The sequence below is a fragment of the Salmo salar genome, chromosome 28 (assembly GCF_965601325.2).
Source record: "Salmo salar chromosome 28, fSalSal1, whole genome shotgun sequence".
NCBI lineage: Eukaryota > Metazoa > Chordata > Actinopteri > Salmoniformes > Salmonidae > Salmo > Salmo salar.
The window spans coordinates 34,531,720-34,675,898 of NC_138318.1; the positions used below are offsets into that span (position 1 = coordinate 34,531,720).

At 43.2% G+C, this 144,179-nt stretch overlaps 5 protein-coding genes and 1 long non-coding RNA gene across 9 annotated transcripts; 1 reads left to right on the forward strand and 5 right to left on the reverse strand.

Moving 5' to 3' along the window:
- Positions 1 to 25,757: 25,757 nt before the first annotated feature.
- LOC106589897 (tryptase) lies at positions 25,758 to 33,114 on the reverse strand. Its single transcript, XM_014180314.3, has 7 exons — positions 32,965 to 33,114; positions 32,843 to 32,866; positions 31,276 to 31,341; positions 27,840 to 28,002; positions 27,373 to 27,641; positions 27,026 to 27,171; positions 25,758 to 26,738 (listed from the first exon to the last, which is right to left on the reverse strand). Exons 1-7 carry the CDS (start codon positions 33,008 to 33,010, stop codon positions 26,346 to 26,348), a joined length of 1,107 nt encoding a protein of 368 aa, XP_014035789.1. The 5' UTR covers positions 33,011 to 33,114; the 3' UTR covers positions 25,758 to 26,345.
- Positions 33,115 to 39,246: 6,132 nt separating this feature from the next.
- Positions 39,247 to 41,207, forward strand: LOC145865489 (uncharacterized). The gene is made up of 3 exons (XR_014383005.1): positions 39,247 to 39,949; positions 40,231 to 40,342; positions 40,437 to 41,207. It is a non-coding gene; the product is annotated as an uncharacterized LOC145865489 (long non-coding RNA).
- Positions 41,208 to 54,512: 13,305 nt separating this feature from the next.
- Positions 54,513 to 56,451, reverse strand: LOC145865639 (uncharacterized). The gene is made up of 4 exons (XM_082970580.1): positions 56,345 to 56,451; positions 55,826 to 55,908; positions 55,251 to 55,380; positions 54,513 to 54,999 (listed from the first exon to the last, which is right to left on the reverse strand). The coding sequence occupies exons 2-4, from the start codon at positions 55,905 to 55,907 to the stop codon at positions 54,696 to 54,698; spliced, it is 516 nt and encodes a 171-aa protein (XP_082826706.1). The 5' UTR covers position 55,908; positions 56,345 to 56,451; the 3' UTR covers positions 54,513 to 54,695.
- A 5,713-nt stretch (positions 56,452 to 62,164) lies between these two features.
- LOC106589896 (nuclear protein localization protein 4 homolog) lies at positions 62,165 to 98,583 on the reverse strand. 2 transcript variants are annotated; one of them, XM_014180310.3, is made up of 16 exons: positions 98,243 to 98,583; positions 97,054 to 97,134; positions 94,544 to 94,653; positions 94,117 to 94,347; positions 88,707 to 88,755; positions 88,507 to 88,601; positions 88,229 to 88,403; positions 87,052 to 87,231; positions 85,556 to 85,642; positions 82,730 to 82,928; positions 80,317 to 80,477; positions 73,848 to 73,919; positions 72,382 to 72,474; positions 71,950 to 72,066; positions 65,059 to 65,161; positions 62,165 to 64,614 (listed from the first exon to the last, which is right to left on the reverse strand). In XM_014180310.3, exons 1-16 carry the CDS (start codon positions 98,255 to 98,257, stop codon positions 64,451 to 64,453), a joined length of 1,932 nt encoding a protein of 643 aa, XP_014035785.1. In that variant the 5' UTR covers positions 98,258 to 98,583; the 3' UTR covers positions 62,165 to 64,450. The 2 variants fall into 2 exon arrangements, with proteins under 2 accessions (XP_014035785.1, XP_014035787.1); XM_014180312.3 differs by having other exon boundaries at positions 88,229 to 88,352; positions 98,243 to 98,574.
- Positions 98,584 to 101,650: 3,067 nt separating this feature from the next.
- cnrg (Retinal rod rhodopsin-sensitive cGMP 3,5-cyclic phosphodiesterase subunit gamma) lies at positions 101,651 to 104,073 on the reverse strand. Its single transcript, NM_001141834.2, is given in 4 exon segments — positions 101,651 to 101,897; positions 102,022 to 102,062; positions 102,173 to 102,405; positions 103,987 to 104,073. Coding segments are annotated over 3 exon segments (264 nt in total). The 5' UTR covers positions 102,319 to 102,405; positions 103,987 to 104,073; the 3' UTR covers positions 101,651 to 101,820.
- Positions 104,074 to 127,538: 23,465 nt separating this feature from the next.
- Positions 127,539 to 139,071, reverse strand: LOC106589894 (G-protein coupled receptor family C group 5 member C). Of its 3 annotated transcripts, none has more exons than XM_014180308.3 (5): positions 138,738 to 139,071; positions 133,959 to 135,036; positions 129,861 to 129,961; positions 129,503 to 129,622; positions 127,539 to 128,835 (listed from the first exon to the last, which is right to left on the reverse strand). In XM_014180308.3, the coding sequence occupies exons 2-5, from the start codon at positions 135,019 to 135,021 to the stop codon at positions 128,803 to 128,805; spliced, it is 1,317 nt and encodes a 438-aa protein (XP_014035783.2). In that variant the 5' UTR covers positions 135,022 to 135,036; positions 138,738 to 139,071; the 3' UTR covers positions 127,539 to 128,802. The 3 variants fall into 3 exon arrangements, with proteins under 3 accessions (XP_014035783.2, XP_014035782.2, XP_082826707.1); XM_014180307.3 differs by having other exon boundaries at positions 129,503 to 129,625; positions 138,738 to 139,070; XM_082970581.1 differs by lacking the exon at positions 138,738 to 139,071 and adding an exon at positions 135,624 to 135,805 and having other exon boundaries at positions 129,503 to 129,625.
- Between the last annotated feature and the right edge of the window lie 5,108 nt (positions 139,072 to 144,179).

Below are 144,179 nucleotides of genomic sequence, written 5' to 3' on the forward strand. Positions count from 1 at the left end.
GTAGGTTAGGGAGAGTACAGTATTATTATTAGGTTAGGGAGAGTACAGTATTATTATTATTATATGGTAGGTTAGGGAGAGTACAGTATTATTATTATGGTAGGTTAGGGAGAGTACAGTATTATTATTATTAGGTTAGGGAGAGTACAGTATTATTATTATTATAGGTTAGGGAGAGTACAGTATTATTATTATGGTAGGTTAGGGAGAGTACAGTATTATTATTATTATAGGTTAGGGAGAGTACAGTATTATTATTATGGTAGGTTAGGGAGAGTACAGTATTATTATTATGGTAGGTTAGGGAGAGTACAGTATTATTATTATTATTATTAGGTTAGGGAGAGTACAGTATTATTATTATGGTAGGTTAGGGAGAGTACAGTATTATTATTATGGTAGGTTAGGTAGAGTACAGTCATCTCCTGCTCTTCTTCAGTTCTTCTCTCACTTCTTTCCTTACCAGGGAGCTGTTATCCTCCAGATGTCTCCTCAGGTCCTCTAGCTCAACACGCTGCCCCTGCAGGGAGGCCATAGTGATTCTTTAGATACTGGACTCACACGCTGTTCAAACTGTAGCCATTCATAATAATAATGCATTTTATTTGTAAAGCGCTTCTCACACCCAAGGCACAAAAAAATGTAATAATAATAACATAAACAATCAACAACACAGAGAACATTGAAAACAGACAACAATCAAAGCTAAGGTGGCGTGAGATCTGGAGAACAGAATTCCCAGAAGCCTTTGAAAGTTTTTCTGAAAAGCACAGTCTTGAGCAGTGCCTCAATGGAGTAATTACATTAGGGTTGGGCGTCATCCAGATTTTCATACCGTTTCTTTACCATACCAGGATATACGGTATTACTGGAAGTACACACAAGGCTCGCTATTTTCACGTACAAAACAATTCAGGCAACATGGATCTTAATCCAATGATAGGGGTCTCTGCTGTAACCAAGAAGATTGATCTTGACAGCTAGCCACTTAGCTAGCAAGTTAAACCAAATACATAGCTGAAGTCCTGAGCTGGATAACATTTATTTGAACGTCTTGGATTTCTTATAGTTATACCTAACCGACAGTTTAAGCAGTGATGTAGCATGCACCTTCACTTACCCCGTGAAACAGGGGTGCACGCCCCCCCCCCCCCCCCAAAAAAAAAGGGTATTGAAAATCATACTGACTGTCTTTCGAAATATCCCGGTGTACGGTATGTCTGAAGTGGTAGGTCTAGACATTGGGTGTCGGCCTCTATATATATGACCTATGACCCCACCTTGCAGCCCGCTGGTTGAGCCTCTCCTTCTCCTCAGACACCTTCTTGTCCTCTTCTGCTGCTGTAGAGCCATGTCCTCATCCCCTAGCTAATTCTCAAACCTGACCAGGAACACACACACACACTGTCACGCCCTGACCTGAGGGAGAGGGTTTGTTTCTCTATGTGGTTAGGTCAGGGTGTTGGGGTGGGAATTCTATGTGTTGTATTTCTTTGTGTTGGGCCGAGTATGGTTCCTAACCAGAGGCAGCTGTCTATCGTTGTCTCTGATTAGGAACCATACTTAGGCAGCCTGTTTTTCCTTTGGGTTTTGTGGGTAGTTGCTTTCTGTTTAGTTGAAAGTACCTGACAGAACTGTCGGCTGTCATTTTTGTTTAGTTTGTAAAGTTTTCATTTTTTGCATTAAACTACAAGATGAACATTTCCACGCTGCACCTTGGTCTCCTCTATACAATGCCTGACACACACATTTGTTTTACTATCCTTGTGGGGACCAAACAATTGATTCTCAATTAAAATCCTATTTTCCCTAACTCCTAACCCTAACCTAAATCCCAAACCCTAACGCCAACCCTAATTGTAACCCTAACCCCTAAAATATCCTTTTGGGGACTGGCGAAATGTCCCCACTTTTCTTTGTTTTACTATCCTGGTTCTCGTTCACTCGCTCGCTCGCACACACGCACGCACACACACACACACACACACACACATATATATATATATATGACTATATATATACTCCTTTCCGGCAGTATATGCCCAGCAAGCCAGCAAAGCACCAAGATATGGGTGGTCTGTGATGCACAATCCAGTTACGCTTGGAAGGTGCAAGTCGACACAGGGAAGCCGACCAGTGGAGGCCCGTAGAAGAACCAGGGGATGCGGGTTGTGCTTGATGTGACAGATGGACTGATGGGGCACAATGTCACGTGACAACTTCTTCATCTCTTATTAACTCAGCCAGCAGCTCCTGAAGAGGAAGCTCGACCGTGGTTGGCACAGTTAGAAAGAACAAGCCTGAGCTCCCCCAAGCACTCCTCGCAACAAGGGGGAGAGAAGCCTTCTCATCAAAGTTTGCCTACACCCCCACTACCACTCTAGTTTCTTAACTCCCAAGAATGTGGGAGGTAAGAATATGGTCCTCCTGAGCACACTGCACAAAACGGCTGACATCAGTGATGTTGAGGACAGGAAGCCAGCCATCATCTTGGACTACAACCACAACAAAGGAGGCGTGGACAACCTGGACAAGGTGATTGGAACTTACAGCTGCAGGAGGATGACTGCCCGCTGGCCCCTGGTCATCTTCCATAACATCATTGATGTGTACTCATACAATGCCTTCGTGATATGGAACAAGATCAACCCTATCTGGATGCCTGATAAGCGGAACAAGAGGAGGGTGTTCCTGGAGCAAATGGGAAAGGCACTTGTGTCCCCACACATTCAAAGAAGGGAGAGTCTTCCCCGCACAGCAGCCTCTGCAGCGCTTGTGAAAGCTTATTGGGGGGCTGAGTCTTGTCCTGATCCACCTGAGGCTGCAGCTGGGGCAGGCAAGAGGAGGAGATGCCAATTCTGCCCCCAAGTACTGTTAAACAAATACTATGTGCTGCACATGTGAGAAATACATCTGCAAAGTCCATGCACACACACTTGCTTACTGTCCTACATGTGCTAATTAGAGTTGATTGGTTTATGCTCTTCACGTTTTTGTTTTGTATCTATTATCTTATTTTATTATTATTATTTTTTGTTGTTGTTTATACACCTTGTGGGTGGGGGGGCAATGGTTCAACAAATGGGAGAAGATTAGTATGTTGTAATTGAATTCCTCATTGTACAGTATATAAGAATATATCACTATGTTGCCAAAAAAGTTCAAGACTGTTATTGGTTGCCTTCAATAAAATGCATTCAAAACTACTTTCTGCACATTTCTGCTACTTTCTTAAGAGCTATCTCTTGCTAAATAATTTATGTTTACACCTATGCAGTACCTTTAGCAAAAATAATAATAATAAACCTCTACTTTAGTGAAGAAAACAATTATGACAGGTGTGTTGTAATAAAAACGAGTGGTGTCCACTGATTAAATGCAGTCTTTCTGCATTGTGAAGAGAGAAAACCCAGATATTCGCAAAGGTTGTGATGAATGACAGGTTGTTTCATCATGCAAAATAGATTTGGGGTTAAAAATTCAATTAAGCTCCTTTATTTTAAGGGTTTATTGAAGGCGGGTCATTTTTTATCGTTAGGACAAGTGGAGAATACAGAATGTTAAGTCTACACAAGGGTTTAAAGATGTTGGGAACAGGTTCCCTATCAGATAGTACACCTGAAGAGGATGTAGCTCAGGGCCAGAGGCTATACTTTACCCATCAGTCACTGGCTTACGTCCTAAACAGCACCCTATACCCTACACAGGGCAATACTTTTGATCAGAGCCCATAGGGCTTTGGTCAAATGTAGTGCACTATATAGGGAACATGGTACCATAGGGCCCTGGTCATAGTGTGCCATTTGGGATGCAGAAAAACAGCCTGTTTTTCCTGGTTCTTTCATTCTTATCCTGAGGATATGTGTCTTATCACTACAGATCAGGCAGTGTGATAGACACCAGGCCATGTATAAGATAGAACGGACTAGTGGAAACAAGGCCATCTCTACACCACACGCACACAATGGGAAGGCCATCTCTACACCCCTCACACTAATGCACTCGCCTTGTAAAAAAGCAGAGGTTAAAGTGAGTTACAGTATAGGGATGGTTTGGTGATTAACATGTCTCTTAAGCTAGTTTCTGTCCATTCTGTTGGGTTTCCTGTCTTGCCTATATACTGTCACAGTGTTACCGTAGGGGGGTGTGTGTGTGTGTGTGTGTGTGTGTGTGTGTGTGTGTGTGTGTGTGTGTGTGTGTGTGTGTGTGTGTGTGTGTGTGTGTGTGTGCGTGTTGGTATGCGTCTGTGTGTATATACCTCTGCTTGGCCAACTCCCTCTCTCTCTGACACTGCTCGTCCCGGTCTTTCTCCAGCTGTCGGAGTTTTTCACTCTGGCGTATGCAGCGTTGGGCTGCTCTCTCATCTGCTTGCAGACCCCTCCTGTCTCAGCCTCCAGTATTTATGCTGCAGTAGTTTATGTGTCGGGGGGCTAGGGTCAGTCTGTTATATCTGGAGTATTTCTCCCGTCTTATCCGGTGTCCTGTGTGAATTTAAGTATTCTCTCTCTCTCTCTCTCTCTCTCTCTCTCTCTCTCTCTCTCTCTCTCTCTCTCTCTCTCTCTCTCAAATTCAAATGTCAAATTCAAGCTGCTTTATTGGCATGAAAAACATTGTGTCGTTATTGCGAAAGCAACAATGTATACAATATACATTGTAATAAAATTATAAACAATAACAAATAATAATATAAAATGGCAGTAAATAATAATACAAAATGAAATACAAAAATAATAACAGTAAAATGGTAACAGTCAATAGTAGAATGTAATGTAATAAATATAAAAATATAAATATGGAAAATGAAACTATAACTAACTTATAACTAAATAACAGTCATCTTCAACATTACATCAGTACTACAACTTCTATCATCATTACCACTACTACCACCACCATCACTAAACTGCTATCATTACCATTACCACCCATACCACTACTGTTTGGAATGATAAACAACAATAATAATAGTAATAACAATAATAATCTCTCTCTCTCGCCTCTCTCTCTCTCTCTCTCTCTCTCTCGGGGGACCTGAGCCCTAGGACCATGTTTCAGGACTACCTGGCCTGATGACTCCTTGCTGCTGCTCCATTTTCAACTGTTCTGCTGCGACTATACAACCCTGACCTGTTCACCGGACATGCTACCTGTCCCAGACCTGCTGGATCCCTGACCTGTTCACCGGACATGCTACCTGTCCCAGACCTGCTGGATCCCTGACCTGTTCACCGGACGTGCTACCTGTCCCAGACCTGCTGGAACCCTGACCTGTTCACCGGACGTGCTACCTGTCCCAGACCTGCTGGATCCCTGACCTGTTCACCGGACGTGCTACCTGTCCCAGACCTGCTGGAACCCTGACCTGTTCACCGGACGTGCTACCTGTCCCAGACCTGCTGGAACCCTGACCTGTTCACCGGACGTGCTACCTGTCCCAGACCTGCTGTTTTCAACTCTCTAGAGACAGCAGGAGCGGTAGAGATACTCTGAATGATCAGCTATGAAAAGCCAACTGACATTTACTCCTGAGGTGCTGACCTTTTGCACCCTCGACAACTACTGTGATTATTATTATTTGACCATGCTGGTCATCTATGAACATTTTAACATCTTGGCCATGTACTGTTATAATCTCCACCCAGCACAGCCAGAAGAGGACTGGCCACCCCTCATAGCCTGGTTCCTCTCTAGGTTTCTTCCTAGGTTCTGGCCTTTCTAGGGAGTTTTTCCTAGCCACTGTGCCTCTACATCTGCATTGCTTGCTGTTTGGGGTTTTAGGCTGGGTCTCTGTACAGCACTTTGTGACATCAGCTGATGTAAGAAGGGCTTTATAAATACATTTGATTGATTGATTGCAGCAGCTCAGCCTCATGAAGGACTTGCAGCTTTTTCAGCTTCCGCTTGTGTTTACAGATCAGCTTTTGGATCTCTGGTTCCAAACCTGGATTTTATGAAATGTGTTATAAAATTGCTAAACCTCTCTCTGCCCCATGGCAAAATGTTTAGAATTGCAAAACATAGTTGATGAAGTTACTAAAACATCCGTATCGCTTGATTGGTAGGATATATTTCTGTTCTGATTTCAGATTTGAACAGCAGAGAAGTAGACTAAGGCCTCAGACACACCCAGAGTGTTTGCTGGCTGTGAGTACTTAGCACCTACGAAGGTCATTTGCGAACTGATTTAGCATGTAGAATCGTGTGAAAAATGACGGCAGTCAGCGTCTACAGCGGATGATCCCTAAAGCGCAGCTTGCTGAACGATCCGCAGATGAATGCGATGTGTAGCGAGCCTTAAGATTTTAAAGTTAGACTGTTGACTGTGAAAAGAATGTTGGACATCTGGGAGTTTAACAATGGGACCTTTATAAAGTAAAGTAAATAATAAAAGTCCCACTAAATAATAAAAGTATCACTAAATGATAAAAAGTCTGAAATAAGTTGTACATTAAAGTGTGACTGCTTTCGCAAAGTTACACTAATTAAGTTGACCCTTGACACTGAACTTGGGTCAGTTTCAGATATTTTCCTCCCTAGTAGGATTTAGTGGAGGTTAGTGTAGGGTAAGTAGTTCCTAGACCCTGCCTTAGGGGCAACATCAACTGAAGCCCCCCTCTCTCACCTTTCACAGTGATCTCTGATCTTCTTGGTATTCTCATGGATCCACTTCTCCCTGCGGATGTTTCCTGTGGCGCTCATTAACTCTTTCGGCTTCTTAATCTCCTGGTAACGACACCATCTCTGTGAAATCTTCCATGACCAAGGTGGCTCAAGGAAACATCAAGAGTACTTTCAGTTGGCCACAGATTAGTCTCAGTTGGAAGAACATGGCTCTCGCAATACCAGGTTAGTGGATTAAATTCCCGGGACCACCCGTATGTAGACGGGACCACCCGTATGTAGACGGGACCACCCGCATGTAGACGGGACCACCCGTATGTACACGGGACCACCCGTATGTAGACGTGACCACCCGTATGTAGAAGTGACCACCCGTATGTACACGGGACCACCAGTATGTAGACGTGACCACCCGTATGTACACGGGACCACCCGTATGTAGACGTGACCACCCGTATGTAGACGTGACCACCCGTATGTACACGGGACCACCCGTATGTAGACGTGACCACCCGTATGTACACGGGACCACCCGTATGTAGACGTGACCACCCGTATGTAGACGGGACCACCCGTATGTAGACGGGACCACCCGTATGTAGACGTGACCTCCCGTATGTAGACGTGACCACCCGTATGTAGACGTGACCACCCGTATGTAGACGGGACCACCCGTATGTACATTGTTTTATTAAATGTATACATGCATGTATGTCGCTTTGGATACAAGCGTCTGCTGAATGGCATAATATCATTAGCCTACATCTCATGTTACCAATAATAGATGGAGTGTGCAGTAATCAGACATACATATATTCATATTCATTGTTTATGTACATTGGTAGTGATATGCAAACGTGAATGGTTTGTGAGGTTACATTGCACAAGAGGGAAAAGGTTATGAAAGAATAGGGGTTATGTGTTTTAATGTGGGTAAGACTGAACCACAGACAGACAAGGGCTGAGAGAACAGTGTAGGGTTAGTAAGCTGCCTAGGACAGAGGTTTTAATAAACTGTCATCACAAAGTCCACTGACAGACAGACCATACCAGGATAGACTCATGCGTAGACAAAACATGGACGCAACGTTTTGTTACGTTCAGATATAAATATGTTATGTAGAATAGTGAATCACGTCATTTCTATTCATAGCATTTCTATCTGCAACAATTCAATATCTCGTCTGACTCCTTTACAGCTCTTGTTGTGGATGGCTCAAGTCTGCCACCTAGTGGCCATGACAGAGGATGGCAGTTGTCAGTTCTGTAAGCTGTGTGTGTGTGTGTGTGTGTGTGTGTGTGTGTGTGTGTGTGTGTGTGTGTGTGTGTGTGTGTGTGTGTGTGTGTGTGTGTGTGTGTGTGTGTGTGTGTGTGTGTGCGTGTGCGTGCCTGCGAGCCTCACCCCTTACCAGATCGTGCTGCTCCTGAATCTGGGCGATGTTCATGGTGTATTTCTGATCCACTAGTTTGAGCTCTCCCACCATTCCCTCACAACGCTCACTCAGTGCCTTCTTATCGTCAATCAGCAACACAAACCCAGAGAGAGAAAATAAAGTGAGATGAGAGATAGGGGCAATAAAGACATTTCAGTTTTAAAAAGAGAGCGACGGCATAGCCTTGACCTATCCACATTGATTTTAGATCAGAGTTTGAGGGAGTCCTATCTGTGTGTGTGTGTGCTGTGTGTGTGTGAGTGTGAGTGCGGTGTGTGTGTGTGTGTGTGTGTGTGTGTGTGTGTGTGTGTGTGTGTGTGTGTGTGTGTGTGTGTGTGTGTGTGTGTGTGTGTGTGTGTGTGTGTGTGTGTGTGTGTGTCTGTGTGTGTCTGTGTGTGTGTGTACCTGCTCTATAAAGGTGAAGTGTCTCTGGATAGTGACCTCGTACTTCTCCTTCTACAGGTTCCTACTCAGCTCCTTCTCTGTCTCCTTCACATGTCTCAGCCTTCCCTGTGGCTCAGTTGGTGGAGCATGGTGTTTGCAATGCCAGCATGGTGTGTGCAATGCCAGAGTTGTGGGTTTGATTCCCACGGGGGGCCAGTACAAAAAAAAAAAATGCATGAAATGTATGCATTCACTACTGTAAGTCGCTCTGGATAAGAGCGTCTGCTAAATGACTAAAACGTAAAATGTAAATGTCTCACTGTTAGCGCCCTCTGCTGGGAGGAGAGGGAAAGAGGGATGAAAAGAGAGGACAGCTTGGGCAGCGCCCGATTTAATTTGGCCCCCCAAAGTTATAAAAAAAATGTTATTTCAATTTGGAACAGGTTGAGATGAGGTAAAGATATGATAAGTGTTTAAAGGTCCAATGCAGACATTGTTATCTCAATGCCAAATCATTTCTGGGTAACAATTAAAAGTGCAATATGCAGAAATCGCTCCTCCATTTCCTGGTTGCTAAAATTCGAACAGTTTGCCTAATTTCAGTTTGTGACAAAACAAGCAAGTCTATTGTAGAGAATCATTTTACCATCTAAACCGCTGTGAAAAATCTTTTACGTAACCAAAAATATTGTATTTCAGCTGTTTGAAGCTGGTGTACAAAACCGAAAATAAAGCACGGGAAGCATAGAAATAGAGCACATAGAAGAGATCTAACGGTTCTTAGACTTTTAATGAAAATGACATAGACCCACCCGCTTTGGACCCAGGCCCACCTACTTTGGACCCAGGCCCACCCACTTTGGACCCAGCCCCACCCACTTTGGACCCAGACCCACCCACTTTGGACCCAGGCCCACCCGCTTTGGAGCCAGACCCACCTACTTTGGAGCCAGACCCACCTACTTTGGAGCCAGACCCACCCACTTTGGAGCCAGACCCATCCACTTTGGAGCCAGACCCATCCACTTTGGAGCCAGACCCATCCACTTTGGAGCCAGACCAACCCACTTTGGAGCCAGACCCACCTACTTTGGAGCCAGACCCACCTACTTTGGAGCCAGGCCAACCCACTTTGGAGCCAGACCCACCTACTTTGGAGCCAGACCCACCTACTTTGGAGCCAGGCCAACCCACTTTGGAGCCAGGCCCACCCACTGGTTTTTCCCCACAAAAGGGCTTCATTAGAGACAGAAATACTCCTCAGATCATGCTGGTTAATCAGCTTCTTGATATGACACACCTGTCAGGTGGCTGGATTATCTTGTCAAAAGAGAAATTCTCACTAACAGGGATGTAAACAAATGTGTGCACAACATTTCAAGCTTTTTGTGTGTATGGAACATTTCAGGTATATTTTTATTTCAGCTCATGAAACATGGGACCAACACTTTACATGTTGTGTTTATATTTTTGTTCAGTATAGAAACCCTTCATTGTCAGTATTGGTTGTTGGTCTAGTTCAGAAATGGAGGCGAGCCCAGTATTATTTTAATAGCAGTATTCTCAAATTAATATCTGAATAAGGACATTTGTGTGAACCTGAGGTGACTTCTCCATCTCATCCAGGAAGCTCATGATGCACTGTAGCTTGGTATCTCAATGCTACCGCACGGCAAGCGGTACCGGAGCGCCAAGTCTAGGACCAAAAGGCTTCTTAACAGCTTCTACACCCAAGCCATAAGACTGCTGAACAATTAATCAAATGCCCCCCTCCCCCTTCCTTTTGTTTTGTACACTGCTGCTAGTCGCTGTTTATTATCTATGCATAGTCACTTCACCCCTACCAACATGTGCAAATTACCTCAACTAACCTGTACCCGCGCGCACATTGACTCGGTATCGGTATCCCCTGTATGTAGCCTCGTTATTGATATATTGTGTTACTTTTTATTTTATTTGAGTAAATATATATAACTCTTCTTGAACTGCATTGTTGGTTAAGGGCTTGTAAGTAAGCATTTCAAGGTAAAGTCTACATTGTTGTATTCGGCGCATGTGACAAATAAAGTTTGATTTGAATGTAGAGCGCCCCCATCTGGTAGCACAGGTGTATGGATCAGCTGGCCATGGCGCTCCAGGTTATCAGTGGTCAGGGAGTTGGAGTATTGGTGCTGAAGGAAGAAAACACACACACACACACACACACACACACATACACACACACATACACACACACACACACACACATATATATATATATATATATATACTGCTCAAAAAAATAAAGGGAACACTTAAACAACACAATGTAACTCCAAGTCAATCACACTTCTGTGAAATCAAACTGTCCACTTAGGAAGCAACACTGATTGACAATAAATTTCACATGCTGTTGTGCAAATGGAATAGACAACAGGTGGAAATTATAGGCAATTAGCAAGACACCCCCAATAAAGGAGTGGTTCTGCAGGTGGTAACCACAGACCACTTCTCAGTTCCTATGCTTCCTGGCTAATGTTTTGGTCCCTTTTGAATGCTGGCGGTGCTTTCACTCTAGTGGTAGCATGAGACGGAGTCTACAACCCACACAAGTGGCTCAGGTAGTGCAGCTCATCCAGGATGGCACATCAATGCGAGCTGTGGCAAGAAGGTTTGCTGTGTCTGTCAGCGTAGTGTCCAGATCATGGAGGCACTACCAGGAGACAGACCCGTACATCAGGAGACGTGGAGGAGGCCGTAGGAGGGTAACAACCCAGCAGCAGGACCGCTACCTCTGCCTTTGTGCAAGAAAGAGCAGGAGGAGCACTGCCAGAGCCCTGCAAAATGACCTCCAGCAGGCTACAAATATGCATGTGTCTGCTCAAACGGTCAGAAACAGACTCCATGAGGGTGGTATGAGGGCCCGATGTCCACAGGTGGGGGTTGTGCTTACATCCCAACACCGTGCAGGACGTTTGGCATTTGCCAGAGAACACCAAAATTGGCAAATTCGCCACTGGCGCCCTGTGCTCTTCACAGATGAAAGCAGGTTCACACTGAGCACATGTGACAGACGTGACAGTCTGGACATGCCGTGGAGAACGTTCTGCTGCCTGCAACATCCTCCAGCATGACCGGTTTGGCGGTGGGTCAGTCATGGTGTGGGGTGGCATTTCTTTGGGGGGCCGCACAGCCCTCCATGTGCTCGCCAGAGGTAGCCTGACTGCCATTAGGTACCGAGATGAGATCCTCAGACCCCCTGTGAGACCATATGCTGGTGCGGTTGGCCCTGGGTTCCTCCTAATGCAAGACAATGCTAGACCTCATGTGGCTGGAGTGTGTCAGCAGTTCCTGCAAGAGGAAGGCATTGATGCTATGGACTGGCCCGCCCGTTCCCCAGACCTGAATCCAATTGAGCACATCTGGGACATCATGTCTCGCTCCATCCACCAACGCCACGTTGCACCACAGACTGTCCAGGAGTTGGCGGATGCTTTAGTCCAGGTCTGGGAGGAGATCCCTCAGGAGACCATCCGCCACCTCATCAGGAGCATGCCCAGGCGTTGTAGGGAGGTCATACAGGCACGTGGAGGCCACACACACTACTGAGCCTCGTTTTGACTTGTTTTAAGGACATTACATCAAAGTTGGATCAGCCTGTAGTGTGGTTTTCCACTTTAGTTTTGAGTGTGACTCCAAATCCAGACCTCCATGGGTTGATAAATTGGATTTCCATTGATTATTTTTGTGTGATTTTGTTGTCAGCACATTCAACTATGTAAAGAAAAAAGTATTTAATAAGATTATTTCATTCATTCAGATCTAGGATGTGTTATTTTAGTGTTCCCTTTATTTTTTTGAGCAGTGTATATAGTTCTTCCTCTAGCAGGTTCAGCATGTCTATTATACAGGGGTTGGCAATTCCAGTCCTCCAGGGCCTGATTGATGCCACAGTTCTGCCCCAGCTCCAGTTAACACACCTGACTCCAATAATCACCTAATCATGATCTTCAGTTTTGAATGTAATTAGTTTAATCAGCTGTGTTTGCTAGGGATGGGGGGAAAGTGTGACACCAATCAGGCCCTTGAGGAGTTGCCCACCCCTGTCAGGTCGTTCAGGGTGGCCATAGACTGGGCTCTGCTCAACAGTGCCCCCCCCGTCGCTGGTCCTCCACACTCACTGACTGCTAAATCTCCTGTTATACAGAGAAGAAAAAACTTTGACAACATTACAACCATATGGATATAATTATAGACAATATACAGATAAGTAAGACAGGTGTTGAGAATGAGACATTGAATAGACATGGGGATTATTCCAAAGATCAGGTCTCATACATGATCTGTTATGTTAAACGTATATAGAGCTAGAATCATCAACAAATCCTTGGTTTGTTACCTGTGAGCATTGAGATTCTCTGCGATTGGACAGTGCACGCGACAGCACTCTCAGGTTCGTGACGTCATCCAGGTCAGTCGCAACGTTCACATTGTTAAAGTCTGTGGACAAATAGAGGACAACATGAGCACAATGTCTATATGTGTTTAGAAGTCAGGATATGTTAACTGGCAATGGAGAAAGGAAATTGGGAAGCCAGCTACAGTGCATCTACTTCACACTCATTTACATTATGTCCGTGAATGACTGATGGGCTAAGTTGTCATGAGAGGCCTTGGGAGAGATTGATCTGTGTTCTGAGCCTTGGCGTCAGAGTCAGTGGGGGGTGATGAGGTTCCTGTTGTAGGGGGAGGTGGGGCTCTGGTTACGGGGGGAGGAGGAGGTGGTCTTTTTTTGCAGCCCACCTTGGTGCTGTGGGATCTCAGGGTTTCCATCTCCTCCTGGGCCGAGGTCTGTACCTCTGCAGCACTCTGGGCTCTCATCTGCTGCTGCTCCTACAGCATATCGGGAGGGGGGCGACATTAGGCAGGCAGGCAGTGCCACGCGGAGCGAAACGGGGGAACCCTAGACGCTGATCGCGGGTCAGTTTAGCATTTTCCCTCACTAATGTTTAAGGTTAGGATTGGGGGAGGAGAAGCTAATCTTAGATCTGTACCTAGGCGAAACTTCCCCCCCCCGGAGTGGGAACAAGCCTTGTTTCAGATCTGTTTGTGTAATCTTACACTTACATTTTAGTAGTTTATAAGATGCTCTTATCCAGAGCAGTTAGTGCATTCATCTTAAGATAGCTAGGTGTGACAACAACAAATCACAGTTGTAGCAAGTACATTTTTCCTCAATAAAGTAGTTATCACCAAAGTCAGAGCTAGAAAGGGAGGGGAAAAGTCAAGTGTGAGTGTTGGTCCACGAAAGGCAAGTCACCTGACAAAAGCATTTGGCTCGGTGGTGGTAATGCCGTTGGCATTTGTTGAGGAGGGAAAACCTGGAAAAAATGGCCACTTGATGGGGCCAAGTGGATACAAAATAAAACTAAGGAGCATCATCTGTTGGAGCCAGGGAACATTTGGGTTTGAAAAAAAAAAAGTGTCAGAGAGGACAGAGAGGTCAGAGAGGACAGAGAGGTCAGAGAGGACAGAGAGGTCAGAGAGGACAGAGAGGTCAGAGAGGACAGAGAGGTCAGAGAGGACAGAGAGGTCAGAGAGGACAGAGAGGTCAGAGAGGTCCAGAGAGGACAGAGAGGGACAGAGAGGTCAGAGAGGTCAGAGAGGACAGAGAGGACAGAGAGGTCAGAGAGGACAGAGAGGTCAGAGAGGTCAGAGAGGACAGAGAGGTCAGAGAGGTCAGAGAGGTCAGAGAGGTCAGAGAGGTCAGAGAGGACAGAGAGGTCAGAGAGGACAGAGAGGTCAGAGAGGACAGAGAGGACAGAGAGGACAGAGAGATCAGAGAGGTCAGAGAGGACAGAGAGATCAGAGAGGTGTAATAGATGAAAAATTAAGAACAACATAGAGACCACTGTGTCATGACTCACGAAGGATTAAAATATATTTACTGTAGAAAGTTCAGCTATAGTTTGGCGGGTAGCCTAGCGTTGGGCCAGTAACCGAAAAGTCGCTGGTTTGAATCCCCAAGTGGAAAATTCTGCCGTTCTGCCCTTGAGCAAGGAAGTTAACGCCCTGCGACAACAACAACTTCTCCCCGGGCGCCGATGACGTGGGACGATGGTAAAGCAGCCCTCCTCACCTCTCTGATTCAGAGGGGTTGGGTTAAGACAAAGGAGATGATTGTGGACTACAGGAAAAAGAGGACTGAGCACACCGCCATTCTCATCGACGGGGCTGCAGTGGAGCAGGTTGAGAGCTTCAAGTTCCTTGGTGTACACATCACCAACAAACTAACAAGGTCCAAGCACACCAAGACAGTTGTGAAGTGGGCACGACAAAACCTATTCCCCCTCAGGAGACTGAAAAGATTTGGCATAGGTCCTCAGATCCTCAAAAGGTTCTACAGCTGCACCATCGAGAGCATCCTGACTGGTTGCATCACTGCCTGGTATGGCAACTGCTCAGCCTCCGACCGCAAGGCACTACAGAGGGTAGTGCGAACGGCCCAGTACATCACTGGGGCCAAGCTTCCTGCCATCCAGGACCTCTATACCAGGCGGTGTCAGAGGAAGGCCCTAAAAATTGTCAAAGACTCCAGCCACCCTAGTCAAAGACTGTTCTCTCTGCTACCGCACGGAAAGCGGTACCGGAGCGCCAAGTTTTGGTCCAAGAGGCTACTAAACAGCCTCTCCCCCAAAGCCATAAGACTCCTGAACATCTAATCAAATGGCTACCCAGACTATTTGCATTGTTGTTGTCCCCCCCCCCCCCCCTTTACAGCACTGCTACTCTCTGTTATTGTCATCTACGCATAGTCACTTGAATAACTCTACCTACATGTACATACTACCTCAACTAACCGGTACCCCCGCACATTGACTCTGTTCAGGTACCCCCCTGTATATAGTCTCGCTATTGGTTGTTTTACTGCTGCTCTTTAATTACTTGCTTCTTTTATCTCTTATTCTTATCTGTATTTTTTGAAACTGTATTTTTGGTTGGGGGCTCGTAAGTAAGCATTTCACTGTAAGGTCTACACCTTTTGTATTCGGCGCATGTGACTAAGAACATTTGTGTCAAGGCTGTGGGTAACTGGTGAAAGGAGTCAGGCGCAGGAGAGCTGCGATGCGTGGACAAGGTATTAAATTCAAGAGAACACCAGTATAAACACAATACTATGGTGCTGGAAAAATACCGGTACCACGAAATAAACGGGCGTAATAACAAAACACGGTAACAATATACCAGCCGTCAGATACAGCCTTACAATAAAACAAACACGCACACAAACATGGGGGAAACCAGAGGGTTAAATAATGAACATGTAATGGGGGAATTGAAACCAGGTGTGTAAAAAAACAAAGACAAAACAAACTAACAAGGAGAGGGACCGACTCCGGCGTAAGTCGTGACAGTACCCCCCCCCCCCCCCCTTGACGCGCAGCTCCAGCAGCGCGCCAACACCGACCCCGGGGACGACCCGGAGGGCGAGGCGCAGGGCGATCCGAATGGAGACGGTGGAACTCCCGCAGCATCGAAGGGTCCAATACGTCCTCCACCGGCACCCAGCATCTCTCCTCCGGGCCGTACCCCTCCACGAGGTACTGAAGGCCCCTCGCCTGACGCCTCGAGTCCAGTATGGATTGGACTGCATACGTCGGGGCCCCCTCGATGTCCAGAGGGGGCGGAGAAACCTCCCGCACCTCAGACTCCTGGAGTGGACCAGCTACCACCGGCCTGAGGAGAGACACATGGAACGAGGAGTTAATACGGTAATCTGGGGGAAGCTGTAAACTGTAATAAACCTCGTTCACTCTCCTCAGGACTTTGAATGGCCCCACAAACCGTGGACCCAGCTTCCGGCGGGGCAGGCGGAAGGGCAGGTTTCGGGTCGAGAGCCAGACCCGGTCCCCCGGTGCAAACACCGGGGCCTCACTGCGGTGGCGGTCTGCGCTGGCTTTCTGACGCCTCACAGCCCGCTGAAGGTGCACATGAGCGGCGTCCCACGTCTCCTCTGAGCGCCTAAACCAGTCGTCCACCACAGGAGCCTCGATCTGGCTCTGATGCCATGGCGCCAGAACCGGCTGGTACCCCAGTACGCACTGGAAAGGGGAGAGGTTGGTAGAGGTGTAGCGGAGCGAGTTCTGGGCCATCTCTGCCCAGGGTATGAACGCCGCCCACTCCCCTGGCCGGTCCTGGAAATAACACCACAGAAACCAACCCACATCCTGGTTTACTCTCTTCACCTGCCCGTTACTCTCGGGGTGAAAACCTGAGGTAAGGCTGACCGAGACCCCCAGATGTTCCATGAACGCCCTCCAGACCCTTGACGTGAATTGGGGACCTCGATTAGACACTATGTCCTCAGGCACCCCGTAGTGCCAGAAGACGAGTGTGAACAGGGCCTCCGCAGTCTGTAGGGCCGTAGGGAGACCGGGCAAAGGGTGGAGACGACAGGACTTAGAAAACCGATCCACACGACCAGGATCGTGGTGTTACCCTGTGAGGGAGGCAGATCCGTCAGGAAGTCCACTGACAGGTGCGACCACAGCCGTTGTGGAACGGGTAAGGGTTGTAACTTCCCTCTGGGCAGGTGCCTAGGGGCCTTGCACTGGGCGCACACTGAGCAGGAGGAAACATAAACCCTCACGTCCTAAGCCAAGGTGGACCACCAGTACTAACTGCCATATATTAACTTATTAAGAAGTGAATTCTATGGACGCGGTGCTGGTGACTATGGATGGATCCAATGGATTAACACGTTTTTGAATACTACATGATTCCTTAATGTGTTATTTCATTGTGTTGATGTCTTCACTATTAATCTACAATGTAGAAAATAGTCAAATAAAGAAAAACCCTTGAATGAGTAGGTGTCCAATCTTTTGACTGGTACTGTATGTGTACGGTACCTGGGAAGTGGTTTTGTATGTTATTGCTGTAAGAGCGAATTGGCTAGCATGCGCTAACTGTAATGGTCACATTGCATCCCTGCTAATTCGCAGTTATTTCCATGCTAACAGACGTATCACGAATCTACAGCCATCAACATACTTTTGCCTCGCACATTTAATGTTTTTTCTTGTATCTATCGTCAGGTATTTGGCGATTTGGGGGTGCAGAGAGAGAGACACAGCTGCATGTGAGCGCTCACATTTTTCAACATGTTTTTTTTTTACAAAAGGATAGATCTGGAGTTAGATCAACTTGGATTTTTCGGCAGGGACATATGCAGGATGCTACCCTCCACAGCATGGCCTTTGCTCCAGATGAAAATTCCAAACCTACAACTTGATTTAGGCCAAAATGAACTGGAGGGATTACTGCTTTTCTTTTCCCAAGCTATACGGAGGGTGCTCTAGCAAACAAACAGCAGAGACCTGAGGAGACCATCCAACCTGGAACTGAGCTTGCTAGGACAGACCAGATACAACTTCAATTAGCACGGAGGTGTGAAGTGAGAGGTGTCGATGCCTTTGGGCCCAACAAGTGGCCGTTCTGCTGCACTGCTGCTTGAATTCCAACTGGCGATCTGTTCACTGTCTGCCCTGGCCTGTCTCCCCCTGTCTGGTACAGGTACCCCCACCACACTCCCCCCTCTCTGTTCACTGTCTGCCCTGGCCTGTCTCCCCCTGTCTGGTACAGGTACCCCCACCACACTCACCCCTCTCTGTTCACTGTCTGTCCTGGCCTGTCTCCCCCTGTCTGGTACAGGTACCTCCACCACACTCACCCCTCTCTGTTCACTGTCTGCCCTGGCCTGTATCCCCCTGTCTGGTACAGGTACCCCCCCCCCCCCACCACACTCTCCCCTCTCTGTTCACTGTCTGCCCTGGCCTGTCTCCCCCTGTCTGGTACAGGTACCCCCCCCCCACCACACTCTCCCCTCTCTCCTGAGCTTTCGCTGACCTCTGGCACACACAGTGAGTGACCCTGAACTTACAATGGCTAGCCCCAAGTCATTATATATTTAAAAACAATTATTGTGCATTTTGCTATTTTGCTATTTGCATCATGACTCCTAAATGCTTTGTTGACCATGAACTTTCTTTACACTCGGGACTCTGACTCTCTATTGGTTACATAGACTTTTGGCCTCCCATCCTATTCTAACCATCTCTCGCCGGCTTTGTATTCATGTTACCTGATGAAATTGCTGTACAATATGATCTTGTTGCCATCTAACGCACATTCAGATGTCATAAATTAGCACTGCAGGGCTCGCCCTGTCCTATGCCATGCCTTGATTGTATTACTGTTGATGATATCTGGAAATGTGAATGCACACCCTGGGCTATCTATCGTTGCTTGCCCCAATTCTGACTTGTGCTCTGATATCTGCTTCACTGATTTCTGCTCTCGTAAAAGCCTGGGTTTTCTGCACATTAATACTAGAAACATAATACCTAAATTGGATCAATTGAAAGTGTGGGTTCACAGCTCCAATCCAGATGTGTTAGTCATTACAGAGATGTGTTTTGAATACTGATGTTAACCTTTTTGGTTGTAACCTTTTTCAGCAAGACAGATCTTCCAAAGGTGGGGAGTGGCTATCTTTACCAAGGATCACCTTCAGTCCTCGGTTGTCTCCACCAAGTCTGTCCCCAAACAATTTGATTTGCTGGTTTTAAGCATTTAAACTTTCAAATGTCTCTTTGTTGACTGTTGCTCGGTGCTATCGTCCACCATCAGCACCGGCCCGTACCCTACCGGCCCTAATGCTCTCTCCTGGCCACTTACACTAAGTCTGAATTTGTACTGCTTGGTGACCTAAACTGGGACATGCTTAAACCACCTGACCAAGTCCTAAAGCAATGGGACTCCCTAAATCTTTCTCAGATTATTACCAATTCCACAAGGTATGACTCCAAACAGCCAGCAGAGGCTACTCTCCTCAATGTTATCCTCTCAAATAATCCTGACAGGTATCAGTCCTGTGTTTTCTGTAATGACCTTAGTGAAACTGTTTAACAGCCTCTGTTTGTAATGGCTGCTCAGTGAAACGACCTGTCCTGACTTATCATAGACGCTTGCTAAAAAACTTTAATGAGAAAGCCTTGATTCATGAACTGGCCTCTATAAAATGGTATAGAATCAGCTTGATCCCCTCTGTCGAAGACACTTGGATCTTATTTTTTTTATATTTTCAGTGGTATTGTTAACAAATATGCCCCCATAAAGAAAATGAGAATTAAAAACAGGTTCAGCCCCTGGTTTGACCGTGATCTTGTAGAGTTACTCCACCTCAAGAATTGCATTTGGCGAAAGGCTCGGCACACGCATAGTTACGAAGTACGATCACATCTGTTACACTGGTGCTAAGACCAGTCTTCCTGTCTTCACTGGACAGCTTCTTCTTCTTCTTCTTCTTCTTTAGGATTAGGTTGACAGATCACATCCAACTTTTAGGTGCATACACCGCCAGCTACTGTACTGGAGTGTGAGGCCAGTCACGGTCAACATATATTACATTCCGGTAATACAAAATTGGGAAAAAACACAATTTCCCTGACAACTTTTAGCCCTCACAACAAAAATAAACAACAGCCCATTCAACTATTTAACCCTGTCTAAAACCTACTCCAGACCAACGGTCTGGGACGACAAAACACTACCACTCAACACCCCCTGCAACTCTTCTGCAGTAAAACATCGCAATCCCAAGTACTTCTCTGTGACTGCCACCACAACCTCTATTTTCTGTGACTTACGTTCCATTTCTGCATTACAGTTGACAACCATGGCTATGAATGCTAAGAAACCAACCTTACAGATGTACATATTATTCTTATCCCTCTTTGTGGGTCTCTGCCAACTCACAGGAATCCTCTCAGGATCCCTCAACCTGTACCCCTCATTCTGTACCCCTCAACCTGTACCCATCTTCCTCTACCACTCTCTTCACTGCTTCAGCACACAACACTTTCTTTACTACTTTGACCCATGTTAACCTCCAGCTGCCTTTGTCTCACCGGACACCTCCGATTCCATCCCCATGTGCACCTCCACAGCTCATACACAGCTTTCTCCACCGATACTACACATTCCTTTGTCTCATGCCATCCTGCACACCTTTGACATCTAGGAATATCCCTCCTACACACTGCTGCCACATGACCATAAGCTTGGCACATAAAACACTAGTATTTTCAGAACAAAAACTCTCACGGGATAACTGACACATCCTATCTTGACCTAGTCGGGCAAAAACTCTGCATCAAAACTCAGGAGGACGGACAAAGTCTTCTCCGTTTCACCAAGTTTTCCACCGGGTCTACGTCACACCAAACGACTGGATTCACAGACACCAGGAATCCTCAATTTCAGCAGATCCTCCTCAACACTTAAAGCCACCCCTGTTATCACTCCTTTCAATGGCGCCCTACTTCCGGACAGAAAAGCCAGTCATAGTTCTTGTCCCTAGTCGCGTGGTCCGGAGTGCCAGCTCCCTCTGGACTGAAGAAACACAATAAATCTGTCTGACTATATATGTTTCTCAGTTCACGAGTCCACTTCGAGTTACTTTCACCAATTCAACAGTCCCCAATCTCTTCTCCACCGAACCTGACACCACATATTTATCAGCCAGAAAACAAGGATCCATTCTCTCCACAAATCTCACTCCCACTGGGCCAGAATCATCCTTATCATCATAAGGACGAGACACAAACTCAGCAGTCCTCACTGTAGGTACTTCATCCACAAGTCAGGTTCCATCTCTGAACCACTGGAGGACATATCCCTCTTTTTGCTCCTGATGCCAACCTTCCTCACAGCACAGCTTCCCTCTACACTCAGCTCCTTCCTCACAGCGCAGCTTCCCTCTACACTCAGCTCCTTCCTCACAGCACAGCTTCCCTCTACACTCAGCTCCTTCCTCACAGCCCAGCTTCCCTCTACACTCAGCTCCTTCTTCACAGCACAGCTTCCCTCTACACTCAGCTCCTTCTTCACAGCACAGCTTCCCTCTACACTCAGCTCCTTCCTCACAGCCCAGCTTCCCTCTACACTCAGCTCCTTCTTCACAGCACAGCTTCCCTCTACACTCAGCTCCTTCTTCACAGCACAACATCCCTCTACACTCAGCTCCTTCTTCACAGCACAACTTCCCTCTACACTCAGCTCCTTCCTCACAGCACAGCTTCCCTCTACACTCAGCTCCTTCCTCACAGCACAGCTTCCCTCTACACTCAGCTCCTTCTTCACAGCCCAGCTTCCCTCTACACTCAGCTCCTTCTTCACAGCACAACATCCCTCTACACTCAGCTCCTTCTTCACAGCCCAGCTTCCCTCTACACTCAGCTCCTTCTTCACAGCCCAGCTTCCCTCTACACTCAGCTCCTTCCTCACAGCACAGCTTCCCTCTACACTCAGCTCCTTCCTCACAGCACAGCTTCCCTCTACACTCAGCTCATTCTTCACAGCACAGCTTCCCTCTACACTCAGCTCCTTCTTCACAGCACAGCTTCCCTCTACACTCAGCTCCTTCTTCACAGCCCAGCTTCCCTCTACACTCAGCTCCTTCTTCACAGCACAGCTTCCCTCTACACTCAGCTCCTTCCTCACAGCACAGCTTCCCTCTACACTCAGCTCATTCTTCACAGCACAGCTTCCCTCTACACTCAGCTCCTTCTTCACAGCACAGCTTCCCTCTACACTCAGCTCATTCTTCACAGCACAGCTTCCCTCTACACTCAGCTCATTCTTCACAGCACAGCTTCCCTCTACACTCAGCTCCTTCTTCACAGCACAGCTTCCCTCTACACTCAGCTCATTCTCGGCGGACATCACTGCACCTGTCACTCTCGTCACATTAAATTTCCTTCTGTACCTCTTTCAAAGGTTCTGTGAATTCCTCCATTCCAAATTCCCCCATAACATGTTCTCCTTTTCTCATGTTTTTCTTTTCCATCATCTTGTCCTTCATCAGATCTTCCAGAAGGCTTGTACAATCCCCCACTCCATGTTCACTCATACTATGTTCCACTTTCCTCCTTTTCCCTATCCGCCATCTTGGCAGCCATCTTCCTTTAATCCCCTCCTCCCAAAAGTCTTCCTGGACAGCTGTTACAAATGCAACAAGCATGTCTCTGTCACCAACAAATACAGTCATGGGTGCTATCTCTACAATTCACTTGAAAGGCAAAGCACTCTGGGAAATAAGGCTTTACACACCAGGCAGTGTGCCAATTGAACACTGTTCCAATGTCTATACAGGTCCACACTTTCAGATTTAATTTAACACTCTCAGTGTTCAGTGTAACACTGAAGAATTTGCTGTGTAAGTAACCTCAATGACCAAACTGTATGGCTCTGTGAAACTGGTGTAAAAAGTGTCCACTCACTCCCATATCAACAACTGCATATCTCATTATCATGGTCCTGTAGCTGCCCTGTTTCCCCCAACTCTATCTCCTTCTCAAATCCTTTCAAAATAAGCAAGGTTCATAATGAATTAAAATAGCCCTACTGAGTCCTAAAATATAGGCAACAAACATGAGGTGGTATATTTGTCAGCAAAACATTAAAGTTCCCAGAGAAACCAACTGCTATGATCCCGTGGAAAATCTGCCAGCCCCCCTGTGGCTCAGTTGGTAAAGCATGGTGTTTGCAACGGCAGCATGGTGTGTGCAACGGCAGGGTTGTGGGTTCGATTCCCACGGGGGGCCAGGACAAAAAAAATGTATGAAAGGTATGTATTCACTACTGTAAGTCGCTCTGGATAAGAGCATCTGCTAAATGACTAAAATATAAATGTAAAATGTTATACACAGTTGAAGTTTACATACACTTAGGTTGGAGTCATTAAAACTCATTTTTCAACCACTCCACAAATTTCTTGTTAACAAACTATAGTTTTGGCAAGTCGGTTAAGAAATCTACTTTGTGCATGACACAAGTCATTTTTCCAACAATTGTTTACAGACAGATTATTTCACTTATAATTCACTTTCACAATTCCAGTGGGTCAGAAGTTTACATACACTAAGTTGACTGTGTCTTTAAACAGCTTGGACAATTCCAGAAAATTATGTCATGGCTTTAGAAGCTTCTGATAGGCCAATTGACATCATTTGAGTCAACTGTAAGTGTACCTAGGCCTTGAAATACATCCATATCTTCAAACTCAGTGCCTCTTTGCTTAACATCATGGGAAAATCAAAAGAAATCAGCCAAGACCTTAGAAAAATAATTGTAGACCTCCACAAGTCTGTTTCATCCTTGGGATCAATTTCCAAATGCCTGAAGGTACAGACAATAGTCTGTACATCTGTACAGACAATAGTACGCAAGTATAAACACCATGGGACCACGCAGCCGTCATACCGCTCAGGAACGAGACGTGTTCTGTCTCCTAGAGATGAACGTACTTTGGTGCAAAAAGTGCAAATCAATCCCAGAACAGCAGCAAAGGACCTTGTGAAGATGCTGGAGGAAACAGGTACAAAAGTATATATAGCAACAGTAAAACGAGTCCTATATCGACATAACCTGAAAGGCCGCTCAGCAAGGAAGAAGCCACTGCTCCAAAACCAACATAAAAAAGCCAGACTACCGTTTGCAACTGCACATGGGGACAAAGATCATACTTTTTGGAGAAATGTCCTCTGGTCTGATGAAACAAAAACAGAACTGTTTGGTCATAATGACAATCATTATGTTTGGAGGAAAAAGGGGGAGGCTTGCAGGCCGAAGAACAACATCCCAACTGTGAAGCACAGGGGTGCCAGCATCATGTTGTGGGGGTGCTTTTCTGCAGGAGGGACTGGTGCACTTCACAAAATAGATGGCATCATGAGGCAGGAAAATTATGTGGATGTATTGAAGCAACATCTCAAGACATCAGTCAGGAAGTTAAAGCTTGGTCACAAATGGGTCTTCCAAATGGATAATGACCCCAAGCATACTTCCAAAGTTGTGGCAAAATGGCTTAAGGACAACAGAGTCAAGGTATTGTAGTGGCCATCACAAAGCCCTGACCTCAATCCTATAGAAAATTAGTGGGCAGAACAGAAAAAGTGTGTGCGAGCAAGGAGGCCAACAAACCTGACTCAGTTACACCAGCTCTGTCAGGAGGAATGGGCCAAAATTCACCCAACTTATTGTGGGAAGCTTGTGAAGGCTACCCAAAACGTTTGACCCAAGTTAAACAATTTAAAGGGCAATGCTACCAAATACTAATTGTGTGTATGTAAACTTCTGACCCACTGGGAATGTGATGAAAGAAATAAAAGCTGAAATAAATCATTCTCTCTACTATTATTCTGAAATTCCACATTATTAAAATAAAGTGGTGATCCTAACTGACCTAAGACAGGGAATTTTTACTAGGATCAAATGTCAGGAATTGTTAAAAACTGAGTTTAAATGTATTTGGCTAAGGTGTATGTAAACTTCCGACTTCAACTGTATATATATATATTTTTATTTCTTTGACAAAATAACAATATTCTCTGGATAATATTGATTTACTCCCTAATAATAATACAGCTAATTAGAATTATGTTATTGAGGACTGGCCAGTAACACATTAGTTATTAATAATACAACCCTTAATTAAGGTCTAATATATTGATTTACGGCATAATAAATTCCTTATTTACTACTTATATATATATATATATATATATATATATATATATATATATATATATATATATATATATACACACACACTTATATATACACACACTAATAAACTACTTAATAGTGGCTAATATGTGAACATTGTATAAAAAATAAATAAAGTCGCACACTCTATGTGTGTTCATAACATTTTAATGAGTAAACCTCAACCAAAGTTTCACAATGCAGTGCCTTCTTTAGGAATGGTTAATATGTGTATTTAATGCATAGTGTTACACATGCTTTTAATTGATAGGAAAGGTAGAAGAAGAGACAAGAAAGACAGGAGGCGTTTTACATGTTAGTCATTTAGCAGACGCTCTTATCCAGTCGGCTGTGGCACTAACCACTAGACCACTGCAGGCCGCTCCATAAAGACATTTTTCCATAAAGACATTCTTATATACGTCTTTCATAGCAAAAGGATTTGTCATTTCTCAAATATTAAAAGGGTAATCTAGGAATGGTACACCCATTTTTTTTAACTTTTAAATTAGACACTCCAGCTTACTGTTGAAACAATATCTATCCCAATTACTGTACACCCACTTAAGGGTATAACAAATACGTTTTGTGCAAATTAGTGGTTAGAGGACCAATTAGAAAACAGAAGAGGAAAGGCCCCTCCCACTTGTGACATGTCATGACTTACTTGAACCACCTATTGAGATGTGCCTTTTTGTTGAGTAGATCATGTGATAAATGAGATGAAAATGAGACTAAAGTGCATCTTTAATGATATATAGCCATTAATTCTTGAAGAATGTAACTTAAAATGTCTCATGAGCTTAGTGCTGTCCTACTTCACCACAAGCCAAAATATTAGCTTGTTTTACTATATTTTTTGTAAACAATGTAATTGTAAAAAAAAAAAAACATTGTAAAGCTTACAAAACATGGTTAAAGCTATCAGACAGTCACCCAAACTTCTGTCTATGAATTTAAGAGATACATTTCTTCAGCTCTCTCCCTAAGCTTTTTACAAAAAAAATTGTCAGGGTTACTGTTTGTTTGAATCCCATATTGCCCCTTTAATAAATAAGTAAATATATTTCAGGTTATTCATCTTCACAAATAAATCAATACAACAGTAAGGCCCATTGAAAACAACACTCACTCAGCAGGATGTGTCCAGGGAAATGTGAACACACAATATACTAGATAGGATATGCAGCAATAGGCTACCTCTCGTTCTTCCAGAGCATGCCAGCCATTACTTTAAAAGATAAATCTCCCAAACGAATAGCACTTGCACTCAGACTGCCAATAAAACCTTGCCCTTGACTGCATCACGGTAAGAATTTAAATGGTAAGAAACATCAGAATGAACAAGGTGCTCAGCAAATAAAGGGAGCTGAACAAACTGTGCCCATGATCAAAAATGGATTCGTAAGGGTAAAGGCAGGGGTAAGGGTAGAGATAAGGGTAGGTGTAAGGGTAGGGGTTGGGGTCGACAGTAGTTGTTGGGCGATCTGAACAGATGTAATCGCTGTCAGCATCGACCCCACTGGAGTAAAATTGGACAAAGCCTGGCTTGTCGGTCTTGATATGGGAGTTGATCCAGGACTGGTAACTGGACACTCTGGTGTAGACCCCAGGGAGATTGGGCCGAGCGCAGCCTTGACCCCAACTAACAACCCCAGACTGGACCCAGACAGAGTTCTGTTGAATCACCATTGGACCTCCTGAGTCACCCTGAGAAGATGGAGCAAAGTCATTAAAAGAAGGCACGCTCTAGGAAATGAATTGGAACAGGGCCCAGTTTATCAAAAGTTATCTGATCAGATTTCGGCAATCTGATTGGATTAAAAGCATATAAATATGATGAATAGAACAGGCGTATCATTGACCTGAATGGGGACGCCCGTTCTATTCATTCTATTTCTATGCATTTAAAACTATCCGCTTGCAGAAATCCGAATAGATAACTTTTGAAAAACTGGGCCCTGTAGTAGAATAAGATGGTTTAGCGTGAAATTTACCTGACACGAGTCCTTGCCCCCTGCAAGATCACCAGCACAGAGCATGTTGTCTGTGATTGATCCGGCCCCATTGAGGCAGTCACACTGTTTGTTCCCCACAACTGAAACCTCCACTTCTTGCAGATCCTGGGGGGATGGGATGGGAACTGAAGGAAATAAAGGAAGACAAGTGATGGGAGATTAAAAATGGGAGGTAACAACTTTATGACAGTTTTCATCAGGTTGTCAATTTCCATCGCAATAAGATTTTTTTTTTCTTTTTCGTATGCACCTGCATTGTGACGACTGGGGATACTGTTTCACATCTCATCAACATCTCCTACAATGGATCATGAATGTGTCCTCACCTCCTTCATTGATGTTACCCCAGCCGGTCACCCAGCTATCAGTACCATTGTTGAAAACACTATCACTTGCTGCCAGACAGACGGGTAGAATGTAGTTTGTGAAGTTGACTGGTGAGGAGAGTTTTAGCAGAGCGATGTCATTGTCCTTTGTGAAACCGTTGTAATCTGGATGTATAATGATCTCAGCCACAGTTCTGGACACTTCGTTGGAGTTAATTCCCTCCAGGGTCTGTCGACCAAGGCTAATGTTCCAACCATTTGGGTCTGAGCTTTGTTGGAACGAAAAAATGTAAATAAATTAAGATGGATCAAAGTGATGAAATATAAGATGAACATGGAATTAATGGACAGTTACATTTTGGAAAACTTATTTCAAGAGTTGCGCTCAGCTGCATCACAAATAATAGACATAATAATTTATTTGTATTACAACTTTTATGTCCAACTTTTATGTCACGCTAACTCACCTGGGGAAGCAGTGGGCTGCAGACATCACCCACACCTTGTTAATGAGGGACCCACCGCAAACATGTCCGTCAGACATTTGGAGACTTGCCTGCCAGGGCCAACTTCCTGCAGGGGCATTTTCACCTCCCACTATTTTGTTGTTGAGTGGAGGGGTGCCACACACTAACATAAAAATAGAGATTATTCAAATTAAATACTCCACATTTGCCATTGGTATTAGATCAACAATTTATATAGGAAACCTATAGTGTGATATCTGCACCGGGATTTCAGCCAAACTGATTTTAGATGAAAATACAATGTCAGAAACTCATGTTTAGCACTTGGAGGGTTCCTCAAGGGTTCTGTCGGAAGGGTGATGGTTCTATGTGGAACCATACTGATCCAAAGAATCCTTCGAGCCCTTCAATGGTTCTTTGCACTTTGCAGAAAATTATTATTTCCTCATTTGAAGGGGTGGTGGCTCAATAGAATATTTTGGGGAGTGGTTTGCTCACAGCTGTTTTTGTGAATGTGTGAGTGAGTGTGTCATGCCAGTTTATCTAATCTGTTGTGTTATGCAATTACATGTTATAGATGTGACCTAAGGCCGGGAAACCACAGGAAGAGGCGACCTGGCACGCAGGCCGGGCTTGTCATTTTGGAAGTATGTCAACAATGGGCGGCTAGGTACTGAGTTTCCCAAATTCCCACACACAGATGGAATTCTTGTCTGGGGCTCAGGTGAGTCAGAAAGTAGGGCGCAATATGTAAACCGACTGTGAAATATATACTTTCTCCTTTGAGTCAAGTAAAGAGGAGAAAAATGCATGTTACGCGCCTGAAAACCCAGAGCAGATGACGGATAGCGAACTTGAAATTGATCCTGACGAAAGTGAGTATGATTCGTAGAGAAAGTGGATCCATGCCTTTTGGCCGATCCATTTGTGGTGAAGAAGTAGTTGTGTTCTGTCAATTCGATCAGAGTATCCAGCGGTGAACTTTTTGTGCTGCTCATATGTCGTTTCAAGACTCGGGGACCAAAGCGGTGTCCTGCCTTTGTTCCGAACCCACTATGGTGTTTGGGGATAGTGATATATAGAGTATGTAGGGTTAGAGGGTGGTGCCATTTCCCCTTTTCCCTTTTTTGGGTGAATAAATGTGCAATGCACTTTTCAAACTTTGAAAGGATACAATAAGCAACAAAGTGTCTAATCTGCCGGAAAGCCAGAGGGAGATTACATGTTATATACAGTGAGTGTACAAAACATTAGGAACACCTGCTTTTTCCATGATATAAACTGACCAGGTGAATCCATGTGAAAGCTATCATTCCTTATTGATGTCACTTGTTAAATCCACTTCAATCAGCGTAGATGAAGGGGAGGAGAGCAATTAAAGAAGGATTTTTAAGCCTTGAGGCAATTCAAATCTAATCTAATTTTATTGTCATATCAACCGAATACAACGGTTCACCTTACCGTGAATTTTCTTTTACATTTTTTATTTATTTAACCAGGCAAGTCAGTTAAGAACAAATTCTTATTTACAATGATGGCCTACAAGAGAACAGTGGGTTAACTGCTTTGTTCAGGGGCAGAACGACAGATTTTTACCTTGTCAGCTCAGGGATTCAATCCAGCAACCTTTCGGTTTCTGACCCAACGCTCTAACCACTAGGCTACCTGCTGGTTTCTGGCCCAACGCTCTAACCACTAGGCTACCACTAGGCTACCTGCTTACTTACAAGGCCTTAACCAACAATCCCGTTCAATAAATAGAGTTAAGAAAATATTTCTAAATAAACTAATGTAAAAAAAATAACACAATAAATGAACAATAACGAGACTATATACAGGGGCTACCGGTATCGACTCAATGTGCTGGGTACAGGTTAGCTGAGGTAATTTGTACATGTAGGTAGGGATAAAGTGACTATGCATAGATAATAAACAGCGAGTAGCAGCAGTGTAAAATGTAAATAATCCGGGTGGCCATTTCATTAATTGTTCAGGAGTCTTATGGATTGGGGGTAGAAGCTGTTAAGGAGCCTTTTGGACCTAGACTTGCGCTCCTGTACCACTTCCCATGCGGTAGCAGAGAGAACAGTCTATGACTTGGGTGGCTGGAGTCTTTGCCAATGTTTTAGGGCCTTCGTCGGACACGCCTAGTATTTAGGTCCTGGATGGCAGGAAGCTTGGCCCCAGTGATGTGCTGGGCCGTATGCACTACCCTCTGTAGGGCCTTACGGTCAGATGCCGAGCATTAGCCATACCAGGCGGTGATGCAACCGGTCAAGATGCTCTCAATGGTGCAGCTGTAGAACCTTTTGAGGATCTGGGGGGACCCATGCCAAATCTTTTCAGTCTCCTGGGGGGGAAAAGTTGTTGTCATGCCCTCTTCATGACTGTCTTGGTGTGTCTGGACCAAGTTAAATCCTTAGTGACGGAGACCGAGGAACTTGAAGCTCTCGACCCGCTCCAATAAAGCCCAGGGGGCATGCTCGGCCCTTTTTTTCCCCTGTAGACCACGATCAGCTCCTTTGTCTGGCTGACGTTGAGGGAGAGGATGTTGTCATGGCACCACAGTGCCCGGTCACTGATCTCCTCCCTATAGGCTGTCTCATCGTTGTCAGTGATCAGGCCTAGCACCGTCGTGTCGTCAGCAAACTTAATGATGGTGTTGGAGTCGGGCACAGCCATGCAGTGAACTGGGAGTACATGAGGGGACTAAGTATACACCTCTGAGGGGCCCTCTTGTTGACGGTCAGCGTGGCAGATGTGTTGTTACCTACCCTTACCACCTAGGGGTGGCCCGTCAGGATGTCGAAGATCCAGTTGCAGAGGGACGGAAATTCTCACATGGAATAGCCTTCATTTCTCAGAACAAAAATAGACTGATGAGTTTCAGAGGAAAGTTCTTTGTTTCTGGCCATTTTGAGCCTGTAATCGAACCCACAAATGCTGATGCTCCAGATACTCAAATAGTCTAAAGAAGGCCAGTTTTATTGCTTCTTTAACTCAGGACAACAGTTTTCAGCTGTGCTAATATAATTGCAAAAGGGTTTTATAATGATCAGTTAGCCTTTTAAAATGATAAACTTGGATTAGCTAACACAACGTGCCATTGGAACACAGGAGTGATGGTTGCTGATAATGGGCCTCTGTACACCTATGTAGATATTCCATAAAAAAATCTGCCGTTTCCATCTAGAATAGTAATTTACAACATTAACAATGTCTAAACCGTATCTCTGATCAATTTGATGCTGTTTTAATGGACAAGAAATGCGCTTTTCTTTTAAAAACAAGGACATTTCTAATTGACCCCAAACTTTTGAACGGTAGTGTATATAACATACTATATGATTAAGATGAGAGATGGTTACAATTCAGTCAGTCAGAGAGGATTGAGAAGTGGATTGAAAATCACTTATTGGACTAAAGGTAAACTCACCAGTGGCTGATGAAGGGCCAACCGTTGAAGTGGTGTCTACAATAGCAGTGATGTTTCCAGTAGTTGCTGGAGGGAATAGACAGAGAGGTTGAAAACCAAGCACGAGCACTTCCTGTAAAGCCCTGTAGCCCCAAAATATGAGATTTACTTTTTTGTTTAAACGCTTGTTTGTTATGTTGTATCATGCGGCAACCACCAGTTGATTTCTAAAGTTATTTTGTGACATTTTAAGAGTAATGTGCTGCAACCACTGGTTGATGTATATTATTTTGGGACATTTTGATAGTAATTATAAACCAGACAGAAACAATGACTGCTACATAATAACAAAACAGGGTTTTAGCATTTAGACTTTTGCTCGTTGTTTGAATGAGGAAGTGCTAAGCACCCCCAAAACCATTCTGCTCATGATCCACTAGAAATTCATCATCTAGCCAGGAGGTTAAAAAACTAATTAGTCACATTTGGGCAGTCTTGATACAACATTTTTTTTACATAAATGCAATGGCTAATTGGATCAGTCTAGTGGCCAAAATCTAAATTGCACCTGGGCTGGAATAATACATTATGGCCTTTCTCTTGCATTTCAAAGATGATGGTATAAAAAAATACAAAAGAACGGTTGGCTTTTTCTTTGTATTATCTTTTACCAGATCTAATGTGTTATATTCTCCTACATTCCTTTCACATTTCCGCAAACTTCAAAGTGTTTCCTTTCAAATGGTACCAAGAAAATGCATATCGTTGCTTCAGGGCCTGAGCTACAGGCAGTTAGATTTGGGTATGTCATTTTAGGCGAAAATTGATAAAAAGGCGCAGATCCTTAAGAGGTTTTAATATAATATCACAAAATTATTCATGATACTTTTGATACTTAAGTATATTTTATCAATTACATTTACTTTTGATACTTAAGTATATTTAAAACCAAATACTGTTAGACTTTTACTCAAGTAGTATTGTACTGGGTGACTTTCACTTTTACTTTAGTCATTTTCTATTAAGGTATCTTTACTTTTACTCAAGTATGATGATTTGGGTACTTTTTCCACCACTGTTTATAAGTCATCTGACTAGGGATAGCTAATGTTAGCAATCATGGCTACTTAGGCCATACACATTGTATTTACTGAAGACAATACTTCTAAAGCGATTCAAACACTTTTGACATCATCTAAGGTGCATCATGTGGTTTTAACCAACAACAAAGTAGGCAAAGATTAGCTAATTTACTAAATTAAACAATGCATGGAATGTGTGTATAGAAACTACACTAAAACACTATGAAAACAGTTGTGTTACAAAATCTTTCATTCTAAATCACAGATTATCTCGAGTGATATTGTAGCAATATTAATTTCATTTAAGTGTGCAAGTTAACTTGCATTCCCATGCATTCTTTCTGTAGAATAAGGAAGTAAATTGATTTATCTGTGCTAGTTCATTCACTATGAAGTGATGTGATCTCTGCTTGTTTCCTGTTATCTATAAGTATCACATGCTGGTTTCAGTCTTCTATAATTCAGTCAGAGTTGAAAATGTGGAATTGGACACAATGTAAACTCACCAGGAAGAGCAGTGGTCACCACACCTTGTGAAACAAAAGGGTGGAATCAAGGTCAGCCAAATGAAATTCACATGTAAAATAGTAGCACAAACATCATCAAACAAAGTGGATAAAGTACTTACCCATCATCAACAGAAGCAACACGGAAAGCGTCCTTTGACCCCCCATTGTCAGAAGCTCTTTTTCCGCTCAAATCTAGGAGCAAACATGATTATCATTATCGTCATATCCCCGAATATCATTATCCCCTTCTTCAAAACTGACTTCATTCACAAATATGTTAGACAAGCTCACCTGTTTCTGTGTAGTTCTGTTGTGTTGGCACTATACATGTACGACTCTATATACTGTAGACAATGGGGGCTGGTCAATGAGATCAATGAATGATCTCTATGACATGTACTGCCGTTGTGACAAGTGCACTCACAATTTAATGCTGTATCTAAGAATAGCTAACCTGTTTCTCTGCGTTCTTTCTTTTATCCAGATAGCTGGCACTAGGCATATAGTATGTCTCTGAATGTTCTGGTAGCAAATACCTACCTAACCGGTTTGAATACATCTTCCACCGTTGATGGGCCATCACCAGGGCAATTAGGTACACTCTCAGAAAAAAGGGTTCCAAAATGGTTCTTCGGCTGTCCCCATAGGAGAACACTTTTTGGGGTCTAGGTACAAAACTTTTTTGTTCCAGGTAGAACCATTTTTGGGTTACATGTAGAGTTCTCTGCGGAAAGGGTTCTACATGGAACCCAAAAGTGTTCTACCTGGAACGAAAAATGGTTCTTCAAAGGGTTCTTCTACGGGGACAGCCGAAGAACACGTTTAGATTCTAGATAGCATACACTCTTCAGGAAACAAAGGTACTAGGTTAAGGGTCTGTGAGAGGGTTTTGTACATGCAGTAATGTATGCATTTTTTTATGCAGAATAGTGTAGATTAACTGGAAGAATAAACCGATATCTTGATATGCCTTGCTCATATACAGTACCAGTCAAACATTTGGACACACCTACTCACTCAAGAGTTTTTCTTTATTTTTACTATTTTCTACATTGTAGAATAATAGTGAAGGCATCAAAAATATGAAATAACCCATATGGAATCATGTAGTAACGAAAAAGGTGTTAAACAAATCAAAATATATTTTAGATTTTAGATTCTTCAAAGTAGCTACCCTTTGCCTTGATGACAGCTTTTCACACTCTTGGCATACTCTCAACCAGCTTCATGAAGAATGCTTTTCCAACAGTCTTGAAGGAGTTCCCACAAATTGCTGAGCACTTGTTGGCTGCTTTAGCTTCACTCTGCGGTCCAACTCATCCCAAACCATCTGAATTGGGTTGAGGTCGGGTGATTGTGGAGGTCAGCTCATCTGATGCAGTACTCCATCGCTCTCTTTCTTGGTCCAATAGCCCTTACACAGCCTGGAGTTGTGTTGGGTCATTGTCCTGTTGAAATACAAATGATTGTCCCACTAAGCGCATACCAGATAGGATGGCGTATCTCTGCAGAATGCTGTGGTCGACATGCTGGTTAAGTGTGCCTTGAATTCTAAATAAATCACAGACAGTGTCACCAGCCAAGCACCCCCACACCATTACCCCTCCTCCTCCATGCTTCACGGTGGGAACCACACATGCGGAAATCATCTGTTCACCTATTCTGTGTCTCACAAAGACACGGCAGTTGGAACCAAAAATCTCAAATTTGGACTCATCAGACCAAAGGAGAGATTTCCACCGGTCTAATGTCCATTGCTCGTGTTTCTTGGCCCAACTAAGTCTCTTCTTCTTATTGTTGTCCTTTAGTAGTGGTTTCTTTGCAGCAATTCGACCATGAAGGCCTAATTCACACAGTCTCCTCTGAACAGTTGATGTTGAGATGTGTCTGTTACTTGAACACTGTGAAGCATTTATTTGGGCTGCAATCTGAGGTGCAGTTAACTCTAATGAACTTGTCTTCTGCAGCAGAGGTAACTCTGGGTCTTCCTTTCCTGTGGTGGTCCTCATGAGAGGCAGTTTCATTGTAGCCCTGATGGTTTTTGCAACGGCACTTGAAGAAATGTTCAAAGTTCTTGAAATTTCCCGAATTGACTGACCTTCATGTCTTAAAGTAATGATGGACTGTCATTTCTCTTTGCTTATTTGAGCTGTTCTTTCCATAATATGGACTTGGTCTTTTACCAAATAGGGCTATCTTCTGTATACCACCCCTACCTTGTCACAACACAACTGATTGGCTCAAACGCATTAGGAAGGAAAGAAAATCCACAAATGAACTTTGAACAAGGCACACCTGTTAATTGAAATGCATTCCAGGTGACTACCTCACAAAGCTGGTTGAGAGAATGCCAAGAGTGTGCAAAGCTGTCATCAAGGCAAAGGGGGGCTTTCAATATTATAAGAATATCAATATTGGTGCCCACCTCTAGAAAATACCCTAAAATAAAAGCTTACGGTCGCTTCATATAAAATATTTGTTCTAAAATCGAAAAAAAAAAAATGCTTGAGTATAGAGGCAAATTAAACATCTTAGCTTCACTATACAAATACATATGGTGTTGAGTGTATATCAAATCAAAGTTTATTGGTCAGGTGCACAAGGCAGAGTGAAATGCTTGTTTGCATAACTGTCTTCATGTAACGCCCTGGCCATAGAGAGGGGTTTTTGTTCTTTATTTTGGTTAGGCCAGGGTGTTACATTGGGTGGGCGTTCTATGTTCCTTTTTCTATGTTTTTGTATTTCTTTGTTTTGGGCCGTGTGTGGCTCCCAATCAGGCACAGCTGAAGCTCGTTGTTGCTGATTGGGAGTCACACATAAGGAGCATGTTTTTCCTTTGGGTTTTGTGGGTAATTGTTTCTGTTCAGTCTGTTTGGCTGTCGGTTCTGTTTGGCTGTCGGTTCTGTTTGGCTGTCGGTTCTGTTTGGCTGTCGGTTCTGTTTGGCTGTCGGTTCTGTTTGGCTGTCGGTTCTGTTTGGCTGTCGGTTCTGTTTGGCTGTCGGTTCTGTTTGGCTGTCGGTTCTGTTTGGCTGTCGGTTCTGTTTGGCTGTCGGTTTTCCTGTTTTTTTGTATAGTGTTCTCTTTGTTTGAATTAAATGTCAAGATGAACACTAACTCTGCTGCACCTTGGTCTTCTTCCGACGACGGCCCTTACACTTCAACAATGCAGTGCAATCCATCATTCTTTTTTTTTGTTTTTGTCATAGCTGTCATCCATGAATGTCAAGATTCTTAACATGAACAAACAATGTATTCTTAGTAATCGTAGCCACATTTATACCTTATTTACTTGGCTGTAGTACATTATATATTTTTTGTACTATATTGTTCTTAGTCATATACAGTATGTGTATACTGTATTCTAGTCATTGAACACTGGTCACTTAAAATAAAATAATGTTTTACCCACTTTACATGTGTATATATACTGTATACATTGTTCATGTTAAGAATCTTGACATTCTTGGATAACAGCTTTGGAAGAAAAAAAAAGAACGATGGATTAGACGGTACATGATGAGTGACAGTGGATCTCGTAGAGCATGTTGAAGATTATTTTTCTTAACCAGAATACAAACTGAAACACAACTGTTGCATAACAAGAGGTCAATTAGAGGTGTGGGAGTACAAAGGATCAGAATGTTCGCTTGGAACCGCAGCGCCAAGTCTAGGTTCAAAAGGCTTCTAAACAGCTTCCTCCCCCCAGGCCAAGACTGCAGAAGAGCTAATCAAATGGTTACCCGGACTATTTGCATTGACCCCCCCCCCCCCCCCCCCTTTTTTTTTTAAATCTATGCATAGTCACTTTACTCCTACCTACATGTACAGTATTACCTCAATTACCTCGACTAACCTGTACCCCCACACATTGAATCGGTACCCCTGTATAGCCTCCTTATTATTTTATTGTTGCTCTTGTATTGTTTACTTTAGTTTATTTAGTAAATATTTTCTTACCTCTTACTTTTTTAAGAAAAGCGTTGTTGGTTAAGGGCTTGTACGTAAGCATTTCACTGTAAGGTTTAAACCGGTTGTATTCGGGGCATGTGACAAATACAATTTGATTTGATTTGTTATGCTTTAGGCTAAGAATGAACAGCAAAATACACAAGAAAGGCTCGATCCTGATGCACTTTGATTTGTCGCTTTGAACGACATGGGGAGCACGACAAGATAAATGGACGGAGGAAGACACCAAAGGGTTTCTTAGTTTGATTCGTGAACGAGACACGTTTCCCAAAACAACCCACATGAAAAAATATTATAGCATACTATAAAAAATAAAAAAACATAGTATTCACTGTAGTGTTTTTGCAGGCTTTACTGTAGTCATTTCACCTAGATGTACTCCATACAACTTATTTATGTGAAATTTCCTTTTGTTATTTTTAATACAATTGCAAAAACGTCAAAAAACTGTTTGTCATTATTATGCTTTGTCATTATTTTAACATATATTCAGGGAGTCAGGAAGCAGGTGCAGTTAGTGAGTTTAATAACAATGAAAATGGAACAATACAAAACAAGAGCCGTGTATGACATGAAAACAAACAATACTACCTGATGACTGATAACAAAAGAGTGCTATATAAAGGGTGGGTAATCAAGGGAATAATGAAGTCCTGGGGCCTGTTGCACAAAAGTAGAATTAAGACATCCGGGATAAATGACTCAGCTGAGCTCAATGAAGCCAAAACATGTGCGTCCAGGTTTAATTGGTTGCACAAAGACCAAGCCAGGATGAGCAGACACGGATTCATTAAGCCAGGTGAAACCAATCCTGGATAGGTGCGCGCTCACGGCTCACTCAAATAGACCCCGCCACAGATCACAGATTAACTGATTTACCATGGCAACTAGAGCCGCGTACTTTTCCCCGTCGGAAGCACAAATCCTCATGGAGGCATACGAGGAGGTAAAATATATAATTAAGAAGAAAGGCAACACCGCCACAGTGATAAAGCAAAGAGAAAAAGCGTGGCAAAGTATTGCAGACCGCCTGAATGCGTAAGTAGTGCACAATTACACAGTCACCGCTCCGCTGAAACATCACAATTACAATTCAAATATTTAATTCACATCTCCAAAAATGCAGTTGTACTGTAATTATGAAACGGTTAAATTTTTAATTGAAATGCACTGCAGATATGAGTGAAATTGTGTAAAGTAACTCCATCACACTGTATAAAGCTATGATAGATTTTTTGATATTTTTACTGAAAACAAGACAAAAATACCAAGTAATTTTTTGCAGTGTGACTCCATTAAAGGGGGGGGGGTGTGTGTGTGTGTGTGTGTGTGTGTGTGAGGATTAAACATGAACGGGCCAAAACGGACATGGCAGCAGGTCAAAATCAAATACAAGAACATTCTGCAGAATGGTATGGTCCCTGACTAATATTTAACAAAGCACAAGCATATATTGTACCCAGAAGGTGCCTGCTCACACATTGTCTGTACTGTTTTAGCAGTGAAAAAGAATACCCACAGACAAGGCACGGGTGGTGGGTCACCAAAGGCTGACCTTACCCCAGCAGAGGACATGGCCTTGGAGCTAAATAAAGGCAGGCCCGTCTTAGAGGGGATCCCTGGGGGGAAAGAGACGAGCATAGGTTCCTCCCAAGATGCCACCCGCTTCATTCAAGGTATGTCCTTCCATCTCTACATGGGATACAACCACATTCATATTGAATCAATTTGGACTGTCTGACTTTGGTTTACCTATTGCCTTGCAGTGTCTGGCAGCACTGTGTTCCTGTTAGAGCCACCAGCACAAGCACCAGACGATGCTGATCCAGTGAGTACTCCATCAAAGGCATACTGTAGGCCTGGCATGTCTTGTCTACTAGCTTCAATATGAATCCGATTAAATGTGATAGGGTGAAGGCCCCAGTGCAGCAGCAACAGCACATGATGGAGACGATGATGAGGAGGAGACCATCTCTCTGGATTCCAGAAGGCATGAGGTATCATGTTAAGACTGTGAAAGTACTATTTACTCTACAATGGTGAGGAGTCCTCATCAAAATCAAAAAATCTAATTTCTTTTACAGGACCCAGATGCTATACAGTGGGAAAACCAGCCTGGCAACATAGTGCGTATTAATAAAAGGACACCACATCCTGCCAAATTCCAGCTGCGCTAATTGTATTGTGTTCACAGAGCTCACAAGCTATCAGAAAGTTGTATGGCAACCACCTCCGGCGCCAAATAGAACTGGCAGACATAGACATTCAGTACAAGAAGAAAAAGATGGAAAATCTTGCACTGGAGTCCGAAATAAAAAAGAGGACAATTAGGAAACTGGACCTTGAAATAAAAAAACTTGAGAGGGAGGTGAGATATGCCTTCAATGTACACTGTATGCTAACTGTAACACAAATGTATTAATCATTATTTTTCTTTCCTCCCCCAGCTCCAAGAAGATGACACAGCTCAAAATAAAAATTAGGTATATTCTCGTAAAGTCAAGTGAGCCATGACATATGAGCTCTTATTGTGAGCACACAGGACGGTGGCATCTTTCTAAGGTTTTTTTATTTTCCCAGCAATCAGTACAACCAAGTCATCGTTATAAGGCATCGCCCTCTTTTGCCCACCCCCCCAGCACCAGGTGTGGCCACTAGCCTATATGAAGGCCCAAAATTGTGTGTTCCTTTCTGCTCTGACAATGGCATGCCCATTCGTGCGAGATGTGGTGGATGAAGAAGCGCTTGTGCTGAGGAGAGCCTTCAGGCGAGAAAGGGTCTTCAGGGACCGGTTGGACCCACTGGCCTTCCCTGATGACCATCTATATGAAAGATACAGGTTTTCTGCAGATGGCATCAGGTATCTATGCAGACTACTGGGTCCCAGGATTAAGCACCGCACTGCACGGAGCCATGCACTGAGTGTGGAGCAAATGGTTTGTGTGGCCTTGCGCTTTTTTTCTAGTGGAGCCTTCCTGTACTCAGTGGGGGATGCAGAACAGCTGAACAAGGCCACAATTTGCCGCACAATAAGGAGTGTGTGTCTGGCTATCAAAGCATTAGCAGATGTCTTCATCTCCTTCCCTGGCCACAGAAGACTCTGTGACATCAAAGAGGAGTTCTATAGGATTGCAGGTAAGAGGATCTACAAATTACAGGACAACTGTTAACACATAGTAGGATACTCATTACTTTGTGTGACAGGTTTCCCCAATGTCATTGGTGCAGTGGACTGCACACACATAAGGATAAAAGCCCCCTCAGGTGCCCATGAGGCTGATTTTGTGAATAGGAAATCCTTTCACAGCATTAATGTTCAGGTGAACATAACTTTTTGATATTGTCCATTGACGAACACTCTGCATTGCCAGTGATGTGCATTGATTGGTGTAATATTCCTCATCTTATGATTTCAGATGGTCTGCAATGCTGACTGTGTGATCAGCAATGCTGTGGCAAAATGGCCTGGCTCAGTCCATGACTCCAGAATCTTTCGGGCCTCTGAAATCTATCAGTGCCTATCACAAGGTAAGCCACACAACCCCTATTTATAACCATCATGGCTGTGTCAAGAATATCACTGTGTTTATGAGGTAGTAATGATGAGATTTTGTGTTGACAGGTGAATTCTCTGGTGTGCTGCTGGGAGACAGGGGGTATGGCTGCCAGCCTTTTCTCCTGACACCTTTCACAGACCCCCAGGAAGCACAGCAGGCCTACAACCATGCCCATGCCAGGACCAGGGCCAGAGTTGAAATGACCTTTGGCCTCCTGAAGGCACGCTTTCACTGCCTTCACAAATTAAGGGTCAGCCCTGTTAGGGCATGTGATATTACTGTGGCTTGTGCTGTCCTCCACAATGTGGCCTGCCTGAGGAAGGAGAGGGCCCCCAGAGTGCCACCAGCCATGGACTGGGACAATCCGGCAATCTTCCCTGATGACGACAGTGGTCGGCTGCTGAGGGACCAATATGTGTTGAATTATTTTAGTTAGTATGTGTGCTTTCAATTTTGGTTAAATATGTCCTGCGGTGGCAGAGGAATTGGGTTTTTTTTGGGTTCGTTTTTTTACGAATTTGGCCTCTTATGATGTTTGTGCGGTATACTGTGTGTAATACAAGGCTGCAGGGAGGCTACTGCATCCATTCATTTGTCTGTTCAGTTGATGTGTATGGATTTGTCCTGCATTTATTTTAGTGTGCAGACATGCAGGGTGTGTTATATACAGACCTTTGAATGTGTATGTATCATTTTGTATAATATGCTTGGATTCTGTGCTTTCCATCTTGTAGTCACTGTGACTTCAGTTTCGAAAGGAGCTGATGGTTTACCTGCTTTGTTTTGTCCTTATTCAATAAAGGAACATAATGTTACACATTGTGTTTTTATATTCATATGGAATGTGTATTTGTTTATATGACAGAGTACTAGGGCCACACTGAAGAAAAAGGATAAAGTCATACATTTATGAGGCTGGTTCTTTCTGCAGAAAAGCTACATATTGTTTTGATACTTATGACAATGTGATACTTAATATTCTGGCACATCAGCATGTCTTTGTTTATGAAACCATACTGAAGTACAATTTCACGAAATGCCCCACATCTGTCATTTTAACAACTGTCCTCCTTTAAAACAACCGGTTACAATATTATTACTTGTGTTTTTTTCCCCTCTGTGGCCCTAATATTCTATCATTTTATATATAGCCTTATAGTCTATGGGAAACTGTAAATTATCTAATGATAGCAACATAATCTAAAAATTATTTTTTATCCAAAATCATTGAAATTAATGATCACAAACGTTTAAATAATGACAGTGGGTCTAGTTATGTGATAACAATGTATAGTGAGCAGTGAAATAACTATTGGTTTCCATTTGTGGTGACTGCTGACTGACATTAGGGATGAGATTAAATAGATCCTGGAATTTAGCCTGGTCTGGAGCAGGCTAGCTCCACAGAATAAATCTCCATGGTAATTTATACCATAACATATCCTCCTGCCCCCTATCCATCTTTAGTGCAACCGGATTACGGATCAATTGAGCCAGGATCACCAAGATATCCTGGCTTAATCCCTTATCCTAGTTTTGTGCAACAGGCCCCTGGTGTGACTGATGTTGATGAGACATAGGAGTGCGTAGTGATGGTTGCCAGGTACGCGTCAACATGGGTTGCCAGGTACGCGTCAACATGGGTTGCCAGGACCAATAGTTTGTAGACTGGTTTCGTTGAGCACTGGAGCGGGAGTGGACCTGACAATTAGGAGGTATTGTGTGTAGATTGATGAGGGGGGGAAATCTATTTATTACATTTTAGAATAAGGCTGTAATGTAACAAAATGTGGAAAAAGTCAAGGGGTCTCAATACTTTCCAAATGCAGTGTATATACTGTATTCTAGTCATTGAACACTGGTCATTTGAATGAACAGCAAACTCCTTGTGCACCTGACCAATAAGAAATAAAAGCTGAAATAAATCCTTCTCACTACTATTATTCAGATATTTCACATTCTAAAAATAAAGTGGTGATCCTAACTGACCTAAGACTGGGAATTTTTACTAGTATTAAATGTCACAAATTGTGATAAACTGAGTTTAAATGTATTTGGCTAAGGTGTATGTAAACTTCCCACTTCAACTGTACATACAGTTTAGCCACTCCAGTCTCCCTGCACATTGTAGCTATGGTACTGGCACTGACCCTGTACTACATGGAAGGGAAAGAGCTAGGGTTTTACACCGGCTGTATCCTTTGCATGTCACAAATCAACTTTGAAACCGTATGTACAGTACTACAGCCAGGTAGATAAGGTGGAAATGTAGCTACGATGACTAACAATACATTGTTTGTTCATGTTAAGAATCTTGATCTTCGGTACATGAAGCGTGACCAATGCTGATAAATACATATTTTAAATTCCTCTGAGAAATTAAACCAGAAGATAGGCTAGAGCCTCATGAGCCAACCTTGCTACTAACTGAACCAATAGTAACGGGGAAAAAGGTGTGTTTGTGTGTGTGTGTGTGTGTGTGTGTGTGTGTGTAGGTAAGTAAAGAAATAAAACAACAGTAAAAAGACGTTGTCGCTATAAGAATACATCAAAATTGCGCACACCTGATTAATCGTCCAGCAACTAATATGAAAATATATCAAATTGTATTTGCGTTGCACCTTTAACAAATGCTTCTTTTTTTTTTTTCTAAATACAGCATGCTTAAAACTCTGCCCTAAATTCAAAATAGCCATCCATGGGTGATAGTGACAAGAGAAAGCTTTACACAGTAGGTAGCCTGCAACAGACATAGCTAGACTAAGGGCAACGGCCGGGATGCAAGCTGAAAAACAATAGTTATGTACAATTCCTAACACCTCGTCATTAACAAGATTTGAACATTGTCTTGTTTTAGGGGAACATTTTTAAATGTTTAATTCCAAAAATAACAACAAATGATATCCAAAGAACTAGTATTTAATGGAATGTTCAGATCAAATTAAAGCCTAGTTTCAATTAAATTCCAGAAGTCATACACCCATTGTTTGTCTACTTAGGAATCGAATTAATCTCTCAGCACACACATAACAACTGGTAAGTTTAGATTTACTGAAAGCATAGTTTCAATGCACAACTATTGTTAAAAAGATGTACTTAAAAGTTCCATCTAATTGAAGTGACTGTGTGCTGAGAACCAACAGACAATGCTTGTTATGCATCTTGTTAATGTTCAACCAAGCACATCACCTTGACATGCAATACTTCACCGAACCAGAAATACAGCTACCCTGGATAACTGACTGATGATCGATGATGACTGTGTGAATATGACTGTATGTTTTTGACTCACCACATTAAAACATTCTTGTCTTTAATACCAGGGTTACACAATCAGGTTGTGCATTGACACAATAATTTGTGCACTGCTTATCATCACAAGTCTTAAATGCAAAGTTTCACCTTACCTCACACCGGGAAAATCCTGAGTGCCTAGCATGATTCAGGAGGGGAAGTCTAAGCAGCAAAGCCCCTCGCCATTCACTCCCAATCATTCTACATCTCTACCAGCCAAGGCCCCAGGGTTCCGGTCTGGAAGCATGCTTTCGACTGGACTCAGAGGACAGCTTCGGTATTACAGTTTATCTAAAGTCTGGCCCAGAAAGATAATTGTCATAGACGGCCCCGTAGAGAAGTCAAATTTGAAAATTCCAAATAAGAGACTTTCCGTTATCACTTTTGTCCCCAAAATATCTATTGAATGATTCAAGTCATTGTCTCAGAGACTGATGTTTTTGCCGAGTTTGCCTCTTCATCTATGAAATCACCACATCACCGGCAGCAGGAGATAATTTATTGGAGTAAATGGGGAAGTGGAAAGTATTGTCTCTTATGGTCATATGAACAGAGTTGTGTATAGCATAAACCAGGGCTGTTCAAAACACTTCTGTTTTTTGTTTCTACCCGGCAGTTAGTCGCACTCAAACGGTGTCTCAGGTTTGAGTCCCTGATTAAATGGAAAACCAGAAGGGTTTTGGCCCTACATGACCGACATTGAACAGCCCTGGCCTAAACAAATTAATTGGACAATGATGTAGCAGTAGCTATCAAGCTACAAATGTAACAGTATTGCTTCCTTGGCCCAACCTGGGCTCGGACCAGGCACCCGCTGAACACATTGACAACAGTCACCCACGGATCATCATTACCAATCTCTCCACAAAAGTTGGAAGGGAAACAACTAATTCAAATGTCTCAGCTCGAGTGATGTCACCGATTGAAACACTACTAGCTTGCACCGCAAACTAGCCAGCCATTTCAAGGTGGTTACACTGGTTACACATAGGCTAGTTAGCTAGCATTGCAAATGTTTAGGTTTAAGTTCTGGCAGGCAGCTCATAGCTACGATGGGGTCTGAAATGATTGACATCCTTGATAAAGATCAGCAAAAATTACTGTATAAAATAAACAATTCAAGTACTGAGTTATATTTTATGCGAACAAAAAATTGAAAATTATATTATTTTATAATACAATTGCTCAGAGAAAGAGATTTTGTTTAATAAGGGACAAAATAAGGACCAAAATCATTGACACCCCTGTTTTCAATATCTTTCAATACCTCACCTTGAGAGGATAATGGCACTGAGCCTTTTTCAGAAATGTTTTATGAGATTGGAGAACACATTGAGAGGGATCTTAGACCATTCCTCCATACAGAATCTTTCCAGATAATTGATCTCCTTCGTCTGCACTCATGTACTCTTCAATTCAAACAGGTTTCAATGGGTTTTAAGTCCGGAGACTGAGAGCCATTGCAAAATGTAGATTTTGTGGGCATACATTTTTTGTTGTTGTGTATTTTGATGTGTGCTTGGGGTTATTGTCTTGCTGAAAGATCCACTTGCAGCCAAGTTTTAGCCTCATGGCAGAATCAACCAGGTTTTTGGCTAAAATGTCCTGGTACTGGATAAAGTTCATAATGTTGTCCCAGCTAGCACATAACGTTCTGAGAACCATATGTTTCTTAGAGCTTGGTGAGAGAGCGTGGTTGTTCTATGGTTATTTTGTATACAACCTTTCCACAACGTTCTGGGAATGTTGCAGGATAGTTGCTTGGCTTTGGAACATTCTCAGCACATTTAAGGAATCTGACAAAAATATATTTTCTTGGTATTTCATTACTTTAAAACATAGGCAGAAAAAGGGACATTCATTATGAACCTCAGAGACTGTGTGTGGGATAACAGCCAGGTTGCGTTTAGCACTGCTTGTTCCCTCGACTACGCTACCACCATATAAATCTCATATAGGAGGGGTGTCAAACCCATTCCATGGAGGGCCAAGTGTCTGCAGGTTTTTGTTTTTATTTTTCAACTAAGCCATAGTCATCCAGCTGTGGGGAGTTCCTTACTGATTAGTGACCTTAATTCATCAATCAAGTACAAGGAAGGAGCGAAAACCTACAGCTACTCGGCCCTCTGTTGTCTGTGTTTGACACCTGTGGCCTATAGAGTCCATAACCTGTATCACTAGACACCCAAGGGACTATTGCGCATGCACACATAGTGTGATGGTTCGGGGATGCTTTTCTGCCACAGGACCTGGACGACTTGCCTTAATAGAAGGAACCATGAATTCTGCTCTGTATCATAGAATTCTACAGGAGAATGTCAGGCCATCCGTCTGTGAGCTGAAGCGCAGCTGGGTCATGCAGCAAGACAATGATCCAAAACACACAAGACTACATGAAAATGGATCAAAAGCAACAAATGTGAAGTTTTGGAATGACCTAGTCAAAGTCCAGACCTAATCCCAATTGAGATGTTGTGGCAGGACTTGAAACGAGCAGTTCATTCTTGAAAACCCACAAATGTTGCTGAGTTAAAGCAGTTCTGCATGAAAGACTGGGCCAAAATTCCTCCACAGCGACGTGAAAGACTGGTTTCAGTCACTGCAGCTAAAGGTGGCACAACCAGTTATTACTCAATAACTAAGCAATTACTTTTTCACACAGGGGAATTGGGTGTTGCATAACTTTGTTCATTAAATAAATTAAATAACTATGTAATTGTTGTGTTATTTGTTCACTCAGGTTCACTTTATCTAATATTAGGTTTAGGTTGAAGAGCTGATAACATTCAGGATCAAAAATAAGCAAAAGTTGAGAAAATTAGAAAGGGGACAAATACTTTTTCACAGCACTGTATGTGTTTTTATTTTCACATGAACCAACTTTAAATGTATTATACAGTTGCAAAATAAAATTGTTAAACAACGCAGGTAGTGTGAACAATTCAAAGCATGAGAACATATTTTGTTTCATTGGTATGCAGCCCTACCTGCATCTGTTTCTTATCATTTGTTCAGGGAGTGAACGTGAAACTCTGCCTTGACGTTAGGTATTTACTCAGCGTTACCTCTATCACAGCTTCTGTGACAGAAGTCACCCGGAGATGAGATGATTTCATACCATGTTGAAAGATTGATTGGATGGAAACCTGGATGGTGACATTTTTATGCAATAGGTAAAAAAATCACAACAGGTGTGAAGTAAACACCAATTTGTCTGTAAACTGTACGCACAAAAGACATTTGACAAGGGTGGATACATTTTTTTGTTGGTGAAATAAATTATGCGACAAATGGTGATAAATACTTTTTGGTGAATAGTCTCCCACTCCTAGTCTACGACATGGTGATGCACAGCCTTGTGAGATTATTCAGACAAGTGGAACAGCCCACAGCCACTCCTCAGTAAAAGGCACATGACAGCCCGCTTGGATTTTGCCAAAAGGCACCTAAAGGACTCTCAGACCATGAAACCAAAATTGAACTCTTTTGCCTGAATGCCAAGCGTCACGTCTGGAGGAAACCAGACAGCGCTCGTCACCTGGCCAATACCATCCCTACGGTGAATTATGGTGGTGGCAGCATCATGCTGTGGGGATGTTTTTCAGCGGCAGGGACTGGGAGACTAGTCAGGATCGAGGGAAAGATGAACCGAGCAAAGTACAGAGAGATCCTTGATGAAAACCTGCCCCGGAGCGCTCAGGACCTCAGACTGGAGAGAAGGTTTATCTTCCAACAGGACAAGCACACAGTCAAGACAATGCAGGAGTGGCTTCAGGACAAGTTTCTGAATGTCCTTGAGTGGCCCAGCCAGAGCCTGGACTTGAACCTGATCGATCATCTCTGGAGAGACCTGAAAATAGCTGTGCATCAACGTTCCCCATCCAACCTGACAGAGCTTGAGAGGATCTGCAGAGAAGAATGGGAGAAACTCCCCAAATATAGGTGTGTCAAGCTTGTTGCATCATACCCAAGAAGACGCTGCCAAAGCTGCTTCAACAAAGTACTGAGTAAAGTGTCTGATTACTCACGGAAATGTGATATTTCATAACTTTTTTTTGCTAACATAAAAAAAAAACGTTTTGCTTGTCATTAGGGGGTATTGCGTGTAGATTGATGAGCGGAAAAAAACAACATCATCCATTTTAGAACAAGGTTGTAATGTAACAAAATGTGGAAAAAGTCAAGGGGTGTGAATATTTTCCGAATGCACCGTATATAATTAGACTAAGGCCAGCTCTTTGAAAGACAATGTGAGAGAAATGTGTGTATGTGTGGAGTATGTATACTGTAAATGTGTGTGTGTGTGTGTGTGTGTGTGTGTGTGTGTGTGTGTGTGTGTGTGTGTAGTATGTATACTGTAAATGTGTGTGTGTGTGTGTGTGGAGTATGTATACTGTAAATGTGTGAGTGGAGTATGTATACTGTAAATGTGTGTGGAGTATGTATACTGTAAATGTGTGAGTGTAGTATGTATACTGTAAATGTGTGTGTAGTATGTATACTGTAAATGTGTGTGGAGTATGTATACTGTAAATGTGTGTGGAGTATGTATACTGTAAATGTGTGTGGAGTATGTATACTGTAAATGTGTGTGGAGTATGTATACTGTAAATGTGTGTGGAGTATGTATACTGTAAAGTGCCTGTACATCTATTGCAGCAGGAGTTTAGGTAGCACAGAGCGGACGTCAGGACTGTTGTCAGTCAGGAAGGGAGTGAGCTCTCTGGTCCTGTACACATTCCCTACAATAACTCTAAAACTTGCAGCCATACAAAATGACAACATGTAGATTTAATGTTTGCTTTAATATGTGAATTGGCTCCAGCCACTTCACTGTGGCCACGGTACCACTCAAAATGGCTTCCCATCTCCTCCAGTGCACTCACCCTGTGCAGAGACGTGTAGGGAGAAGAGCAGCTCTACGATGCCCTCTCTTGTACTCCCCCCGTCAGACAGGCAGAAGAGGGACACCACCTCTCTGGGGCTCTCCCTGTCAGACAGGCAGAAGAGGGACACTACTTCTCTGGGGCTCCCCCCGTCAGACAGGCAGAAGAGGGACACCACCTCTCTGGGGCTCTCCCTGTCAGACAGGCAGAAGAGGGACACCACCTCTCTGGGGCTCTCCCCGTCAGACAGGCAGAAGAGGGACACCACCTCTCTGGGGCTCCCCCCGTCAGACAGGCAGAAGAGGGACACCACCTCTCTGGGGCTCTCCCCGTCAGACAGGCAGAAGAGGGACACCACCTCTCTGGGGCTCTCCCCGTCAGACAGGCAGAAGAGGGACACTACGCCTCAATACACTGCTGTGGCAAATGTAAAGTTTTCTAGTTTAAAAAACAGTGTCAGTATGTGAAGCTGAAATCACTAAAGATATTAGTTGAATACAAAGCCGAGCACGACCATATGCTGTAGAATTGAGAGTCTTACCATAGGTCTCTGTTGATGACCCAGATCAGCTGATGCAGGAAAATCCTGCATCAGCTGAGAGGAAGAAATACATGGAAAAGCTGCAAACTGATCCATCATTTTAGTCCAACATGTTGAATAGGCCTTGCATAGCTGTCTTTAAACATGACATTGTCTGAGCCCAACTGCTCACTTACGTTTTAGAGAATGGTTGCAGTGTTTCAGAGCCAGCTCCTCCAGCCTCCTCTGATTCTCCTCGAACATCACCTGCTGGATGAATGATGTTACTACAAGTAGACCCGTAGGACAGAAGAAGTTGAAATCAAATCTAATTTTATTTTATTAGTCACATGCGCCAAATACAACAAATACAGTGAAATGCTTACTTACGAGCCCCCAACCAACAATGCAATTTCAAAAAGTACGGACAAGAATAAGAGATAAAAGTAACAAGTAATTAAAGAGCAGCATTAAAACAACAATAGCAAGACTATATACAGGGGGGTACTGATAGAGTCAATGTGGAGGCTATATACAGGGGGTACCGGTACAGAGTCAATGTGGAGACTATATACAGGGGGTACCGGTACAGAGTCAATGTGGAGACTATATACAGGGTGTACCGGTACAGAGTCAATGTGGAGACTATATACAGGGGATACTGATAGAGTCAATGTGGAGACTATATACAGGGGGTACTGATAGAGTCAATGTGGAGGCTATATACAGGGGGTACCAATAGAGTCAATGTGGAGACTATATACAGGTGGTACCAATAGAGTCAATGTGGAGACTATATACAGGGGGGTACCGGTACAGAGTCAATGTGGAGACTATATACAGGGGGTACCAACAGAGTCAATGTGGAGGCTATATACAGGGGGTACTGGTACAGAGTCATTGTGGAGGCTATATACAGGGGTACCAACAGAGTCAATGTGGAGGCTATATACAGGGGGGTACCGATAGAGTCAATGTGGAGACTATATACAGGGGAGTACCGATAGAGTCAATGTGGAGACTATATACAGGGGGTACCGGTAGAGTCAATGTGGAGACTATATACAGGGGAGTACTGGTACAGAGTCAATGTGGAGACTATATACAGGGGGTACCGATAGAGTCAATGTGCGGGGGCACCGGTTAGTTGAGGTAGCATGTAGGTAGAGTTATTAAAGTGACTATGCATAGATGACAACAACAGAGAGTAGCAATGGTGTAAAGAGTGGGGAGGGGCAATGCAAATAGTCTGGGTAGCCATTTGATTAGATGTTCAGGAGTCTTATGGCTTGGGGGTAGAAGCTGTTTAGAAGCCTATTGGACCTAGACTTGGCGCTCCAGTACCACTTGCCGTGCGGTAGCAGAGAGAACAGTCTATGACTACGGTGGCTGGAGTCTTCGAAAATTTTTAGGGCTTTCCTCTGACACCGCAAGGGATAGAGGTCCTGGATGGCAGGAAGCTTGTCCCCAGTGATTTACTGGGCCGTTCGCACTACCCTATGTAGTGCCTTGCGGTCGGAGGCCGAGCAGTTGCCATACCAGGCAGTGATGCAACCAGTCAAGAGCCTCTCGATGGTGCAGCTGTAGAACTTTTTGAGGATGTGAGGACCCATGCCAAATCTTTTCAGTCTCCTGAGGGGGAATAGGTTTTGTCGTGCCCTCTTCAAGACTGTCTTGAAGGTGATATAATTCTGTGTTTTAACTTTATTTGGTATGAATCAATCAATCTACTGATCAACCAATTAATCAGTCTGTCAGTCAATAAATAATCAATGAATAAATAGCTCAATCAATGTACCTAATAGATTCCAGATACTGGAGAGCTTTGGGTTGCAGAGGGAGCTGTACTTCTGACCGAATGCTCTATCCAGACATGGCTGCAGGAGCTCCACTCTGCACAGGAAGGAATCATTCTCTGTCAGGGAGGTCACAGTCAGTTTATTAGGCGAACTATTCGAATTTTAGCAACCAGGAAATGTTGGAGCGATTTCTGCATATTGCACCTTTAAATACTTGGATACCATTCTCTACTGGCCTTCCTTGTGGCTCAGTTGGTAGAGCATGGTGTTTGCAACGCCAGGGTTGTGGGTTCGATTCCCACGGGGGGCCAGTACAAACAAAAAAATGTATGCATTCACTACTGTAAGTCGCTCTGGATAAGAGCATCTGCTAAATGACTAAAATGTAAATGTAGAAAAATGGCTTGATTGCCAGAATCTCACACTATCCTGTTAATTGAGTTACAATCAGTTATCATATACTTTAGGTGGATTTAGACATGAAGCGTCAAAATGGTAATATAAGCACTATTGACTTGCATTGGATTTGTGACACAAATGCTAAAATGTTAGCATTTGAAACAGTAGCCAGATGGGCAGAGCTCCCACTTAGGACCAATGGAGTGGACAAAACAATCACCAGGGGGCGCCAGACGAGTAGGCCTATCGTCTTTCACCTCAAAATGAGTAGTAGGCCTATCGTCTTTCCGATCTCAATTGTCTTAACCTAAAAACCTTAATGCTACAGATGTAATTTTTTACCTGCAGTATATTACTAGTTTATATATTACTAGTTATATATAAAACCCTTACATGATGATTTACCTTTCTTTGAGGAATGGGACACAGGCATATTGCTCCGGGCCCAGTCACTATTCAACAGGAGGCAATACGCTGGTCTGATTCAAGAAGTTTGTGCTCCCACAATTTTAGGCTAATGATCCCGCAAATAGTGTCAGGTCACGTCATACATAATAAAAACACATTGAATCTGAAAATATTGGATTGAATCAACTCTGACAAAAATATAGGCCTTAAAAGGGATACTTTGGGATTTTGGCAATGAGGCCTTTTATCTACTTCTCCAGAGTCAGTTTAACTCGTGTATACCATTTTTATGTCTCTGCGTGCAGTTTGAAGGAAGTGGCTAACTAGCGCTATAGCAATTGCTATCTAGCGTTAGCACAATGACTGGAAGTCTGCCAGTCATTGCGATAAAGCACGTTAGCATTGGCTCGCAAAGCTACCTCTAACTTCCTTCATACAGGACACAGAAAATAATAAAAATGGTATCCATGAGTTCATCTGACTCAGGGGAAGTAGATAAAAAAAATAATAAAGGGCTTTATTGCCAAAATCCCCAAGTATATCTAGATCTCTATCCCTTTTAGATAACTCTGGAAATCAAGTAGCACTAGGCCTACTGTGAGAGATATTTTCAGAATAACTATTGGATTGTCTACACATCTAATTTGAATAGTTTTATGTATACTACCTTTTAAAAAAGTTACAATAGGAAATGATCAAACACTTTCGATGCAGTAAATAAAACAATGTGCACTAACCTCAAATGTTTCGTCCGATATTTTAACGGCGTTATTTTCCCACTGTTTCCTTCTAAATGGCTTTAGAAGTTAAACATGCTAAACCGGTTTAATTAAAAGGAAGGGAATGTGGTACTGAGAAAGCCTCCTCTCCTCTATACTCATTACAAATACATCAGGACATGATGTAAGACCTACAGTGCATTCGGAAAGTATCAGACCCTTTGACGTTTTCTACATTTTGTTACGTTACAGCCTTATTCTAAAACGTCTTACATTGTTTTTAATCCCTCATCTATCTACACACAATACCCTGTAATGACAAAGCAAATACAGCTTTTTAGAAATGCCACTCCTCAGTCAAAGCCACATGACAGCCCGCATGGAGTTTGCCAAAAGGCATCTAAAGACTCTCAGACTAGTCTGATGAAACCAAGATTGAACTCTGTGGCCTGAATGCCAAGTGTCACATTTCCCTCCTGCAGCCCCACAACATGATGCTGCCACCCCCGTGCTTCACGGTTGGGATGGCGTTCGGCTGGCAAGCATCCCCTTTTTTCCTCCAAACATAGCGATGGTCATTATGGCCAAACAGTTCTATTTTTGTTTCATCAGACCAGAGGACATTTCCCCAAAAAGTATGATCTTTGTCCCCATGTGCAGTTGCAAACTGTAGTCTGGCTTTTTTATGGCGGTTTTGGAGCAGTGGCTTCTTCCTTGCTGAGCGGCCTTCCAGGTTATGTCAACATAGGACTCGTTTCACTGTGGATATAGATACTTTTGCACCTGTTTTCTCCAGCATCTTCACAAGGTCCTTTACAGATGAACGTGGTACCTTCAGACATTTGGAAATTGCTCCCAAGGATGAACCAGGCTTGTGGAGGTCTACAATGTTTTTTCTGAGTTTTTTATGTTCCCATGGATGTCAAGCAAAGAGGCACTGGGTTTGAAGGTAGGCCTTGAAATACATCCACAGGTACACCTCCAATTGACTCAAATGATGTCAATTAGCCTATCAGAAGCTTCTAAAGCCATGACATCATTTTCTGGAATTTTCCAAGCTGTTTAAAGGCACAGTCAACTTAGTGCATGTAAACTTCTGACCCACCGGAATTGTGATACAGTGAATTATAAATGAAATAATCTGTCTGTAAACAATTGTTGGAAAAATTACTTGTGTCATGCACAAAGTAGATGTCCTAACCGACTTGCCAAAACTATAGTTAACAAGAAATTTGTGGAGTGGTTGAAAAACAAATGTTAATGACTCCAACCTAAGTGTATGTAAATTTCCGACTTCAACTGTATATCAGATCTGAGACAAGTCCGAATTTTGGACCGGAACCCGCTTAGGTTTCCAAAAATATTTTTTAGGCAATAGATGAATGTATTAATGTAAAAAAAATGCTACAATTTATTCTATTACAGACACCTTAATGCATACTCATGAAATAAATGTGAGTTTAACATAAAAACTGGAAGAAAATACAAATATTTTCCTTATAGTATAATGTCACTGGCCCCACTACAACAATAAAATACTTATATAATATGTAATTTTGTCCTTGAAACATTTCATTGAAATACTGTAGAATTCCATTCATTCCTATGGAGGACTGATTCTACTGGGGAGTGCCAATATGGCCGACCGGTGGCTTCTAAGCCTCTCAATGGCCCAATACATAGCATCAACAATCCAAGGTTTATATACATCATTGGTAACAACAAAGTGAGAATGAAGCAGTCAGTTATCAGGGGAAGTGACTCATGTTCCAACAGAGGCATTTTCTAAATAAAAATCCCTCAATGAATCTGCTGACTCGTTTTTCTAAATAAAAGTCTAGTGGGGGGGTGGATATTGTTCATATGCCAATAATTAGATAAACATCACATAACAAATGACAAATAATTACATTGTAAAATATCAAACCCTCACAGGGAACCTTAATGGATCAAGCCACAAAAATGTGGCATAGTCATTGGACACACTGTGGCGCCACCTATCAACAAGGTTATCAGATTGTTCCACAGGTTCACATTCTCACAAAACATTGTGTAAAACATTCGGAATAGCAAAACAATACTTACAACTAGTTTTCCACAATATGTGTTTTGAAATAAAATGTGATTTGAGTCCATTGAAGGGGAAAGCAATACATGTTAACTGTATGTTGCTTTTACAACTAATTGAGGGATGTGCAATGTATTTTTAGTCTTGAGTGCTTAGAAGTAATGATAGTCATTTTCACCACTGAGTTTTAGATAGAGAGAGTATGCATGGTTGTGGACACAGTCCAACCGCTTAGACCTGGGCACGATTAGCAGGCATCTTGACTCTCCGGACCACCACCAGGTTCCTGCGTCCCTGTGGTCTAGTACCGGTGCCGGTACCCTCTCCGGTTCGGGTCGGTGTGGTGTTTGGGTTCTCTTCCACTGGTGTGAGTGGGCGGGGCTCTGCTCTCCTCTGGGAGGGGCTTATTCCTGCCCTCATGTCATCCACAAAGCTTTCGACGCCGTCAAACTTGGTGGTCAACTCCCCCAGACGCTCCTTCAGAGCATTAAACTCCTTGTAGAGATCTCCTAGGGCATCTGATAGAGGAGGGATCCTGGTGGAGGAAAGGATGAAGGAGAAAAGTGTCACGAGGGAAAAAGAAAAGTACAGTCTATTACAGTGCAAAAACAAGCTACATATTGTAATAAAGTATTCTTGGGATCTAACTAAAAGGTATAAAGTAACAGTGAAATATCTTATTTTTCTATGTATCCAATCATACACTATGTTAAAATGTCTGATCTCACCAATTAAATTCTCAAATCTAAAAACCAACTAAAACACATCTGAACAGGATGTACCCACCTTCCGTAGTCAGGAAGCACAGAGCTGTGGTCGTTGAGGAGAAGGTCTTTGACCTGGTTCATGATAGCAAACTTCCAGTTGTCCAACACCAGGGTGAGGTTGGCACAGCCTCCAGTGTTCACCTTCTCTGCTGCAGTGGCATGAACAGAAGAAGAGGGGGGGGGGGGGGGGGGGGGATGATTCCCAGTGATGTAGTGGAGGTTAAACGCAAGTAAATGTTTTTACATGTTAGAAGACACTCTTATCCATAGCGACTTAGAGTAGTGAGTGCATACATTTTCATATTTGTTTGTACTGGTGCCCTGAGGGGAATCAATCCACAACCCTGGCTTTGCAAGTGCCATGCTCTACCAACTAAGCCACACACACACACACACAAAGTAAACGCAGTTTATGCACCTTTTTTTTAAAATGTTGAACAAGGGTTCACCCACCTTTTGCTGAAAAATGCATTGAAAGTATAGGGAGCGTTACTTTATTCACCGTGAACCGCAAATCAGAGTTTACCTACCTAAAAATGTACTTTGTGAATAAATGTCATTCTGAAATGTAAACAGCCCAGGGCAGCTACTCACCCTTCGTTCTGTAGTCCCATTCCGTCCTTTTCTGAGCTGCACACAGAGCCGCCAGGCACAGCAAAGCCACCGCAGTCCTCATCCTTAAGTCAGAACAAATACATTATACTTAAGCAAAAAAGGCACAAGGGGGTGTGGTATATGGCTAAGGGCTTAGCTTAGGCAGGACGCATCGCGGAGTGCCTGGAGACAGCCATTAGATGTGGTATATTGGCCATATATCACAAAAACCTGAGGTGCCTTATTGCTATTATAAACTGGTTACTAAAGTAATTAGAGCAGTAAAAATAAATGTTTTGTCAGCCAATCAGCATTCAGGGCTTGAGCCATGCAGTTTATACTAAACATGATACCTGAAGTTACATGATATAATCATAGTTTAATTTGCTCTGCAGACATCCATTCTATTATAAGGAATGTCTAATAACCTGATTATTTTCTCAGTGTTGTTCACCAATTACTTTTTCACTGCGTTTGCGGAGAATACATGTGGTGGTAAACATAAGTAGGCGTACTTACCTGCTCTCACTCAAAAGCTCCTGAATAGTCCGTCAGTGTGTTTGTTAATCCTACCGTAGTGCAACGGTGTAGAGTGCCGACAGAGGGACCTGCTGATATACAGTCACTATGACATCACACTGAGGTTTCTCCAAGAGAAGGGTGTGTTCTCCATGTCTCCTCCACCCACTAAGAAAAAAGACTTGCACAGCTACCCACGTTATTATTTTTCATTGTCCATTGCTCATAACAAGGGCAGCAGGGAGCCTAGTGGTTAGGAGCGTTGGGCCAGTAACCGAAAGGTTGCTGATTCAAATACCCAAGCCGACAAGGTAAAACAATCTCTCCTTGGGCAAAGCACGTAACCCTAATTTGCTCCAGGTTGGGTTCCATGCGTAGTAGAAACAGCTGTTTGCGCATTCAGAAAGTATTCATACCCCTTAATGTATTTCACTTACTCACAGCCTGAATTCAAAATTGATTTACACACACACACAATACCCCATAATGACAAAGTGAACACACGTTTTTAGACATTTTCACAAATGTATTGAAAATTAAATAGAAATCTCTAATTTACATAAGTATTCACACCCTTTTGCTATAACACTCCAAATTGAGCTCAGGTGTAGCTTTTGATCATCCTTGAGATGTCACTGCAACTTGAAGTCAACATGTGGCCAATTCAATTGTTTGGACATGATTTAGAAAGAAACACACCTTTCAATAACAGTGGACAGAGAAGAAATTATACCTTGAAGTCCAATGAACTGTCTGTAAATCTCTGAGATAGAACTGTGGTGAGGCATATATCTGGAGAAGGCTATAAAACTAGTTCTAGAGCACAGAAGTCTCCATCATTGGGAAATGGTAAAAAAAATACCTAGACTGCCTACCAAACTGATCAACCGGGCAAGAAGGACCTTGGTCAGAGAGGTGACCACTCTGACAGAACTACAGAGTTCCTTGGCTGAGATGGGAGAACCTGCCAGAAGGACAACAGTCTCTACAGCACTTCACAAATCTGGGCTTTATCAAATCAAATTTGATTTGTCACATGCGCCAAAAACAACAGGTGTAGACCTTACAGTGAAATGCTTACTTACAAGTCCTTAACCAACAATGCTTTAAGAAGTAAAACAAAAAGAAAAAACATCTATATATAAATAAGTGTTTAGTAAAAAAGACAAAAGTAACAATTAAATAGCAGCAGTAAAATAACAAGTGGGGTACCGGTACAGAGTCAATGTGCGGGGGTACCGGTTAGTCGAGGTAATTGAGGTAATATGTACATGAAGGTAGAGTTAAAGTGACTATGCATAGATTATAAACAGAGTAGCAGCAGCGTAAAAAAGGCATCTGGGTAGCTATTTGATTAGACGTTCAGGAGTCTTATGGCTTGGGGGTAGAAGCTGTTTAGAAGCCTATTGGAACTAGACTTGGCGCTCCGGTACAGCTTGCCTTGCGGTAGCAGAGAGAACAGTCTATGGCTACGGTGGCTGGAGTACGACAATTTAGGGCCTTCCTCTGACACCGCCTGGTATAGAGGTTCTGGATAGCAGGAAGCTTGGCCCCAGTGATGTACTGGGCCGTACACACTACCCTCTGTAGTGCCTTGCGGTCGGTGGCTGAGCAGTTGCCATACCAGGCACTGATGCAACCAGTCAGGTTGGTGCAGCTGTAGAACCTTTTGAGGATCTAAGGGCCAATGCCAAATCTTTTCAGTCTCCTGTAGGGGAATAGGTTTTGTTATGCCCTGTTCACGACTCTTGGTGTGCTTGGACAATGTTAGTTTGTTGGTGATGTGGACACCAAGGAACTTGAAGCTCTCAACCTGCTCCTGCTCGGTCCTCCTTTTCCTGTAGTCCACAATCATCTCCTTTGTCTTGATCCCGTTGAGGGAGAGGTAATTCTCCTGGCACCACACGGCCAGGTCTCTGACCTCCCTACAGGCTGTCTCATCGTTGTCGGTGATCCGGCCTACCACTGTTGTGTCATCGGTAAACTTGATGATGGCATTAGAGTCATGCCTGGCCACGCAGTCATGAGTGAACAGGGAGTACAGGAAGGGACTGAGCACGCACACCTGAGGGGCCCCCTGTTGAGGATCAGCATGGCGGATGCGCTGTTCCCTAGCCTTGCCCCCCAGGTGGTATCAGGAAGTCCAGGATCCAGTTTCAGAGGGGTTTAGTCCCAGGGTCCTTAGATTAGTGATGAGCTTTGAGGGCACTATGGTGTTGAACGCTGAGCTGTAGTCAATGAATAGCATTCTCACATGGGTGTTCCTTTTGTCCAGGTGGGAAAGGGCAGTGTTGAGTGCAATAGAGATTGCGTCGTCTGTTGATGTGTTGGGGCGGGGCGGGATGCAAAGTGGAGTGGGTCTAGTGTTTCTGGGATAATGGTGTTGTGAGCCATGACCAGCCTTTCAAAGCACTTCACGGCTACAGATGTGAGTGCTACGGGTCGGTAGTCATTTAGGCAGTTTACCTTAGTGTTCTTGGGCACAGGGATTATGGTGGTCTGCTTAAAACATGTTGGTATTAAAGACTCAGTCAGGGACTGGTTGAAAATGTCAGTGAAGACACTTGCCAGTTGGTCAGCACATGCTTGTTGTACACGTCCTGGTAATCCGTCTGGCCCTGTGACCTTGTGAATGTTGACCTGTTTAAAAGGTCTTACTCACATCGGCTACAGAGAGCGTGATCACACAGTAGTCCAGAACGGCTGGTGCTCTCACACGTTTCAGTGTTACTTGCCTCGAAGCGAGCATAGAAGTAATTTAGCTCGTCTGGTAGGTTCGTGTCACTGGGCAGCTCGCGGCTGTCCTTCCCTTTGCAGTCTAATACTTTGCAAGCCCTGCCACATCCGACAAGCATCGGAGCCGGTGCAGTACGATTCAATCTTAGTCCTGTATTGATGCTTTGCCTGTTTCATGGTTTGTCAGAGGGTATAGTGGGATTTCTTATAAGCTTCTGGGTTAGAGTCCCGCTCCTTGAAAGCGGCAGCTCTAGCCTTTAGCTCAGTGCGGATGTTACCTGTAATCCATGGCTTCTGGTTGGGGTATGTACTTACTGATGAAGCCAGTGACCGATGCGGTGTGCTCCTCAATGCTGCTGGAAGAATCCCGGAACATACTCCAGCCTTTTCTAGCAAAACAGTTCTGTAGCTTAGCGTCTGCTTCATCTGACCACTTTCTTATTGACCGAGTCACTGGTGCTTCCTGCTTCAGTTTTTGCTTGTAAGCAGGCATCAGTAGGATAGAATTATGGTCAGATTTGCCAAATGGAAGGTGAGGGAGAGCTTTGTACACGTCTCTGTGTGTGGAGTAAAGGTAGGCTAGAGTTTTTTCCCCTCTGGTTGCACATTTAACATGCCGGTAGAGATTAGGTAGAACGGATGAGTTTTCCTGCATTAGCCACTAGGAGCACCGACCTCTGGATGAGCATTTTCCTGTTTACTTATGGCCTTATACAGCTCATTGAGTGCGGTCTTAGTGCTAGCATCGGTCTGCAGTGGTATATAGACAGCTACGAAAAATATGTAAACTCTTGGTAAATAGTGTGGTCTAGAGCTTATCATGAGATGCTCTACCTCAGACGAGCAAAACCTTGAGACTTCCTTAGATTTTGTGCACCAGCTGTTGTTTACAAATATACATAGGTCGCCGCCCCTTGTCTTACCAGAAGCCGCTGTTCTATCCTGCCGAAAAAGCTTAAAACCCGCCAGCTGCATGTTAATCATGTCATCCTTCAACCACGACTCGGTGAAACATAAGATATTACAGTTTTTAATGTCCCGTTGGTAGGATATGTGCTTGTAGTTCGTCTATTTTATTATTGATTGATTGTACGTTACCCTCTCGGCGACGGATCCTTACAAATCGCCCGTCGTCCACGATACCTCCTGCTTTTCCTCCTGCGAATGATAGGGATCAGGGCCCTGTCGGGGGTCCGAAGTAAATCCTTACCGTCCGACTCATTGAAGAATTCCTCCAGTACAGGGTGAGTAATCGCTGCCCTGATAAAGAAGCTATTTTCAGAAATATTAATGTACAAAATAAGTTACAAATAACGCGAAAAAAAAGTACGCAATAGGTTAGGGGATTGTAAAACTGCAGCCATCTCCTTCGGCCCCATTATTCAATTCTCTTCATGGGAGAATAGCCATACGGAAGCTACTCCTGTGAAAAAGGCACATGACAGCACGCCTGGAGTTGCAAAAATGCACGTGATGGACTCAGAGCCTCCCGAGTGGCCTAAGGCACTGCACCGCAGTTCTAGCTGTTCCCCTAGAGATTCTGGGTTTGAGCTCAGGCTCTGGCGCAGCCGTTCGTGACACCAATGGGGCGGCGCACAATTGGCCCAGCGTCGTCCGGGTTAGGGGAGGGTTTAGCCGGCAGGGAAGTCCTTGTCCCATGGTGCTCTAGCAACTCCTGTAGCGGGCCGGGCGCAGTGTGCGCTGACATCAGGTGCACAGTGTTTCCTCTGACATTGGTGCGGCTGGCTTCCCGGGTTAAGTGGACTTTGTGTCAAGAAGCAGTGCTGCTTGGTTGGGTTTCGGTGGACGCACGGCTCTCGACCGTCGCCTCTCTCGAGTCCGTACGGGAGTTGCAGCGATGAGACAAGACTAACTACCAATTGGATCCCACGAAATTGTGGAGAAAAAAAAGGGCAAAAAAAATATTAATTTTTCTCTCGCTCTTTGGCCTGAACGTAAAGCGCCAAGTCTGAAGAAAAGCAGGCACAGCTCATCACCAGTCTAACACCATGCGGCAGGGACTGGTAACAATGAATGGAGCTAAACACAAACAAATCCTTGATAATAACCTGCTTCAGATGACCTTCAGAGTGCAAATGACCTTAAGTATTTTCCCCAGTTTATGTTCCAACAGGACAATGACCCCAAGCATGCAGCCAAAGCTACGCTGTAATTGTTTCATAACAAGAACGTAAAAGTCATTGAGTGGTTTAGCCAAAGACCAGACTTGAAAATTGCTGTTCACTACTGCTCCCCATCTAATTTAAGAGATTGAGAAAATCTGCAAAGAACAATGGGAGAAAATCCCCAAATCCAGATGTGCAAAGCTGATAGACATGCCCAAGACAACTCAACGCTGTAAATCAGACCCAAAGGTACTTCTACAAAGTATTGACTCGGGTGTAAATACTTAGGTAAATTAGATCTGTATTTCATTTTCAATACATTCGCCAAAATTTCTAAAACATGTTTTCACTTTGTCATTATGGGGTTTCATGTGTAGATGGGTGAGAGACCATTGAATCCATTTTGAATTCAGGCTGTAATAACAAAATGTGGAATATGTCAAGGGGTATGAATACTTTCTCTAGGTACTGTAAAATGAGTGTTTAACTAGTGTTAAAATTAGTGATAACTAATCAGATATGCTAGCATCAAAGTTACAGGGTCTGGTCAAGGGCATGGAGAAAAAAACCAGACTAAAATCAGATAAATAATCTGTAGAAGATCTCCAAGAAGCCACCAGAAATAAATTAAGGGAAATAAGTTTGTGGTGCTGGTGCTGCTTCAAAAAGAACCCAGTGGTTGAAAATGCAGAGTACACATGCAATATGCGTTTACATTTTAGTCATTTAGCAGATGCTCTTATCCAGAGTGACTTACAGGAACAATTAGGGTTAAGTGCCTCGCTCAAGGGCACAGAGATTTTTCACCTAGTCAGCTTGGGGATTTGAACCAGCAACCTTTCAGTTACTGGCCCAACGCTCCTAACCGCCAGGCTACCTGCCGCGGTTGGAGGCCCGACTTTAACCACTCCGTTAAGAGGACAAAAATCAGCCTAAAAGTACAAAACAAACACGGTGCTTCATTGATAGGAATTGTTTATTGTTTTACTGGTATTTCTGATATTAAATTAAAATCCAGGTCTACAGCATCATACAACTTTCTTTCAGGGTCCAATTCTTCAGCTCAGAGTGGGAAGTTAGGATGTACGGTAGCTCTGGTCCAGGGCGTTACGTGTGGCTGAAACTCAGCATCAACAAGCTGCACACCCTGGACCAGAGCTGGGACTTATTTTATGCATTTTAAGATCATCGTTCTCAACTCACACAGGGGGAAGTGGATAGAAAAATGGGCAAAATAACTTTAAACCATTCTCAAATTAAATAAAAAAATATTTAAAAAACTTTTTCAATGGAAATTACTCCCGAGCGCTTACAAAAAAAAGCTAATCTGGGATAAAAAGCATAATTTGAAACCCATGACCCCACCTCTCCATTCAACTGACAAGGATCATTTACTGATATCAGCCCCAAAATGGAGGAAAACCTCAAGTGGCGACAGGCTCAACCGCTTGGACATGCGCTCGCTACATACAACCCTCTCCAGGAAATACTTGAAGGCTGGAAAAAAGTTGAGGTATCTCTGTTAGACTAAATCTGACTGCTACAGTGTCAAATTAGGGAGTAAAAATAAAATAAAACAATTCAAACCAAAGACTTCATTGAATGCCATCAAAATAGCAGTGTCAAGGTTTGGGCACTTTATAAGAATATAAAGCTGAATGAATTGAATTAACTGACACCTCCCCTGTGCTGACGAAGAGATACTGTGGAATAGGTACTTGTTCATGCTAACCACTAACCCATTCATATTCTCAGACATTAATGGTGTACCTAGATCATTGTAATCTGTATCTAAAAAGGGGACATGAGAAGAGATAACATTCCCTACTGAATTAATTGTGCTGTGGACATCAGTTATTTGACGTCAAATGATTACCGTTGGAATGAGTTCAGTTTTACAGCTTTCATAGTGTGGAGAGAAAATATTAAGAACAGAAACAAAAACACACCCTGAGCTCTTTAACCCTGCCTGGCCACCATCTTTCCCCGTTCCTTCACAATCCCTCTTTTTCCCCTCCTCCCTGCTTCCCTTGCCATCTTTCTCACTCTCTCCATCCCAGGTGCACAGCACATTGGCCTGCTAAAAGGCATGGCCCATTAAGGCATCTTTCTCTCTCTCCGCTATGTTGACCTGTGACCTATAGAGTCTTTGAAGGCAGAGTGATGGAGATCCATATGGACCGTCAGGGGGAAAAAAACACATTCCATACTCTCTGGCCCCTCTGGACGGGCGCCAGTCAAAAGAGGAGAACCGATGCAAGACAGGGAAGGAGAGAAAGAGGAAGATGCAGTGTTGGTAGCTAACCCAGTAAGCAAGCATCTGCCAACAAAACAAACATGGCGTACTATAAGCTTCAACTGGAGCTTCAAAACATTATCAAAGTTAACAAATAACCCAAAATCGAATGGTTTCATTAATGCTAGGACCACCACTCCAAACTCACTCCTGAGGGCAGGGCATCAAGTTAGGGGAAGTGCCTGAGCAACCGAGAACACATTACTCCTGCAATACAAAACACTAAAATAAAGCAGCTAGGTTTATGATAGTTTAATTGAATAACTCTGTGAAGAGGTTTGGGCCAATCAAGAGATCTTCTGGATAGACCGTCAGTGTCTGATAACTCTTGGAGAAATGAGAAAAACAAACCCGATATATACTGTAACTACAATCAGGGGGAAAAAATGCTTCATGTGCAATTAAATAAACAGAAATCAAACCTTTCTCAAGTAATGTATATTATTTACACAGACTTTCCAGAATAAGTCGCGAGAGCTAAAGGGGGCACTGGTTGGTGTGAGTGAGATATAACTTAAAATGATTGAGTCTTTCCTTTGCTGTTGTCCTGAAGCACAGCAACATTTATTGGAGCCAGGTCATGGAGGAACATGAGGAACCATGGGGAGGAAGAGGGAAGAAGCCTTGTTGCCAAAGTGCTTTCAGCTAAACATGTCCCAGCCAATCACAGTCAGGGGCCACGGCAGAGAACGCGTGAGAGAGATGAGAGCACAGTCATTATTTGTTAAATCATTTGATTTGGTGTAAACAAATGCCATCGTTTTGCGCTTGTCAACTCCATAGCAGTCTGAGATTGGATGGACAGGGGGGCCAGGGGCCAAGAGGAGACATCCAATCACGCAGCTGTTTGCAGTATCCAATCCCAGTGCGAAGTCGTTGGTGGATAAGGGAAGCGGGTGGGTAGAGGGGTTAGGGAAACATGGCAGGGGGCCAGGGCAGGGATGGGGTTTAACCCCTCGGCAGGCTGCACATCTCGCAGAGCTCTGTGCCTGGCTGGTTCATAAAGGTGCAGTGGAGGCAGGACCACATCGCCGAGGAGGATGCTGGTGTAGAGGGGCCCCCACCCATGGCCCCGTACTCCTGAGGGCCCGATGACTGCCCACCCACCGTGCCTGAGGAGGGAGAGAGGGGTCAGGGACATAAGAGTGGTGGTGACTCTTACCAGGAAGGACTTTTCAGACTTCCTTTTTATATGTAGGAATGATACATGTAATGAGCTCCAACCAAATGTATCTTTGTGGTCAATAAAGTTCTACTATATTGAATGCAAGACAAGTTTAACGCAATCACTTTAAAATCAGATCCAAAATCAAAATCAAAATTTTATTGGTCGCATACATTCAGCAGATGTTATTGTGGGTGTAGCGAAATGCTTGTGTTCCTAACTCCAACAGTGCAGTAATATCTAACAAAACACAACAATACACACTAATCTAAAAGTAAAATAATGGAATTAAGAAATAAGTAACAATCCATTACTCTTCAACAGTGACAGAAATGTAATCATTTCAACTAAGGCATGTCAGTGCCCTACCTGGATGGCCAGCGGTACTTACTGCACAACTGCTCGATAGTGGCCCACTGCTCAGACTTCTTCCAGGTCTGAGCCAGCTCCTCGTCTTTCGTCTTCACAGCGTCCAACAGCAGACCAATGCTGTCCTGGGAACAGATAATTAGAACATATATTTGGGTAAAAAAAACATTATGCAACTCTTTTCTGGCCACGCCAAGATAAACCCAATCAAATGCAGGGAAACATTGTGATTTTTAACGATTGTTAACGATAGATTACAATCAAATCAAGGATTTAGAGCCAAGTTGCCATAAACAAAGAGATTTAGAGAGAGGGGGGGTACTGTTGACAAACACACAATCATTTCCACATTGAACAAACATGTGGTGATAATCTGAACCTTTTGTAGCGTGACAACAAAACAAAACATAGTGCTTGAATGTGTTTGGTTTGAGAGAGTGTGTGTGTGTGTGTGTGTGTGTGTGTGTGTGTGTGTGTGTGTGTGTGTGTGTGTGTGTGTGTGTGTGTGTGTGTGTACAAACAACACGGTTGAGCGATGTCTGGAAGGACACATCGTTCCATCTTCCTGTACAAACAGTTTCACGGTTTACTGAAACTTTGGTCGTTTTTCAATACTAGAACACATTTTTGTTACTTCGATATCAAAATGTGTCTCACGTCATATACAGATTGAGAGGATCAAGTCTATCTAGTAATATGTCAATCTTCAAGGGAGCAGTAGATAGCTAGCCAGGTTACTTGCGCCCATGCAGCTGACAGTGCAAGCCGCTTTTGAGAAGCAAGCGAGAGGAGAAAAATGCCCACAGCATGGCTTCTAACAGAAACACCATACCTCCACGCCCACAGCTTGTTGACAAAACTGGCTCCAGAAGTGAACTATGAACTTAAGAGCAGATAACGATAACTATGCAAAATGTGTTACAAAGCAGTGCAATGGAGGTTTAGTTGCAAAACGACAAACTATTTTACACGTGACATTTGTATTGTAACATTCTACTAGCAACTACATTCCATTTTTTTAGGAGACAATGACCTGAACATAGGGTGTGAATACTTTCTGAAGACACTGAGACATTGTTTTACAGCTTGGATTTCAAATGGATTAAATTGAGAGATTGTGTCACTGGCCTACACACAATACCCCATAATGTCAAAGTGGAATTAAAAATATAAAGCTTAAAATGTTTTGAGTCAATAAGTATTCAACCCCTTTTATGGCAAGCCTAAATAAGTTCAGGAGTAAAAATGTGCTTTACAAGTCACAAATTGCATGGACTCACTAAGCAATATTGTGACATTTTTGAATGACTACCTCAAAATCGCTGTACCCCACACATACAGATAATTGTACGGTCCCTCAGTCGAGCAGTGATTTGAAAAACACAGATTCAACCACAAAAGACCAGGGAGGTTTTCCAATGCCTCACAAGTAAGGGCACCTATTGGTAGATGGGTAAAAACAAAAAAAAACATTGAATATCCCTTTGAGCATGGTGACGTTATTACTTACACTTTGGGTGCTGTATGAATTAACCAAGTCACTACAAAGATACAGGCGTCCTTCCTAAATCATTTGCCAGAGGGGAAGGAAACAATTCTGGGATTTCACCATGAGGCCAATGGTGACTTTAAAAGTCAGAGTTTAATGGCTGTGATTGGAGAAAACTGAGGATGAATCAACATTGTAGATGCTCCACAATACTAACTTAAAATGAAAGTGAAAAGTAAGCCTGTACAGAAAATAAATATTCCAAAACATGCATCCTGTTTGCAATAAGGCACTAAAGTAAAATGTGCCAAAGAAATGAAATGTCCTGAATACAAAGCATAATGTTTGGGAAAAAAATCCAAGAAAACATCACTGAGTAACAGTTCATATGTTCAAGCATGGTGGTAGCTGTATCATGTTATGGGTATGCTTGTCATCGGCAAGGACAAGGGAGTTTTTTGGGGGATAAAAATAAACAGAACAGAGCTAAGCACAGACAAAATCCTAATGGAAAACCTGGTTCAGTCTGCTTTCCAACAGACACTGGGTGACAAATTCACCTTTCAGCAGGACAATGACCTGAAACACAAGGTCAAATATACACTGGAGTTGCTTTCCAAGATGACATTGAGTGGCCTAGATACAGTTGACTTAAATCTATATTGAACAAAAATATAAAAACGCAACATGTAAAGAGTTGGTCCGATGTTTCATGAGCTGAAATAAAAGATCCAAGAAATGTCCCATACGCACAAAAAAGCTTAATTGTCTCAAATGTTGTGCACAAATGTGTTTACATCCCTTTTTGTGAGTATTTCTCCTTTGCCAAGATAATCCATCTACCTGACAAGTGTGTCATATCAAGAAGCTAATTAATTCTTTAGAGTCTAAGACGTTTGGGGAGGGTGCTAAGCTGACATAACTCAGTAAAATAACAAAAAAAAACGTGCATGTTGCGTTTATAGTATTGTTCCGTATAGTTAACCTATGACAAGACTTGAAAATGTCTGTAGCAATGATCAACAAAAAACTTGAATGTGCAAATATTGTACAATGCAGGTGTGCAAAGCTCTAAGAGATTTACCAGATGTAATCGCTGTCAAAGTGCTTCTAGCATGTATCGACTCAAGGCTGAGTCAATACATTTGCAAAAATGTCTAAAAACATCTTTTCACTTTGTCATCATGGGGTAATGTGTGTAGATGGCTGAGAAAAACTCAAATACATTTCTTATTAATGCTGTAACAACAAATTTGGAATAAGTCCAGTGGTATGAATACTTTCTGAAGGCAAAGTATTCATGACATTTATGTGAGTATTATATGATTACAACCCAAAAGTAAATGTGAAATGCACTCTTAACTTCACTATGACAATGTACTTAGACTACATCACATTTATCTGGGCTTGCTAGAAGTAGCCACTAGCCAGCCAGCAGTCATGGGCGAAGCATTGCACCCTGGGAGTTGAAATGCACTCTGGGATTCGTAGTAGGCGGTGTAAAACCCATTGCATCTCACTGGTGTGTAGACTATTGCAATATAGAAGCTTTTCTGTGAACAAAGAGATAGTATGTAAGGAAAAAACGGACTAGTTAAGACACTAAATCATTTCCACATTGGACAAACGTGGTGATAATCTGAACCTTTTGCAGCATGACAAACCAAAACATTGTGCTTGAACGCATTTGGTTTGAGAGAGTGAAGGTATGCGCAATACGGTTGGGTGATGTCTGGAATGACATATCGTTCCATCTTCCTGGACAAACATTAGTTTTGCCCGATATACCGAAACTTCAGTACTTTTCCAACTCCGAAGTGTGTGAAATGCACTCAACTTGCTATGACAGCAATATACACTGAACAAAAATATAAAAACGCAATCAAGTGTTGGTCCTATGTTTCATGAGCTGAAATAGATCCCAGGAATTTCACCATACGCACAAAAAGCTTACTTCTTTCAAATTTTGTGCACAAATTTGTTTACATCCCTGTTAGTGAGTATTTCTCCTTTGCCAAGATAATCCATCCACCTGACAGGTGTGGTATATCAAGAAGCTGATTAAACAGCATGATCATTACACAGGTGCACCTTGTGCTGGGGATAATAAAAAGGCCACTAAAATGCGCAGCTGTCTCACACGACACAATGCCACAGATGTCTCAAGTTGAGGGAGCGTGCAATTGGCATGCTGACTGCAGGAATATCCACCAGAGCTGTTGCCAGAGAATTTAAAAGGTTCATTTCTCTACCATAAGCCCCCTGCAACATTGTTTCAGAGAAAATGGCAGATCGTCCAACCGGCCTCACAACCGCTGACCACATTCAACCACGCCAGCCCAGGACCTCTAAATCCAGCTTCTTCATCTGCGGGATCATCAGACCAGCCACCCGGACAGCTGGTGAAACTGTCAGAAACTGTCTCCGGGAAGCTCATCTCAAAGCTCGTCACCCTCACCAGGGTCTTGACTTGTCGGTAATTTGGCGTTGTAAGTGACTTTAGTGGGCAAATGCTCACCTTAGATGGCCACTGGCACCCTGGAGAAGTGTGCTCTTCGCAGATGAATATCGGTTTCAACTTTACCGGGTAGATGTCGTGTGGGCAAGCGGTTTTCTAATGCCAATGTTGTGAACAGAGTGTCCCATGGTGGTGTAGGGGGTTATGGTATGGGCAGAATTAGGCCATGGACAACGAACACAATTGCATTTTATTGATGGCAATTTGAATGCACAGAGATACCGTGACAAGATCCTGAGACCCATTGTCGTGCCATTCACCCACCCTCCATTCGTTCTTGTTTCAGCACGATAATGCACAGCCCCATGGATCTGTACACAATTTCTGGAAGTTGAAAATTCCCCAGTTCTTCCATGGCCTGCATTCTCACCGTTTTAAATTTTTTACATTTTAGTCATTTAGCAGACGCTCTTATCCAGAGCGACTTACAGTAGTGAATGCATACATTTCATACAATTTCATGCATTTTTTTTTGTACTGGCCCCCCTGGGAATCGAACCCACAACCCTGGCGTTGCACACACCATGCTGGCGTTGCAAACACCATGCTCTACCAACTGAGCCACAGGGAAGGCCATGTGGAATTTCTTTCATTCTTAAATGTGTTTGAGCCGATCAGTTGTGTTGTGACAAGGTAGGGTCGGTATACAGAAGATAGCCCTATTTAGATTAAGTCCATAGCATGGCAAGAACAGCTCAAATAAGCAAAACGAAAAGACAGTCCATCATTACTTTACGACATGAGGCAATTAACTGCACCTCAGATTGCAGCCCAAATAAACGCTTCACAGAGTTCAAGTAAGAGACATCTCAACATCAACTGTTCAGAGGAGACTGTGTCAATCAGGCCTTCATGGTCGAATTCATGCAAAGAAACCACTACTAAAGGGCACCAATAAGAAGAGACTTGCTTGGGCCAAGAAACATGAGCAATGGACATTAGACCGGTGGAAATCTGTCCTTTGGTCTGATGAGTCCAAATTGGAGATTTTTGGTTCCAACCGCTGTGTCTTTGTGAGACGCAGAGTAGGTGAATGGATGATCTCTGCATGTGTGGTTCCCACCGTAAAGCATGGAGGAGCTGGTGTGATGGCGCTTGCTGGTGACACTGTCAGTGATTTATTTAGAATTCAAGGCACGCTTAACCAGCATGGCTACCACAGCATTCTGCAGCGATACGCCATCCCATCTGGTTTGCGCTTAGTGGGACTATCATTTGTTTTTCAACAGGAAAATGACCCAAAACACACCTCCAGGCTGTGTAAGGGCTATTTGACCAAGAAGGAGAGTGATGGAGTGCTGCATCGGATGACCTGGCCTCCACAATCACCCGACGTCAACCCAACTGTGATGGTTTGGGATGAGTTGGACTGCAGAGTGAAGGAAAAGCAGCCAACAAGTGCTCAGCATGTGGGAACTCCTTCAAGACTTTTCAGAAAAGCATTCCAGGTGACCATGGTTGAGAGAATGCCAAGTGTGCAAAGCTGTCATCAAGGCAAAGGGTGACTACTTTGAAGAATTTCAAATGTAAAATATATTTTGATTTGTTAACACTTTTTTGGTTACAACATGATTCCATATGTGCTGCTTCATAGTCCCGACGTCTTCACTATTACTATACAATGCACAAAATAGTAAAAATAAAGAAAAACCCTTGAATGAGTAGGTGTGTCCAAACGTTTGACTGGTACTGTACGCACCAGACATGTCACCCATAGAGCATGTTTGCTATGCTCTGGATTGACATGTACGACAGCGTGTTCCAGTTTCCGCCAACATCCAGCAACTTCACAAGGGTGGGACAGTATTCCACAGGCCACAAGCAACAGCCTGATCAACTCTATGCGAAAGAGATGTGTCGCGCTGCATGAGGCAAAAAGGTGGTCACACCAGATACTGACTGGTTTTCTGATGCTCGCCCCTATTTATTTTTTTTTTTTAAGGTATCTGTGATACTATCGTTTCTGTATCGAGTATCGCTTCCGAATAAAGTGACCCTAATCTTGTTATTGGTATTAAAGTCAAAATTCTGATATCGTGACAACACTAACAAAACATCGTTGACATACGATTGTCCAAATACCATGTATTTTTTTCCCCCTCTGGAGGAGAATGTGTGTTGTGCATGGAAGGGTCAATTGGCAGGAAGAAAGCAATATAAATGGATACATTGCTAATATTTTTTTTTTTGTATCTAGTCTAGACTGCAGAAAGATGATCAAATAGGTAGGGCTGTGTTTCTCTTGTCCATAAAAATACCCAGATATCACTTAGTATTTCCTTACCTTTTAAAAATGAATATTATAGACCTATCAAGGGTAGGCTATTGTTTCCTACCCCCAAAAAATGACAATATCCATCCGGACCTTTGCCACCTAGGAAATGTGTGTGACCGAACCTTCTCAAATAGACCTAAAACATGAGTATAGGACAGGCTAAAATATTCTGTCAAACCATGAGACTTATTTTCACGTGTTCTTCCCCCCCTCCACTCACTACTCTAGGTGATTTACTTACGTGATTAACACTAATTCCTTAAAAATGTGACTTGTAGGCCTATATTTAGGATTTGTACAGTTTGATAGGTAAAAGGCATATCCTAATAGGCCTATTCGTTTAACATTTGCCATTGTTCATTTGTTTCTAAGTGTTATAAATGATCCTTTTACTTTATGATTGTAGCCCAATTTACATTGCCTACACTTTGGTCAAGCAGAAACATGAGGTTTGTTTAAACTTCCTATTCCATTAGTATATTTTGCAAATGTTTTGTTATCTCTCGTCAACAAAACGCAATTGTAAATTCGCCCAACCCTAGGGTACAAATCTGTACGTGAGTGAGTAAGAGTATGGTGTGTGTGTGTGTGTGTGTTGGGGGGGGGGGTATTGTGTCTGTACAGAACTTACTCTGAGAGGCATGACCTCGTTGGTGACCAGGAAGAGGAGCAGGTGGAAGTCAGACACCATGTCCAGGAATACAGTGGATGTGCACTGGGACAGGTACGTAGCTAAACTGTGGAAATCCTGTCACACACAGGAAGGGGACAACATGGAATATGATCAAGAATAATAACTTCCTATGACCCCCATAGCCCAGGGACTCTAAGGACGAATTGGCAGACAATCATCAGGTCAGATCGAAAACAGAGAAATAATGGCTGTTGCCAAAGTAGGTTAAAAAGGTCAGAAAAACACATTTGGGAGCCTTCTGTATGTAGGTCATTCTTTGACCACTGAAAGAAAACAAAATATCAAACCCCACACGGCAGAACAACCATTTTAGCTGTTATCGTGTGTGTGTGTGTGTGTGTGTGTGTGTGTGTGTGTGTCAATGTGTACCTGTGTCTCTCCCAGGATATCTCTGTTCTCTATGGGAAAGCGTGGTGTGGAGCTGAAGGTGTACTGGGGGTCCTTGGGGAAGGTGGTGGTTATCTGGATAGAGATGGAAAGAAGGAGGAGTGAGAAACAAAGTTAACTGACTGGATCCTCTTGTCTTTTGGCCCTCCCCCCTCTACGCCAAGTTAAAACTTCTGTCCTGGCACCACAATGGTGGAACCGGCATCCCCTTGAAGCTAGGACGGCCGAGTCCCTCTGCTCATTTCCCGAAAACATTTGAAACCATATCTCAAAAGAATATCTTAAAATGAATCCTATAGCGCAGTCCGTCTGCTAGTTAGAGAAGAGTTAACTGACTGGAAGACAGTTCCATCTTGGAGGGTCCCTTTGACATCAGCGAGATGTAGAGCCAAGACAACAGATGTCAGTTGAATATGAAAACAGAGGGGACCACGAGACGACGAGAGAGGGGGACCACGAGACGACGACAGAGGGGGACCACGAGACGACGACAGAGGGGGACCACGAGACGACGACAGAGGGGGACCACGAGACGACGACAGAGGGGGACCACGAGACGACGACAGAGGGGGACCACGAGACGACGACAGAGGGGGACCACGAGACGACGACAGAGGGGGACCACGAGACGACGACAGAGGGGGACCACGAGACGACGACAGAGGGGGACCACGAGACGACGACAGAGGGGGACCACGAGACGACGACAGAGGGGGACCACGAGACGACGACAGAGGGGGACCACGAGACGACGACAGAGGGGGACCACGAGACGACGACAGAGGGGGACCACGAGACGACGACAGAGGGGGACCACGAGACGACGACAGAGGGGGACCACGAGACGACGACAGAGGGGGACCACGAGACGACGACAGAGGGGGACCACGAGACGACGACAGAGGGGGACCACGAGACGACGACAGAGGGGGACCACGAGACGACGACAGAGGGGGACCACGAGACGACGACAGAGGGGGACCACGAGACGACGACAGAGGGGGACCAAGAGACGACGACAGAGAGGAACACGAGAGAAGTAACAAAGTGCTCTCAGCTGGTGCCAGTAAATATTTGGCGAGTCCATCTAGTTCTTTAGCTAATCATTGGACAGAACAACCTCATGATGGGTTGGTAGAGTTATGGTGATTTGGATCTTTCTGTACAGCGTGGAGCTGACAATATTTTACAACATTATTGTGGAAGGAGAAAGACATCTTTACAGCGTTGGGCAAAGCTTCAGTTGGACAATTTAGTTGTTCGTAAAACACACATAGCAACTAGAAATGTGAAACGCTAGTTAGACGGAGAATGTAAGTGAACTAATATTAAAACGGACAGAAGCGCATTTCAGTTGACTGCCCTACCACTCCTCATATCATTGGTTGATTCCCTTCTTTAACCTGCATAAAACGGCAATGTACACACCCACATTCTTTCATACTTACATCTATGATAAGGTACTCCACAGGAAGGGGCCGGGCTAAATATGTAATGTCATTGCCAAATTTATCTTTGTCCTGTTGAGGGGGATGAAGAAAAATGACAATCAATGGAGAGAAATACGACAGCTGTAACTGTTCAATAGTTATTTGGTATTTTATTAGGATCTCCATTAGCTGTTTCTGTGGTCCACACAGTACATGAAACATGACATAATACAGAACATTAATAGACAAGGACAGAACTACATACAATGGCACATCAATACATACACATAATATCTAGGTCAAATAGGGGAGAGACGTTGTGCTGCGAGGCGTTGCTTTGTTTTTTGAAACCAGGTTTGCTGTTCATTTGAGCAATAGGAGACGGAAGGGAGTTCCATGGCTCTATATAATACCTACTGCTTCCTTGAATTTGTTTTGGATGAGGACAGTGAAAAGATGGCATGTCTGGTGGTGTAAGTGTATGCGTGTCAGAGCTGTGTGTAAGTTGACTATGCAAACCATTTGGAATTTAACACATTGTTTCTCATAAAAATAAGTGATACAGTCAGTTTCTCAACTCATAGCCAAGAGAGACTGGCATGCATAGTATTTCAATTAGCCTTCTGATTACAATAAAGAGCAAGATGTGCCGCTCTGTTCTGGGCCAGCTGCAGCTTAACTAGATCTTTCCTTGCACCACACGACTGGTAAGACAAAACTAGAAGGACTTGCTTTTTGAAGTGTGGTGTCAAAAAAAAACAGCATCTCTTTATTATGGACAGACCTCTCCCCATCTTTACAACTATTGAATTTACAGTACCAGTCAAAGGTTTGGACACATCCACTCATTACAGAGTTTCTTATTGGTACTATTTTCTACATTGTAGAATAATAGTGAAGACATCAAAACTATGAAATAACACATATGGAATCAGGTAGTCAAAAAAAAATAATAATAATAAAAAAAAAGTGTTAAATATAAAATATATGTTGATTTGTTTGAGATTCTTCAAAGTAGGCACCCTTTGCCTTGATGACAGCTTTGCACACTTGGCCTTCTCTCAACCAGCTTCACCTGGAATGCATTTCAATTAACAGGTGTGCATTGTTCAAAGTTAATTAGTGGAATTTCTTTCTTTAATGCGTTTGAGAAAATCAGTTGTCTTGTGACAAGGTAGGGGTGGTATACAGAAGATGACCCTGACCCTATTTCTTAAAAGTCCATATTAAGGCAAAAACAGCTCAAATAAGCAAAGAGAAATGACAGTCCATCATTACTTTAAAGACATGAAGGTCAGTCAATACAGAATATTTCAAGAACTTAAGATTAAGTGCAGTAGCAAAAACAATCAAGCGCTATGATGAAGCTGGCTCTCATGAAGAACAGTAAAGCAAAGGAAGACCCGGAGTCACCTCTGCTGCAGAGGACAAGTTCATTAGAGTTAACTGCACCCCAAATAAATGCTTCAGAGTTCAAGTAACAGACATCAACTGTTCAGAGGAGACTGTGTGAATCAGGCCGTCATGGTCGAATTTCTGCAAAGAAATCACTACTAAAGGACACCAATAAGAAGAAGAGATTTGCTTGGGCCAAGAAACAGGAGCAATGGACATTAGACCGGTGGAAATCTCTCCTTTGGTCTGATGAGTCCAAATTTGAGATTTTTGGTTCCAACTGCCGTGTCTTTGTGAGACACAGAGTAGGTGAACAGACGATCTGTGGTTCCCACCGTGAAGCATGGAGGTGGAGTGATAGTGTGTGTGGGGGGGGGCTTTGTTGATGACACGGTCTGTGATTTATTTAGAATTCAAGGCACACTTAACCAGCATGTCGACCACAGCATTCTGCAGCGATACGCCATCCTATCTGGTTTGCGCTTAGTGGGACAATCATTTGTTTTTCAACAAGACAATGACCCAACACAACTCCAGGCTGTGTAAGGGCTATTTGACCAAAGAGAGTGATGGAGTGCTGCATCAGATGACCTGGCCTCCACAATCACTTGACCTCAAACCAATTGAGATGGTTTGGGATGAGTTGGACCGCAGAGTGAAGGAAAAGCAGCCAACAAGCGCTCAGCATGTGGGAACTCCTTCAAGACTGTTGGAAAACCATTCCTCATGAAGCTGGTTGAGAGAATGCCAAGAGTGTGAAAACTGTCAAGGCATAGGGTGGCTTACTCTGAAGAACCTCAAATAACATTTTGATTGGTTAACCCTTTTTCGTTACTACATGATTCCATGAGTTATTTCATAGTTTTGATGTCTTCACTATTATCCTACAATGTAGAAAATAGTGAAAATAAAAACCCTTGAATGAGTAGGTGTGTCCAAACTTGACTGGTACTATATGTTTTAACCATGACAGTTTACAATCTAAGGTAACGCCAAGTAATTTAGTCTCCTCAACAGCCACACCATTCAATACCAGATTCAGCTGAGGTCTACAGCGTCAGGAATGAGTTGTACCAAATATAAGGCTCTTAGTTTTAGAGATGTTCAGGACCAGTTTATTACCGGCCACCCATTCCAAAACTGACTGCAACTCTTTGTTAAGGGTTTCAGTGACTTCATTAGCTGTGGTTGCTGACACGTATAAGGTTGAATCAGCATACATGGACACACAGGGTTTGTTTAATACCAGTGGCAGGTCATTGATAAAAATAGTAAAAAGTAGAGGGCCAAGAGAGCTGCCATGGTACACCACATGTTTGACATTAGAGAAGCTTCCATTAAAGAAAAGTTATATTCGACGGATAGATCTGAAGACACAATATGCCATTGGTTGAAAAGCCATAAAACATACGTTTTCAACAGGTTACGGTCAATAATATAGAAGGCATCACTTAAAATCAAACAGTACAACTCCCACAACCTACTAAATATCTATTTATTTCAACCAAATCAGTCATTTGTGTCAGTGCAGTACATGTTGAGTGCCTTTCTCTATAAGCATGCTGAAAGTCTGTTGTCAATTTGTTTACAGAGAAATAGCATTGTATTTGGTCAATAACAAAAATCCTAAAGTTTTTTTTAAAAGAGCTGGCAGCAAGCTGATCAGTCTGCTGTTAGAAACGGTAAAAACCACTGCCACTCTTGGGTAGCGGAATGACTTTGGCTTCCCTCCAGGCCAGATAACGAACACCTTCTTGTAGACTCAGATTAAAGATATGACAGATAGGAAAGGCCATAAAGTCAGCTACCATCTTCAGTAGCTTTCCAAGTTGTATCCAAGTAATAATTCTCACCTCTGCTACACTAACTTAAAAGTCAAACTTACAACGCTTTTCTTTTGATGCATGAATACGATCGCTCACTGTCAGTTGTTGACATTTCCTGCCTAAGTTTGTCAACTTCGCCAATGAAGGAATCAATGAACCAATGAAGGAATCAAATAACACCAAATGGCTGTGTGAGGAATAGATGATTCAATGAAAGATTAATTCGTTTTTCTGCCCATAATTTTAAAAGTACTCATAAGATTTTTTCCCATCATTCATCTTGGCTTCATAATACAGTTATTTTTGTTGAGTTGTCATAATTTCTCAATTTGCAGTAAGTCAGCCAGCCAGATGTGCGCCCCCCCCCCCCCCCCCCCCCCCAACCTCTTTCAAACATAGTGTCGCAATTTCCCATCAATCCACAGACCCTTAACAGTCAGTTTCTTAACAGGTGAATGTTTATCAATAATTAGAAGAAGCAAATTCGTCAAGTGCAGCGTCTAGAAACTCCTTATGAATCACATCAGACTAACACACATACAAGTCACAGCAGAATCTTTTGTATGATTTCTTACACACCATTTTAGGCCCAGCTTTTGGAACATTGGCTCTCCTAGATAGATCACTGCATCTAATAGGTACAAAATAATCTTCTTCCTCTTGAGCAGACAGTTTGATGAATCAATATTCTGGTTCCCAAGAAAGTAGACCTCCCCATTTACATTTACGTCATTTAGCAGACGCTCTTATCCAGAGCGACTTACAAATTGCATCACATACACTATCAAGCATTTCACATATTATTTAGATACTGACTGTTAGCACTTGGCCTATAGTAACACCTCATAATTAAAGGCTTCAGATGTGCCAGGTGAACCTGCAACCACAACACTTCAATAAACACTTGACATAAGATCTTCTCTAAGCATTACAGTGATTTGGCTCTGAATATATACTGAACAAAAATATGAACGTAACATGTTAAATGTTAGTGCCACATTTCATGAGCTGAAATAAAAAGGGACCAAGAAATATCCCATACGCACCAAAAGCTTATTTCCCACAAATGTTGTGCACAAATTTGGTTCCATCCCTGTTAGTGAGCATTTCTCCTTTGCCAAGATATGCCACAACTCTCAGGTGGATGGATTATCAAGAAGCTGATTAAACAGCAGGATCATTACACAGGTGCACTTTGTCCTGGGGACAATAAAAGGCCACTAAAATGTGCAGTTGTCTCACGCGACAATGCCACCGATGTCTCAAGTTGAGGGAGCGTGCAATTGGCATGCTGACTGTAGGAATGTCCACCAGAACTGTTGTCAGAGAATTTAACCCACTTCTCTACCATAAGCTGCCTCCGTCGTTTTAGAAAATGTCAGCACGCCCAACCGGCCTCAACTGCAGACCACGTGTAACAACGCCAGCCCAGGACCTCCACATCCGGCTTCTTCACCTGCGGGATCGTCTAAGACCAGCCACCCAGCAGCTGATGGAATTGAGAAGTATTTCTGTCTGTAATAAAGCCCATTTGTGGGTTAAAACTAAATCTGATCGTCTGGGCCTGGCTCCCCAGTGGGTGGGCCTAAGCCCTCCCAGGCCCACCCATGGCTACTCCCCTGCCCAGTCATGTGAAATCCATAGATTAGGACCTAATGAATTTATTCAATTGACTGATTTTCTTATATGAACTGTAACTCAGTAAAAATCATTGAAATTGTTGCGTCTATATTTTAGTTCAGGATATATAGCAACACCATAAGTATTCCCGTCTCTTTTAAATATGTTATATCCTGGTATTGCTACTGCTGTATCAAAAGAAATGATCCAAGTAAGTCTCAGAAATGGTTAACATATTATTGTTATCTGATGTTAGGAAGTTATTGATTTCATGAACCTTATTTCTAAGGCTACATATATTAATACGGGCTATTTTCAGCCCTTTCCTGGGTAGCTCATCAGAGATAGACATAATATGGAAAAGAGCAAACAAAGACAAAAAACATTTACCAGTCCGTTAAATCAGTTGGTGTGCATGTGCTGCACGGTTGAAGCTACAAACCCATAGGTTTGGCTCCCATCCCTTCCAGGCTCCCATCCCTTCCAGGTAAACTTTACGTATCGAGGGTGGACAATGAGCCTGACATAGCGGATGTAAGCAATGTCCCCACGCATTCGAGCAACTTTCATGGCCGAGAAGTTATTTTCTCTTCTGGCGCACATTTTCAGGATAGTCCTTGTTGAGGAAGATGAGAGGAACGTACAAGTTCTTGACGCTTTCCAAAACAGCTACCTTGTCCTTGAACTTCAGGAACTTTACCACTATTGTCCTGGGCCTGTCACCTGGGCCGGTGGTGGGATTTCCAGTCCTCATGGCACGCTCCACCTCAAATCTTCCTGTGGTCCATCTTCAATTTCTGAGATCATTTCCCTCACCTTATCCTCAGACTCCATCCAGGTCTCATGTTGAGATCCTGCAATTCCATCCACAACCATGTTGTTCCGCCTTCATTGTCCCTCCAGATAATCCGATTTCGCCGTCATCGTTATCATGGATTCACATACAGGATGAGAGCGGTGCTTACGCCCTAGGCAGAGAGCGGTGCTTACGCCCTAGGCAGAGAGCGGATGAGGGAGGTGCTTACGCCCTAGGCAGAGAGCGGATGAGGGAGGTGCTTACGCAATAGACCAGGGGTTGGCCATTCCAGTACTCCAGGGCCTGATTGATGCCACAGTTATGCCCCAGCTCCAGTTAACACACCTGACTCCAATAATCACCTAATCCTGATCTTCAATTTAGAATGCAATTAGTTTAATCAGCTGTGTTTGCTAGGAATGGAAAAAATAAAAAAGTGTGACACCAAATCAGGCCCTCGAGGACTGGAGTTGCCCACCCCTGATCTAGATAGATATTAAGAACTTTGGGTTACATTCATTCGGTCATTCTCACATTCTTGGAAAGATGTCATGTGATGAAAACGTTTTGTTAGTTCTATAAAGCAGTAATCCATTAGGTTTACCTCAGGTCCAAGCTAGCACCATTTATTCACACAGATTTCCCTTTAGGCTAACTCAATCTACCGGATGACATTAAAAAACAACATTTGTTCCTGCCATTTTAGCCTAAAAAGAAACATTAGGAGCAGTAAAATGACTGACTGGTGAGAGATTTTAGTGACTGTCTCCTTGTGAGTTTAGTGTGTCTCAGAATGCTGTATGAGTGCTGCAGACTTCCCCCAGCTCCCGTGTTTACCAAATAACTGTACCTTGTAGAAGACGTCTGGTACGTACTGCTCCGTGCTGGACTCTTTAGCGTAGCCCAGCTCAGGGGCGTCTCGGCAGGGCAGTAGACACTCATCTCTGACCAGGGCCATGCACTGGTTAGACACCTGGTAACCCTCAAAGTGCACCTGGTTATCAGGACCACCTGCAGGGAGAGGAAGTGAGGCACACAGTCACCCTCACTGAACATCTTGAATATCACAAGAACAGGAAGTCATCATCATCATCATGTAAGCATGATTGCGCCGTTATACAATAGCGCAGGCCCAGGATAGCCACATTATATTCATAGAATCACAGCCATGGCTGTGCTGAAATTTACACATCTCATTGGTCCATGGGACAACATTTCATTCACACCAAAGTTCACTTCCAAAACTTGAAGTGAGCCGTCAGGAGAATGCAGGCTAGAGGTTTGTTCTTATTACACGTATACATTAACAAAATGAGTCGGTCGGTGCAAACACTCGCGCTCCCGAGGGGCGCAGCGATCTAAGGCACTGCATCACAGAGCTAGAGGCGTCACTACAGACCCTGGTTCGAGTCCCATAGGGTGGCGCACAATTGGCCCAGCGTCGTCCGGGCTAGGGTTTGGCCGTCATTGTAAATTAAGAAATTGTTCTTAACTGACTTGCCTAGTTAAATAAAAAAAGAAATGTATTGTAACAACGTTCTGCTTTACTATCCTCAAAGCAAAGTCCAACATATACAGTTGAAGTGGGAAGTTTACATACACCTTAGCCAAATACATTTAAACTCAGCTTCACAATTCCTGACATGTAATCCTAGTAAAAATTCCGTCTTAGGTCAGTTAGGACCACCACTTTATTTTAAGAAAGTGAAATGTCTGAATAAGAGCAGAGAGAATGATTCATTTCAGCTTTTATTTCTTTCATCACATTCCCAGTGGGTCAGAAGTTGACATACAGTCAATTAGTACTTGGTAGCATTGCCTTTAAAATTGTTTAACTTGGGTCAAATGTTTCAGGTAGCCTTCCACAAGCTTCCCACAATAAGTTGGGTGAATTTCTCCCATTACCCCTGACAGAGCTGGTGTAACCGAGTCAGGTTTGAAGGCCTCCTTGCTCAGAAACGCTTTTTCAGTTCTGACCACAATTTTTTTATATGATTGAGGTCAGGGCATTGTAATGGCCACTCCAATACCTTGACTTTGTTGTCCTTGAGCCATTTTTCCACACCTTTGGAAGACCCATTTGCGACCAAGCTTTAACTTCCTAACTGATGTCTTGAGATGTTGCTTCAATATAAGCACAACTTTCCTCCTCATGATGCCATCCATTTTGTGAAGTGCACCAGTCCCTCCAGCAGCAAAGCACCCCCACAACATGATGCTGCCACCCCCGTGCTTCATGGTTGGGATGGTGTTCTTCGGCTTGCAAGCGTCCCTCTTTTTCCTCCAAACATAACAATGATGGTCATTATGGCCAAACAGTTCTATTTTTGTTTCATCAGACCAGAGGACATTTCTCCAAAAAGTACAATCTTTGTCCCCATATGCAGTTGCAACCCATAGTCTGGCTTTTTTATGGCAGTTTTGGAGCAGTGGCTTCTTCCTTGCTGAGCGGCCTGTCAGGTTATGTCGATATAGGACTCGTTTTACTGTGGATATAGATACTTTTGCACCTGTTTCCTCCAGCATCTTCACAAGGTCCTTTGCTGTTGTTCTGGGATTGATTTTAACTTTTCACCCCAAAGTACGTTCATCTCTAGGATATAGAACGCGTCTCCTTCCTGAGCGGTATGACGGCTGCGGGGTCCCATGGTGTTTATACTTGCGTACTATTGTTTGTACAGATGAACATGGTACCTTCAGGCGTTTGGAAATTGCTCCCAAGGATGAACCAGACTTGTGGAGGTCTGCATTTCTTTTTTCTTCTGAGGTCTTGGCTGATTTCTTTTGATTTCCCCATGTCATCAAGCAAAGAAACACTGAGTTTGAAGGTAGGCCTTGAAATACATCCACAGATACACCTCCAATTGACTCAAATGATGTCAATTAGCCAATCAGAAGCTTCTAAAGCTATGACATTTTCTGGAATTTTCCAAGCTGTTGAAAGGCAGTCAACTTAGTGTATGTAAACTTCTCACCCACTGGAATTGCGATACAGTGAATTATAAGTGAAATAATCTGTCTGTAAACAATTGCTGGAAAAATTACTTGTGTCATGCAAAGTAGAGGTCCTAACTGACTATAGTGTGTTAACAAGAAATTTGTGGAGTGGTTGAAAAACAAGTTTTAATGACTACAGCCTAAGTTCATGTAAACTCCCAACTTCAACTGTACAGAGTCAGACAACAAGGACACATCTACACCTGCTTCTGGTCTGGTAGATTCTGTTGTAGAAGTCATTAAATGGCCTTGTTAGGTCCGTGTACCTGTGGCCACCACAGTGATGAACTTGGACCCAAAGTGTCCGTCGGGTGAGAGTCTACAGGGGTTACACTGTTGGTTCTGGAAGTGTCCAGCCGTGATGCACTCCTCCGCACTAAGGAAGTACGAGTCCTTGTTCCTGGTGTATTTGACTGTGCCTATCCTGGTGTCTTCAGAGAGAAGGTCAGTGAAGATCCACCCCACCTATAGAAGAGACCAGATAGGAAAACTATGGTCAGCAAAGTGAAGCTCACCACAACTCATCAAACTCCACATCGTTGGACTAAGAATATATTATACCTTTGTCGAGTAACCTATATTCATAACATAATTCTCTGGTGTGGACAGCTATAGTAACATACGGTGTGCATTCAGGAAGTATTTAGACCCCTTGATTTTCCACATTTTGTTACAGCCTTATTCTAAAATGGATTAAAAAAATTGTTTCCCCCCCACAATCATCAGATAATACTCTATAATGACAAAGCAAAATGTTTTATTTATTAATTTTTGCCAATTTATAAAATACAAAATAGAAATATAACATTTACATAAGTACTCAGACCCTTTCCTCAGTACTTTGTTGAAGCACCTTTGGTAAGTACAGCCTCGAGTCTTCTTGGGTATGACCCTAAAAGCTTGGCACGCCTGTATTTGGGGAGTTTCTCCCATTCTTTGCAGATCTTCTCAAGCTCTGTCAGGTTGGATGGGGAGCGTAGCCACACAGCTATTTTCAGGTCTCTCCAGAGATGTTCGATCAGGTTCAAGTCCGGGCTCTGGCTGGGCCACTCAAGGACATTCAGAGACTTGTTCAAGGCCACTCCTGCGTTGTCTTGGCTGTGTGCTTAGGGTCGTTGTCCTGTTGGAAGGTGAACCTTCGCCCTAGTCTGAGGTCCTGCTCTGGAGCAGGTTTTCATCAAGGATCTCTGTACTTTGCTCTGTTAATCTTTGCCTTGATTCTGACTAGTCTCCCAGTCCCTGAAAAACATGCCCACAGCATGATGCTGCCACTACCACGCTTCAGCGTAGGGATGATGCCAGGTTTCCTCCAGATGTTTCCAGGTTTCCTTCCTCTGTCTGGCCACTCTACCATAAAGGCCTGATTGGTGGAGCGCTGCAGAGATGGTTGCCCTTCTGGAAGGTTCTCCCATCTCCACAGACAAACTCCGGAGCTATGTCAGAGTGACCATCGGGTTCTTGGTCACCTCCCTGACCAAGGTCTTTCTCTCACGATTGCTCAGTTTGGCCAGGCAGCTGTGTTATTGCAGAACTTCAATGCTGCAGAAATGTTATGGTAGCCTTCCCCAGATCTGTGTCTCGACACAATCCTGTCTCAGAGCTCTACGGACAACTCCTAAGATCTCACGGCTTGGTTTTTGCTCTGGCATACACTGTCAACTGTGGGACATTATATAGACAGGTGTGTACCTTTCCAAATCATGTCCAAACAATTTAATTTACCACAGGGGGACTCCAATCAAGTTGTAGAAACATCAAGGCTGATCAATGGAAACAGGATGCACCGGAACTCAATTTTGAGTCTCATAGCAGAGACTCTGAATACTTATGTAAATAAGGTATTACGGTTTTTCACTTTTAATAAATTAGCAAACATTTCTAGTAACCTGTTTTCGCTTTGTCATTATGGGGTATTGTGATGTCATTATGGGGTATTGTGTGTAGATTGATGAGGGAATAACTTTTTTTTATCCCTTTTAGAATAACAAAAGATATATATATATATATCTCCGTTCTTGCATACCCCTCACGGACCAAGGACAGGGCTGGCAAGCTGCTAGTGTGTTGCATTTAGTCTACTGTGTTCTCTGGCTTGGGTAATCATTTCTATGGAGGAACTTCCTGGAGTTGAAACATTGACAAGGCACTTAAACATAATGCACTACGTTCAATTAAACTATTTAATTTTTTTTCTTTGAATAAATAAATAAATAAAAAAAAATTTTTTTTTTTAAAATGTGGAAAATGGGAAAGGGTCTGAATACTTTCCGAATGCACTGTATGGACAACAGAAAGAACACTGATTGGGTTTCTTTCTTAAAATCCATGATGGTTGCGTAAACTTTCTACACATTACATACACTATGGCCTGAAGGCATATGGAAGCTGTTTAAAGCCACTATCCTGTAAAGACTGAGGAATCTAGGGAATGCCCCATATTGATTAGTGCCTCATGGCCCAAGTGGTCTATAATGATGGGCCAGTCAGACTGGACAGTAGCTGTTCTGTCTACAGCCTCCTGGGCTTGAACCCAGATGTTCTCCTCAAATCAAATTGTATTTGTCACAGACATGGTTAGCATATGTTAATGAGAGTGTAGCGAAATGCTTGTGCTTCTGGTTCCGACAGTGCAGAAATATCTAACAAGTAATCGAACTATTTCCCAACAACTACCTAATACACACAAATCTAAAAAAAAGAAGAAAAAAAAGGGGTGAATGAGAATATGTACATATAAATATATTGATGAGCGATGGCTGAGCGGCATAGGTAAGGTGCAATACATGGTATAAAATACAGTAAACACATGAGTAATGTAAGATATATACACATTAAAGTGGAATTATTTAAAGTGGCATTTTTTTAAAGTGACTAGTGACCCAGATGAAGGGTTGTACATGGAAAAGGATACTACCCCTCCAATGCGGTGATAAATTGTGACATCAAAATACAAATGTGGCACTAAGTCAGCTGGACACATATTGAAGAGCACAATAGATTAGAGGTATGTAGGGTACTAGGCAGGTTCAAAATCTGGATCAGGGACATGGGAAAAATAAAGTCCATAGTTTTAGCTAGTGGTGTCGTCTAACCTTGCGCAGGCCCAGTTTGGCTGCGATCTCCTCCACGGCTGCAGCTTTAGGGTCCTCTACCAGCTCAAGACTGTTCTGGGTGGCAATCTGATGGACAGAGGAATTCACAAGAGCTCAAATTCAACAAACTAAATAAAACATGTAGGATAAAAAAATGTCTAAAAAAAGTACACAACCTTAAAGTTGTTGCCAATAGCCTAAGAAATAAATAAAATATATATATATATATATATATATATATATATATATATATTTAATTAGCACAACTGAAAATTGTTGTTCTGATTAAAGAAGCAATAAAACTGGCCTTCTTTAGACTAGTTGAGTATCAGCATTTGTGGGTTCGATTACATGCTCAAAATGGCCAGAAACAAAGACCTTTCTTCTGAAACTTGTTAGTCTATTCTTGTTCTGAGAAATGAAGGCTATTCCATGTGAGAAGTTGCCAAGAAACTGAATATCTCGTACAACACTGTGTACTACTCCCTTCACAGGAGAGTGCAAACTGTCCTTAACCAGAAAATAAAAAAATAAAAAAATAATTAAATAAAAGAGTGGGAGGTCCCGGTGCACAACTGAGCAAGAGGACAAGTATATTAGAGTGTCTCGTTTGAGAAACAGATGCCTCACAAGTCCTCAACTGGCAGCTTCATTAAATAGTACCAGCAAAACACCAGTCTCAACGTCAACAGTGACGAGGTGACTCCGGGATGCTGACCTTCTAGGCAGAGTTCCTCTGTCCACTGTCTGTTCTTTTGCCCATCTTAATCTTTTTTTATTGGCCAGACTGAGGTATGGCTTTTTCATTGCAACTCTGCCATAACCCCACCAAGGGGCACTCTGTTCACAACTTTGATCCATACACGTGGGTCAGCGGTTGTGAGGTCGGTTTGACGAACTGCCATGTTGCAGGAGGCTTATGGTAGAGAAATGAATTCAATTATCTGGCAACAGCTCTGGTGGATATTCCTGCAGTCATCATGCCAATTGCACACTCCCCCACAACTTCAGACATCTGTGGCATTGTGTTATGTGACAAAACTGCACATTTTAGTGGCCTTTTATTGTAACCAGCACAAGGTGCACCTGTGTAATGATCGTGCTGTTTAATCAGCTTCTTGATATGCCACACCTGTCAGGTCGATGGATTATCTTGGCAAAGGAGAAATGCTCACTAACAGGGATGTAAACACATTTGTGCACAACATTTGAGAGAAATAAGCTTTTTGTGTGTATGGAACATTTCTGTAAACTTATATTTTAGCTCATGAAACATGGGACCAACACTTTACATGTGGTGTATGCATTTTTGTTCAGTGTAGATAGAATGATCTGATTAAGTCTGATAAAAATACTGCTCCTGCAATGGCAGCACTTCATCAATACCCATTCCCCATTGGAAGTGAACCTACTGCCATCCTGTGGTTAACTAATCTTACTACATCTACAACTCACTAACAAACCATTGGACTGACTCCAGAGTGCAGAACACTCACCTGCGGGGGTTCGTAGATGGCAGCGACCTCAGCTCTGATGGCCAGAGGGATGTCTTTGTGCTCCGTGTACCTGCCGTACAGGTAGCCCATCCTCTGGCTGCCCGTCTTCCTCCAGAAGTCCAGGAAACGGTCTGCGATGGTGTGGTTCTCAAACATGATGTTGTCTATATGTCTGTATTTCTGTTGGCAGGGATGAGGCAGGTTATTAAATCAACATCTCCACTAGGAATGAGTAGAGGTTGAGAAACCTCTTGAGGTGCATTTCAATAGGTTACAGTGGATTCCTCTCCTCATGTCCTTTTCTAATCTGAACTGATGTGACAGAAGTGGACACGTGAAAAAGTGAAAACAAAAAGCCTTGTAAGTACCAATCCATCATATTGCCTTGTTATCACCCATCCTGTGAGACCCAATGACTAAATGAAGCCAAGGAAACAAGGAGGAGCTACTCTAGAAAAGGGTTTGCCAAACTCAGTCCTGCCCCACCCCCCTCTCCAGGTACACACTTTGGTTTTTGCCCTAGCACTACACAGAGCATTCAAATAATCAAAGCTCAATGAGTTGGTTCTTTTAAAAATCAGCAGCGTAGTACTAGTGCAAAACAAATTAAAAATGAAACATGCGCCCGGGGGGGGGGGGGGGGGGCCCAGGACCGAGTTTGGGAAACCCTGCTTGAGACTTCCCGAGATGGACCCTTAGCAGTAAAGAGGAGTATTGAGATGGACCCTTGGCAGTAAAGAGGAGTATTGAGATGGACCCTTGGCAGTAAAGAGGAGTATTGAGATGGACCCTTGGCAGTAAAGAGGAGTATTGAGATGGACCCTTGGCAGTAAAGAGGAGTATTGAGATGGACCCTTGGCAGTAAAGAGGAGTATTGAGATGGACCCTTGGCAGTAAAGAGGAGTATTGAGATGGACCCTTGGCAGTAAAGAGGAGTATTGAGATGGACCCTTGGCAGTAAAGAGGAGTATTGAGATGGACCCTTGGCAGTAAAGAGGAGTATTGAGATGGACCCTTGGCAGTAAAGAGGAGTATTGAGATGGACCCTTGACAGTAAAGAGGAGTATTGAGATGGACCCTTGGCAGTAAAGAGGAGTATTGAGATGGACCCTTGGCAGTAAAGAGGAGTATTGAGATGGACCCTTGGCAGTAAAGTGGAGAGAGTTATAGGGTGTACTTGTCTATTGAGGGTGATGGCGCTGGGCTGGCACTTTGTGCAGATCCCCTCTGGCCAGGGGGGGTGGCCCTCGCAGCCCGACTTGATCTTACAGCTGATGTTCTCCAGGGCCACAAACTTCCCTCTGTAGAGGAACATAAAGACAAACAGCTTGTAGATGTGGCCAATCCTCCTGCTAGAAAAGAGCAGAGTATACAGAGTGTATATTCTATTGATGTTGTCATGACAAACATGTTGCCAAGACAATACAGACAGATCTGGAACCTGGTGCCACTCACTTGTCAGCGCCTCCTGTCAGTTTGCGGATGTAGGCATGGAATGACATGTGCTTGACAGGTGGCTCTAGGTGACTCAAGTACTCCTCGTCAAAAGGCTGGCAGATAGAAAACAATTAAACTCACAGCAAAGTTGACACGTAAAACAATTTGAAAGAAGAACAGTAAATTGTTGGACGAATGAAGGAGGAAAGAGCACTTACCTCTAGGGGCACACAGTGCACGCACTTTCCCATAGATCCATGTCGACACCTGAAACAACTGAACCATTACACTGATACAATTGAATGGCTTAATACAATTACATAACTAGCTGGCAACAGTCTCTCTTATGCCTGTGGATCTCTGTTCCTATAAATTATGTATATTCATATCTTACAGCTGTGGATCTCTGTTCCTATAGATCTTTATGTATATTAATATCTTGGACCGATGCTCCTGTTAGGGGTGTGAACATTTAAACTAAATTAATTCCTTAACGTTAAGAAAAACAATGTATCTCCACAAAATTCAAATCACAATGCAGTTATAAAAACAAAAACTAACAGCTGCTGATTATTATTAACATAGAAAGGAAAACCTTGAACAAATAAGCCCCCGTGGCCTTGCTAACGTCACAGCGCAGCCCCCGTGGCCTTGCTAACGTCACAGCGCAGCCCCCGTGGCCTTGCTAACGTCACAGCGCAGCCCCCGTGGCCTTGCTAACGTCACAGCGCAGCCCCCGTGGCCTTGCTAACGTCACAGCGCAGCCCCCGTGGCCTTGCTAACGTCACAGCGCAGCCCCCGTGGCCTTGCTAACGTCACAGCGCAGCCCCCGTGGCCTTGCTAACGTCACAGCACAGCCACGTGCTTCTACAGCTGCATTGCTTGCTCTTTGGGGTTTTACACTGGGTTTCCGTATAAGCACTTCGTAACAACTGCTGGTGTAAAAGGGGCTTTATAAATACATTTGATTAATTAATTGATGCATCTTTCACATTTTTGGTCACGGATATAAAGCGCGAGGTACGTCATCACTAACACCCGACTACAGAAATGATTGCAGTTGATATGCAGGCAGGCATTGTCAACGGCCTAGCTAATTTCCCCCCAAACTTCAGACACTCTAGCGGTTGGAGGACTAACTCACCTCGAGCTCAACATTTAAATGGACTGGAAAATAACGGAACGTTTTGCGACTAAAGACAACCTTCTAGCTAGCTGACCACCTATTGTCATTGCAGTTTATGTAACGTAGGTTAGGTTGAGAGTAATAAAAAAAATAATAAAAAAAGATACATACATATACACATGTTCAAAAGTCTGGGGTCACTTGTTTTTGAAAGAAAAGCAAATTTTTTAGACCATTAAAATATCAAATTGATCAGAAATACAGTGTAGACATGGTTAAGATTGTAAATGACTATTGTAGCTGGAAACGGCAGATTTTTTATGGAATATCTACATAGGCGTACAGAGGACCATTATCAGCAACCATCACTCCTGTGTTCCAATGGCACGTTGTGTTAGCTAATCCAAGTTTATCATTTAAAAGGTTAGTTGATCATTAGAAAACCCCTTTGCAATTATATTAGCACAGCTGAAAACTGTTGTCCTGAGTTAAAGAAGCAATAAAACTGGCCTTCTTTAGACTATTAGAGTATTTGGAGCATCAGCATTTGTGGGTTTGATTACAGGCTCAAAATGTCCAGAAACAAAGAACTTAGAAATTGTCTCTAACCAGAATAGAATGAGTGGGAGGCCCCGGTGCACAACTGAGCAAGAGGACAAGTACATTAGAGTGTCTCGTTTGAGAAACAGACGCCTCAAGTCCTCAACTGGCAGCTTCATTAAATAGTATTCGCAAAACACCAGTCTCAACGTCAACAGTGAAGAGGCGACTCCGGGATGCTGATCTTCTAGGCAGAGTTGCAAAGAAAAAGCCATCTCTCAGACTGGCCAATAAAAAGAAAAGATTAAGATGGGCAAAAGGACAGACACTGGACAGAGGAACTCTGCCTAGAAGGCCAACATCCCGGAGTCGCCTCTTCACTGTTGACGTTGAGACTAGCGAGATCTATATTGACATCAAGTGTTTAAAAATCAAAGAAAAAAAGATTGCAGAATGTCAGCTAAAATGCATCTGCTTTTAGCTTCTCCCACTACCATATTTGGTAGTGAGTGGAAACGCCAGGCGGATGCTTCACATTTATACATCCGGTGAAATATCTGTCTCATTGTTCTAGCTGTGCCTACAGGTAACAGCATTAGAACGTTAAAATACTTCCCTTTTTAACCAGTAGGCCTAAAACGCCAGATTTGATGCGTTTTCTTTTTCCCTGTTCGATTAGTGAGCTTAAAAATAGATGGGCAGGCTTTTGTTAAAACATGAAACCAAAGTAGGCCCCTAGGATAATGAATAAGCAACTTGCCTTCCTTAAAACAATGTTGTTGTTGCATATTTCAGTCTGGAACCTGGGGGAGTGGAACCTATTCTGAAAAGGCACACCGTAGCAGTTCGCCAAAAAAAAGCCTAATCTATTACTCCAAAACTGCAGCTTGTGGTTGGAACACACACACACACTTCCCTACTTTAACCAACCAGCCCATTTTGAATTTGTGATCAAGCGGACTTTATTTGGCAAGGAATGAACCCCTTCTACAGATTATGTTAGTGTATCCCATCAGTTAGATAGGCAATCATTTCTGTATGCCTAATGGGAGTGGAGCGTGGATGTGTAGAAGGAGCGTCAGATTGAAGATGAGTGAGAGACACGTAAGGGAGGGAAAAGGAGAAATGTAAGGAGAAGAACTGTGATCATCACATGGCTAGGTATCTTTTTTTGTTTTGAGACCCTAAACTGCAATACACAAGTAACACTCGAGTCAAATGTGAATTAACAGTCGTCTTCGGGACAAAAATGTCACTCGCCCAAAGCAGATTCCAGATGCCTAAGGCTACTATATATGACTGTGGTAGGCTTGGGCGAAATACCGCTTATACCGGGGCATTTTGAAATACCGACGGCCACTGCTTTTAACTATAAGTATACCTAAATCATATCCAGCTCATGATAAGTGGCTAGATGTCAAGATCTTCTTGGTTACAGCAGAGACCCCCATCCTGGATTAAAATCCCAGTTGCTTAAAATAGTTTGGTGCATCAAATAGCACCTGCTAAATTTGAGATTCTTCAAAATAGCCATTGACAGCTTTGCACACTGTTGGCATTCTCTTAACCAACTTCACCTGGAATGCTTTTCCAAAAGTCTTGGAGTTCCCACATATGCTGAGCACTTGTTGGCTGCTTTTCCATCTTAATTGGGTTGAGGTCAGATGATTGTGGAGGCCAGGTCATCTGATGCAGCACTCCATCACTCTCCTTCTTGGTCAAATAGCCCTTACACAGCCCGGAGTTGTGTTGGATCATTGTCCAATTGAAAAACAAATGATAGTCCCACTACGCGCAAACCAGATGGGATGGCGTTTCACTGCGGAATGCTGTGGTAGACATGCTGGTTAAGTGTGACCTTGAATTCTAAATAAAAGCAAAGCCCCCCCCACACCATCACACCTCCTCATCCATGCTTCACGGTGGGAACGACACATGCACAGTTCACCTACCCTGTGTCTCACAAAGACATGGCGGTTGGAACCAAAAATCTCAAATTTGGACTCATCAGACCAAAGGACAGATTTCCACCGGTCTATTGTCTATTGCTCGTGTTTCTTGGCACAAGCAAGTATTTTATTGGCGCCCTTGCTGTCTCTGCCTGGCTGGTTCCCCTCTCTCCACTGGGATTCTCTGCCTCTAACCCTATTACAGGGGCTGAGTCACTGGCTTACTGGTGTTCTTCCATGCCGTCCCTGGGAGGGGTGCGTCACTTGAGTGGGTTGAGTCACTGACGTGGTCTTCCTGTCTGGGTTGGCGCCCCACCTTGGGTTGTGCCGTGGCGGAGATCTTTGTGGGCTATACTCGGCCTTGTCTCAGGATGGTAAGTTGATGGTTGGAGATATCCCTCCAGTGGTGTGGGGGCTGTGCTTTGGCAAAGTGGGTGGGGTTATATCCTGCCTGTTTGGCCCTGTCCGGGGGTATCATCGGATGGAGCCACAGTGTCTCCTGACCCCTCCTGTCTCAGCCTCCAGTATTTATGCTGCAGTAGTTTGTGTGTCGGGGGGCTAGGGTCAGTCTGTTACATCTGGAGTATTTCTCTTGTCTTATCCGGTGTCCTGTGTAAATTTAAATATGCTCTCTCTAATTCTCTCGGAGGACCTGAGCCCTAGGAGCATGCCTCAGGACTACCTGGCATGATGACTCCTTGCTGTCCCCAGTCTACCTGGCCATGCTGCTGCTCCAGTTTCAAATGTTCTGCCTGCGGCTATGGAACCCTGACCTGTTCACCGGACATGCTCCCTGTCCCAGACCTGCTGTTTTCAACTCTCTAGAGACAGCAGGAGCGGTAGAGATACTCTCAATGGTCGGCTATGAAAAAGCCAACTGACACTTACTCTGGAGTTGCTGACCTGTTGCACCCTCGACAACTACTGTGATTATTATTATTTGACCATGCTGGTAATTTATGAACATTTGAACATCTTGGCCATGTACTGTTATAATCTCAACCCGGCACAGCCAGAAGAGGACTGGCCACCCCTCATAGCCTGGTTCCTCTCTTGGTTTCTTCCTAGGTTTTGGCCTTTCTAGGGAGTTTTTCCTAGCCACTGTGCTTCTACACCTGCATTGCTTGCTATTTGGGGTTTTAGGCTGGGTTTCTGTACAGCACTTTGAGATATCAGCTGATGTAAGAAGGGCTATATAAATACATTTGTTTTGATTAGTAGTAGTTTCTTTGCAGCAATTCGACCATGATTGCCTGATTTACACAGTTTCCTCTAAACAATTGATGTTGAGATGTGTGTTACTTGAAATCTGAAGCATTTATTTGGCCTGCAACTTCTGAGGCTGGTAACTAATGAACTTATCCTTTGCAGCAGAGTTAACTCTGGGTCTTCCTTTCCCATGGCAATCCTCATGAGAGCCAGTGTCATCATAACGCTTGATGTGATGGTTTTTGCAACTGCACTTGAAGAAACTTTCAAAGCTCTTGACGTTTTCCAGATTGACTGACCTTCATGTTTTAAAGTAATGATGGACTGTTCTTGCCATAATATGGACTTGGTCTTTTACCAAATAGGGCTACCTTCTGTATACCACAACTGATTGGCTCATAACGCATTATTAAGGAAAGAAATTCCACAAATTAACAAGGGACACCTGTTAATTGAAATGCATTCCAGGTGACTACCTCATGAAGCTGGTTGAGAGAATACCAAGGTGTCCAAAGCTGTCATCAAGGCAAAGGGTGGCTACTTTGAAGAATCTCAAATATATTTGGATTTTTTTTAAAAACCCTTTTTGGTTACTACATGATTCCATGTGTTATTTCATAGTTGTGACCTCTTCACTATAATTCTACAATGCAGAAAATATTAAAAATAAAGAAAAACCCTGGAATGAGTAGGTGTATCCAAACTTGTGACAGGTATTATATATAAATCTTACAGCTGTGGATCACCGTTCTTCTAGATCATTGCTTAAATACAACATATAGAAAGTAAAATAAAAGCTCTTACAGCTGTGGATCTTTGTTCCTGTAGATCTTTCCCTCCTGCTTGGCCAGGTACTGGTCGATCTCGTCCTCGGAGATGTGGGGAGCCGAGTGAGAGCGTGACATCACGGACGATGAAGAAGAGGACGAATGGGAGGTAGAGGGTAGTGATGACGAGTGAGGCGTGGCCACGTCCATGGTCTCTCCTGCTGGTCCTGGGGAGCCCGAGGGGTACAGGTAGAGCATGTCTCCATGTCTAGAGGGAGGGAAGAATTACACACATTAAATTCACCCACACACACAATGAGCATAATGACAATCCAAGGTAAAATGCTGAAGTGACGATATTGATGACAACATGTTGTAGCTCGCTAAATGGAGCAGTCTAACGACTAGTGATCCATGTGTGTAATAGGTCTAATAGTAACAATTCAATGTTGCTCCTAACTCACTTGATCTTCAGCAGGCTGAGGGTCTTATTCTGGGACTGGATCTCGTCAGTCTTGTTACGGTTCAGGAAGATGGTGAAGCCATTGGAGGGGAAGCCAAACTCTTTGCCCACCTGACAGTAGAAACAGAGTAATGACGATTAGTCCTGTCTCGCTTGCCAGACTCATGGCACGGCTGTGGGAAGAGACTAGATAACAATGAGCTTTAGTTGAGGGTTAAGTAGGGCCACTTGTCTCCTGGAGCATGGTACATCCAGACTGTAGTATAAAGTAAAGTGTCTAATTGTCTATTAAAAGCCCATGAACTAAGAAAAAAAAAAGGGTCAACATAAAGACCGCAAGAAATCTGGTTGTGTAGAACGCTCATGTCTCGCTAATCCTTCTATCAACTGTGTGTTTAACAAAGAGTGTTCACTCCACTTATTTCCACTACCCATTAAACTGTCAAAGTGGATTACCAAACAGCAGGCTGACAGAGGAGAAAGTAAGACTGTCAGAGTCTATGGTCATTATCATAGAGACATCCAAGATTTAATAATAGGAGTCCTCTGAGCCTAAGTGAGCTTTCTTGCATTTAATCAAATCCATAATGCTTTAGTGGTGCAAAGAAAGTCAACTGTTGTACTGTAGGTCACATCTCAACAACAAAGGATAAGTCATAATTCCAAGAGATCAGCAGGTAAAAAAATGAATGACTGAGGATGTCCATGTTGTCAAACTGGAAGGTTAAAGCAAGTGTCACTAAGCAGGTTTCAATCCAACTTTTTTATTTCAGTAAAGTACACACACAAAAGTATGTGGACACCCCTTCAAATGAGTGGTTCAGCTATTTCAGCCACACACATCGCCATAGACAAACATTGGCAGTAGAATGGCCTAACAGATGTGCTCAGTGAATTGGTGGGGCAGGAATTCCAGTCTGGGGCTGTTTTTCATGGTTAGGGCTATGCCCCTTAGTCCTAGTGAAGGGAAATCTTAATGCTACAGCAAACAATGACATTCTAGACGATTCTGTGCATCCAACTTTGTGGCAATTCTACAAATTAACTTAAGGCACACCGGTTAATTGAAATGCATTCCAGGTGACTACCTCATGAAGCTGGTTGAGAGAATGCCAAGCGTGTACATATCTGTCATCAAGGCAAAGGGTGGCTACTTTGAAGAATCTCAAATATATTTTGATTTGTTTAACCATTTTTTGGTTACTACATGATTCCATGTGTTAATTCATAGTTTTAATGTCTTCACTATTATTATACAATGTAGAAAATAGTAAAAACCCTTTCATGAGTAGGTGTTCTAAAAATGTTTGACCGGTTGTGTGTGTGTGTGTGTGTGTGTATGTATGTTCCGTGTAGTGAATACGTTATTCAATGAGCTAATAGCAGAAAGGACCCCCCAAGAAATTCAGAAAAATACCAAACAAAAAGATACCTTGAGGGGTCATATAATTCTAAATCAAATAGCAAAATGATCCTTGGTATAATCTTGTTAAACAATTCCATATAGCTTCCTGGACCCACGCCCTCCCCACCCAGCTTAGACTCTTATGGGTTAATAAAGGCCTCTCTGAGCTCTTCATGCAACTCTCTATTTCCATCTCTCCCCATCACTGACTAAGTGACTGTACATCTGAGGCCAGGGAATAAAAAAAAATACCCTCATTGATCTGCAACACATTTCTTTTTTTAACTGAAAGACATGCATTTTTAATAGGGCACTGCCGCAGGCAACCCTTCTCCACGGTGACCGAAACAGTCGGCCACTCCTGATTCAGCCATTGATGTGGAAATTAGACTCCCACTTAAGATTTCCTACCCAATACTGTCTCGCAGTCGCTGAGGTCCAGTTGTACCCAAGGCGTTGCACATATTTTACTGTCATTATCGAAATGCTGCTAAGCCACAGTTAGACATTCATATCCATCTCATCCAAACACAATCTGGCTAGATGAAGTGGATTCGGAATGGAAAACCCTTACTGGAAGGTAGCTAGGTACTCCCAAGTGGTTTTATCCTGGCAGGATAGCAAGCAGCTGCTGTGGTTAATCTATTGATAGCGCGTTGTTTAAAAACATTGCATTGCACACCATTCTCTCCCCACATAACTCACAGCTTTCCCTACAGACACACACACAGGTCTCTGCTGAGCCATGCATCGGATCCATCAACAGTGGATCCCATTAACTGCACAGGCAAGGGGGGGTAAACACTGCAGAAATACCTTCGCTTTCCTGCAGAGCTGCCTGCTTCATACATAAATTAACAGAGGTTGTGCACAGGCTAGGCACAGGGAGATAAAGATGTATAAATGTCTATCTTCTGATAGTAGCTGGCCAATAGCACAGTTGGACAGAATGTGCTATGAATATGACAACAGAATGACAGAAAGAACCACAAGTTTCCCATGTGTTTGTGGGAAGTACTGTTTGTTGTACACGGCCCAACCATATAGCCTAGAGTACCACTGAGAGTCCATGTTTGTCTTCATATCATGCATCCATACTTTAATACCTTATTGAGGAAAGCGGCTGCTGTCTCCTTCTTGGTGGCTGGGATCTTCTTCATCCCGTTCGGGGACTGAACCCTGATGATCTGTAAATTAGGAAAAACATTACATTCTAAAAACCATGATATAGTATGTTGTTTCCTTGAATTTAGATTGCTTTACCAAACCAAATACATCCATTGGGGAAACCATATTGGTCATGACTCATTAGCTAATTTGATGAACCATGAGCTGGCTCGGCTACATTTATTGTTAACTGCAACCCACTGAAAACATGACACTGCTTGTTAGATTGTTCTGCTAGAGTCTCTTTCAGTGTCAGGTCGATGACAGTGCATAAATGTGGGTGGAGGCTCGTTGACACCATTGTCGTTTACCTTTATCATGACACACGGGGTGATAATTCACAAGCAATAACATGGTTGTGATAGTAAATTTACAGTAGCTAGTTTAGTTAGTTAGGAATTTTAATTGACATGAGCAGCATATATCATGCCATGGGCCAGTTAAAATACCAGTGACTGGTTTTCAGGTCATAAGCTAACTTAGTTGGATTGTTTTACCTCGAATGAGCGAAGATAACAACACTAGCTAAAGTTAGCTAGCCGATATTGTGGCTAACTAATGTTTGCTAAGTCAATTTTTCTGCCACAAGTTGAATACAAGCTAAAAACACTGACTTGATTGTATTGTTCCAAAGTTAGCCAACTGTTGTTTCTTTCCTGCAAAAAAAACTAGAGGCCAGGGTTATGTTGATAAAAACCAGTTAGCTTGCTAACCACAGGTACTGTATGTAGCTAAATAGCTAGTTAACAAAGTCAACAATGTCCCCAATGTCCCCTTTCTCAAAGTGAACGTCCACGCATATTTTAAATCCAATAACGTTACAGAGATAACGTTATTAAAGTTAATATACTATGTACTTGCTAATTAAATAAGATAGTTTAACTGAAAACGACCGCACATACGGCCACATTTTAATTCAAACATTTCTGACTAGCTAAGCTTGCTAACAGTGAGTTAGCAGTTATCTAGGCCCTGTCATTCTAGTACTGACGCTAGCAAGTGGCTAATTCTGCTGCCTCATCACTCCGATAATCAGACTTCGGTAACGTTAGCTAGCGAAGTTAGCTACCTAGCCGGCTAACAATCTACAATATTTTATCAGTAACTACAATGTGTTGTCACACTTACAATATTTTCTGCCATGATGTTCGGGTTTGTGCTCCCGATGTATTTCGCTGTGTAACAAACTAGAACGATGTCAGAGATTAAAAATTGACTGACTGGACAGAGTCAACGAAACTCCATCCCACAATTCAAACACCGGGCGTTACACGCTAACAAGTCCGTACACGAGTGTCCCTCCTCATCAATTGCCCGAGTGAAACAATCAATATAAAATATTTCCGCCACTTTATTTTTAGCAGGATTTCCCGTTTATTATGCCCTCGATAAAGTAACCACCTTTAATTTAAATGAAATGATAACAAAAAATACGAGTAATTTGTTGGCTGTTGTTGAAATTGACGAGCCCTACACTTTTTGTAGGAGCCATTTCGGCCTGCTTTACTGTGCTCGTTAGAGAAAAGAGGAAGCGGCGAAGTGAGAGGGACGTCACTACTTACAAAAAGTCATAATTATGGCTAAACCGCGCCTATTTACACAATGTATCTTTTTTAAATCGGATTTTGAAACTAACCCTGAACTTTAACGTTATCACACTGCTAACATTATGTCAAATGACATTTTATTGGTCACATACACATGTTTAGCAGATGTTATTGCGGGTGTTGCGAAATGCTTGTGTTTCTAGCTCCAACAGTGCAGTAATATCTAACAATTTCACAACAATACACACAATACACACAAATTGAAAGTAAAGGAATGGAGTTAAGAATATATCAATATTTGGACAAGCAATGTCAGAGCGGCATAGACTAAAATACAGTAGAATAGAATATAATTCAGTATATACATGAGATGAGTTGTTCAAAGTATGTAAACATTATTAAAGTGACTAGTGATCCAATGATTTAAGTGGCCAGTGATTTCAAGTCTATGTATATAGGGCAGCAGCCTCTAAGGTGCTAGTGATGGCTATTTAACAGTCTGATGGCCTTGAAATAGAAGCTGTTTTTCAGTCTTTCTGTCCCAGCTTCGATGCACCTGTACTGACCTCGCCTTCTGGATTATTTTTTATTTTATTTAACTTTTATTTAACTAGGCAAGTCAGTTAAGAATAAATTCTTATTTACAATGATGGCCTACCCCGGCTAAACCCGGACGATGCTGGGCCAATAGTGTGCCCCCCTATGGTACTCCCAATCATGGCCGGATGTGTGCAGCCTGGATTCGAACCAGGTACTGCAGTGATGCCTCTTGCACTAAGATGCAGTGGGGTGAACAGGCAGTGGCTCGGGTGGTTGTTGTCCTTGATTATTTTTTGGGCCTTTTTACCCACTATGAATGATTTATATTATGAGATGATGCAGAGATAATGAAGAGGAAAGATTGTCTTCTACATGAGTACACAACTACAAACTGCAGCGCACAACTACAAAATACAGTGAACATAATGAAAAGACAAGCATGCAGCATAAACACAATACACACAGGACACAATGCCAACATGCGATGGACAAAGTAAAAGACAGAACATGCAATCATATAATACATACATCTATGAACGATATATGCTATTAAAATGGAACTGGCCATACGGGTACATTGATCTCTGGAAATATGATTCAATGAAATATACAATTGAAATTAATATGAAACTACTATGAAACACAAGAAAACAAAATGATGGTAAGCGTGATAATGAAAAGAATGAGATGAATGAAATAGAGATGACATGCCCAACTATATAATATGTCAAAGAGACGTCAACATGAGCATTGGGGAAGATGAGAAACCTACAAAAAAGAAGCACAACAACAACACGAGACATCACCAACTACTACTGCCCAATCACAGCATGGTACGTTATCAGGTGACAATCACATTTGGAATCGAGTTTGACATCTGAGATTTGTGGGTAATCTGCGCAGTGACTGTCAGTGCCACCTACATCCATTGTAGTATTGTTGCACACACATTAATCTCCAATCTATGTCAGTGGAGACTGGCGGGAGCAGCTATAGGAAGATGGGCTCATTGTAAATGAATGGAATGGTATCAACCACATCAAACATACGGGAACCACATGTTCGACTCTGTTTCATTTATTCCATTTCAGCCATGACAATGAGCCCATCCTCCTACAGCTCATCCCACCAGCCTCCACTGTCCCATGTATATCATGCTGCTTGGGGTAAAACTAAAGGCAGCAAAAGCCAAAATTCCCAATGACAAGGTGTTTTTTCCAAGCCATTAAACAAGCTTATATCCCTGAATATACTTAGTTAGAATATACAGTACCAGTCAAAAGTTTGGACACACCTACTCATTCATGGGTTTTTCTTTATTTTTTATGTTACATATGGAATCATGTAGTAACCAAAAAAGTGTTAAACAAATCAAAATGTATTTTATATTTGAGATTCTTCAAAATAGCCACCCTTTGCCTTGATGACAGCTTTGCACTCTCTTGTTATTTCATAGTTTTGATGTCTTCCCTATTATTCTACAATGTAGAAAATAGTAAAAATAAAGAAAAACCCTGGAATGAGTAATTGTGTCCAAACTTTTGGTTGGTACTGTACATGTCATATAATAAAGATAGTCATAAATCCTTTATTATAAAAAATATAGAAAATCAGTGTAAGAAAAAGAGAAGTAAAGAGTATGCCAGTGTTAAACAGGATAGAATGTTATTATCGTGCTTCTGTTAAAGTGTGTGTGTGTGTAACACTAATGGATAGGTGAGGGAGGGGAAAAGGGGAGTGGGATGATGTAGCTTCATCCACATTGTCCCAGGGACAGATTCCAGATTAGCAATGACCAGCAGCTGTCTCATCTCTACAGGAGTCATGTTTTATATGTGTAATATTCAGCATAGATGGGCAGGCGTCTCTGATGAGTAGCAGAGGTGCCGAGGCACATGAAATGAGAACCCACCCATTTCACGAGTATGTCACTTGTTTGTCAACTCAAGGTTGAGGCTGCTTTGATTCGTAAGTGTCGTGTTCCGTGTGAAGGAGAGGATAGAAGAGAAGCGCGTGGCGATGGTGGAGGAGAGAAGGGCAAAATGGCTGCCGGTTGCTGCGATAGACAACGATACCAGAACAGAGTCCTAATCATGAGCAGACATTTTGTATGATGTGAACTTTGGCTGCAGAAACAAAACAAGAAACCAGTGAAAGATGGATACACTCTTAGAAAAAAAGTGTTCCAAAAGGGTTCTTTAGCCGTTCCCATAGGAGAAACATTTTTGGTTCCAGGTAGAACCCTTTTTGGTTCCAGGCAGAAGTAGAACCCTTTTGGGTTCAATGTGGAATACTCTATGGAAAGGGTTCTACATGAAACCCACAAGGGTTCTACCTGGAACTAAAAGGGTTTTACCCAGTAGCAAAAAGGGATCTACAAAGGGTTCTACAGCGGGGACAGCAGAAGAACCCTTTTAGGTTATAGATAAGAGTGTAGACGGTTCATTTTCTGTAACGCTTTCTTTATTTTTTTATTTTTTTGCAGACAATTCTTTGCTTTGGTTTATGTTTGATAGTTCTAATCAAACGCAGTGAGAGTGCTCGAGGCACATGCATGGTTTGAAGTAGATGGAGGTGGATGCAGAGGACTGTGGGATGGATGGTGAAGGTCTGGATGACTTAGATGATACCATATTTGGCCAGCTCGCTAAGCTCCAGGTGGTTGAAGGCCTCCCAGGGGCAGATTACTGTGATGTCTGCAGAGGAAACACACGTTACGTTCAGTAAAAGTCAGTAGGCCAAGCAAACCCTACAATATGGCTTTCTACAGTTTTTATGGAAGGCACAGGTAGAGTAGATGGACAGTAATAATGAACGTACCAGTGCCTAAGCCCTCCATTCCAGGGATATCATCGCCAAAGCTGTAAAGGAGACAGAGATCCTTTATTTACAATCAGACCTCATGAAAATGTCATTATGCACTTGTCGAATGCCTGTTTGAGACTAAGAAACCCAATGAAAGTGGCCTTACCCCTGGATTCCCTTCTTTGGGGGCTTGCTCTTGAACTGGCGAGTCTGCCTCTGCTTGAATTTAGGGGGTCCCTTACGTGGTGTTGCAGGGCCTCCAGTGACACGGGTGGCAGACTTGATCTCCAACTTGGGGACCTCGAGATTCATGGTTATTAGTTAGCTGATTGGTGTGTGCAGCTGGTTATGTGTTCAATCCCTCTCTGAAGTAAAGTCGTCTTGATGAAATCTCATCAACTGGGGAGAGAAACAGATTGTATTACACCCACATTTCATGATAGAGCTCACATTGTTATAGCTTGGTGTTTTATCAATTCGGTATTTACTGTTTGGAGTTGAGGTAAGAAATTCAGTATTGACCGTTTGGAGTATTGACTGGCTGCGTCACCTCTTGGTATGGCAACTGTATGGCATCCGACCACAAGGTGTTACAGAGGGTAGTGTGTTCGGCCCAGTACATCACTGGGGCCGAGCTCCCTGCCATCCAGGACCTCTATACCAGGAGGTGCCAGAGGAAGGCCCTAAAAATTGTCAAAGACTCCAGCCACCCAAGTCACAGTCTGTTCTCTCTGCTACCGAACGGCAAACAGTACTGAAGCACCAAGTCTGGGACCAAATGGCTCCTGAACAGTTTCTACCCCCAAGCAATAAGACTGCTAAACAGTTAATTAAACGGCTACCTGGACTTTCTGCATTTCACCCCTACCTACATGTACATATTACCTCAATCAATCACACCAACTACTTCATACCCCAGTACACTGACTCAGTACCGGTACTCCTTGTTTATAGCCTGTCAAAAGCCTGTCTATAGCCTCGTTATTGTTATTTTATTGTGTTACTATGTTATTTTGATCTATTTGTTCATTTTCTTACTTTTTAATTGCATTGTTGGGAAAGGGCTCGTAAGTAAGCATTTCAGCGTAATAATAAAATATAATTAAAAGACAAGTCCCTGGCCCTTAACTTTGTCTGACATATAGACCTCATCCTAATCCCCTTACTGATCGTATTGCCCTTGTAATTTAATGTCCAATGAATGTCTAGCTCGAATAACTAATGACCCAATTTCATCATGTAATCCCCAGTTCACGTAAATAAGCACCCCCCCTCCCTTTCCCACCACATCCTCCTTCCTCATTTCAAGCCAGTGGCCAGCCATCTACACTTGGGCTAATCTTATTAGTGCAAGGACAACACGGAGAATATGCCGAGCAGGCAGAAAGGGTCTAAAAGAACCAATCCTATTATCTACCCCTCATACAATGGTGTTCCTAAAGCTAACAAGGCTCTAGAATGTTTCTTACTGGGATCAGCTGTACATTATGTTTAACTCAACAGGAGGTCACTTTCAATGCACAATGATGCATTGAGCAGCAGTTGAGAAAATGAAATATGAAAATCAGCCATATTTACATTCTCATTGACAATACAAGAATGTTCAGAAATGTGATTGATCTGGGTCTGTCGAATTTAAACTGCTACGTGTATCAGGAACATTTCACACATTAAACAGACCTCAAACTGAAAAATGTATCCACACTACAAAGTTATAAAGCAGTTCTCTCTAAATCCATTCAAGAAACTCCCAATATCAATATAACCGGTCAAAACTCTCTCCCTTCACACATTCCCTCTTTAACCACACGCATTCCCTCTTCAAGTGCCAACTATTCAGCAAGTAGTATACTTTCTTACTACTTGAAAAACTGCTCTCCCCTCCTCTCTTTTCTACGAGGTTCAACAGTACAGTTACAAAATCCATCACGTCCCTGTCATCATGGGCTATGTGTCTGAATGGATGGTGGGTGTACTCACCTGCTGCTTGGGTGAAGGCTAGCCAGAAGAGTGGGCGTGGGCGCTGAGCGCAGCTCTCTCTAGCAGATGTGTGGGTCTCTATGCTAGGTTGGCTCTGAGGGCCAGGCTGGGCTGACCGGACTTCTTATATTCCTCATGGCCCCTTTGCAGATTAGGAATGTCCCGCCTCCTATCACTGACCCCTTGTTATCGCGGCTCTAGCCTGAGGTGCGGTTCAGTGGGTGGGGGTCAGGGGGTGGGAGTCAGGGGGACCCTTGTGAAGGGTCGCAGAGCAGAAGAGGGGGTGAAGGGAGATGGATGGAAGTTAATTGGAGCGCTAAGGCAGCAATAACTTGAATGCATTTAGTGTTGATTGTATTCTAGCATGTTTTCCATACATGAAATCCAAGATGACACCTTCAATGGTCTTTTATCTACAGTCTTCAAAATCCTTCAAACTAAATGGAGACATAATAAGGGATACCACATTGCATGGAGGTGTGGATTAATCAACTGGATGAATGATGTCATCGTGGCACCCAGAACCAAATCAGTTCCTGGATTTAATGAGAAAACTGTCACGAGAGATTCTGAATTACGTAGCTAATAATACATTATTGACTTGGATGGTAATGAAGATTCTCCATATGTCCAGAACCTTCCAGTCCTATCCCTACTGACCAGAACCTTCCAGTCCTATCCCTACTGACCAGAACCTTCCAGTCCTATCCCTACTGACCAGAACCTTCCAGTCCTATCCCTACTGACCAGAACCTTCCAGTCCTAGCCCTACTGACCAGAACCTTCCAGTCCTATCCCTACTGACCAGAACCTTCCAGTCCTAGCCCTACTGACCAGAACCTTCCAGTCCTATCCCTACTGACCAGAACCTTCCAGTCCTATCCCTACTGACAAGATCCTTCCAGTCCTATCCCTACTGACAAGATCCTTCCAATCCTATACCTACTGACCAGAACCTTCCAGTCCTATCCCTACTGACCAGAACCTTCCAGTCCTATCCCTACTGACCAGAACCTTCCAGTCCTATCCCTACTGACCAGAACCTTCCAGTCCTATCCCTACTGACCAGAACCTTCCAGTCCTATCCCTACTGACCAGAACCTTCCAGTCCTATCCCTACTGACCAGAACCTTCCAGTCCTATCCCTACTGACAAGATCCTTCCAGTCCTATGCCTACTGACAAGATCCTTCCAGTCCTATACCTACTGACCAGAACCTTCCAGTCCTATCCCTACTGACCAGAACCTTCCAGTCCTATCCCTACTGACCAGAACCTTCCAGTCCTATCCCTACTGACCAGAACCTTCCAGTCCTATACCTACTGACCAGAACCTTCCAGTCCTATACCTACTGACCAGAACCTTCCAGTCCTATCCCTACTGACCAGAACCTTCCAGTCCTATCCCTACTGACAAGATCCTTCCAGTCCTATACCTACTGACCAGAACCTTCCAGTCCTATCCCTACTGACCAGAACCTTCCAGTCCTATCCCTACTGACCAGAACCTTCCAGTCCTATACCTACTGACCAGAACCTTCCAGTCCTATACCTACTGACCAGAACCTTCCAGTCCTATCCCTACTGACCAGAACCTTCCAGTCCTATCCCTACTGACAAGATCCTTCCAGTCCTATCCCTACTGACCAGAACCTTCCAGTCCTATCCCTACTGACCAGAACCTTCCAGTCCTATCCCTACTGACCAGAACCTTCCAGTCCTATCCCTACTGACCAGAACCTTCCAGTCCTATCCCTACTGACCAGAACCTTCCAGTCCTATCCCTACTGACCAGAACCTTCCAGTCCTATACCTACTGACCAGAACCTTCCAGTCCTATACCTACTGACCAGAACCTTCCAGTCCTATCCCTACTGACCAGAACCTTCCAGTCCTATCCCTACTGACCAGAACCTTCCAGTCCTATACCTACTGACCAGAACCTTCCAGTCCTATCCCTACTGACCAGAACCTTCCAGTCCTATCCCTACTGACCAGAACCTTCCAGTCCTATCCCTACTGACCAGCCCTCCCACCTTTTACGTAACCCTCTCTCCATCCATCTGCTGGGCCAGGTTCTCTGGGCTGGCCTGGCCTGGCCAAGGGGTGTCACCAAAGCCTCAATGCCCATCCCTCAGGAGTATCTCAGATTGACTGATCTATTACTCAACGCACCAAATAGGCTAATCCTCTACGGTGAGTGTCTTCATGGTAGGCTACTCACCAGATGACTCACTTGTACCTCACTCTAAAGACACTCCATATGCTCTCGGATGGATGCTCACTTCACTGCCGTCTCCCCTCCCTCACTCTGAAAAACAGAAAACAATTACTCTGACTGGAGTTGGGGATTAAAGTGGCTGGCTTCTGTTCTCTGGTTAATTAATTACATTGGGTAAACCCACAGTGAGGCCGGGATTATTTCACCTCAGTGGGATTATTTCACCTCAGTAGTTATTGGCCAATCGGTTTTCAATTTTGCTCATCATCTACATGCATTAGATTTGAAATGAATGACAGACCAAATAGACTGCATGTGGCTCTGCATCAATACCGTCTCCTCTGCATCAATACCATCTCCTCTGCATCAATACCATCTCCTCTGCATCAATACCATCATTACCATCTCCTCCGCATCAATACCATCTCCTCCCCATCAATACCATCTCCTCCGCATCAATACCATCTCCTCCGCATCAATACATCTCCTCTGCATCAATACCATGTCAGCGTGTGATATTCATCAGAGCCCAATAGTAGGCCTATGGCATTGACTATTGTTCTTTCTGACCTGAGATATTTTGTTTCATGTTGTCCGTAGCACATTCCATGTATTGTACTACAATCCTATTTTTCAAGTGAATGCCATTACTATAAAATAAATCCAATAGACTAGATGAATATTACATCAGGTGGCTAAACATTATGTTTGCTATACAAGGCATAAGTTAAGTGACATGTGACCTGGAAAGAAAGGATACATAATGATTTCAGAGTGTATAGCATTGTAAACTCCCAGGTATCGATCTCACCATACACCACTGCACTTTACTAGGATCCTGAGTTGACTTCATTCATCTGAGCTGTAGTCAATCCGTAGTTGTCCAGCAGTGTAGAGTGCTGCCACGTTCACAACTGTAAAAACGAAAATCTCTGGTTTCCGACTTCAGTGCGATCAAGACAACTGGAAACTCAAACAAAAACGAGCTCCGACTGGGAAAAATTGTTTTGAAAGAGTCATCCAAGTCGGAAACTCTGGCATCTTTCTAAAGCTTTTTCTGAGAAAGGTTATTGTTTGATCTGGGTTATTTGGGGGGGATTATACATAAGATATTCTTTAGGGTGATCAATCCAGTTGGCTATGATGTCATGGAAAAAAATGAAAGATTATGCTGGTTGTAATGTAGTTTACTGCCAAGTGTCCATGTCGCAATGCTACATGTCATAATGCTACGTCACAATGTCACATGTCATAATGCCCTTACTGCCAAGTGTCCATGTCACAATGCTACAAGTCATAATGCTACGTCACAATGCCCCTTACCGCTAAGTGCCCATGTCACAATGCTACATGTCCCCAATGCCCCTTTCCTGTGCATTTATTCTCACATGGAAACAAAACTTGAATGTCAGAGGTGTCAAGAAGTATTATTAGTCAATATCATAGAGGCAAAATGGTCAAAGAAAATGAGTTCATTCAGTCATACAAGATTTATTTCAAAACAAATGTTGTCCATCATCAACCTACACTTACAATTTATATGTAAATAATAAACAACTCATCCACCACCAACTGATATGAAAATAAAATCAATCCATATACCTAAAAATGTTTAAATCCATCAAACATAACTGTGTGTATTCTATTTCAAGTGTCAGGGAAATGTATTTTTCAGGTTCATTTGTCACAGCATAGCAGAAACTAACACACTGTCAGAGGGCATAAATAAATTAAACATCAAATGTATTGTGATTATGTAAACATTTAAATCATTAGGCCTACAATTATTGAATGCCTCAACAAAGTAGGCTTCTACGGCACTAGGCTATATCTATGCATGAATGAAATTATAAATTATATATGATTTACTCATGTAAAACACTATAGATGAGGTAAGAATATGCAAGATTATGCGATGACAAAAACTAGTTGAAATGCCCATGATTAAGTGAAATGACAGTTTGATAGATACGTAGGATAAAATGCATACCAGTATTCAAATCTGAGGGAGTGGTTTTAAAGTGCATACAGTGTCAAAAGACCCTCAATGTCCCCATTCCCTCTCTGCCACAAAGACACAATAAATAAAACAGTCTACTTCTTCTTCATCATCATCCTGATCTCCATCTTCAGGAAGGCTTTCAGGTTCTCATCTGATACGTTCTCCTCAATAGCAGCCAGGGCACTCTCTTTCCCAAACTCTCCATTACGGTAGTACGCTAGGAGCTGCTCTGCGTGTTCAATCCACACACAGTTATGGCAACCGCTCATACAACAGTGGGTGGGGGCGAGTGGAGGGCCAACGGCCTTGGCAGGAGGGGGGTCAGAGCTAGACTCAGGGCTACTGTCTGTGGTGGCTGAGGTATTCAGAGTAGGAGGAGTTGGAGTGGTTGATCCAACTTCAGTTGTGACTCTACGGACAGTTCCTAGTCTGAGGTAAGGTTTTACCCACGGCAGTTGAAACTGTTGAGAGATCCGCCCACCCAGGTACAGGACACACAGCTGGTAGAAATACAAAACATATGGCCTAATTTCATCACCATCATGTGATAATGAAAGAAGGGTGAGAGAGAAACGGGATGGTGTGGTAGGTAGGTAGCTAGCTAGTTAAAAAATGTACTGTTAAGGAGTGTAGGCTTGGGGAATGAGAGCTAGTAGCTAGCTATCCCTTGATCATGACTCTCAGTTCCTTTATATTACATATAAGAGTGATCTTCTGTATGGGGGAGTTTTCTTATGAGCCCCGACACTTGGTCTGAACATAAACACCCATCACGGTTTTGGAAGCATAAGGAACTTATCTTTCATATCAGCAAGAAATAAATGTACAAAAAAGTGAAATGTTAAATTGATACACACCTTTATAGGATTAGTGTTGCCACATGGCCATACCTCCATGTTACAGTGAGTTCACGGAAAACAGACAGAAGACAGTTGACTACCTGCGCTAATTATCTGTGCTAAACCTCAACCTTCCTCTCTCACAAGTGACATTTCTGATCCCCAGCTACATGGGCACCCCTACAATTAACACATTCCACTACTTTCACCAATACTACACATTCCTTTTTCTCATGCCCTTCTGCACATTTCTCACACCTTGGACCAGCTCTCCTACCCACTGCTGCCACATGCCCATACGCTTGACACCTGTAACATCGTAATGTATTCGGCTCCTACAGGATAACTTATAAATCCTAACTTCACTTTGTCGGGCAAAGACTCAACTTCAAAACTCAAAAGAACAATGACTCTTCTGTTTCACCACTGTCTGCGTCGCATCAAACGACGAGCATCACATACACCGGGAATCTTTCGCCTCAGCTGGTCAACGTTTATATCTACTGCTACCCAAGTTATCACTCCTTTCATTGGTGCCCTTTTCTTGAGAACGAAACAATTCACTTTTCTTGCCCCCATTCGTTTTTACTTCGAGCGCATTCTTCTTCTGCCCAACAGAGGCAAACAATTATCACTAGACCACTTCTAGTTACCCTCACCGATTCCACATGACACAACTCTTTTTTCACCCACCATAAAACCACAAATGGATCAGCCAAAATGCAGGAGTCCACTTTTTCCATAAACTTCACTCCTACTGTCAAAGACTCTTGTTTATCCTGATCCTCGGTTCATACCTCGGTCTCCAATAACTTCACCGCACCTACCACCTCCGATACTTCACCCTCATTCACTTCCATTTCTCCTCCTGTGTCTTCAGCTCACTCTGCTTACACTTTCTACCATTCTTCTTTAACAAACCATCTCCCTTCCCCCCCGCCCCCATTTTTATCCGACTCAAGCTCACCCTCTTCTTCCCTCACTCTCTTAGACCTCTTCTCCAAGTACACATCTCCTTATGACTATACTGCCGCTCCATCCCTGACACCCATATTGTACTTGCTTTATGTAGGGACTCCATTTCCCCCTTCGGGAGATATGCTCATCTGCCTCTTATTTTGATGTGATATGAAAGTAGAGGATTTATGTTTCAAGAACCGTATCGCAATAAAGAATCAACATGCGTTTAGATGGGAGTATTTGGCTATTTTGGCTTCCAGAGTCAATTCGCCCGGAAACAGAACACGTAGCCAATATCCTTGGACTATAAGGAGTAATGTTATGTACCTTTAGTCCAATATTGGACAAAACAGCCAAATAGTCCATCTAAACGTGAATCGATTCGCAATTGCGCTACGGTTCTAGAAACACAAGTCCTCTACTTTCATATCACATCAAAATAATTTCATAAATACAAAATACACACTTACTCTACACCTTTTTAACCAGTTTTAGCAGTATTTTACTGCAACAACACCTCTTCCGTGTACAGGTGTTAGGAGATACAGATAGGTAGTCATCGGGTTTCCGTAAACAAACGCTGTAACATGGAGATATGTTCGTGTGGGGAACACGAACCCTGTTAACGGTCTGTATCAATTTAAACAGTTTTTATATATATATTATTTCTCGCTGATATAAAAGATAAGGTCCTCATGGTTCCAAACCCGTACAGCAAGCGATGCGTTTTAATCTTCAGACCGAGCGACGCGGATGAAGACGCCTTCGTCGAACGGATAACGGTACTGAGAATCATGACCAAGGGACAGTACTTCTGCGGATAACCAACCTTCTGTAAAGACGACGATGATCCCATGATATTTCCTCTCAAACGAAACATCTTTCTGATGTATATGTTACTACATATCTGAAGACTTCATTTCCTATGTAGAGTACAATCCACACATCTATTCCCCCTCCTCCCCAAGTGTTTCAGCTACTTGGCTAACTAGCTAGCCGTGAGCTTCCGCCATGTTGGAATGAACTATGACCTTCAGTGGCTGTAAGCAACGTTGCTGATTGGCTGAAAGAAAACCTACTGCATGGTCATCTTGTCCAGCAGATGTCATTAAAGCATGTCATTCAGTTAAAACGTCCCTCACTGTCTGATTTTTGTCAAGAAAAAAAAACGGAGCAAACGAATGTACAGCATAAAGGTACATTTATAAACAACGGATATTTCAACAGATTTGTATTGAAGATGTTAGATACATTTTTTATATGCCCTGCTGGCTGTAGGCTACATCAATACATTTGTACTTCCAACAAAGAGAAATTCGTGTTTCATCACTACCACATCAAGCTGAGGATGGATGGAGGGTGTGAGTATTACCCGATGGACGTCTTGTTGCCAAGGACTACCTGCTCAGAGTTGAAGAGCTGTGCATCTGCCCTGTCAGGATTCTCTCATTAGTGAATGAGAAAGGAGTCTAACACAGTGTTAGATTAAAATAATTAGAACATCATATTATAAGCTCTATGGTTCAGCTTTGTAAAACAAATAGTTTCAGTTCGAAGTCATATATAATGCTTTATGTAGAGGGCTATCCCTTTGAGCAAAAGCCGTTGAAAATATTTATTTCTGAGTAAAATACATATTGTTTTTGTCTCATGCTCACTGGGATGGTGTTATTCAAGTATTACATTTTGTTGCAGCACACCAACAAGTCTCCTCTGTTCTAAAGTATGCCAACAACCTAATATCCTGATGCCAGCCCTTCACTGATTCACTTCCTTGCAATTACTCACACCTCCAAAAGAAAATGATTTCCTTTGACTGCGTTACAATGGTTGGCAAACATATGCAGCACAATTGTACATCTTGTCCAGAGGTCTGTTGGCATTAGAATACTAGCCTACCTCTGTGTGTGACCGTGAATCGTGGAAGTCAATATTACACCAACAGGATTCTCTCTCACTGTATAGCCAGCCTAAAGACTACAATAAGTGCAGGTATTTCTCCATACAGCCTAACCTACTACAGCATATAGTAACCACCTGATTTTATTAAAAAATCACCTTCATTTAACCAGTTAGGCTAGTTGAGAACAAGTTCTCATTTGCAACAGCGACCTGGCCAAGATAAAGCAAAGCAGTTCGACACATACAACAACACAGAGTTACACATGGAATAAACAAACATACAGTCAATAATACAGTAGAAAAAGTCTATATACAGTGTGTGCAAATGAGGTAGGATAAGGGAGGTAAGGCAATAAATAGGCCATGGTGGCAAAGTAATTAAAATATAGCAATTAAACACTGGAATGGTAGATGTGCAGAAGATGAATGTGCAAGTAGAGATACTGGGGTGCAAATTAGCAAGATAAATAAATAAATACAGTATGGGGATGAGGTAGTTAGATGGGCTATTTACAGATGGGCTATGTACAGGTACAGTGATCTGTGAGCTGCTCTGACAGCTGGTGCTTAAAGCTAGTGAGGGAGATATGAGTCTCCAGCTTCAGTGATTTTTGCAGTTTGTTCCAGTCATTGGCAGCAGAGAACTGGAAGGAAAGGCGGCCAAAGGAAGAATTGGCTTTGGGGGTGACCAGTGGGATATACTTGCTGAAGCGCGTGCTACGGGTGGGTGCTGCTATGGTGACCAGTGAGCTGAGATAAGGATGGTTGGCAAACATAAGCACATTTGTGCCACACACCGAGAGGTCTGTAGACCGGTATTACCTCTGTGTGACATGACTGAAGTAAATATTTTCAGGGTCTCTGCACAAAGGTGATATGTCTGTTATTTCGTCATAGTGTCTGTAGCCTTCGAGGCTTGCTGAAATAATCTCAAGACTCTTCGTTACTCATAGGTTGCATCCCAAATGTCATACTATTTCCTTAATGGGCCCAGGTCAATAGTATTGCATTATGTGACCTGAGGGTGCTGCAGCACCACCTGAAAAATCTGATAAAAAATATATATATATTCAATAAATGTAAAAATCCTGATTTTTTTTGTAAATTTTTTCCACAAAAGTAGTGAACAGGACCTTTACTAGTCCTGTATTAATGGCCATTGTGGACAAATACATTTGTCCAGCCCCCTGTTGAAGAAAAAAACCCACAGCTCCCACACTCCCAAACTACTTCCCGCGGCTATGGGCAGGGGGAATTTGTCATGATTCGGGACATGTTGTCACGTGAAACTTATTGAAGCCTCTGCCCCTGCATATCCATTGCATGGGACTGAAGGCTCACATTTAACTAATGTTAAAACTCTCACTCTCTCTCTCTCTCTCTCACTTTGTCACACACACACACACACACACACTCTCACACACACACACACACACACACACACACACACACACACACACACACACACACACACACACACACACACACACACACACACACACACACACACAGAAAAGAACCCCACACCCCCACCACCCAACTACTACCCGTGGCTATGCTGTGTGGGTAATAGGAGGCCATTTGGGACAAGACCAAAAGGTCAGTCATTCTTTTTTAACTCCCTGAGAGGAGTTCGCTGACTGGTTCAGATTTGGTCACTAATAAATGGCTTCATTATGTTCATGTGTGATAATATGTTTCTTTGATGTGTTTATTCTCTGTGAGCGTAGGCAGGCCTGTGGCCACAGCCCATGCTTTGTTACTCTATTTGACCACTTCGGCGATGCATGACGAAGTATGTTAGTAGTGTTGTGTGTGTGTGTGTGTGTGTGTGTGTGTGTGTGTGTGTGTGTGTGTGTGTGTGTGTGTGTGTGTGTGTGGTGTGTGTGTGTGTGTGTGTGTGTGCCCTATGGGCCTTAATGTTTGCAAGCCACTTCCATGGAGACTCTGTAGCATGGAAACACTCTAGTCAGATGCCTGACTGGGCCTCTATCTGAGATACCAGGTGACCTACAGGTGTGTCACCTACAGGTGTGTCACCTACCTGGGAAAGGTCTTGAGACATGATGGAGCCACTCATCTAGGGAGAGGCTGTCTGTGATTCACATGTTCTATCCTGATTCATTCCACAGGTTAAAAGGTACTCAAATGTATCATGGGACGGTAACAGTGTCAATGTCAACACATGATGAAGTCACTTGTCAGACTGTGGGAGATAACAAGTGGACTGCGGACTGACCGTTTAGTGTTATTAGTAGTAGTGTAGTACAGTCACAATGACTCTGGAATGTACGGACAGATATCTGTTGTCAGGTGGGGTCTGTCATTTAGGTTTATCAGTTAGAGGTGGCGCCTCACGTTGTTCTTTATCATGGGCTGGTCAGAGAGGATAGGTTACTTATCATGGACTGGTCAACCTGAATGGTAATGCAATTGCTTTGCACAACTCTCCACCTGTTGCACAATAACAGAGATGGGGTAGCCAATTACTTTTGATTACTACATCTGCCACAATCTGTCAACTTAGTAATGAAAGTATTTATATTTGGATACAAAGGATCAGGTTCTGGGATAGAGTAACCCAGGACATGTCTGTGTTTAAAGAGCCATAACTTTCAAGTGAGCAGACATACTCCAGTGAAGTGCTGTCCAGAGAGTTACTCCAGAGAGAGAGGGAGAGAGAGAGAGGGAGAGAGAGAAACCCTGTAAGAATGCCAGATATGTCTCTAGTAAAAGGGGGAGGAGAAGGGTACTCGTTCTCTCACACTGCCATAGCGTTTGCATCTGAGGCAGTCAGCCACCCCCCCCAGCAGGATAGAGTTTCTCTCCACACCTGTTCCCTTGGAAACCAAGGAACCTCAGATTACCTCAGGCAGGTATTTCCTTAGGGCTCTCGGGCTCAGAATGCGGGTCAGATTGGCCGAGACATATGCATGGTAACACGAGAAAAATTTCGAAGTGGACTTTAACAAAGAAAAAATATATGTCTGTTACAATACACATGACCATCATGTTACACATGTGGCTACAAGTTACAGGATAAAGAGCTTTAGCTGTCCCGGTGTTTGAAGCCTTCTGACTGTGGGCTACACAATGGGCCTGGCTGGCAGCCTTTCTGACAATTTCCTTTTGTCCTGGTGGCCGTTCTGCAATGTCCCTGTCCCTCTTCAGAGGGAAAACATCCCCGCTCTAGTGACAATAGAGCACGCCGTGACCAAAGACAGAGGGTCTTAAACTGAGGCTGAGAAAATATCAGTTTCCCTCCCCTTCAACAGTTGGCGAAGCCGCTGTGTTCCTCTATGACTGACAAAAGAGGTTCAAGGGGTACTTCTATGCGTTCGCATGGCATGCATTAGCTGTAGTTCTACCTACTCTGATGTAGCCTTCCCATGACAGTCTGACAGTGTAGTTCCTGAAGGAAGAGGGTAGCCCACTGCATCTGTGTCAACAGGCTGGGCAAACACCTGCAGAGCTCTCCTGGTCGCTCAAACGGGATAGTCAGAGGAACATTACTGGGTAACACAGTATTACTGACTCATCAAGCTCTTTCCCTTGCACTCACTTCTACCCTCTCACTCCTACCCACCTACTCCTACCCACTCACTCCTACCCACTCACCCCTACCCACCCACTCACTCCTACCCACTCACCCCTACCCACCCACTCACTCCTACCCACTCACTCCTACCCACCCACTCACTCCTACCCTCTCACTCCTACCCACCTACTCCTACCCACTCACTCCTACCCACTCACCCCTACCCACCCACTCACTCCTACCCACTCACTCCTACCCACTCACCCCTACCCACCCACTCACTCCTACCCACTCACTCCTACCCACTCCTACCCACCCACTCACTCCTACCCACTCACTCCTACCCACTCCTACCCACCCACTCACACCTACCCACTCCTACCCACTCAATCCTACCCACTCATCCCTACCCACTCCTACCCACCCACTCACTGCTACCCACCCACTCCTACCCACCCACTCACTCCTACCCACTCCTACCCACCCACTCACTCCTACCCACTCACTCCTACCCACTCCTACCCACCCACTCACACCTACCCACTCCTACCCACTCAATCCTACCCACTCACTCCTACTTCTATTCACTCCTACTCATACCACTTACTTCTACGTTTGAACAACTTGACAGCTACGACCACAATGAGTGATTCGAAGGTTGTTGTCAAGGAGTTTTCCATGTCTCTAAATGTGTTCTTCACCTGACTCTTCAGTTCACCTGACCTCGTTCACCGCCTCGTCACCTGACTCTCGTCACCGACCCGTTCACCTGACTCTTCAGATCACCTGACTCTTCAGTTCACCTGACTCTTCAGATCACCTGACCTCGTTCACCGCTCCAGTCACCTGACTCTTCAGTTCACCTGACTCTTCAGATCACCTGACTCTTCAGTTCACCTGACTCTTCAGATCACCTGACTCTTCAGTTCACCTGACTCTTCAGTTCACCTGACTCTTCAGTTCACCTGACTCTTCAGATCACCTGACTCTTCAGTTCACCTGACTCTTCAGTTCACCTGACTCTTCAGTTCACCTGACTCTTCAGATCACCTGACTCTTCAGTTCACCTGACTCTTCAGTTCACCTGACTCTTCAGATCACCTGACTCTTCAGATCACCTGACTCTTCAGTTCACCTGACTCTTCAGATCACCTGACTCTTCAGATCACCTGACTCTTCAGATCACCTGACTCTTCAGTTCACCTGACTCTTCAGATCACCTGACTCTTCAGTTCACCTGACTCTTCAGTTCACCTGACTTTCAGATCACCTGACTCTTTCTATTGGCATTGGTTGATGCTTTGAAAGGATGTAGCCTACAAGCTGAACATCTAAGGTTTTGGGTTACGAGATTATCTGTTCAGGGGATGACACAGTGGTTGTCCGCAGGACAGGGGGCTGTTGTGGAATATCTTCCCTGGCCCTGCCTTCCTCTGACTCTCCTCTCTCACAGGACCAGCTCTGTCCCAGACACACAAAGACCAGACTGTTCATCTCCTCTGGCAGTCCAGCAGCCACCGCTACGGATCCAAAATGACATCTTAGTGACACCCCAGACTCCTCACCTGACAGGAATCCGGATGGCCACAGGCTACAGTGTGAAGAGAACGCAGAGGGAGGGTAGACAGATTTAGGGGAAGAGGAGGACAGAGACCTGTCCTGAGAGGATCATTTGAGCATGTCTGTTCCTACTGCAGTTGGACTTATTTATTTATAGAAGTGCATCAAAAACATATTTTTTTGCATCTAGCGCCGCTGTTTGGATTTTTCTACTATATTCTTCTCATGCCTCAAAACCATGCCATAGATATGTTGATATGGTATAACTCTGTGGTTATCACCCCACAGTTGTACATCAGTAGTGTGAAGCTGTTGTCTGTCATGATAATGACTGTGGCGGTGATGACCTGAAACAACAATGCCCTTCTCCACAGGGAGGTAGTGCCCAGAGCAGATGAGGTAAACAAAGGAGGGAGTCGTCAGAACACTCCAATTAAGCACATGAGAAGAGAGACAACCCTAAGTAGTAGAGAGCCAAGTAACCCTCAGGGATAAGTAGTAGGTGCCAAGTAACCCTCAGGGATAGGTAGTAGACAGCCAAGTAACCCTCAGGGATAGGTAGTAGACAGCCAAGTAACCCTCAGGGATAGGTAGTAGACAGCCAAGTAACCCTCAGTGATAGGTAGTAGGCAGCGAAGTAACCCTCAGGGATAGGTAGTAGACCGCCAAGTAACCCTCAGTGATAGGTAGTAGACCGCCAAGTAACCCTCAGGGATAGGTAGTAGACAGCCAAGTAACCCTCAGGGATAGGTAGTAGATAGCCAAGTAACCCTCAGGGATAGGTAGTAGACCGCCAAGTAACCCTCAGGGATAGGTAGTAGACAGCCAAGTAACCCTCAGGGATAAGTAGTAGGTGCCAAGTAACCCTCAGTGATAAGTAGTAGCGGGCCAAGTAACCCTCAGTGATAGGTAGTAGACAGCCAAGTAACCCTCAGGGATAGGTAGTAGACCGCCAAGTAACCCTCAGGGATAGGTAGTAGACAGCCAAGTAACCCTCAGGGATAGGTAGTAGACAGCCAAGTAACCCTCAGGGATAGGTAGTAGACAGCCAAGTAACCCTCAGGGATAGGTAGTAGACAGCCAAGTAACCCTCAGGGATAGGTAGTAGACCACCAAGTAACCCTCAGTGATAGGTAGTAGACAGCCAAGTAACCCTCAGGGATAGGTAGTAGACAGCCAAGTAACTCTCAGGGATAGGTAGTAGACCACCAAGTAACCCTCAGTGATAGGTAGTAGACAGCCAAGTAACCCTCAGGGATAGGTAGTAGACAGCCAAGTAACCCTCAGTGATAAGTAGTAGACAGCCAAGTAACCTCCAGTGATAGGTGTTCTATTCCCCAGAATATCTATGTGGAAAAGCATCCGGTGGATAATGAAGAGTTCACTTATGAAAAAGTAGTCTCACACGTGAGATTTGGTTCTGGGTTCAGAGATGAATGAAAAAAGACCATGTTTTTTTGCTCTCTATTTTTACTCATGTCAAACATTTGCCTTCACTGTCATCTATACCGAATTAATCAGTATCACAGTTGCTAATGTTGCTATGGTTTCCTCAGTGAATTACCTGTTGCTAATGTTGCTATGGTTTCCTCAGTGAATTAACTGCTGCTAATGTTGCTATGGTTTCCTCAGTGAATTAACTGCTGCTAATGTTTCCTCAGGGAATTAACTGTTCCTCACAGTGCTAATGTTTACTGATACAGTGAATGGAGTGCCCTTGACATAACCCTACCATACAATCAACACAATACATAATGCTACGTAGATGTACACAGAAACAGCCGTATAGATTTGTTTGCAGTATACAACAGGGCTCTGATATGGACCATTAATGACTGTAGTTGTGAGGCGAGTCTGTACTGTATTTTATTTAATTTAATTTACTTAACCTTTATTTTAACTAGGCAAGTCAATTAAGAACAAATTCTTATTTACAATGACTGCCTACACCGGCCAAACTCGGACAACGCTGAGCCAATTGTGCGCCGCCCTATGGGACTCCCAATTACAGCCGGTTGTGAAACAAACCAATTGAACCAAGGTGTCTGTAGTGACGCCTCAAGCACTGAGATGCAGTGCCTTAGACCGCTGCACCACTCAACAGGTCTCTCTCTGTTTGCTTTGACCACTGGCTCCAGGTCATCTATAAGTCTTTGCTAGGTAAAGCTCACTGGTCACCATAGCAACACCCACCCGCAGCACGCGCTCCAGCATATCTTTCCTTCCAGTTCTCTGCTGCCAATGACTGGAACAAATTGCAAAAATCGCTGAAGCTGGAGACTCATATCTCCCTCACTAACTTTAAGCATCAGCTATCAGTGCAGCTCACAGATCACTGCACCTGTACATAGCCCATCTGTAAATAGCCCATCCAACTACCTTATCCCCAAACTGTTATTTATTTTTTGCTCCTCTGCACCCCAGTATCTCGACTTGCACGTTCATCTTCTGCACATCTATCACTCCAGTGTTTAATTGCTAAATTGTAATTATTTTGCCACTGTGACCTATTTTTTGCCTTACGTCCCCTATCTTACCTCATTTGCACACACTGTATACAGACTTTTCTATTGTGTTATTGACTGTATGTTTGTTTATTCCATGTGTAACTCTGTGTTGTTGTTTGTGTCGAACTGCTTTACTTTATCTTGGCCAGGTCGCAGTTGTAAATGAGAACATGTTCTCAACTGGCCTACCTGGTTAAATAAAGGTGAATAAAAAATAAAATAAAAAGAGATGTAACTGTCCCCAGCTTTTTGCAAACTGCTGGTAAATCATTCCTGAGTGAGAGAGGTCACCTTCCCTCTAGGTCGGGGAGGGGGGGCAATTCCAGTCCATGAGGGCCTGATTGGTGTCACAGTTTTGCCCCAGCTAACACACCTGACTCCAATAATCACCTAATCATGATCTTCAGTTTAGAATGCAATTAGATTAATCAGCTGTGTTTGCTAGGAATGGGGGAAAAGTGTGACACCAATCAGGCCCTCGAGGACTGGAGTTGCCCACCCCTGATCTAGGTCATAACTGAATTCTAAACCGATCCCCATATTGATATAGTAACTTGCACTGAGAGTGGCTAAAACTCACTGTAAACATGTATTCTAAACGATCTCCTATTCCCTATGATGTAGCTCATGGGCCAATGGCTCTGGTCAAAACTTGTGCACTATATACTGTAGGGAATATGATGCAAGCAGCCTATGTTTCTCCTGTTATGGACTGTATAACCTTACAGACCGGTGACCGCATAGTGACGCTGCATAGCAACGCAGTCAGTCAGTTAGAAGGGGCCTCTGGCAGGGCAGGGGCCCAGTGGATCTGCTAGCAGTAGGGGTGTAAGCCCGTTGGTTAACATGACAGAGGTTCAGCACAGGTTCATGAGTCCAAAATGAGAGGCTTCCTGAACCACGTAGCTGAGGTTCAGGAAGACAATCTGTCAAACACCACTTTAAATGTTAATGAATGTCATAGAAAAGCAGGGAGAGAGTTATAGCATCAATAAACAATAACAAAAACACGACAATCAATTTCTCGTAATCAGTGATTTATATGTCCAGATTGTGCCATTTAGTTTATTGCCTGGCTTTATTTGATAGATCCATTATGTCCATGTTTGTAGTCCATTATGCCCAGGTTTGTAGTTCATTATGGCCATCTTTGTAATCCATTATGTCCATGTTTGTAGTCCATTATGGCCGTCTTTGTAGTTCATTATGGCCGTCTTTGTAGTTCATTATGGCCATCTTTGTAATCCATTATGCCCATGTTTGTAGTCCATTATGCCCATGTTTGTAGTCCATTATGCCCATGTATTCAGTCCATTATGCCCATGTTTAAAGTTGCAGGGTAGGACTGTCTGTCCTTCCAAAAAGCTCCAGAAATGTGTTAGGCAGCTAGCTCCTGATGTGACCACACTCATCAATGGCTGGAGTTTGTCCTGGCTGCGGGTGTTTCTCAGTTTGCTTGCTGAGGGGACCTCGGCACTGGTGTTAAACCTGTGGCAGAGGACGAGAGGTGGGCTTGAGGCTGGCTGAAGGGAGGCTGGCCTAGAAGGGACTGTTATTGCACTGGGACAGAGGGCCTTTGATAGGAAGTCTGGCCTTGCACTGCCAGAGATTGTGTGTGTGTGTGTGTGTGTATTTGTGTGTGTGTGCCTGTGCGTTTGCCTGTTTGTGCAAGTGTGTTTGTGTGTGTGTGTGAGAGAGTGTTGTACCTGTCTTACTCTCATCTCAGTCAGTCAGAGAGAGAACATGTTCCTGTTTATCAGGCAAAGCTCTGCAGAGGCTAATGCTTATGTCCTCTCTCACGTAGGCCTAGGCTACAAATAAATGTACCCTATTTGAAGTCATTTTGCAGCTGCTTTTATCCAAAGTGTGTCCAATGTGGTGTGTGATATGGTGTCCAAGTGTTTGAGCTCATATTGCAAATGTTTTCAATCAAAGTCTGTGTTCAAACGGTATCCAGTGATTGTGGATTCAAATGAGGATATCATTAACATAGACAAAGTTGTTTAGCAAGCCATTTATCCCTTTGCATGTGGTACAGTGAGCTGTGATGTAATACAGTAGACTGACACCTTACCTTTCATGGGAACACAGACATTTGCATATTGTTTCTGTTGATGTGAGCGAAACTAAGGCTTCAGTGACCAGAATACACACAGTCACTTCTTCTTCCTAGTAATACAAGCATATCCGGAAATGGTGTTGCTTTTTTTCACTGACGTGGTATTACTGACCACAAAGGCATTATGTTGTTCTATTTCTCAGCTCAGTTGATAGGACCAGTATTTACCTACGGACCAGTATTTACCTATGGACCAGTAGTTACCTACAGTATGGACCAGTATTTACCTACAGTATGGACCAGTATTTACCTACGGACCAGTATTTACCTATGGACCAGTAGTTACCTACAGTATGGACCAGTATTTACCTACAGTATGGACCAGTATTTACCTACAGTATGGACCAGTATTTACCTACGGACCAGTATTTACCTACAGTATGGACCAGTATTTACCTATGGACCAGTAGTTACCTACGGACCAGTAGTTACCTACGGACCAGTAGTTACCTATGGACCAGTATTTACCTACAGTATGGACCAGTATTTTACCTACGGACCAGTGGTTACCTACGGACCAGTAGTTACCTATGGACCAGTATTTACCTACAGTATGGACCAGTATTTACCTACAGTATGGACCAGTATTTACCTACGGACCAGTATTTACCTACAGACCAGTATTTACCTACGGACCAGTAGTTACAGACCAGTAGTTACCTACGGACCAGTAGTTACCTACAGACCAGTAGTTACGGACCAGTAGTTACCTACAGACCAGTAGTTACCTACAGACCAGTAGTTACGGACCAGTATTTACCTACGGACCAGTATTTACCTATGGACCACTTAAACAACACATTCTAGATCTGAATGAAAGAAATAATCTTATTAAATACTTTTTTCTTTACATAGTTGAATGTGCTGACAACAAAATCACACACAAATACTCAATGGAAATCCAATTTATCAACCCATGGAGGTCTGGATTTGGAGTCACACTCAAAATTAAAGTGGAAAACCACACTACAGGCTGATCCAACTTTGATGTAATGTCCTTAAAACAAGTCAAAATGAGGCTCAGTAGTGTGTGTGGCCTCCACGTGCCTGTATGACCTCCCTACAACGCCTGGGCATGCTCCTGATGAGGTGGCGGACAGTCTGTGGTGCAAAGTGGCGTTGGTGGATGGAGCGAGACATGATGTCCCAGATGTGCTCAATTGGATTCAGGTCTGGGGAACGGGCGGGCCAGTCCATAGCATCAATGCCTTCCTCTTGCAGGAACTGCTGACACACTCCAGCCACATGAGGTCTAGCATTGTCTTGCATTAGGAGGAACCCAGGGCCAACCGCACCAGCATATGGTCTCACAAGGGGTCTGAGGATCTCATCTCGGTACCTAATGGCAGTCAAGCTACCTCTGGCGAGCACATGGAGGGCTGTGCGGCCCCCCAAAGAAATGCCACCCCACACCATGACTGACCCACCGCCAAACCGGTCATGCTGGAGGATGTTGCAGGCAGCAGAACGTTCTCGACGGCATCTCCAGACTCTGTCACGTCTGTCACGTGCTCAGTGTGAACCTGCTTTCATCTGTGAAGAGCACAGGGCGCCAGTGGCGAATTTGCCAATCTTGGTGTTCTCTGGCAAATGCCAAACGTCCTGCACGGTGTTGGGCTGTAAGCACAACCCCCACCTGTGGACGTCGGGCCCTCATACCACCCTCATGGAGTCTGTTTCTGACTGTTTGAGCAGACACATGCACATTTGTGGCCTGCTGGAGGTCATTTTGCAGGGCTCTGGCAGTGCTTCTCCTGCTCCTCCTTGCACAAAGGCGGAGGTAGTGGTCCTACTGCTGGGTTGTTGCCCTCCTACGGCCTCCTCCACGTCTCCTGATGTACTGGCCTGTCTCCTGGTAGCGCCTCCCTGCTCGGGACACTACGCTGACAGACACAGCAAACCTTCTTGCCACAGCTCGCATTGATGTGCCATCCTGGATGAGCTGCACTACCTGAGCCACTTGTGTGGGTTGTAGACTCCGTTTCATGCTACCACTAGAGTGAAAGCACCGCCAGCATTCAAAAGTGACCAAAACATCAGCCAGGAAGCATAGGAACTGAGAAGTGGTCTGTGGTTACCACCTGCAGAACCACTCCTTTATTGGGGGTGTCTTGCTAATTGGCTATAATTTCCACCTGTTGTCTATTTCATTTGCACAACAGCATGTGAAATTTATTGTCAATCAGTGTTGCTTCCTAAGTGGACAGTTTGATTTCACAGAAGTGTGATTGACTTGGAGTTACATTGTGTTGTTTAAGTGTTCCCTTTATTTTTTTGAGCAGTGTAGATACATGCACAAATATTCCCATACAGATACAGTTTTCTCACACCTATCTTTTTAAACTGATCAGAGTACTCAACTCCTGATGTTAAAGTTGAAACACTGAGGTAAACACTTAATGTTCAGGCACTATTTAAAAGAAGAAAAAAATACGTAGAACCCTTCTTGCCTTCCAAAGAATTATCAAAGAACCCATTCTTTCCAAAAAAGGGTTCTTAGGATGTTAAAGATTCTAGGTAGAACCCTTTGCCTTTATAAGAACCCTCGTTTTCCAAAAAGGTTTTTCAGATGAAAATGGTTCTTGGTAGAACCCTACAGAGAACCCCTTCAGAACCTTTTTGTTGTTGTTGTATATCAACACACAAGTGGATATTCTGGACCTTAAACCAGTACTTTACTATATCCTGTCTTACTTTAGGCGGCTCTTATGTTGTCATAATACAACCAGGGAGAGAACTATGGATAGATGTATGGTATCTTTCATATCAAAGGCAGAAAAAGGATTATACAAACCTAGATGAATTATTTCCATCCCCTTTGATGACTGGTATCGTTCCATCCATCTAATACCAGTCAGTTTAACTGACACATTGCTATGACCACGTACGGTACTGTACATTATGTAATGACACGCTAGTATGAAAATAACCACGACTGCTTTTCCAATTCTCTCTCTTCACCGGTCGATCAGACCGTCTGGGTATCGGTAATACACACCTGGAAAATAATGTTGCAGAAATGACCTTCTCCCAAAATGACCTTTTGTGTTATCCTTTTCCACAACAACCTAACCTAACATAACCACATTTCCCATGCCGCTGTCCCAGCTACTCGATAATATTAACAGTCTATAACAAGAGACTAGCAACTCACTGACTGTGCAGTATAGGAACTTATCTGTTCTATTCAAATACACACCGACTCTTCATGGGAGATTTATGGTTTAGTAAAATTACAGGCAAAACAAATGAGGGGAGCGAAAGTCAACAGAGGCCGGCTCTCTTACAAACAAAAGCACATTCTTGGCTGTGAACGCAACACACTGCCCTACATCCTTTTAGCAATCTCACTATACCACTCTCCCTTTAAACATAACTTAAAAAAACAGGTCGTGTTTATTTTGGACTCTCTCTCTGTTATGCCTTAACTGACCTGATGTTGGAGCCTTCTAGCACATGAAGACTCTGGTCAAAAGAAGTGCACTATATAGGGAATAGGGGCCCATTTAGAAGTCATACTCAGTCTGAAGCAGAGACCCTGAGGGGAGTTCCACAGAGGCCCTTATCACAGGTGGCTATGGAAATGATGAGTTAGTGTTCTGACGGCTGTTATAGTGTGGGGTGTGTTTTCCTGGTATGGTTTAGGTCCATTCAACCCCTTAGAAGGCAAGGTAAATGCCAATAAATACACAGTCAGTCTGAGTGATCGCCTTTAATCTATGGTGAATCATTTCTATCCAGATGGGAGTGTTCTCTTCCAGGATGACAATGCCCCATTCACAGTGCACGAGTGGTCACTGAATGGTTTTGATGAGCATGACAACGATGTAAACCATATACCATGGCCGTCTCAGTCACCAGATCTCAACCGAATTGAACACTTATGGGAGATTCTGAAGTGGCTTAAGAGACAGTGTTTTCCACCACCATCCACAAAACACCAAATTATGGAATTTGTTGTGGATGAATGGTGTCACATCCGTCCAATAGATTTCCAGACACTTGTAGAATATATGCCAGGTGCATTGAAGCTGTTCTGGCTCGTGGTGACCCAACACCCTATTAAGACGCTTTATGTTGGGGTTTCCTTTTATTTTGGCAGATACTGTACCTGTATCTAGTCTGGTTAATCCCATACCTAGGGCAACAGTATGTTGTGACATTGTTAACATGAGAGGCAACCCATCTGCATAGGGAGACTAGCATATACAGTGTTTTCGGAAAGTATTCAGACCCCTTGACTTTTTCCATATTTTGTTACGATACAGCCTTATTCTAAATTTGATTAAATAAAATAAAAAACTCAGCAATCTATACACAATACCCCACAATGAAAAAGTAATAACAGGTTTTAGATATTTTTGCAAATGTATATATATATATTTAAAAAAAGATACCTTATTTACAGTCCCTTATTCAGACCCTTTGCTATGAGACTTGAAATTGAGCTCCGGTGCATCCTGTTTCCATTGATCATCCTTGAGATGTTTCTACAACTTGGTTGGAGTCCACCTGTGGTAAATTAAATTGATTGGACAGGATTTGGAAAGGCACACACCTGTCTGTATAAGGTCCCACAGTTGACAGTGCATGTCAGAATAAAAACCAAGCCATGAGGTTGAAGGAATTGTCTGTGGAGCTCCAAGACAGGACTGTGTCAAGGCACAGATGTGGGGAGAGGGGACCAAAACATTTCTGCAGCATTGAAGGTACCCAAGAACACAGTGGCCTCCATCATTCTTAAATAGAAGAAGTTTCAAACACCCAAGACTCTTCCTAGAGCTGGCTGCTCGGCCAAACTGACAGAGCTTGAGAGGATATGCAGAGAAGAATGGGAGAAAATCCCCAAATACAGGTGTGGCAAGCTTGTAGCTTGTAAAATCTGTTTTTGCTTTGTCATTATGTGGTATTGTGTGTAGTTTGAGGGGAAAAAAACACTTCAATTAATTTTAGAATAAGGCTGTAACGTAACAAAATGTGGAAAAAGTCAAGGGGTCTGAATACTTTCTGAATGCACTGTATCTTTCTTCACACAGTGGCAACAGACCAGTGAACTTACAGGCCTGGGTCACAGCCTTGCTGTCCCATTTCCCATTACTTCTCATTTGCACGCCACACACCGTAACTAACAACTATAATATACTATAATATAAATGTGTTATATATTATGTTATATTATGTGTTATCTGATTTGGGTTATAACAGTATACCAGTATTAGGGTAAATAACAGTATTAGGGTAAATAACAGTATTAGGGTAAATACCAGTATTAGGTATTAACAGTATTAGTGTAAATAACAGTATTAGGTATTAACAGTATTAGGGTAAATAACAGTATTAGGGTAAATAACAGTATTAGGTATTAACAGTATTAGTGTAAATAACAGTATTAGTGTAAATAACAATATTAGGTATTAACAGTATTAGGTATTAACAGTATTAGGGTAAATAACAGTATTAGGGTAAATAACAGTATTAGGTATTAACAGTATTAGTGTAAATAACAGTATTAGGTATTAACAGTATTAGGGTAAATAACAGTATTAGTGTAAATAACAGTATTAGGTATTAACAGTATTAGGTATTAACAGTATTAGGTATTAACAGTATTAGGGTAAATAACAGTATTAGTGTAAATAACAATATTAGGTATTAACAGTATTAGGTATTAACAGTATTAGGTATTAACAGTATTAGGGTAAATAACAGTATTAGTGTAAATAACAATATTAGGTATTAACAGTATTAGGTATTAACAGTATTAGGTATTAACAGTATTAGGTATTAACAGTATTAGGGTAAATAACAGTATTAGTGTAAATAACAATATTAGGTATTAACAGTATTAGGTATTAACAGTATTAGGTATACTATTGATTTATTATGACAGATTCTCTGGACTGTATGTACTTCACCATTAAATGTTTATTTAGATGTTCTTTTTTTCTCCATTCCATAACAGCCATTGATTGCTGTTGATAGAGTATGTTCAACCAATCAATTCACTCACTGTTACTTTACAACTTCATATTAGATTGAACATTCAGGATTGCAATTACAGGCGTTGGCTCAAAACTGATTACAAGAAAAGTAATTACTGTAAATAGCTATGTTTTAAATATCATATTTCCAAATTCATACAACAATTCATACAACAAGTGCTTCGTTACATATGTAGTGAGAAGCCATTCATTAGCATGGCATTAACATTAAGTCATTCAACAACCTTTAGCTACAAATTGAAATAGCAATTTGAACTTTCTGAAAGTGATACCCATTCACAAGCCAGGCACTAAACATTGACATAATAATATCGACACTTACTTCAATCGAAAGCTCGATAGTGCAAGCTTTCTGTATGCTAAACCTAGAACTGAGTGCATTAGTGTTAGGTAGGTATCCCCCGTGACAGAAGAGTCATTTTCCAAGATTCCATGGAACCAGGTATGGAATGTTCCACTGTTAAGGGGTCGTCTTCTGAGAACACTGGGATGACAGGTTTATCCCACTACATCAGTTGCCCCCTCGTTTGACTGATCCTGTTGTTGGCTGCACTTCCACGTGACTACTGTGTATGTCACTATTGTGAGTGAGTGAGTGTGTGTGTGTGTGTATATATATATATATCTATCTTTGTAGCCTAAATACACCCCCACATGCTAAGAGAGAGTGAGAGTAGCATTCCATGCTGTTAGCATGCTCACATTTCATCTGTCACAGTGTGTCCAGCGGAGAGCTCAGCTCATAGTCAGAGGTGACCTCTGCAAAAGGTATTGTTCTCTCTCAACGCCATGGGCCTGCTCTCCACTCTGTGGGTTGCTTTGACTTCTGTCAGACAGACAGATGGGCAGGGACTGGAACAGGGACTGGAACAGGGACAGACAGACCTGTAGGCACAGTCCATCTATCGATCGAGGGTTATGTCATACACAGGACTGTCCATCTTTAGTTTTTTTTTTTTACAAAGGGCAAACTGTTTGTGTCATTCACCTAAACATCACCTCTGGAGTCTGATAGGCTGATAGGTCAGAGTTCAGGTAGGCCTCATTATGATGGGTCCCGTTAAAACCAGCTCATATCAAGGATGCAATGGACAACAGCAAAATAGAGTCAACATGAGGAAACTGTATCAATAAAAATGTCTTGAGGAGGTGTAAAGTAGTCTGTGTTCACCACTGGGATATCTTCTGCAGTCCATTCCCCTGAAAACAGAAAAAGATGGAGAGATATTATTAAAAAAACCATATAGACCTAATGTCATATAAATAGGCATAGTGTAATGACAGCGCTAACGCAATATGCGTGTGAGAAAAAAAAACGGAGCTGAAAGAAGGTCAAAGGAAAGGCCGTTAACACCGGAAAAAAGTCAGAAACCCACAGGACGAATGAAGCGAAAGAGACGACTGATCCAAAGCAATAAGAGAAACAGATGGATGGACAAAAAACAACAACATATTTCCTAGGAATGTAGAGATAGAAACCGTCCAATAAGACAAGACGACAGTACAAGACCAGGAAGAAACTTAGGTGACAGGCTTGTCAAGGTGAAACGTAGACCGAGAAGGAATGCATTGTGATTGTGTGTGTTTACTGTAAACAGTATCCACCTTTGTAGCCAAAATACCCCCCATGCTAAGAGAGTGAGACGAGGACTGTATTTTCCACCATTCTCAGAGGAGAAGAGGAGAATGGACAGAGAGAGGTGAGGAGAATATGTCAGAGGACAGTGGGGCCGAGTCCCAAAATGGCACCCTATTCCCTATTTAGTGCACTACTTTTGTCCAGGGCTCTGGTCAAAAGTAGTGCACTACAAAGGGAATAGGGTGCCATTTTTGGAACGCATCCCAGGGTCTTTCTATCTCCACCTACACTGTGGCCCTGCTGCGTCTCTGCGTTTGCTGTCTCGTCGGTGCGTACTGACAGGATACTGCCCCCGCTGTGGGCCATGGAGCTGTTGTTGGTGGAGGCTCGGGGGATGTGAGACATTTCCTGCTGCAACCAGAGATACACAAGGAACACAACATGCTCATCATGATCCATACAGAAGAGAATGGAAGAATATTTAAACACAATGGATATGAATAAAGATACCTCTTTCTTTTAATGAAATAATAGAAAAACACAACGACAACAATCTGTGGCAGTGTGTGTGTGTGTGCGTGCGTGCGTGCGCGTGCGTGCGTGTGCGTGCGTGTGCATGGACAAACAATTGACGGCCAGTACTCACATTCCCCATTCCCCTGCTGATGAGAGCCAGCTCAGTGGGCTGGTAGACAGAACGGTGGATCTGACCACTATAGCCGCTGTATGGAGACACAACTTTGGGACCTGCGAGGTAAAATAACAAGACAACTTTAGATCCCAATCACACACTGAGTGTCTTTCAATGACATAGACTGACACAGGTGAATCCAGGTGAAAGCAATGATCCCTTATTGATGACACTTGTTAAATCCACTTCAATCAGTGTAGATGAAGGGGAAGAGACAGGTTGTAGAAGGATGTTTAAGCCTTGAGACAAGTGAGACATGGATTGTGTGTGTGTGCCATTCAGAGGGTGAATGGACAAGACTAAAGATGTAAGTGCCTTTGAACGGGGTATGGTTTTCACACTCAACAGTTTCCCGTGTGTATCAAGAATGACCCACCCCCCCAAAGGACGTCCAGCCAACTTGACAAAACCGTGGGAAGCATTTGGGTCAACATGGGCCAGCATCCCTGTGGAACGCTTTCGACACGTGTAGAGTCCATGACCCGACGAACTGAGGCTGTTCTGAGGGCAAAAGGGGTGCAACTCAATATTAGGAAGGTGTTGCTAATGTTTCGCACTCACTCAGTGTATATGTCGGGACAATGGATACTTTCTTTATATCATCACGTTTTCAAATCCTAAATCTCAATCAAATCCACGTAGTCAGACATCCACGGGCGCATTCAAGCAGTATCCTCTGGGTATTCAGTGTTCCCAAGCAACCAGTCATAGTAGCTTGTTCTATTCAGCCACCACGGCAAGATCATAAACAACAGATGCAGGCGATACGTCTATTATCTCCACTGTGCAGTCAAATGTGCATCCTCTATAAAGGTAGGATGGATAATGCTTGGCTAATGTGAGAGACAGTACATCCTTTATTAAGGTAGGATGGATAATGCTTGGCTAATGTGAGAGACAGTGCATCCTCTATAAAGGTAGGATGGATAATGCGAGAGACAGTACATCCTCTATAAAGGTAGGATGGATAATGCTTGGCTAATGTGAGAGACAGTACATCCTCTATAAAGGTAGGATGGATAATGCTTGGCTAATGTGAGAGACAGTACATCCTTTATAAAGCTAGGATGGATAATGCTTGGTTAATGTGAGAGACATTTTTGTTTTGCCCCAGGTGGAAATGCCTGGTCCTCCCTGTGAAATATCTGCCTACCATGACACTGTTGCCACACCTTGTTTGCTATTGAGACAGCACGGTAACGCAAACACAAACAGCGATGTTGGGGCAAGCTGATGAGTGTGTGTTTGTGTGTGTATGTGTCAGTGTTTATGTATGCATGGTACACTGGTTAGGTCACTGTTCTAAAAAAAGGTGTAATTACTAAATCCCACTGAGTCACCTGGTAGATCGGTGGGAATGGAATGTACGTGTGGGAGAAAGGATTTGGTTAGTTAATGTTTAAATAAGTCCTCAGGATAAACAAAGACAATGACTTTTTCTGGTTTCATAGCTCTCTCTCATCACGAAGGATATCCTCCTTCGTTCTCAGTCTCTCCCAGAAAAGGTTGATTCGTTTTAAAACAAACATCATTTCACGTTAATATTTACAAATAGTTAAATATGAATATAAAAATCACCAAATATGGAAGGGTTCTTTTTGTCAAAACATTCTCTGTTCTCACTTCATTATTAGTTTGATATGACAACTGGTGTGTCAGGGGAAACATAGCAGAGGGCTCATTATATTTCTGTTCCTTTTATTTTTTATCAAACCTGATTCTCCACTCAGCATAAACTGACTAAACACTGTATGTCCCTCTATGTTCTATTACTGTATTGATGTGTTCTGGGAAATCCCAGACCTTGGGCAACATGCTGGAACATTGGTACATTGTGGGAGGAAAAGTCAAATCAAATCTAAGCTGTCCGTCTAGAGACTAGTCACCTGGTGCTGATCTCAACAGACCAGGACATACAGTAGGTTAACCTCAGTCAGGACAGAGCTGCTAACTCATAAGGCGCCATCCGCATTAACATGTGCTATTATCACTCCCTCCCACTCTGACCTAAACCATTGGCTCGCATCCCAAACTGCACCCTATTCCCTATAAAGTGCACTACTTTTGACCAGTGCCTTTGGTCAAAAGTAGTGCCCTATATAGGAAACAGGGTGCCATTTGGTTGTGATGAGATGAGGTCAGGGCAGGCCGAGGGCAGGTGGAGCAGCATCAAAGAGATAGAGGTAGAGGAGAGAGGTGAGGAGACACACAGTGTCCTGTCTGGCGCTGCTGCAGCCTGCGAGATCAGATTCTGGTCACCAAAAGGATTAAAACCACATCAGCATATCAAATTCTTTAAAGTATGCAGATTGTACTGTATACTGGATGTGGGTTTTTCTTATCCATCTCGCAGTTTCTTTTCAACTTACTGTTTTCGAAGATATTTTATTTCAGACTCAGGGTCATTGAAAATAATGTACATTGGAATATGAACAAATAAATCTTATTTATCCTCCTGAACCTGCTGACAAGCCCCATACCCTCCTGAACCTGCTGACAAGCCCCATACCCTCCTGAACCTGCTGACAAGCCCCATACCCTCCTGAACCTGCTGACAAGCCCCATACCCTCCTGAACCTGCTGACAAGCCCCATACCCTCCTGAACCTGCTGACAAGCCCCATACCCTCCTGAACCTGTTGACAAGCCCCATACCCTCCTGAACCTGCTGTCAAGCCCCATACCCTCCTGAACCTGCTGACAAGCCCCATACCCTCCTGAACCTGCTGTCAAGCCCCATACCCTCCTGAACCTGCTGTCAAGCCCCATACCCTCCTGAACCTGTTGACAAGCCCCATACCCTCCTGAACCTGCTGTCAAGCCCCATACCCTCCTGAACCTGCTGTCAAGCCCCATACCCTCCTGAACCTGCTGACAAGCCCCATACCCTCCTGAACCTGCTGACAAGCCCCATACCCTCCTGAACCTGCTGACAAGCCCCATACCCTCCTGAACCTGCTGACAAGCCCCATACCCTCCTGAACCTGCTGTCAAGCCCCATACCCTCCTGAACCTGCTGACAAGCCCCATACCCTCCTGAACCTGCTGACAAGCCCCATACCCTCCTGAACCTGCTGTCAAGCCCCATACCCTCCTGAACCTGCTGTCAAGCCCCATACCCTCCTGAACCTGCTGACAAGCCCCATACCCTCCTGAACCTGCTGTCAAGCCCCATACCCTCCTGAACCTCCCATTTCTAATGGTTATGTGTGTTAGATATGTTAGCTATTAGATATATTAGATGTTAGAGATATTAGATGTGTTAGATATATTTTACATTTTAGTCATTTAGCAGACACTCTTATCCAGAGCGACTTACAGTAGTGAATGCATACATTTCATTTCATGCATTTTTTTTTTTGTACTGGCCCCCCGTGGGAATCGAAACCACAACCCTGGCGTTGCAAACACCATGCTCTACCAACTGAGCCACAGGAATGTGTCAGATATGTTAGATGTTAGATATATTAGATATATCAGATATATTAGATGTGTTAGACGTATTTGATATGTTAGATATATTAGATATATCAGATATATTAGATGTGTAAGATATATTAGATATATCAGATATATTAGATGTGTTAGATATATTTGATATGTTAGATCTATTAGTTATATTAGTTATATTAGATATATTAACTGTATGTAATGTGCCAGATATATTAGATATATTAGATATATTAACTGTATGTAATGTCCCAGATATATTAGATATATTAGATATATTAACTGTATGTGATGTGCCAGATATATTAGTTATATTAGATATATTAGATATATTAACTGTATGTAATGTCCCAGATATATTAGATATATTAGATATATTAACTGTATGTAATGTGCCAGATATATTAGATATAGTAGATATATTAACTGTATGTAATGTGCCAGATATATTAGATATATTAGATATATTAACTGTATGTAAAGTGCTAGCAAGTGGAGAAAACATCCTGTCAACTAGTGAAGTGTATTTATTAGTGAAGCCAAGTCATTTATGTTGGTCACCAGGAGTGTGTGTGTGTGTGTGTGTGTGTGTGTGGCTACATACCAAAGTTGGGCTCATCCATAGAGAAAGCCTTGTTCTCCATAAACATGCTCTGGGCTCCTTGCTCCCTCAGGATATTCTCATAGCCAACACCTCTGCTCAGGTCCTCTCTGAAGCCTGGCGCGCCCCCCTCCTCTTCCCTGGTCAGAGAGCATATCTCTGGGGTGGTGTAGAGGATCAGGAACACCCAGGCGTTGCTGACCAGGGCGATGGCCAGGGTAGGGTCATCCCAGCTGGATCCGTCGGTCCTCAGGTTCCCCCAGACGTACATGGTGATCCAGGCCACCCAGATGAACACAGAGAGGAGACCGGTGACGAGGATGAAGGCTCCCTCCTGGCGCCACTGCTTGTGTTTCCCACACAGGGTAGGTAAGGAAGCTACTACGACAGCTAGGAGAAGATTCAGTACGTAGATCAGCGCCATGACAAAGTCCCGGTTGGTGATGTTACAGGGCACGTCTGTGGCTGTGCCAAGAGCTATCCCTGTAGTGTTGAGTACCATGAGAGGATGTCGAACCACAGTGATGATCAGCCACTCCGTATTGATGACCACCTCCACCAGCCAGAGTCCCAGGGCTCCCAGACACAGCACCGAGGCCCGGGGCACGCCACCTCCCCTGTGGGCCAGGAGGTTCAGCTTCAAACACTGCATGAGAAGACACGCGAAGCACCCGGCGAACAGCACCCCGAAGAGGAAGCGTCGCGAAGCACAGGTGGCAAAGTTTTTCCCTACGATGAAGGAGAAGGTGAGGCAGAAGAGGCCCAGGGTACTGATCAGGAAGCAGACATGGAGGCCCACGGAGCGCATCCTATTCTTGTCTGTGATGAAGGGCAGGCTGGCCAGGACGACGATGAGGAGGATGATGGAGACCAGCACGCCGCCTGCCGCCAACGCCTCCAGCACGATGCCCCATACGGCACTGAGGTCACACAGGCTGTAGTAAAGGGAGCCTACTTCGGAGCCACACCCATTTGGGGTCACACTGGCGGCCATCGAGACGGGGAAAGACCAGAGAGTGATGGCGGTCGGGACTAGGAGATGAAGTCTCTGGAGTGTGTGGTCCATGGAGTTGAGCAGCACCTGTTCACACAGAGATAGAAGGAGATACTGAGTAGGTTGGCATATGAGAAGGTTCTTAAGAGGGAGAAGTGAGAAACCAGTGACGTTGTCATACATTAAAGAGTCACTCTTGATACACCCAAGCAGGTAAACATGAGTCAAGACATGAGTCAAGAGCAAACAAATAAAATCATACTGTAATCAGGATGTAACCGCGTATACCCACTTCACACAAACAACAGATGGAAAGATTTGATTTCTGTTTAAAATGGCTTAGATGTTATTTTCTATGTAAAAATACCAGAGCCTTAGAAAGTATCAATAAGTCAGCAAACACAAAAACTGATGGTATTTCTGAAGCTGGCATTTATCCAAGCCCTTTTCGAGAATCATTGATAAGAGTTTAAAACAAACATAGAGTGAGTCCACTGTGTGAGCATGTTAACACTTAGGAATGTCAGTTGAGACACTCTTTTACGGTCAGAGGATACAGTATAGTACAGCACACACACACTCACCATATAAATTCACTCACAAGACACCACACATACTATACACACAGTGTACAAAACATTCAGAACACCTTCTTAATATTGAGTTGCACCCACCAGCCTTCTTTTACCCTTAGAACAGCCTCAATTCATCAGGGCATGGACTCTACGAGGTGTGGAAAGCGTTCCATAGGGATGCTGGCCCGTGTTGACTCAAATGATTCCCGCAGTTGTGTCAAGTTGGCTGAATGTCCTTTGGGTGGTGGACCATTCTTGATACACACGGGAAACTGTTGAGGGTGAAAAACCCAGCAGCGTTGCAGTTCCTGACACACTCAAACCTGTGTGCCTGGCATCTACTACAGTACCCCGTTCAAAGGCACTTAAATCTTTGGTCTTGCCCATTCACACATACACAATCCATGGCTCAAGGCTTAATAAGGGGACACTAGTCACTTTAATAATGTTTAAATAATGTTTACACACCACTTTACTCATCTCATATGAATATACTGTTTTCTATTCTACTGTATTTCAGTCAATGCCACTCCGACATTGCTCGATCTAATAATTTCTATATTTCTTAATTGCATTATTTACTTTTAGATTTGTGTATATTGTTGTGAATTGTTTTTAGATACTACTGCACTGTTGGAGCTAGGAACACAAGCATTTCGCTACACGCGCAATACCATCTGCTAAATATGTTGTATGTGACCAATAAAATGTGATTTGATCTATTTGGTTAGAAAATGTCTGCTCAGTGTAATGTAATTTGACGGGGACAGAGAGAAATGGCACAGCATTCAAACAAGTCTGGGGCTACTGTAGGGATGCTTATTTTCAAAAAGGTTGGAGGTTGTTTAGGTGAGTTTGACAAACTCATCACAAGGGCAAATCTTGGTCTTAAAATTGAAGCTTTAAAAAGGCTCATGGCACATTAAGAACACGTGCTCTTTCCATGACATAGACTGACCAGGTGAATCCAGGTGAAAGCTATGATCACCTAATTGATGACACTTGTTAAATCCACTTCAATCAGTGTAGACGAAGTGGAGGGGACAGGTTGAAGAAGGATGTTAAAAAGGATCGGACCCTTTTTCCCCCAAATTTAGCCTAAAATGACATACCAAATCTAATGGCCTGTAGATCAGGACCTGAAGCAAGGATATGCATGTTCTTGATACCATTTGAAAGGAAACACTTTGAAGTTTGAGGAAATGTGAAATTATTGATACATTTTCAAGTTCATAACTGTGCACTCTCCTCAAACAATAGCATGGTATTATTTCACTGTAACAGCTACTGTATATTGTACAGTGCAGTTATATTAACAAGGATTTAAGCTTTCTGCCCATATCAGATATGTCTATGTCCTGGGAAATGTTCTTGTTATTTACAACCTCATGCTAATCACATTAGCCTACGTTAGCTCAACTGTCCCGCGAGGGGGGGACACCGATCATGTAGAGGTTAAAGTGGCCAGTAATTCCAAGTCTATGTACATTGGGCAGCAGCCTCTAAGGTGCAGGGTTGTGTAACCGAGTGGAAGCCGGCTAGTGATGGCTATTTAACAGTCTGATGGCCTTGAGATAGAAGCTGTTTTTCAGTCTCTCGGTCCCAGCTTTAATGAACCTGTACTGACCTCGCCTTCTGGATGATAGCGGGGTGAACAGGCAGTGGCTCAGGTGGTTGATGTCCTTGATTATCTTTTTTGCCTTCCTGTGACATTGGGTGCTGTAGGTGTCCTGGAGGGCAGGTAGTTTGCCCCTGATGATGCATTGGGCAGACCGCACCATCCTCTGGAGATCCCTGTGGTTACGGGTGGTGCAGTTGCTGTACCAGGCGGTGATACAGCCCGACAGGATGCTCTCAATGGCGCATCTGTAAAAGTTTGTGAGGGTTTTAGGGGCCAAGCCAAATTTCTCTAGCCCGCTGAGGTTGAAGAGGCGCTGTTGCATCTTCTTCACCTCACTGTGTGTGGTGGTGAATAATTTCAGATCATCAGTGATGTGTAAGCTGAGGAACTTGAAGCTTTCCACCTTCACTGTGGTCCCGTCGATGTGGATAGGGGTGTGCTCCCTCTGCTCTTTCCTGAAGTCCACGATCAGCTCCTTTGTTTTGTTGACGTTGAGAGAGAGGTTATTTTCCTGGCACCACTCTCCCAGGGCCCTCACCTCCTCCCTAGATGGTGTTGTTTTGGTGGCGAATGCTGTTCAGTTTCCTGCCATGAAGCCACTGCTCAGCCGTAAGAGAGACATACTTCTGTATTTCCATGTGCCTTAATTCAATAACCCTCATGTAAAATAATTTTCTTGGCAATTCTGCCAATAATGTAACTAAGTTTGTGTTGGGGACTAGGGAGTAAGTAGCAAAACAGGTAGTCAGTTGTTTGTGGCGGGAGGAAGTATGGAGAGCCAATTGTTGAGATCTTATCACACATATAAACACGTACATAAGCATAGGGATACACACACACAGAGACTAAAAGAGAAAGCCAAGGTCTCGGTGGCATGCAGTAACCAAACAAAAGCCCATGGATTTGTTAACCCAGGGGTTCTTAATGTGGGGATACCGTCTTCGTTCTCGATTCGGGGTAAAATGTATCTTATAAATGTCTGCATCCAGTTGCAGGTGGTTCTACACAAAACCAGAGAAAACTCAGAAAGATAGAACGGGAAGCTCTGACAAATCCCTCCTGAGAATATCACTCTTTCAAACCAATTAAACCATAAGTAAATTACCCAAAAATGAAACTTAAGAATGTGAAGCACAGAAATAGTGCACATAGAACAGATCTACCGAATGACAGATTTATAACTCACATTTCTATGTGAATATGGTGGGGTCACCCAAAAAGTTAAATATTGCAGCTTTAATTTATGTTTTATTACATGTTTTTTCTCAATTCCCTTCCTGTATAAGGACCCAGCCCTACAGAATCGGCAGAGTAAATTGAAATAGAATTGTATTTAGTTTCTGGCAGACTATTCCGTTTTTTTTGCAAGCTGATTCCTAGCAACGCTAGTGTGTAAATAGCGTTGCTAAAACAGATAAGCGGATCCCTGAGGCTCAATTATAGGCTTTTAACCAACTATTGCATATTTATATTTTTGGGAACACTTTTCAAAAAGTCCTAGTCTACGTATTTTGAGTGTCACTATTAGACCGTGCGTAGTCACTGTACCCCCACTACCTCTTTTCACCATGATATTAATCTGAGGACCTTACCTTCGGGTGTCTGACCAGTGTTTTGTTCTTGGTGGTCTTTGATAATGTCGCTATTCGTTCACCTGTTCTAAACCACAACGATAGAAAACGCGCTCAACATCGTCTCCAGGTAGCCTATCCAGTGGGTTAAAAGGTAATAGCTCTTTGAAAATGTCGTGTATATTCCGTTTCTAGTTGTTTTTAATTAGCCCTAATGACACTGCACTCACTGCTTTAGTAAAATGTTGAAATATTGAAGTCAGGGTTGGATCTCACAAAACTAGGCGACTAGTGCTGAAGTCCTGTGGCTGTGATGTGGACAGAGGAGCGATTGGTCCCTGGATAGCGACTGCCTTCTCTCTCTCGCTCTCTCTCTCTTTCTCGCACACACACACACACACACACACACACACACACACACCTTCTCTCTCTCTCGCGCGCACACACACACTATTTTGATGAATATCCTACTAACAGGGTAGAGTGGGAGATCAGTTAGTGTTACTATAAATTGAATAATACAAGTCACTTTTTGTCTTTTTAATTAAACAGGGATGAAAGGTGTCTAGTTCGAATAATTAAATAGTTCGCACAGGAAGTAGCTCACAGGTTGTGCGCGCCTCTCGTGCGCTCTATGTCCACCGAGGTGAGTCGAACATACTGTATCTTTGCCATTGGGTCATCAAGACTAGAAATAGACCATTGTACACGAAGTAGTCGATATATTCGTGCCTCTCCTCAGATCATGTATAGCCTATGATGAAATATATAGACACCCCCAATGTGTCAGTAGCCTAGCTGTGCATCTGCACACACTATTAGAGAGAAATATGTATTTCATCAGAGGAGGAATGAGGAGACACCTGGTGGCAGTGCAGCGCATACCAGGCTACTAGTTAACATGTCACATGGAAGGCTACTAGTTAACATGACACATGGAAGGCTACTAGTTAACGTGTCACATGGAAGGCTACTAGTTAACGTGTCACATGGAAGGCTACTAGTTAACGTGTCACATGGAAGGCTACTAGTTAACGTGTCACATGGAAGGCTACTAGTTAACGTGTCACATGGAAGGCTACTAGTTAACGTGTCACACATGGAAGGCTACTAGTTAACGTGTCACACATGGAAGGCTACTAGTTAACGTGTCACACGTGGAAGCCTACTAGTTAACGTGTCACACATGGAAGGCCACTAGTTAACGTGTCACACATGGAAGGCCACTAGTTAACGTGTCACACGTGGAAGGCTACTAGTTAACGTGTCACACGTGGAAGGCTACTAGTTAACTTATCACACATGGAAGGCTACTAGTTAACATGTCACGCATTGAAGGCTACTAGTTAACTTATCACACATGGAAGGCTACTAGTTAACTTGTCACACATGGAAGGCTACTAGTTAACGTGTCACACATGGAAGGCTACTAGTTAACGTGTCACACATGGAAGGCTACTAGTTAACGTGTCACACATGGAAGGCTACTAGTTAATGTGTCACACATGGAAGGCCACTAGTTAATGTGTCACACATGAAAGGCTACTAATTAACTTATCACACATGGAAGGCTACTAGTTAATGTGTCACACATGGAAGGCCACTAGTTAACGTGTCACACGTGGAAGGCTACTAGTTAACGTGTCACACATGGAAGGCTACTAGTTAACGTGTCACACATGGAAGGCTACTAGTTAACGTGTCACACATGGAAGGCTACTAGTTAATGTGTCACACATGGAAGGCCACTAGTTAATGTGTCACACATGAAAGGCTACTAATTAACTTATCACACATGGAAGGCTACTAGTTAATGTGTCACACATGGAAGGCCACTAGTTAACGTGTCACACGTGGAAGGCTACTAGTTAACGTGTCACACATGGAAGGCTACTAGTTAACTTATCACACATGGAAGGCTACTAGTTAACTTATCACACATGGAAGGCTACTAGTTAACATGTCACACATGGAAGGCTACTAGTTAACTTATCACACATGGAAGGCTACTAGTTAACTTGTCACACATGGAAGGCTACTAGTTAACATGTCACACATGGAAGGCTACTAGTTAACTTGTCACACATGGAAGGCTACTAGTTAACTTATCACACATGGAAGGCTATTGGCTTTTTTTTCACCCGTTGACTTTTGATTGTGATAATACCATTAGTTTGGTCTCACATCTAAACAGTCAAGTGTCGACTTTATTATTGCCGTTCGATTGTTCTAAAAACACCTCTCCCATCCTGATGTGTGAAAAACAAGTTTTTAAAACATCTGTTGACTGATATTCTGCCTTGTCTCCACGCTCTATCCACCAATTCACACCACAATGAAACACTACATGTGGCTGCTGAAAGACAAATAGAAGAATATCATTTTGATTCTGGTTTCTTTCCTCGTGTGGTTGTTGTTGCTGTTGCCCATGTGACAAGGTCATTTCATCCAAAAATACACCACCTGGCAATACCTGATGTCAGTTGTGGGACAGGTAAGCCTACAGTAAGTTTATGTATGTCACAAATGGGCAGGACTGGTGACAGACACCAATGGACATAGAGTTGTAGTCAACCTTTAGTAGTCAATTGAAATGCCCTTTATTGATTTCAATCTTGCCTTTTTTTTAAGGGAACTCTTGGTTTTCTATTTGACTTCCATAGCTGGTGTCTATAGTTGGCTATCATGTGAAATTGAATTTATACCTGTGAGTGTTGACATAACTACTCGAGTAACCTGCTACCACCTGGTTACTCAACCCTGCACCTTAGAGGCTGCTGCCCTATGTACATAGACATGGAATCACAGGTCACTTTAAATGGAACACTAGTTTGTACCTGCCTGTCGGCTATGTGACATCCCCTGCTGGTTATAATGATAGTGGGAAGACCCAGGTTGCGTCCTAAATGGCTGTGTACTACATGGTGCACTACTTTTGACCAGAGCCCTGTGGGAAAAGGGTGGGATGGAACCCCAGAGTCAGGTTAGCTACAGACTTGAAATAATATAATAACATGTAATAACACGTAATAACGTGTAATAACATGTAATAACACAACAGCATGTAATAACATGTAATAACGTGTAATAACATGTAATAACACAACAGCATGTAATAACATGTAATAACATAATAGCCGATCATCGCAGTAAAACATGCTGCAATAACGATCAAACAGCATGTAATAACATGTAATAACGTGTAATAACATAATATCATGCTCTCCGATCAGCTTTCTCCATGCAAATCTTACCTTAATATTATCATTATTTCACAATACTGAGGACAGATCAGCACCTAGAGAGATATTATCACTTACGGCTGCAAATATTGTAGTGGCTTATTCTAATGCTTACCCAATTAAAAATGCACTAAGTCACCGATTTGGCACATCTTTGTGCAAACATTAGGCTACACAATAAATATATTGAGACAAATTACTGACCGTAGCCTACAAGTAGCGAAATAGAACTCAACTGATTGAACATGAAATGTATTTAAATATGATTGAAATAGGCCTATAGTCTACTGTTTATATTTTAATGCAGTCATCTCGGTTTTCATTTCAAACATCTTTTTTATATGTTGCTTGTTTGTATCAATTGCAAAGACATTGGCAACTTTGTATTTGTAGTCGACTGTGTTTTGAGGTTATTGGCAGTCACAGAGAGACATATAAACCATGTTATTTTATGTTTAGCGGAGATCTTCGGTGTATAAAGTGACGCGGGAAAGCAAAAAAACATCTATAAACGCACGTAGCTGTTTTACGAGGCGCCTTAAGGTACATTTCGTAAACCAGGCCCAGGTCTCACTGACGGGGGGTGGGGTGTACGGCAGCTGGCCCAGACAGGTGTCTGAGCTCTGAGCAGGTACAGAACACATGACAGGTGATAAGCAGGCAGGCAGACAGACAGGTGTCTGAGCTCTGAGCAGGTACAGAACACATGACAGGTGATAAGCAGGCAGGCAGACAGACAGGTGTCTGAGCTCTGAGCAGGTACAGAACACATGACAGGTGATAAGCAGGCAGGCAGGCAGACAGGCAGACGTTTGGCATCAGGGGGAACACTTAAGCTGTGTTTCAAAATGGCACCCTGTTCCCTATGTGATATACTACCTTTGACCAGGGACCAGAGGGCTCTAGTCAAATGTGGTGCATTATATAGGGGATAGGGTGCCATTTTGGGATGCACCTTTCCTCTTCCATGTCACTCCTCCCTTTGCTTTTCTTTCTCTCTCCTCTCTCCTCCCTCCTCTTCCTCTCTCCCCTTCTCCTCCATAAAGGGGCATAGTAATCATCACCAAAGATGTGTCATTCGTTAAGATCCTAATCAGAGCCTGCCCTGATATCTCACCAGCGCGTTAACGTCTAAACTCTAAACTGTTTTCTCCCATGATCCCTCGTGATACCCCCGATGTCCCCGTACTTTGCATGTCCCCCGTGGTCGCAGCAGTTACACGCTCTCTCGTCCCCCTCGCTTGGTAAGACAGTGGGGGAACGTCTTCAAGTTAACGTTCGCTAACATCAGCGTCTGTACCCTGAGGCCCCTGTCTGTGGGCTGGTCATAGGATGGACACATAGTAACACAAAGAAAGTAGGGTAGGGTCACTAGTAAGACGACATACAGCTGCAGGAAGTCTTTGCCTCAGTCTGGGCCCCTGTCTTAGCTGGTCACATTGTGACTCGGAACTCAAGCAAGGATAGAGGGACACACATCTGCACACAGAGACGGCTCTAACCATTCAAACAGAGGAGATGGCTCTAACCGTTAAAACAGAGGAGATGGCTCTAATCGTTAAAACAGAGAGGACGGCTCTATCCATTCAAACAGAGGAGATGGCGCTAACCATTAAAACAGAGGAGATGGCTCTAACCATTAAAACAGAAGAGATGGCTCTAACCATTAAAACAGAGGGGACGGCTCTAACCATTAAAACAGAGGAGATGGCTCTAACCATTAAAACAGAGGAGATGGCTCTAACCATTAAAACAGAAGAGATGGCTCTAACCATGAAAACAGAGGGGATGGCTCTAACCATTAAAACAGAAGAGATGGCTCTAACCATGAAAACAGAGGGGATGGCTCTAACCATGAAAACAGAGGAGATGGCTCTAATCATTAAAACAGAAGAGATGGCTCTAACCATTAAAACAGAAGAGATGGCTCTAACCATTAAAACAGAAGAGATGGCTCTAACCATTAAAACAGAAGAGATGGCTCTAACCATTAAAACAGAAGAGATGGCTCTAACCATTAAAACAGAGAGGATGGCTCTAACCATTAAAACAGAAGAGATGGCTCTAACCATTAAAACAGAGGGGATGGCTCTAACCATTAAAACAGAGGGGATGGCTCTAACCATTAAAACAGAAGAGATGGCTCTAACCATTAAAACAGAGGGGATGGCTCTAACCATTAAAACAGAGGAGATGGCTCTAACCATTAAAACAGAGGAGA

What these genes read in the sequence shown, in the direction of transcription:
- LOC106589897 (XM_014180314.3), bottom strand. Translation starts at nt 33,010, where the DNA reads ATGGGGGGTCAAAGGACGCTTTCCGTGTTGCTTCTGTTGATGATGG. An exon ending in GTTGCTTCTGTTGATGATGG is followed by an intron (nt 32,867 to 32,964) that starts GTAAGTACTTTA and finishes TTGTTTCACAAG; the next exon opens with GTGTGGTGACCACTGCTCTT. An exon ending in GGGTAACATCAATGAAGGAG is followed by an intron (nt 27,172 to 27,372) that starts GTGAGGACACAT and finishes TATTTCCTTCAG; the next exon opens with TTCCCATCCCATCCCCCCAG.
- LOC145865639 (XM_082970580.1), bottom strand. Translation starts at nt 55,907, where the DNA reads ATGAGGACTGCGGTGGCTTTGCTGTGCCTGGCGGCTCTGTGTGCAGCT. An exon ending in ATGGGACTACAGAACGAAGG is followed by an intron (nt 55,381 to 55,825) that starts GTGAGTAGCTGC and finishes ATGCCACTGCAG; the next exon opens with CAGAGAAGGTGAACACTGGA. An exon ending in GTGCTTCCTGACTACGGAAG is followed by an intron (nt 55,000 to 55,250) that starts GTGGGTACATCC and finishes TTCCTCCACCAG; the next exon opens with GATCCCTCCTCTATCAGATG.
- LOC106589896 (XM_014180310.3), bottom strand. An exon ending in CTGACAGGAGGCGCTGACAA is followed by an intron (nt 88,404 to 88,506) that starts GTGAGTGGCACC and finishes GCTCTTTTCTAG; the next exon opens with CAGGAGGATTGGCCACATCT. An exon ending in TACCAGACGTCTTCTACAAG is followed by an intron (nt 73,920 to 80,316) that starts GTACAGTTATTT and finishes CCCCCTCAACAG; the next exon opens with GACAAAGATAAATTTGGCAA.
- LOC106589894 (XM_014180307.3), bottom strand. Translation starts at nt 135,021, where the DNA reads ATGGACCACACACTCCAGAGACTTCATCTCCTAGTCCCGACCGCCATC. An exon ending in TATGGATGAGCCCAACTTTG is followed by an intron (nt 129,962 to 133,958) that starts GTATGTAGCCAC and finishes TTTACCTCGCAG; the next exon opens with GTCCCAAAGTTGTGTCTCCA. An exon ending in AGACGCAGCAGGGCCACAGT is followed by an intron (nt 128,836 to 129,502) that starts GTAGGTGGAGAT and finishes TTCTGTTTTCAG; the next exon opens with GGGAATGGACTGCAGAAGAT.